A 144,179-nucleotide genomic window follows, 5' to 3' on the forward strand; every position below is an offset into this window, starting at 1 on the left:
TCGTTTTCACACACACACACATACACACACATCTAACGCATCGTTTTCACACACATACACACACACGCATGCATGCACGCACACATACACACACATCGGGTCACCCGCAGGTGTGGTTCGTATGTGGTCTCACCCATCTAACGCTAGAAGAATACATCTATGGGCCAGCACACGGTCCACATTTGATTGGAAGCAAAGGGGGGAGGGGGGTTGACCATGATGTACTCATGACCCACAAGTATATGGGCTCAATTGTAGCTCGATAAGTAAGAGTGTCGAACCCAACGAGGAGCAGAAGGAAATGACAAGTGGTTTTCAGCAAGGTAATGTCTGCAAGTGCTGAAATTGCAAGTAACAGAGTAGTTTGATAGCAAGATAATTTGTAACGAGCAGGTAACGATAATAGTAACAAAAGTGCAGCAAGATAGCCCAATCCTTTTGAGGCGAAGGACAGGCCAAAATGGTCTCTTATAGTAAGCAAAGTGTTCTTGAGGGTACACGGGAATTTCATCTAGTCACTTTCATCATGTTGATTCGATTCGTGTTCGCTACTTTGATAATTTGATATGTGGGTGGACCAGTGCTTAGGTGTTGTTCTTCCTTGAACAAACCTCCTACTTATGATTAACCCCCTCGCAAGCATCCGCAACTACGAGAAAGGTATTAAGAATAAATTCTAACCATAGCATTAAACTTTTGGATCCAATCGGTCCCTTACGGAATAGCGCATAAACTAGGGTTTAAGCTTCTGTCACTCTCGCAACCCATCATCTAATAACTACTCCACAATGCATTCCCTTAGGCCCAAATATGGTAAAGTGTCATGTAGTCGACGTTCACATGACACCACTAAGGGAATCACAACATACATACTATCAAAATATCGAACACATATCAAGTTCACATGATTACTTGCAACAAGATTTCTCCCATGAGCTCAAGAACAAAAGTAACTACTCACAAATGATAATCATGCTCAAGACCAGAGGGGTATTAAATAGCATATTGGATCTGAACATATATGCTTCCACCAAATAAACCATATAGTAATCAACTACAAGATGTAATGAACACTACTAGTCACCCACAAGCACCAATCTATAGTTCCGGTACAAACATTGAACACCAGAGATGAACTAGGGTTTGAGATGAGATGGTGCTGTTGAATATGTTGATGGATATTGCCCTCCCCAAGATGGGACAGTTGTTGGTGACGATGATGACGATGATTTCCCCCTGCAGGAGGGAAGTTCCCCCGGCGGAATCGCTCCGTCGGAGAGCAAAAGTGCTCCTGCCCAAGTTCCGCCTCGAGACGGCAGCGGTCTGTCCCAAAAGTCCTCCCCTTGTTTTTTCTAGGTCAAAATGACTTATATACCAGAAGATGGGCACCGGAGGTGGGCCGAGGGGAGCACAACCCACCAGGGCGCGCCTGGGATCCTTGGCGCGCCCAGGTGGGTTGTGCCCACCTGGTGGGCCCCCTCTGGTACTTATTGGCTCCATTATTCCTCATATATTCCATAAAAAATCTCCATAAAGTTTCAGCTTGTTTGGAGTTGTGCAGAATGCGTGGCCTGATGTACCTTTTCCAGGTCCAGATTTCCAGCTGCCGGAATTCTCCCTCTTTGTGTGTACCTTGCATATTATGAGAGAAAATGCATTAGAATTACTCCAAAAAGCATTATTGTGCATAAAAACATCATAAATAACATTAGGAAAACATGATGCAAAATGGACGTATCAACTCCCCCAAGCTTAGACCTTGCTTGTCCTCAAGCGAAAACCGAAATCAAAAAACATGTCCACATGCTTAGAGAGAGAGGCGTCGATAAAAACAAAATACGGACATAGAATCATAATGTAGATTATTATAACATCAACAAATTTAAACATAAAACTTTTATCATAGCACTTTTATCATAGACTTCTCATGAATAAGTAACAATTCATCACACTATCGAAGTATAAAGTATAAACTCTATTAGAAACCGACAAACTATGTTCTCAGTCAACTTTGCAACTACAATTCATCATCTTTTCAGGAAGGGTCACGTATAGGAGCCTTTAGGTAAGTCCACATACTCAACCATCATATAGTCTTCTATGATTGCTAACACTCACCGCATACACATGTGCAAAACGTTTCAACCGGACACATAGAAAGATAGGGGCTTATAGTTTCGCCTCCCAACGTATTCACCTCAGGGGTCATGTCAACAATAATAACTCATGCTACCCATATTCAACTGGACATATGTGCCTAGATCTTTCCTCACCACATGATGCTTGCCAAAGGAGAAAAATAAAAAGGAATAGAGAGAAAAACTTTCACTCTTGCATAAAAGTAAATACATAAAAGTAAAAGATATGCCCTTCGTAGAGGGAAGCAGAGGTTGCCATGCGCTTATTTGTTTGTATGCTCAACCCCTTAGTGCAAAAGAACGTCATGTTTTATTGCCCCTTGTGATGGCAACCTTTATTATGCAGTCTATCGCTTTTATTCTTCACCATCACAAGTTTGTACAATGCTCAATTTTCTCTTACACTAAATGATCTCACACTTTTAGAAGCAATTTTTATTGCCCTATTGCACCGATGACAACTTACTTGAGGGATCTTGCTCAATCCCTAGGTAGGTATGGTGGACCCTTGAAAATAAGATTTGGATTTAAGGGTTTATGGATGCACAAGTAGTATCTCTAAGCAAGCTCTCAAAAAGAAAGGATCGAACTAAACTTTTATTCATCTAAAGCAAAAGATCGAACTAAAATAAGTAAAGGCAAAAGATAGTGGGGGTGATACGATACTGGGGCACCTCCCCCAAGCTTGGCGGAAGCCAAGGGGAGTGCCCATACCCAATACTCAATTTTCTTTTGGTGATGAAGAAGGTGGTGGTGATGAAGTAGAGGGTTTGTTCTTCTTCCTTAGCTTACGCTTGAGGATGAAATTTTCCTCCTTCAGTTCATCGACCTCCTGCTCAAACTCCAATACATTTTTGCATAGATCTTGCTTATTTTCCTACAAAAGGTGGAAGGGTATGAACTGAACCAGGTTGAGGCAACGGGGTTTCATCCTCGTCTGAGCTTGTCTCCCCCTTCTCCCTAGGATAATAGTCTTCCTCTTCCTTCGAAGTCCAGCTATAATGCTCCACATCCCCATAAGACTTGGGGTTTGCAATGAAATCAGCAAAATAGCTCTCACCCTCAGAGCCTTGGGATGACATATTTTCAGATCTGTCACGGAAACAACAAGAAAAGAAAACAGAAGATTTCTCCATGATACGGTCGTCAATAGGTTCGGGGGGTATATAAAGATTTTTTTATCTTAGTAAACAAGAAAACGGAGTCCGGAAGGTACCCGAGGTGGGCACAACGCACAACCCACCTGGGCGCGCCTTGCCAGGCACGCCCTAGTGTCTTGTGCCCACCAGGGTGACTTTCCTGGTTGTTTCTTATTTTCCTAATTTTTGTTATATTGCAAAACTGACAAAAAAAATTTGCGGATTTTTCGGAATCCGTTTACTTACCGTATCACGTACCTCCTTTTCTCACGATTCTGGAGTGTGCCGGAAGGACTCTTTTATGTGTTCTTCCGGTGTCATAGTTTGGATAATAATATTACTTTCAACATTAATGGGCGTACCTGAGATATAATGTTTTATTCGTTGCCCATTAACAACCTTCGGGTTAGTGCCTTCGGCATTATTTATTTTGATAGCTCCAAACTGATAAACCTCCTCGATAACATAGGATCCTTCCCATTTGGAGAGGAGTTTTCCTGCGAAGAATCTAAAACGAGAAATGTACAAAAGAACATACTCTCCAACTTTAAACTCACGCTTTTGAATTCTTTTATCATGCCATCTTTTAACTTTTTCTTTAAATAACTTGGCATTTTCATAAGCTTGGGTTCTCCATTCATCTAATGAACTAATATCAAATAACCTCTTTTCACCGGCAAGTTTGAAATCATACTTGAGTTCTTTGATTGCCCAATATGCTTTATGTTCTAACTCAAGAGGCAAATGACAAGGTTTTCCATAAACCATTTTATAAGGAGACATACCCATAGGATTTTTGTATGTTGTTCTATATGCCCAAAGTGCATCATCTAATTTCTTAGACCCATTCTTCTGGGACCTATTGATAGTATTTTGCAAAATTAATTTTATTTCTCTATTGCTAAGCTCAACTTGACCACTAGACTGAGGATGATAAGGTGATGCAATTCTATGGTTAACATCATACTTGGCAAGCATTTTACGGAAAGCACCATGAATAAAGTGTGAACCACCATCAGTCATTAAATATCTAGGGACTCCAAACCTTGGGAAAATAACTTCCTTAGCATTTTAATAGAGGTGTTGCGATCAGCACTACTGGTTGGAATAGCTTCTACCCATTTAGTAACATAATCAACAGCAACTAAAATATGTGTCTGCCCATTAGAGGAAGGAAAAGGTCCCATGTAATCAAATCCCCAAACATCAAATGGTTCAACAGCAAGTGAATAATTCATAGGCATTTCTTGACGCTTACCGATATTACCTATTCTCTGACATTCATCACAAGATAAGACGAACTTACGGGCATCCTTGAAGAGAGTAGGCCAATAAAATTCAGATTGCAATACCTTGTGAGCAGTTCTGTCTCCAGCATGATGCCCTCCATAAGCTTCGGAGTGACATTTCCGTAGGATTTGTCCCTGTTCATGCTCACGTACACAACGTCTAATAATACCATCTACTCCTTCTTCATAAAGATGTGGGTCATCCCAAAAGTATTGTCTTAAATCATAGAAGAATTTTTTCTTTTGTTGGTGTGTAAAGCTAGGTGGTAAACATTTAGCAACAATGTAATTAGCATAGTCAGCATACCAAGGAGTGTTATGAGAAACATTTGTTGCAGCTAACTGCTCATCAGGAAAACTATCATCAATAGGTAGTGGGTCATCAAGCACATCTTCAAGCCTAGACAAGTTATCAGCTACGGGGTTCTCAGCTCCTTTTCTATCAGTGATATGTAAATCAAATTCTTGTAGAAAGAGAACCCATCGAATAAGTCTAGGTTTAGCATCTTTCTTTTCCATAAGATATTTTATAGCAGCATGATCGGTGTGAACAATTACTTTTGAATCAACTATGTAAGATCTAAATTTATCACAAGCAAACACCACTGCTAGGAATTCTTTTTCAGTAGTTGCATAATTTCATTGAGCACTATCTAGAGTTTTACTAGCATAATGAATAACATTCAGTTTTTATCAACTCTTTGTCCTAGAATAGCACCAACAGCATAATCACTAGCATCACACATAATTTCAAAAGGCAAGTTCCAATCAGGTGGTTGAACAATAGGTGCATAAATTAAGGCTTTCTTGAGTGTTTCGAAGGCTTCTAAACAATCATCATCAAAAACAAAAGGAACATCATTTTGCAAAAGATTTGTAAGAGGCCTAGAAATTTTAGAAAAGTCTTTGATAAATCTCCTATAGAAACCAACATGACCTAGGAAACTACGAATACCTTTGATATCTTTAGGACATGGCATTTTGTCAATTGCATCAACCTTAGCTTTGTCCACTTCAATACCTCTTTCAGAAATTTTATGGCCCAAAACAATACCTGCATTAACCATAAAAGTGAACCTTCTCCCAATTCAAGACAAGATTTGTTTGCTCGCATCTCTTCAAAACTCGATCAAGATTGCTTAAACAGTCATCAAAAGACTTCCCATAAACAGAGAAGTCATCCATGAAAACCCCAACAATCTTTTCACAAAAGTCAGAGAATATAGCAGTCATACATCTTTGAAAGGTAGCAGGTGCATTGCATAAACCAAAAGACATACGTCTATAAGCATAAGTTCCAAAGGGACAAGTGAAAGTGGTCTTTTCTTGATCAGGTTGAGAAACAGGTATTTGTGAAAAACCATAGTATCTATCAAGGAAGCAAAAATGTGTGTGCTTAGATAATCTTTCTAGCATTTGATCAATAAAAGGCAGAGGGTAATGATCTTCTCTAGTTGCTTTGTTTAACTTTCTAAAATCAATTACCATTCTATAGCCTGTAACAATTCTTTGTGGAATAAGTTCATTCTTATCATTAGGAACAATAGTAATACCTCCTTTCTTAGGGACACAATGAACAAGACTTACCCATCTACTATCAGCTATAGGATAGATTATACCTGCTTCCAGAAGTTTTAATATTTCCATTCTTACCAATTCCTTCATTTTCGGATTTAACTGACGTTGGTGATCAACAACGGTTTAGCATCAGGTTCCATATTAATCTTGTGCTGACATGGAGTGGGAGTAATGCCCTTTAAATCTTCAAAAGTATATCCAATAGCAGCTCGGTGCTTCCTTAGAACTTTCAATAATCTTTCTTCTTCATGTTCTGGAAGGTTAGCACTAATAATAACAGGATATATCTTCTTTTCATCAAGATAAGCATATTTCAAAGTGTCTGGCAATTGTTTTAATTCAAACACAGGATCACCTTTAGGTGGAGGAGGACCTCCTAGAGTTTGAATAGGCAAATTGTGTTTAAGCAGAGGACTTTGTACAAATAAAATCTTATCTATTTCATTTCTTTCATGCATATGTAAATCATTTTCATGGTCTAGCAGATATTGTTCTAGTGGATCAGTAGGATGCACAGCAATAGAAGCAAGACCAATTATTTCATCCTTACTAGGCAATTCTTTTTCAAGAAGCTTTCTACTAAACTTGGAAAAATTAAACTCATGAGACCCATCACCAAAACTAACACCGACAGTTTGTTTCTCACAATCTATTTTAGCATTAACGGTGTTCACGAAAGGTCTACCAAAGATAATGGGACAAAATTCATCTTGTGGCGAACCAAGAATAAGGAAATCAGTAGGGTATTTTATTTTCCCACACAAGACTTCAACATCTCTAACAATCCCAAGTGGTGTGATGGTGTCTCTATTAGCAAGTTTAATAGTGGCATCTATTTCTTCTATTTCAGCGGGTGCTATGTCATTCAGAATTTCTTGATATAAAGTAAATGGAATAGCACTCACACTAGCACCTATGTCACATAAATCATGATAACAGTGATCTCCTATTTTAACCGAGACAACGGGCATGCCAACAACGAGTTTATGATTATCCGTTTTATCGGGTTTGGCAATTCTAGTAGCTTCATTGCAGAAGTAAATAAGATGCCCATCTATATTTTATTCCAAGAGGTCCTTAACCATAGCAACACTAGGCTCTACTTTAATTTATTCATCAGGTTTAGGTGTTCTAATATAACTTTTGTTGACCATTGTTGAAACTTTAGCATGTTACTTTATCCTAACAGGGAAAGGTGGTTTCTCAATATAAGCAGTAGGAACAACTGGATCAACATTAGAAAGTATAGTTTCGTCTTTAGCTAGTTCCGGTTCTTTAATTTCTTCTTTAATAGGTGGGTGATATTTAAACCATTCTCTTTAGGGAGATCAACATGAGTAGCAAATTATTCACAAAAGGAGGCTACTATCTCAGAGTCAAGTCCATATTTAGTGCTAAACTTTTGAAAAGCATCGGTATTCATAAAAGATTTAACACAACCATACTTAAGCTTAATACCTGAATCTTTACCTTCGTCGAATTCCCAATCTTCAGAGTTGCGTTTAATTCCTTCCAAAAGATCCCACCAGAATTCAATAGTCTTCTTTACAAAAAGAACCAGCACAAGTATCAAGCATGGATCGATCATTATGAGAAAGCCGAGCATAAAAATTCTGGATAATAATTTCTCTTGAGAGCTCATGATTGGGGCATGAATATAACATTAACTTAAGCCTCCCCCAAGCTAGAGCGATACTTTCTCCTTCACGAGGCCAAAAGTTATATATGTAATTCCAATCACGATGAATTAGATGCATCAGATTTTTTTTGGTGAAACTCCAATTTCAATCGATTCCAATTCCAAGATCCAATATCATCGCATAGCCTATACCTTGCCAATGATTTTCCCTTCAAAGATAAAGGTAAAACCTTCTTCTTAACTTCATCTCCGGGTAAAATTGCAAGCTTAAACAATCTGCAAATTTGTTCCACATATATCAAGTGCATATCAGGATGTTCGGTTCCATCTCCTGCATAAGGATTAGCTAGCAGTTGTTCTATCATACCTGAAGGAATTTCATATTCAATATTTTAGTAGGTCCAGTAGGTTGAGGGGTAGCTAATTGTGGTTCCGGTCGAGGTGAAGATACCCCGAACAAACCCCTCAAAGGATTGTTTTCCATAGTAACAAGTGACAGTAAATTTCAGCACACTATATAAATGTTTCCTTACCAAAGGTGCTTCACTCCCCGGCAATGGCGCCAGAAAATAGCCTTGATGACCCACAAGTATATGGGATCAATTGTAGCTCTTTTCGGTAAGTAAGAGTGTCGAACCCAACGAGGAGCAGAAGGAAATGACAAGTGGTTTTCAGCAAGGTAATGTGTGCAAGTGCTGAAATTGCAAGTAACAGAGTAGTTTGATAGCAAGATAATTTGTAACGAGCAGGTAACGATAATAGTAACAAAAGTGCAGCAAGATAGCCCAATCCTTTTGAGGCAAAGGACAGGCCAAAACGGTCTCTTATAGTAAGCAAAGCGTTCTTAAGGGTACACAGGAATTTCATCTAGTCACTTTCATCATGTCTGATTCGTGTTCGCTACTTTGATAATTTGATATGTGGGTCGAGCGGTGCTTAGGTGTTGTTCTTACTTGAACAAACCTCCTACTTATGATTAACCCCCTTGCAAGCATCCTCAACTACGAGAAAAGTATTAATAATAAATTCGAACCATAGCATTAAACTTTTGGATCCAATCGGTCCCTTACGGAATAGCGCATAAACTAGGGTTTAAGCTTCTATCACTCTCGCAACCTATCATCTAATAACTACTCCACAATGCATTCCCTTAGGCACAAATATGGTGAAGTATCATGTAGTCGATGTTCACATGACACCACTAAGGGAATCACAACATACATACTATCAAATATCAAACACATATCAAGTTCACATGATTACTTGCAACAAGATTTCTCCCGTGAGCTCAAGAACAAAAGTAACTACTCACAAATGATAATCATGCGCAAGATCAGAGGGGTATTAAATAGCATATTGGATCTGAACATATAATCTTCCACCAAATAAACCATATAGTAATCAACTACAAGATGTAATGAACACTACTAGTCACCCACAAGCACCAATCTATAGTTCCGGTACAAAGATTGAACACAAGAGATGAACTAGGGTTTGAGATGAGATGGTGCTATTGAAGATGTTGATGGAGATTGCCCTCCCCAAGATGGGAGAGTTGTTGGTGATGATGATGACGATGATTTCCGCCTCTGGGAGGGAAGTTCCCCCGGCGGAACTGCTCCGCCGGAGGGCAAAAGTGCTCCTGCCCAAGTTCCGCCTTGAGACGGCGGCACTCCGTCCCGAAAGTCCTCCCCTTATTTTTTTCTAGGTCAAAATGATTTATATAGGGACAATTGCATTTTTACCCCTAGTTGGTTCCTACCCACGGGTTTTGCCCTTACTTTTCGAGCTTGCTCAGTTTGCCCTTACTTTTTCCGTCGAGGTCCCTCCAATGCCCTTTGACCGTTTGACCAAAACTTTGAAAATTCATAACTAATTCATATGAACTCGGAAAAATGCAAATAAGATATCAAAATGTGTAGATAAACATTACCTTTATGTGCATATCATTTGCATTCAGGACAAAAGCACGCTTTAAACTACCTGAGGTAATTAATATTATTAACATTATTAAAGATAAAAAGGTATAAACAATATTTTTTCATGAATAAAAATTACATGCAAATGTAGGTGATGTTTTCTGAACATCCTAATATCTTATTTGCATTTTTCTGAGTTCGTATCAACTTGTTATGAAGTTTCCAAATAATGGTCAAAGTCATTAGAACATTCTTAACAAGATGATACGAACTCAGAAAAATGCAAATAAGATATCTGGATGTTCAGAAAACATCACCTACATTTGCATGTATTTTTTATTCATGAAAAAAATATTATTTATACCTTTTTATTTTTGATAATGTTAATAACATTAATTACCTCAGGTAGTTTAAAGGGTGCTTTTGTCCTAAATGCAAATAATATGCACATAAAGGTATTGTTTATCTGAACATTTTGATATCTTATGTGCATTTTTTCGAGTTCATATGAATTAGTTATGAATTTTCAAATTTTCGGTCAAACGGTCAAAGGGCATTCGAGGGACCTCGACGGAAAAAGTAAGGGCAAAACTGAGCAAGCTCGAAAAGTAAGGGCAAAACCCGTGGGTAGGAACCAACTAGGGGTAAAAATGCAATTGTCCCATTTATATACCAAAAGATGGGGAGGTGGGCCAAGGGGAGCACAACCCACCAGGGCGCGCCTGGGCTCCCTGGCGCGCCCAGGTGGGTTGTGCCCACCTGGTGGGCCCCCTTTGGTAGTTATTGGCTCCATTATTCCTCATATATTAAATAAAAAAACTTCGTAAAGTTTCAGCTTGTTTGGAGTTGTGCAGAATAGGTGGCCTGACGTAGCTTTTCCAGGTCCAGATTTCCAGCTGCCGGAATTCTCCCTCTTGGTGTGTACCTTGCATATTATGAGAGAAAATGCATTAGAATTACTCCAAAAGCATTATTATGCATAAAAACATCATAAATAACAGTAGGAAAACATGATGCAAAATGGACATATCATGTACTCCTTTAGGTTTTGTGTTACGGTAGGGTGAGATGTCAGACCTAGCTATTTGGAGGCATGCGTTCATAGCTAGGATTCCCCAACCGGCAACACGAAGTGTGTGTGTGTGGGGGGGGGGGGCTAGCAATAATAATGTGCGCTTTGTGCGACAGGTGCCATGATACGTCTCCAATGTATCTATAATTTTTTATTGTTCCATGCTATTATATTATCTGTTTTGGATGTTTTATATGCATTAATATGCTATTTTATATTATTTTTGGGACTAACCTATTAACCTAGAGCCCAGTGCCAGTTTTTGTTTTTTCCTTGTTTTTGAGTTTCGTGGAAAAGGAATACCAAACGGAGTCCAAACGGAATAAAACCTTCGTGATGATTTTTCTTGGACCAGAAGACACCCCAGAGACTTGGAGATCAAGTCGGAAGAGCCACGAGGCGGCCACAAGGGGGAAGGGCGCACCCAGGGGGTAGGGCGCGCCCCCTGCCTTGTGGGCCCCTCGTGACTCCCCTGACCTAATTCTTCGGCCTATATATTACCAAATATTCCCAAAGCACCAGAAGTATCCACGAAAAAACTTTTCCACCGCCGCAACCTTCTGTTCCCGTGAGATTCCATCTTGGGGCCTTTTCTGGCATCCTGCCGGAGGGGGATTCGATCACGGAGGGCTTCTACATCAACTCTATTTCCCTTCCGATGAAGCGTGAGTAGTTTACCACAGACCTACGGGTCCATAGCTAGTAGATAGATGGCTTATTCTCTCTCTTTGATTCTCAATACCATGTTCTCCTCGATGTTCTTGGAGATCTATCCGATGTAATCTTCTTTTGCAGTGTGTTTGTCGAGATCCAATGAATTGTGTATTTATGATTAGCTTATCTATGAATATTATTTGAATCTTCTCTGAATTCTTTTATGCATGATTTGGTATCTTTGTAATTCTCTTCGAACTATCAGTTTGGTTTGGCCAACTAGATTAGTTTTTCTTGCAATGGGAGAAGTGCTTAGCTTTGGGTTCAATCTTGCGGTGTCCTTTCCCAGTGACAGTAGGGGCAGCAAGGCACGTATTGTATTGTTGCCATCGAGGATAAAAAGATGGGGTTTACATCATATTGCTTGATTTATTCCTCTACATCATGTCATCTTACTTAATGCGTTACTCTATTCTTCATGAACTTAATACTCTAGATGCATGCTAGATAGCGGTCGATGTGTGGAGTAATAGTAGTAGATGCAGGCAGGAGTCGGTCTACTTGACACGGACGTGATGCCTATATTTCATAATCATTGCCATAGATATCGTCATAACTTTGTGCTTTTCTATCAATTGCTCGACAGTAATTTGTTCACCCACCGTATTATTTGCTATCTTGAGAGCAGCCTCTAGTGAAACCTATGGCCCCTGGGTCTATTTTCCATCATATAAGTTTCCGGTCTACTATTTTGCAATCTTTTAATTTTTGATCTGTAAACCAAAAACCCAAAAATATTTACTTTATTGTTTGTTTAGTTTCATCTATCTCTATCACATCTCACTTTTGCAAGTAACCGTGAAGGGATTGGCAACCCCTTTATCGCGTTGGGTGCAAGTTGTTTGATTGTTTGTGCAGGTATTGGTGATTTGTGTGTTGTCTCCTATTGGATTGATACCTTGGTTCTCTAACTGAGGGAAATACTTATCTCTACTTTGCTGCATCACCTTTTCCTCTTCAAGGGAAAAACCAACGCAAGCTCAAGAAGTAGCATGCCACATCAAAGTTGAGCATTGGGTATTTGAACATCAAACCACCCTTTTCATACATATATTTGGTCCACATGAAAGTGTGTTCGTGTTCTGACCATTTCCCGCGTTTTTTGGCCAAATTTATAAACAACAGACGAATCGCACGCAGCAACCGTCTGCGATCGGGTACGAAACAGACAAGGTTCCCTAGGACTACCCGTGTGCCACGCCCCTGCCCCTATCACCCACATGATCACAGTAGATTTGGCTCCACGAGGCTTCCCACCCCCTCTAGAAAATATCTACTCCCTCGCAAGCTCGAAAATATCTACCCCCTCGCAATCTCGAAAATATCTACCCGCGTATATGGTTTTTCTGTTTGATAGCACACGATTAGTATGTATGGACCGTCTTTGATGTTTGTTAGTCCCGCTTTGCTTCAATCAGTAGATCCAAATTTTCAGTAGCCCCGGCATTTCACTCCCGCCTGCATCCCTCGCAATCTCAAAAATATCTGCTCGGCTGGAATGTTTTTCTGTTTGATAGCACACGATTATTATGTTTTAACTATGTGTGATGTTCGTTACTCCCGCCCCACTCTGCTTCAATCCCTTGATCCAAATTTTCGGTAACCCCGCCATTTTACTCCCGCCTAGTAAAATTTTCAGTACCCGCAGCATTTCCTCAAACACCACCTTGAACCCCCTCCACACACACACCCCAAATCCTTCGCTCACCCCAAATCCCCCGCTCACACACATACACACCATCCCTCCCTCGCTCCAAACCTAGCTAGGTCGCTGCCGCCGCCACCGCGCCGCCTCCATCATCAACCTCTGCCGGTCTGCCCGTGCAGTTTACCCACTGATATAAATACCCTCGCTACCCTGAGTTTCTTAGATGATGCCTGCGAAATGCCCCCTTTTCCAAAGATCCCCATCCCCACCCCCTCCCCCACTCCAGAGCGTCGCAACCTAAGCCCGACTACCCTTCTCGAGGAGCTCAAGGAGCAAATGGCCCAAAAGAGTTTTACCGCGGCCTCTTCGCCCGACATCAGCAAGGTGGCCGCCGAGGAAGGTGACGATGATGACTGGACCTGGATTGAGCCTTTCAATCAGCAGGCTAGAGTATTCTGGCATGTCGTGGATGCCAGCTACGACATCGAGGTTGTCAACACTGATGGCTTGACATGGGTTATGTCACAGGTTAAGTTGCCCACCCCCAACCCTTCGGGTTCGACAGCCGTCGATCTCATCGATGGCCCTGCCGCTGATCTCCTGCGGCTCGTTATGAACAATTTGCCATCCTTCATCGCTATGGAGCCCCTTTTGTCATTTCTGAAGGACACATTCTGCGACGCTGGCTTGGGATCCTCAGCTGGCAAGGCAGACCTCATCAACGGCGACCACGAGGAGGATCCAATCTGTGACAAGTGAGGAAGCCCATGATTTGTTTTCTCAAACCCCTTTTGTAGTGAGAACATGTCCAGTATTTATTGTTATATTTGGTTGTTTGCATTATGACTTGTTTGTTTCTACGGTTTATGGTTTTTCGGTTGTTTGTAGTTAGCATATGTCCAGTTTCAATTTCCATCTTTGGTTGCTCGTAGTATGCCTTGTTTATTTCACCTATTAACAGTGTGATATTCTATATGTGCTAGATATGAACTGTGCAGTTCAATTTCATCAATACCAATTTTAACAATAGCTCTATGAATGACTATATTTGGTTGCTGTTAAGCATGTCGAACTCCCTCCGAATCTTTTTAGTTCACATATAAGATTTGTCTACAGTCAAGCCTCATAAAGTTTGACTAACTTTATAGAAAAAAATACCAACATTCACAATATGAAATCAATATCAGTACATGTGTCGTGACTTAAATTTTCATATTGTATAACTTTAGCATGGTAGATGTTGATATTTTTCATATAAATAAGGTTAAACTTTATGAAGTTTGACTTCAGATAATTATTATATGCAGAGTAAAAAGGACTGGAAGGAGTATTTACCACGCCTTTCCATTTGATTTAACAATGGCACTGTTTGGATACTCTAACTTAGCTAGAGGTTAGAGTTAGTTTCTAGCTCATGACAGTTAAAAGGGAGAGAGAGATTGGTGGAATAGTTGATTGTATTGCTTGAGCCTCGTGGGCATATATATAGGAGTACATGGTCATCTTGGAGTACAAGTCAAGGTAGAATAAATCCTACGCTATCCTACGTTTCCTAAATAACAATGATACTCAACAATGACTAACCCTAAACTAACTCTAGCCAAAGAGGTGTTTGGATGGCAGTGTTAGATTGACAATGGCCCGGTTTGGTTCCATGAGTTAGAGTTAGTTTGGGTTAGTTTGGACTCAACTAACCCAAAAATATCCAAACGGGAGGGTTAGTTTGGGTTAGATGCATCTAACCCACCCAAGAGGTGCTTATTTGGGTTAGTTCTCCTTAGACCACTAAAAAAACACATTTTTCTCTCGCTCTCCCCGCAGCAGATCCCTCCCCACTTCCTCGAAGCTTCTCGTCCTCTCCTTCCCTCCCTCTCGCACCGCCCGTGAAGGCGCCTCGCCGTATCCGCGCTCCCGTCCGCCTCCGGTAAGCAGCCCTGTCCTATCCTCCCGTTCCAACCCCCTTGTCTCCCCGCGGCCCGTCCGCCCGCTGGTAAGCAGCCACGGCTCCTTGCGCGGCCCGTCCCCGTCGGCCTCGGCCAGCGTGACTCCTTGCGCAGGGACGGCAGATTCGGTCGGCGTGCTGCGCGAGAGGCCAGCGCAGCTCCTTGCCGGGCGCGTCCCCGTCTGCCTCGGCCAGGGCTCGCTCCGCCAAATCCGGCAGGAAATAGGGTCCAAAGTAGCCAAATGATTGAGAAAAAGCATTTATTGTCAATCTAACCCTGCCATCCAAACACCACTTTGGTTAGAGTTAGTTCAGGGTTGGTTTAAGTTTAGAATCTAACTCTAACCTCTAACTGTGTTAGAGAATCCAAACAGGGCCAATAAATGCACTAGGAGAACTAGCCCCAATCAGCACCTCTTGGGTGGGATAGTTGTTTTGGGTGGGTTAGATGCAACTAGCTCAAACTAGCCCTCGTGTTTGAATACTTTAGGGCTATTTGAGCCGAAACTAGCTCAAACTAATTCTAACCCATGGATCCAAACAGGGCCAATAACTAGTGTATTTAGACCTTCACAATACAAGTTTGAATGACTATGTTTGCTTGCTTTTAAATATTAGGCCTGTTGCAGTTAATAACACACCTTTCCACTTCTTGTTTTTAAATATTAGGTTTTTAACAATTTGGTCTTGCACACGTAGGTCCTGCTGTCAGAGGTTTTGACCCACTGTTTGACCCTTTTGCAGATGTGGAAATGAGTTGTCCATGAATATCGGTCAAGTCAAGAAACTCAGAAAGATTGTTACAATAAAGAAATTAGCGACAAAAAAAAACAAGATCTTTGTCTGCACAATAAAAAAGACATCAGTTCACTAAAGGATGGTACTAACTGTTATACCTTGTCTTTTTAATTCCTTTGCGCCATTTCAAATCTAGAGAAGATATTTATGCATATTCTTATTTTCAGGCCTTTCCAAAGCAGTTCACTGATGATTACCTGTCAAACCACATGTATGGTCAGGAGGCGAGGAAGGTATTCATACAACACCCACGGTTCAATATTGAAGTGTTCCTAAAGAGGACGAATGATGGACAGGCACTGACCTAAAGTTGCAAAGACCTTCAACATCAATGAAGGCTCAATATTCGCCTTCCGCTTCATCAGTTTTTCAGATGAGATCCATCTATGTACCATCTATGATGCTAATTCCGAAAGGTTACAGATGTTGCATGTGAAACTTGGTGCTGGTGCAGTTGTGTAATGGGGTAGCTGAGTGCTGAAGATATATGATGTTGTACTCTGATGTATTTCAATTATGAAATCATGCTTCCTTAATATGAAAATGAAATATATTGTGTGCTTAATATGAAATGTCAATTATATTAATAAATGGATTATTAATAATAGGGCAATTAGCCTGCTAATTGTGTTTTTCTATTGCAAACAGTTATTGAGAAAACATCGTGGGCGATGATCTTAGGCAACACACACAGTTTCTAAGAATAAACCATGTTGGATCAATGAACAATCACACACGCCATCCTCTTGAAAACTATTTGCATTACGCCACCTTGCGCAAACGTTTACAACATAAAAAGTGTGTGTGATGGACAGCCTTTGCCACACAGTTTCTTCTATGCATCGTGTGTGATGCATTCAATAACACAAACGATAAAATTGTGAATATCGTGTGCAATGGCAACGCCATCACAAACGATTTAATGGGGAAAGTTGTGTGTGCTGTACCTGCGAACGAAAACGTTTTCTTTGGAGTGACTGTGTGGGATGTATATACGAACGGAAAGGTATTCCTTAGATTGACTATGTGGAAGGTACATACGAACGGAAACATTTAACCGGGGCTTACTGTGTATGACCGGAAATGATTTGGCCTGTATAATTGTATTTTTTAGCACAATTGTACATATAACCGTATTTGATCGCTCGCCCATCGCACAAGACCTCATTTTGTCGAGCGTGTGTGTCGGGAGGGCCTATAGCCGACGGTTTCTGGGTCGTGTGGGAAGCACCCCCCTATCGCAGTCACTCACTTGGCGACGGTTCGAAACTATTGAGTATATGTGTTATGTGCATATTGTGTATTGGGCCCGCCTCCTAGTTTCTTGTATAGTTGAAGTCCATGGCCCACCTTTGTACATCATATATACGTGCCTATGCATGAAGAGCAATACATCATGCAATATACATGGTGTTAGAGCGGAACGGGTAGCGGCGGCTGGCGTTGGCGGATCGGACACTGCAGCGGGCGTTGGCGGGTAGTAGCGGGCTTTGGCGATCGGGCACTGTAGCGGGCGTTGGCGATCGGGCACTGCAGCGGGATGAGCACGCGCGGGGATGACGGGGAGAGGCTAGCAGCGGGCGTTGGCGCGCGCGGCTGCAGCGGATCGGGCTGCGCGGCAGCTGGATGAGCACGCGCGGGGCTGGCGGGGAGGTGGCGGCGGCGGCAGCAGTGGAAGACTAGGGGTAAAACCTAAAAACTGATATTGTTCGGGAACAGGTGGCCCTTGGTCATATTCGTGTTTTACACGTCCCTACTTCCCAACAATTTACCGATATCATGACCAAGGGCTTGCCTACGGCGTCATTTGAGGAGTTCCGGTCCAGCCTTTGCGTCAGCCGCGGTGCCGCTTCGACTGCGGGGGGGGGGGTGTTGAGTATATGTGTTATGTGCATATTGTGTATTGGTGTAACATCCCAAATTTTCAATTTGGAATGTTATACATAGGTCATACATGCATATCATATTTTATTGCATTTCGTTTTGCGATCCTCGAAATTCTAAGCAACTCAAGGACCCTCGGAGAGAGTTGGGGATTTCACTGTTTTCATATTTGAATTTTATCAAATATTGAAACGAGGATTATTTGTTTTAATTATTTTTCTCTCCGCAAATATTTCATATTAAAATATATGAGAGGAGATAATATGACTTCTCCAAAATAAATGAAATATTGGAGGAAAAATATTAAAATCAAATATTTGATTTTATTCGGATTTTATTGCTATTTTATTTGCATAGGAAAAATATACGTTTTTCAAAATTGCATTATTGGCCCAAATAAATGTTCAGCTTGTCAGGACGGGGAAAATTTATTTCGGAATTTTTGGAGTCCGTTTAGTATTCTTTTTCTACACACCGGAATTATTTAAAAATAAGAAAAAAAAAGGAAACCGCCTAACGGGCCGTGTCCGACCGGGACTCCGCCCGGCCGGCCTTATAAGCCGGGGCCCGGACCCCGAGCCCACCAGCCGCGCCGCCCGGCCGGCCTTATAAGCCGGGGCCCGGACCCCGAGCCCACCAGCCGCGCCGCCCGCCCGAGCCCCGCGCCGCCCGCTGCTGTTGCCCCGCCCCGCCGGAGCCGCTGCCGCCGCTTTTCGCGGGTTAACCGCCGTTTTTTTGGTTCGATCGGTTTTTTCAGAACCCTAGATTCGTTTTTTTATTATTAGATCGGTTCGGTTTTCTCGGTTCGGTTAAATAGCGGACGTTCGTCCGTACGTTCGTTTTAACGAACGGTTTTCGCTTGTTAGTCACAGACAGCAAACGTTCGTTCGTTTGCCTGTTCGTCAGTTTTTCTTTTTCTCGGATTTTTCGCGATTATTTCCAATCGCGATTTCTGATCCGATTTTCGTTTTAGCGTATCTTTTCGCTCGTTTATCGGAATCAGGCGATTCAAGCGCCTAGATATTCGTCTCGAAGCCCTTTTTCTGTTTAACCAACTTGAACAAGATTTTGGTACTATAAAATTTGACTTTAGTCTAGATTAGTAAACGGATCTTGTTTCTTTCGCAGTTTGTGTTTCGTTGCTCCGTTTGATTTGATTCTTTTTGCAAACCGGAGTTCTTAAGTTGAACTTTCTGGTTAGATCTTGTTATTTGAGTTTTACCCATGCATGTTTGATTGATTGCTTATGTATGCTATTGTTGTTTGCGATAGAATTCCCGGAGTGCGAAGCGTGCTACTATGAGTCACCAGGTTTTGCGGATCGTCAGCAAGGCAAGTAACACATTGATCATACTTCTTTTCATACCCAGTTTTTATGCATTAGTTCCAATCCTCAAACACTGCATGATTAGGATGTGATTAACTTGTGGGTATTGGGAAGTAGTTGATGAGGTAGAACCTATTACCTGTTTTATTATCAAACCCATGGGAGTTACTTCTACGTTATGCTTATACTGCTATGCTATGCTCGTAGACGTGGATTGGGTTGAGTGTATCCATGACAGATGTGAGATTGTTAATTAATGGTTCAACTTAAGGTGGCTACTTTAATACACATCTGGGTCGATTGCTTGTTTGGGCACCTAGGGAATCCAGTGTTGTCCTAGGAGATCCCAGGGTATCCATGTGATCATCCTACGGTCCGCCACCCAGGCTCAAAGGGATCGTGAGATATTTCATGCTAGAAACTTCCATGTGCAGCCACAAGCTATTATGGGCTCTAGCATAGTTGAGTATGTTGCATGACCTCTTCCAGTGGTAGGCTAGCAGATGTAGAGGGATGTAGGTTGGTACTGTCTACCCGGTGTTAGAGTTAATGCTTCTGAAAGACTGTGTGTCGGTCATCCGTTTCTCAAACACCATGTAGTGCGAGAAATCCAACGGAGGAGATCGAGTCTTGTGGGGAAAAGTGCGCAAACCTCTGCAGAGTGTACAATCTAATCATGGTTAGCCGTGTCCCCGGTTACGGACAATCTTGAGTATCTAGTACTTGGATTATCAAATGTATCTCATCACTCTATTTTAATATGTTGGGTTGATAATTACTTTAATTGGGATTGAGTTGGAGGAACCTTCTCAATGATGTTTCAACTACCATGATAGTTAAATAAAATATATTCCTTTGTTGTAGGGATAAATTGGCTTTTCGCAAAAACATATAACCATAGAGCCTCCACCAGCCATATATGCATGTAGTGATAGCTTTTATCTGTTCATTGCTCTACTGTGTTATATTGCCAGCATATTGAAGGAAATATGCCCTAGAGGCAATAATAAAGTTATTATTTATTTCCTTATTTCATGATAAATGATTATTATTCATGCTAGAATTGTATTAACCGGAAACATAATACATGTGTGAATACATAGACAAACATAGTGTCACTAGTATGCCTCTACTTGACTAGCTTGTTAATCGAAGATGGTTAAGTTTCCTAGCCATGGACATGAGTTGTCATTTGATGAACAGGATCACATCATTAGGAGAATGATGTGATTCACTTGACCCATTCCGTTAGCTTAGCACTTGATCGTTTAGTGTGTTGCTATTGCTTTCTTCATGACTTATACATGTTCCTATGACTATGAGATTATGCAACTCCCGTTTACCGGAGGAACACTTTGTGTGCTACCAAACGTCACAACGTAATTGGGTGATTATATAGGTGCTCTACAGGTGTCTCCGAAGGTACTTGTTGGGTTGCGTATTTCGAGATTAGGATTTGTCACTCCGATTGTCGGAGAGGTATCTCTGGGCCCACTCGGTAATACACATCACTATAAGCCTTGCAAGCATTGCAACTAATGAGTTAGTTGCGGGATGATGTATTATGTAACGAGTAAAGAGAATTGCCGGTAACGAGATTGAACTAGGTATTGAGATACCGACGATCGAATCTCGGGCAAGTAACATATCGATGACAAAGGGAACAACGTATGTTGTTATGCGGTTTGACCGATAAAGATCTTCATAGAATATGTAGGAGCCAATATGAGCATCTAGGTTCCGCTATTGGTTATTGACCGGAGATGTGTCTCGGTCATGTCTACATAGTTCTCGAACCCGTAGGGTCCACACGCTTAAAGTTACATGACGGTTATATTATGAGTTTATGTGTTTTGATGTACCGAAGGTAGTTCGGAGTCCCGGATGTGATCACGGACATGACGAGGAGTCTCGAAATGGTCGAGACATAAAGATTGATATATTGGAAGCCTACATTTGGATATCGGAAGTGTTCTGGGTGAAATCGAGATTTTACCGGAGTACCGGGGGTTACGGGAACCCCCCCGGGGGCTTAATGGGCCATGATGGGCCTTAGTGGAGAAGGGGAGGGGCGACCAGGGCAGGCCGCGCCCCCCTCCCCCTCTAGTCCGAATTGGACAAGGAGGGGGGCGGCGCCCCCCTTTCCTTCCTCTCTCCCTCCTCCTTCCCCCTTCTCCTACTCCAATTAGGAAAGGAGGGAGTCCTACTCCCGGTGGGAGTAGGACTCCTCCCTGGCGCGCCTCCTCCTGGCCGGCCGCCTCTTCCCCCTTGCTCCTTTATATACGGGGGCAGGGGGCACCTCTAGACACAACAATTGATCCTTTGGATCTCTTAGCCGTGTGCGGTGCCCCCGTCCACCATAGTCCACCTCGATAATATCGTAGCAGTGCTTAGGCGAAGCCCTGCGTCGGTAGAACATCATCATCATCACCATGCCGTCGTGCTGACGGAACTCTCCCTCAAAGCTTGGCTGGATCGGAGTTCGAGGGACGTCATCGAGCTGAACGTGTGCTGAACTTGGAGGTGTCGTGCGTTCGGTACTTGATCGGTCGGATCGTGAAGACGTACGACTACATCAACCGCGTTGTGCTAACACTTCCGATTTCGGTCTACGAGGGTACGTGGACAACACTCTCCCCTCTCGTTGCTATGCATCACCATGATCCTGTGTGTGCGTAGGAAATTTTTTGAAATTACTACGTTCCCCAACAGTGGCATCCGAGCCTGGTTTTATGCATAGATGTTATATGCACGAGTAGAACACAAGTGAGTTGTGGGCGATACAAGTCATACTGCTTACCAGCATGTCATACTTTGGTTCAGCGGTATTGTTGGATGAAGCGGCCCGGACCGACATTACGCGTACGCTTACGCGAGACTGGTTCTACCGGCGTGCTTTGCACACAGGTGGCTGGCGGGTGTCAGTTTCTCCAACTTTAGTTGAACCGAGTGTGGCTGCGCCAGGTCCTTGAGAAGGTTAAAAAAACACTAACTTGATGAACTATCGTTGTGGTTTTGATGCGTAGGTAAGAACGGTTCTTGCTCAGCCCGTAGCAGCCACCTAAAACTTGCAACAACAAAGTAGAGGACGTCTAACTTGTTTTTGCAGGGCATGTTGTGATGTGATATGGTCAAGGCATGATGCTATATTTTATTGTATGAGATGATCATGTTTTGTAACCGAGTTATCGGCAACTGGCAGGAGCCATATGGTTGTCGCTTTATTGTATGCAATGCAATCGCCATGTAATGCTTTACTTTATCACTAAGCGGTAGCGATAGTCGTAGAAGCATAAGTTGGCGAGACGACAACGATGCTACGATGGAGATCAAGGTGTCGCGCCGGTGACGATGGTGATCATGACGGTGCTTCAGAGATGGAGATCACAAGCACAAGATGATGATGGCCATATCATATCACTTATATTGATTGCATGTGATGTTTATCTTTTATGCATCTTATCTTGCTTTGATTGACAGTAGCATTATAAGATGATCTCTCACTAAATTATCAAGGTATAAGTGTTCTCCCTGAGTATGCACCGTTGCGAAAGTTCTTCGTGCTGAGACACCACGTGATGATCGGGTGTGATAGGCTCTACGTTCAAATACAACGGGTGCAAAACAGTTGCACACGCAGAATACTCAGGTTAAACTTGACGAGCCTAGCATATGCAGATATGGCCTCGGAACACTGAGACCGAAAGGTCGAGCGTGAATCATATAGTAGATACGATCAACATAGTAATGTTCACCATTGAAACTACTCCATCTCACGTGATGATCGGACATGGTTTAGTTGATTTGGATCACGTGATCACTTAGATGATTAGAGGGATGTCTATCTAAGTGGAAGTTCTTAAGTAATATGATTAATTGAACTTTAATTTATCATGAACTTAGTCCTGGTAGTATTAGCATATCTATGTTGTAGATCAATAGCTCGCGTTGTTGCTTCCCTATGTTTTATATATGTTCCTAGAGAAAACTAAGTTGAAAGAGGTTAGTAGCAATGATGCGGATTGGATCCGTGGTCTGAGGTTTATCCTCATTGCTGCATAGAAGAATTATGTCCTTGATGCACCGCTAGGTGACAGACCTATTGCAGGAGCAGATGCAGACGTTATGAACGTTTTGACAAAGGCTCGGTATGATGACTACTTGATAGTTAAGTGCACCATGCTTTACGGCTTAGAACCGGGACTTCAAAAATGTTTTGAACACCACGGAGCATATAAGATGTTCCAAGAGTTGAAATTGGTATTTCATGCCCGTGTCGAGAGGTATGAGACCTCTGACAGTACTTTTCCTACAAGATGGAGGAGAATAGCTCAACCAGTGAGCATGTGCTCATATTGTCTGGGTACTACAATTGCTTGAATCAAGTGGGAGTTAATCTTCCAGATAAGATAGTAATTGACAGAATTCTCTTGTCACTGTCACCAAGTTACTAGAACTTCATGATGAACTATAATATTCAAGGGATGATGAAAGTAATTCCCGAGCTCTTCGCGATGCTGAAATCGACGAAGGTAGAAATCAAGAAAGAGCATCAAGTGTTGATGGTTAACAAGATCACTAGTTTCAAGTAAAGGGACAAAGGGAAGAAAGGGGAACTTCAAGAAGAACGGCAAGCAAGTTGATACTCAAGTGAAGAAGCCCAAGTCTGTACCTAAGCCTGAGACTAAGTGCTTCTACTACAAAGGGACTGGTCACTGGAAGCGGAACTGCCCCAAGTATTTGGCGGATACGAAGGATGGCAAAGTGAACAAAGGTACATTTGATATACAGATTATTGATGTGTATTTTACTAGTGTTCGTAGCAAGCCCTCGGTATTTGATACTGGTTCAGTTACTAAGAGTAGGAACTCGAAACAGGAGTTGCAGAATGAACAGAGACTAGTTAAAGGTGAAGTGACGATGTGTATTGGAAGTGGTTCCAAGATTCATATGATCATCATCGCACACTCCCTATACTTTCGGGATTAGTGTTGAACCTAAAATAAATGTTATTTAGTGTTTTGCGTTGAGCATGAATATGATTGGATCATGTTTATTGCAATACGATTATTCATGTAAGCTAGAGAATAATTGTTGTTCTGTTTGTATGAATAAAACCTTCAATGGTCATACACCCAATGAAAATGGTTTGTTGGATCTCGATCGTGGTGATACACATTTTCATAATATTGAAGCTAAAAGATGCAAAGTTAATAATGATAGTGCAACTTATTTATGGCACTGCCGTTTAGGTCATATGGTGTAAAACGCATGAAGAAACTCCATGCTAATGGACTTTTGGAATCACTTGATTATGAATCACTTGATGCTTGCGAACCATGCCTCATGGGCAAGATGACTAAGACTCCGTTCTCCGGAACAATGGAAAGAGCAACAGATTTGTTGCAAATCATACATACTGATGTATGTGGTCCGATGAATATTAAGGCTCGCGGCGGGTATCATTATTTTCTGACCTTCACAGATGATTTGAGCAGATATGGGTATATCTACTTAATGAAACATAAGTCTGAAACATTTGAAAAGTTCAAAGAATTTCAGAGTGAAGTTGAAAATCATCGTAACAAGAAAATAAAGTTTCTACGATCTGATCGTGGAGGAGAATATTTGAGTTAAGAATTTGGTCTTCATTTGAAACAATGCGGAATAGTTTCGCAACTCATGCCACCCGGAACACCACAGCATAATGGTGTGTCCAAACGTCGTAACCGTACTTTATTAGATATGGTGCAATCTATGATGTCTCTTACCGATTTACCACTATCGTTTTGGGGTTATGCATTAGAGACAGCTGCATTCATGTTAAATAGGGCACCATCTAAATCCGTTAAGATGACACCATATGAACTGTGGTTTGGCAAGAAACCAAAGTTGTCGTTTCTTAAAGTTTGGGGTTGTGATGCTTATGTGAAAAAGTTTCATCCTGATAAACTCAAACCCAAATCGGAGAAATCATAGGATACCCAAAGGAGACAGTTGGGTACACTTTCTATCACAGATCCGAAGGCAAGACATTCATTTCTAAGAATGGATCCTTTCTACAGAAGGAGTTTCTCTCGAAAGAAGTGAGTGGGAGGAAAGTAGAACTTGATGAGGTAACTGTACCTGCTCCCTCATTGGAAAGTAGTTCATCACAGAAATTTGTTCCTGTGCTCCTACACCAATTAGTGAGGAAGCTAATGATGATGATCATGTAAATTCAGATCAAGTTACTACCGAACCTCGTAGGTCAACCAGAGTGAGATCCGCACCAGAGTGGTACGGTAATCTTGTTCTGGAGGTCATGTTACTTGACCATGACGAACCTACGAACTATGAGGAAGCGATGATGAGCCCAGATTCCGCAAAATGGCTTGAGGCCATGAAATCTGAGATGGGATCCATGTATGAGAACAAAGTATGGACTTTGATTGACTTGCCCAATGATCGGCGAGCCATTGAGATTAAATGGATCTTCAAGAGGAAGACGGACGCTGATAGTAGTGTTACTATCTACAAAGCTAGAATTGTCGCAAAAGGTTTTCGACAAGTTCAAGGTGTTGACTACGATGAGAGTTTCTCACTTGTATCTTGTGACGCCCGGATAATTAAGCTACAGTAACCCTCTACTAATGATGCCACGTCACTTCGATTACTGTTGCAAATCTCGCGTTAGTTTGAAACCGATTCAAATTCAAATTCAAAATCAAGCAAACAATAAAATTTTCAAATATTAAAACTAAAATGTTCGGAGTGAACCAAATATTGCATAGGTAATTAGGGTGGAGAAACCACATTTTTATAAAATAATTAAATGCACTCAGGTAATTAAAACAACAACTAAAACATTAATAAAATGCCTTTTATAAATTATATAATATTAAGACATCTTAATTAGGGGTCAAACTTTTTGGGGCAGTGGGTTTAAAGATAATACTAATTTAGAAGTTTGTTTTGTATTTCAGTTAAACTAAAATACATTAAAGACTAAAAGAAAACAAATAAATAAAAGAAAAGGAACAAAAGGAGAAAACAAAACGAAAAGAAAGGAGAAGAAAGCAACCCCACTGGGCTCCGGCCCAGCAGGCCACCGGCCCAACTGGGCCATCTCCTAGCCAGGCCGGCCCACCCCGGCCTGCACATACCCCCCCCCCCCACCGAACCAAACCCTAGCCCCGCACCCCCACGACCCCTCCTCCACTCTCTCTCTCGCCCCCCCACTCTCGCTGAATCTGGACCGGGAGGGCCCGATCCCGACGCCCCTCGCCGGAGCTGTCGTGCCGTCGCCGCACGCCGGACTGTCGCGTCCTCATCTCCTCCCCAACGAGCTACCACGAGCCTCGCCGCCCCGATCCCCTGCAACGGGGGTGAGCCACAACCCCTCTGCCTCCTCTCTCCTGTAGTCACCACGTCTCGCCCCGCCGTGCTGCTCGCGCTCCCTACCATGGCCACCGCCCGCGCCGGTGACCTGGCCACGCGCCCGCGTCGGCCAATCCCCGCCGTCCCGCGCCCAAGCTCGCACTCTGGCAGCTCCTGGCCTCCTAGCCGTACTCAGCGACGCTCGCAACCGCGCTGTGCCTCGCCCTACCGCTCGCCCCGCCGCCCGCACCTCTGCCCGTTGCCGCCCGTGCGGGCCGTGCCTACGACCCCCGCTCCTGTCGCCGCTGACACCGGTCCGGTGGACCGCCGGCCACCCCTCGGCTACCCTCCCATTCGCGGCGCCGTCTGCTCCCCAACGCGCCCGCTCGCACCTTCTCTCGTCGCCGGAATTGGCCGGCCGGAGCCCCCTCTGTCGCACCGGCTAGCGCCAACGATAGCCACTATCGCGGCCTAATTGGTGCTAAGCTAATTACCCCCCCCCCCCACTTAATTAGCCCCACTAACCCGGCCCCTGTTAAAAAAAAGAGAGAAGGAAAAAATGTAGTTAAAAATAATAATAATAACAATTAATTAATTAAATTGCCTTGATTAAATTAGTTAATCTTAATTAATTAACCTAATCTTGTTAAGCTAAATTAACTAGGTTAATCAGTAGATCAGAGAATGACATGGGGCCCCACCCCCTGTTGACCAGTCAAACTTTGACTGGTCAACTAGGCCCCCCTGGCCCACATGTCAGCCGTTGTGTACATTCTATGTACACAGGGCTGGGTACCCGTAGCAATTTATTCATTTAATTTCGAATTAAAATAAATCCAGGAAATTGGAAAAACAATTAAAACTTTGAAAGTTAATATAAAATAAACCGTAACTCGGATCGAAATACTTTCTACATGAAAGTTGCTCAGAACGACGAGACGAATCTGGATACGCAGCCCGTTCGTCCGCCACACACCCCTAGCATATCGAACACGCAACTTTCCCCCTCCGGTTCATCTGTGCGAAAACGCGAAACACCGGGGATACTTTCCCGGATGTTCCCCCTTCGCTGGTATCACCTCTTACCGCGTTAGGGCACACCTAACACCGATATTTGCTTTGTCATGCATCGTTATGCATCTGTTTGCATTGTATTCATTGTTTCTTCCCCCTCTTCTCTCCGGTAGACTACGAGACCGATGCCGCTGCTGGTGCCCCGACCGACTACGTTGTTGACGACCCCTACTTGCCAGAGCAACCAGGCAAGCCCCCCCCCTTGATCACCAGATATCGCCTATTCCTTCTCTCTACTGCTTGCATTAGAGTAGTGTAGCATGTTACTGCTTTCGGTTAATCCTATTCTGCTGCATAGCCTGTCATTGTTGCTACAGTTGTTACCCTTACCTGCTATCCTAATGCTTAGTATAGGATGCTAGTGTTCCATCAGTAGCCCTACACTCTTGTCCGTCTGCCATGCTATACTACTGGGCCGTGATCACTTCAGGAGGTGATCACGGGCATATGCTATATACTTTATACTGTTACATTACTTATGATACAGTTCGGAGATGGGGGATGAAGGGGCAGGTGGCTCCATCCCGGTAGAGGTGGGCCTGGGTTCCCGACGGCCCCCGACTGTTACTTTGTGGCGGAGCGACAGGGCAGGTTGAGACCATCTAGGAGAGAGGTGGGCCTGGCCCTGGTCGGCGTTCGCGGTTACTTCACATAACACGCTTAACGAGATCTTGGTATTTGATCTGAGTCTGGCCACTAGCCTATACGCACTAACCAACTACGCGGGAACAGTTATGGGCACTCGGCGTCGTGGTATCAGCCGAAGCCTTCGTGACGTCAGCGACTGAGCGGCGCGCGCCGGATTGGACCGGAACGCCTGCTAGGCTAGGTCTGCTTCCGGCCGCCCTCGCAACGTGCAGGTGTGCAATGGGCGATGGGCCCAGACCCCTGCGCCATAGGATTTAGACCGGCGTGCTGACCTCTCTGTTGTGCCTAGGTAGGGCTGCGACGTGTTGATCTTCCGAGGTCGGGCATGACCCAGGAAAGTGTGTCCGGCCAAATGGGATCGAGCGTGTTGGGTTATGTGGTGCACCCCTGCAGGGAAGTTTATCTATTCGAATAGCCGTGATCTTCGGTAACAGGACGACTCAGAGTTGTACCTTGACCTTATGACAACTAGAACCGGATACTTAATAAAACACACCCTTCCAAGTGCCAGATATAACCCGGTGATCGCTCTCACACAGGGCGACGAGGGGAGGATCGCCGGGTAGGATTATGCTATGCGATGATACTTGGTGAACTTACCATCTGCTCTCTTCTACATGTTGCAAGATGGAGGCTGCCAGAAGCGTAGTCTTCGACAGGACTAGCTATCCCCCTCTTATTCTAGCATTCTGCAGTTCAGTCTACCGATATTGCCCCTTTACACAGATACCCATGCATATGTAGTGTAGATCCTTGCTTGCGAGTACTTTGGATGAGTACTCAAGGTTGATTTTCTCCCTCTTTTCCCCTTTTCCATTCTACCTGGTTGTCGCAACCAGATGCTGGAGCCCAGGAGCTAGATGCCACCTTCGATGACTCCTACTACATCGGAGGTGCCTACTACTACGTGCAGGCCGCTGACGATGACCAGGAGTAGTTTAGGAGGATCCCAGGCAGGAGGCCTGCGCCTCTTTCAATCTGTATCCTAGTTTGTGCTAGCCTTCTTAAGGCAAACTTGTTTAACTTATGTCTGTACTCAGATATTGTTACTTCCGCTGACTCGTCTATGATCGAGCACTTGTATTCGAGCCCTCGAGGCCCCTGGCTTGTATTATGATGCCTGTATGACTTATTTTATTTTCAGAGTTGTGTTGTGATATCTTCCCGTGAGTCCCTGATCTTGATCGTACACGTTTGCGTGTATGATTAGTGTACGATTGAATCGGGGGCGTCACATATCTATGCTTAAGTCTGTCCGAATCATGTTAGCAATTGCCGCATTTTATGAAATCTGGCAAATGGATAAACAAAACTGCATTCCTTAATGGATTTATTAAAGAAGAGTTGTATATGATGCAACCAGAAGGTTTTGTCAATCCTAAAGGTACTAACAAAATATGCAAGCTCCAGCGATCCATCTATGGACTGGTGCAAGCATCTCGGAGTTGGAATATACGCTTTGATGAGTTGATCAAAGCATATAGTTTTATACAGACTTGTGGTGAAGCCTGTATTTACAAGAAAGTGAGTGGGAGCACTACAGCCTTTCTGATAAGTATATGTGAATGACATATCGACGATCGGAAATGATGTAGAATTTTCTGGAAAGCAAAAAGGAGTGTTTGAAAGGAGGTTTTCAAAGAAAGACCTCGGTGAAGCTGCTTACATATTGAGCATCAAGATCTATAGAGAAAGATCAAGACGCTTGATAAGTTTTTCAATGAGTACATACCTTGACAAGTTTTTGAAGTAGTTCAAAATGGAACAGTCAAAGAAAGAGTTCTTGCCTGTGTTACAAGGTGTGAAATTGAGTAAGACTCAAAGCCCGACCACGGCAGAAGATAGAAAGAGAATGAAAGTCATTCCCTATGCCTCAGCCATAGGTTCTATAAAGTATGCCATGCTTGGTACCAGATCTATTGTATACCCTACACTGATTTTGGCAAGGGAGTACAATAGTGATCTAGGAGTAGATCACTGGACAGCGGTCAAAATTATCCTTAGTGGAATCAGGATGTGTTTCTCGGCTATGGAGGTGACAAAAGGTTCATCGCAAAGAGTTACGCCGATGCAAGCTTTTACACCGATCTGGATGACTCTAAGTCTCAATCTAGATACATATTGAAAGTGGGAGCTATTAGCTAGAGTAGCTCCGTGCAGAGCATTGTAGACATAGAAATTTGCAAAATACTTACGGATCTGAATGTGACAGACCCGTTGACTAAAATTATCTCACAAGCAAAACATGATCACACCTTAGTACTCTTTGGGTGTTAATCACATAGCGATGTGAACTAGATTGCTGACTCTAGTAAACCCTTTGGGTGTTGGTCACATGTCGATGTGAACTATGGGTGTTAGCCACATAAAGATGTGAACTATTGATGTTAAATCACATAGCGATGTGAACTAGATTATTGACTCTAGTGCAAGTGGGAGACTGAAGGAAATATGCCCTAGAGGCAATAATAAAGTTATTATTTATTTCCTTATTTCATGATAAATGTTTAAGCTTGTTAATCGAAGATGGTTAAGTTTCCTAGCCATGGACATGAGTTGTCATTTGATTAACAGGATCACATCATTAGGAGAATGATGTGATTTACTTGACCCATTCCGTTAGCTTAGCACTTGATCGTTTAGTGTGTTGCTATTGCTTTCTTCATGACTTATACATGTTCCTATGACTATGAGATTATGCAACTCCCGTTTACCGGAGGAACACTTTGTGTGCTACCAAACATCACAACATAACTGGGTGATTATAAAGGTGCTCTACAGGTGTCTCCGAAGGTACTTGTTGGGTTGGCGTATTTCGAGATTAGGATTTGTCACTCCGATTGTCGGAGAGGTATCTCTGGGCCCACTCGGTAATACACATCACTATAATCCTTGCAAGCATTGCAACTAATGAGTTAGTTGCGGGATGATGTATTACGGAACGAGTAAAGAGACTTGCCGGTAACGAGATTGAACTAGGTATTGAGATACCGACGATCGAATCTTGGGCAAGTAACACACCGATGACAAAGGGAACAACGTATGTTGTTATGCGGTTTGACCGATAAAGATCTTCGTAGAATATGTAGGAGCCAATATGAGCATCCAGGTTCCGCTATTGGTTATTGACCGGAGACGTGTCTCGGTCATGTCTACATAGTTCTCGAACCCGTAGGGTCCGCACGCTTAAAGTTAGATGACGGTTATATTATGAGTTTATGTGTTTTGATGTATCAAAGGTAGTTTGGAGTCCCGGATGTGATCACGGACATGACTAGGAGTCTCGAAATGGTCGAGACATAAAGATTGATATATTGGAAGCCTACATTTGGATATCGGAAGTGTTCCGGGTGAAATCGGGATTTTACCGAAGTACCAGGGGTTACCGGAAACCCCCCCCCCCGGGGGGGGGGGCTTAATGGGCCATGATGGGCCTTAGTGGAGAAGAGGAGGGGCGGCCAGGGCAGGCCGCGCCCCCCTCCCCCTCTAGTCCGAATTGGACAGGGGGGACCCCCTTTCCTTCCTCTCTCCCTCCTCCTTCCCCCTTCTCCTACTCCAATTAGGAAAGGAGGGAGTCCTACTCCCGGTGGGAGTAGGACTCCTCCCTGGCGCGCCTCCTCCTGATCGGCCGCCTCTTCCCCCTTGCTCCTTTATATACGGGGGCAGGGGGCACCCCTAGACACAACAATTGATCCTTTGGATCTCTTAGCCGTGTGCGGTGTCCCCCCTCCACCGTAGTCCACCTCGATAATATCGTAGCGGTGCTTAGGCGAAGCCCTGCGTCGGTAGAACATCATCATCGTCACCACGCCGTCGTGCTGACGGAACTCTCCCTCAAAGCTCGGCTGGATCGGAGTTCGAGGGACGTCATCGAGCTGAACGTGTGCTGAACTCGGAGGTGTCGTACGTTCGGTACTTGATCGGTCGGATCGTGAAGACGTACGACTACATCAACCGCGTTGTGCTAACGCTTCCGCTTTCGGTCTACGAGGGTACGTGGACAACACTCTCCCCTCTCGTTGCTATGCATCACCATGATCCTGTATGTGCGTAGGAATTTTTTTGAAATTACTACATTCCCCAACACATATTCCATGTGTTGACCCGTTTTCGGGCTGCAACGTATTATGTTGCAGACTTTTCAGACGACGAGTAAAGGTGCGATAGGTCGTTGTCATGCACTCAGCTATGCCGTTGGAGTTGATGGACTCACTTTATCTTCCAAGCCTTCCGCTGTTATCGTATTAAATGGCCTTAAGCCATATTTATAGTATTAAGTTCTCTTTTGAGATATTCGATGTAATAAGTGTGTGATTGCTACTCTGCTATAAATCCTTCGAGTACTGTGTGTGTCAGCATTACCGATCCAGGAATGACACTGAAACACAGAGACTTGACCATTTGAGGTCGGGTCGCTACAATTGGGCCCGCCTCCTAGTTCCTTGTATAGTTGAGATCCGTGGCCCACCTTTGTACATCATATATACGTGCCTATGCACAAAGAGCAATACATCGTGCAATCATACAGAAACGCTGTCACGGAAAGGGGTTAAAAACTGTTTGTATAGCACCTCATTGTACCAGTGGGTGATGTAACCTAGCGATAAGTATTTTTTCCTCGATTGAGAACCAAGGTTTATCGAACCAGTAGGAATTATCTCGACGAGGATTAATGATCGGTAGCTGCACAGAACACACAAAACAAATTTGCCCCAACGAAGAATGTCAAGCTTTTTATCTTGTTAGTTACAGAGGTAAATTGTATAGTAAGGTAGAAAGTGATAAATAGATTTGATAAATAAAAACGAGACAACAAGAAAACAAAATAATAACAAGTGGTTGCAATGGTAGCGAAATAGAATCAGGGTCGTAGCGTCACTGAGGCGTCTATCCAAGCAACATAGAGGTGTTGTAGTGAAAAATTTACACTTGGTCAGCGATTAATTTACAATATTTATGGTTATGATTATTCATTGCATAATTCAATATAGGCATTGATACGTTCCGATGTATCTATAAGTTTTAACTGTTTCATGTTATTATATTATCATTTTTGTAAGCTTTATATGCTATTTTATATTATTTTTATGGACTAACCTATTAACTTAGTGTCGAGTGCCATTTTTGGTTTTTTGCCCATTTCTTTGTTTCGTCGAAAAACCATACCAAACAAAGTTCAAATGCGAAAAAAAAATATACCATGATACCACGATTTTTGTTGAACATAAGAGACCCCCGAAGTTTCGGGGGAGGACCAGAAGACCCACGAGGTGGTCACAAGCTCAATGGGCGTGCCTACCCCCCCCCCCCCAGGGCGCGTGAGTTGAGCTTGTGGGGGCCCTTGTGACACCTTTTGACGTGACTCCAACGCTGAAAATTCCTATGAATTAAGAAACCCTGTAAAGTAACCTAGAACTTTTACTCCGCCGCCGCAAGCCTCTGCTCCGAAGCAATCTCATCTGGAGGCCTTTTCCGGCACCCTGTCGGAGGGGGAAGCTCCGAAGGCCATCTTCATCATCCTTGTTGCCTCCATGGTGATGCGTGAGTAGTTCATCCTCGGGGCTGAGGGTTTATACCCGTAGCTATATGTTTGATCGTTCTCTCTCTCTATCGTGTTGTTGATTTGACATGATCTTGATCGCTCGTGGTGTCCCCGACGGTGGAGTAGGATTTTTTGGTTGTCTTCATTAGGTTCGAGTTGCTTCTCACGACTAGGAGAGTTATGTCGTGTTATTTTTCTTTGTTTGGGCCGAGCACATGTCCCTCTGCTCCGGGCACCATGTCATGTCATCTTGCGTTCGTGCATGTGTTGTCCCATACCTTGTATTATTGTGCCGGATGATACGCAAGCTTTCCGTATTTGCGAAAAAAACTTGATTTGAAAACGTTCGAGTAAGACATGGACCGCTCCTAGGGCTCCTAGGGCATTTCCACAAAACCGTTCTTAAAATATGTGAATAATTGAATAGTTGTATTATTGTGCCATATATGGTTAAGAAAAGGGATGAATAAAGTTTTCTTATTGATATGAAATCATGTTATGAGTGATGAAAGGTTTGGATCGGCAAAACAACTATAATCATCTAAAGCAATTAGTCGATTAAATGCGAGGCTAATAATTAGGTGTTGAGGCCATAGGTTGGTCCCAATGTGGGGATTTTCAAAGAACGATGATGTTTTAGGACCTCAGTTTCTAAAGCCAGTTTGAAATAAACACTTATACGAGAAGGTAGTTTGAAATAAACACTTCTACAAGAAAATAGTTTGAAATAAACTCTTCCTCTTTCCTCTGGGTCGGGCAAGTTTGTTGCGAGCACATACACCCTGCATGCACTTCGTGTTAGAGAAGATCATGAAACCCTAAGTTCCCATTGTTTTCTTTTTGGGGGGAGGGGGTAAAGAGTTTTATTTCAAAGCAATGGGGTTACACTATGCTGATAAAAGATCTAGAATAAAAAAAGTGGCCCTCGATGTAACCAACACGCGGTATTGCGAGCTATGCCAGCATAATTGGCAAGACAATGAGAAACTCTATTTTGTCACCAGGCTATCTTAACTAGAACAAACTCACGCTTCCACATGAGCAACTTAATCTCTTGTAACAAGTGACCAGTAACGAGTTGATAACAAAATCACTGTTCATGTACTAGTCTCTTCATCTAAAAATCTTCTCCTGCTCATATTCGTGTACATGATGAGTTGAAAACAAAATCAGAAGACTTCATTGACTAAAACAAGTACTCCCTCCGATCCAAAATGAGCGTCGCAATTTTGAACTAAGATTCAATTTTAGTTCAAAACCGTGACACTTATTTGGGTCGGATGGAGTAAGAACTATCAATTCATTAATCATGAAACTAACAATACATATAACTTGCATGGCAGATGTGGCACCCACATATATGGTTCAAAAATACTGCAGAAAACACAATTATTCAGGTAAGAACAAGAGGAGAGCATAAAAATCGTCTCCTCTTCCAGAACCTTTATTAGGAACCCTAAAGCCATACACAACACAACTAAAGATGCAGTAAACAACTAATGAGTACTAGCTATCTAATGTCTAAAACTCATCTTAGAATCATCACGGAAGGTTCTACAAGGATGGAGAATCAAATATAGTCCACCTTTGTCCCAGCCTATAAAATGCAGCCGGGGACTTCCTTGCTATTTTCAGGAGAAAATCGATCAGAGAGAAAAGAAAAGGTGATGAGATGTTCCTGCTATGTGATGATGCCACAAGCTGTCTGTTAAAAATCTGCAGCCTGTGTGCATCTCACAGCGTAGGTTGGTTCTGTGTGTGAGATGTTCAGATATGGGATTCTGTATCTAGTCCTTCCACATGAAGGGAGGACGAGGAGGAAGAGGAGAAGGGGGAGCGCCACAGGCCGTGCCTGTCCCTGCCGCCGGTGCCACGTGGGCTTCCGGCGCACTGGGGACGTAGTCCATGCCGGCCTGCTCACCGGCGAAGCGAGACTGGAGTAAGAGGCCATGAGCGCTGTCCATGTCGTAGTCCCAGACAGAGCTGCCCGGGCCCCACGCGCTGAACCATGCGTCGTCGGCGGGGCCCCAGACGCCGCCGGGGGTCACTGGAGCCTGCTGCATCATGGCCGTGCTGCCGTCGCTGCAATGTTGCTCTGCGTTCTGGAGCTGAGGATTTTGCTCTGGTTCCGGTTGGCCGTCCTGCTCTGCTGCGGAGAGCGGAGGTTTCGGTCCAGTGTTCGCTTGCCCGTCCGTGTGCTGTTGCTGCTGTTCACGCTGGAGCAGCAGCTGAGCTTGCTGCGCATGGGTTTCGTCCGGCGTCGGCGGAGCGGACGTGGAGGAGGAGGAGGCCGACGCCGCAGCGCTGGCGCTGGTGCGGCCGCTGCCGCCGGAGCGGCCTTTGCCGAGGAAGAGGTCGGGGAAGTTGAGCCGCGCGTTCTCGCCGCGCAGCTTGAAGGCCTCGCGATCGTACGCCATGGCCGCGTCCTCGGCGGTGTCGAAGGTGCCGAGCCACAGGCGCGTGCGGTTCCGTGGCAGGCGGATCTCCGCCACCCACTTCCCCCAGTGACGCTGGCGTACGCCGCGGTACAGCTTGGCCGGGCCAGGCGGCCGCAGCAGGTGCTGGTACAGCGCCGGCGGCACGACCCCGCCAAGCACGCCTCGCGGGCTCAGGTTCAGGGCCGCGCTCCAGTAGCGCAGCGCCTCCGGCGCCATGTACTGCGGCGGGATCAAGGCCGCCGCCGCCTCGAACTGCTGCTGCTGCTGCTGCTGGGCATCGCCGAAGGATATCATCTGCGGGTGCTGCGAAGGTGTGTGCTGCTGCTGCTGCAGCTGCTGCGGCAGCATCGGCTGTTGGTACAGGCTGGAGGAGTACCGCAACAGCTGCAGGAGCCTCGGGGCCGCCGCCGGGGACGGATCGTACGCGAACGGGAATATCTGCCGCGTCGACGACGCGTGGAGCGGCAAGGACGTCGCGGGCGGCGAGAGGGGGTTGGAAACAGAGGAGGAGTCAGGGGAAGCAGGAGCCGACGACAGCGAGGACACGGAGCGGCGGAGGCGGCAGTCGGGGCTCCGCATCTTCTTCAGCGGCGGGAGCAATGCGGCCGCCGGCGCGTCTTCTAAAACCGGCGCCAGCTGCTGCTGCTGCTTCTCCGCGGCCGAGCTCGCGGCCTTCCCCTTCCATCTCCGCTCGCGCCGGCCCCCACTATCCGCCGCATCCATTCCAACAACTCGCTCGATCGCGCGAATCCTCCGGTTGAATTTAACCCGGCCGCCGCCGCCGCCCAAGCAACTAACGTACGAGCTGTACAAAGCTGCGTGGCGAACGAGAGAAGCTGCGTGGCGAACGAGAGAAGCTGCGGGGCGCGCGTGCGCGGGGGAGGAGGAGGGGAGCCAATGGGGCGCGTTGTTCTGATCTGATTTGGAGAGATCGGCCGGCCGCGACGGGCTTATAAAGGTGGGCGGGCGAGATATTTTTGGAGAGCTCGGGGATGTTCCACGGGGGTGAAAACGAAAAAGGCGGTTGTCGCTGTGTGGCGCGAACGGGGTCGTGGACGGTGATCGGGCCCCACGCGCATTGACCCGTCAGCGAGCCCCTACCGGCGACACGGCGGACCTCGCGATGTGTGCGACGGCCGGCGGAGGCCCGCACGGATCGCGAGGCGTGCGCTGGAACGCGGACGTAGCTTTCGGTTTGGTGCCGCGGCTTTGCACGGACGGCACTGGCCTTGGAGTGATCCGTCCGTTGCTTTCCTTGCACTACAATCCCATCTCGGCCGGGGCCCCATTATTCATTCTTCTCGGCTCCAAAATCGACTTCTTGTTGCTAGGCTGACCGAGTAGGAGAATGCCTATCACTTCCAGTTGTTAAGCTGGTACCGCTTCTCCAATATTCCGACAGGTTTTTCTTCCAATCATTGAGTACTGTGTGCTCCATCTGCAATCAACGAGAGGAGCCCAGGTGTATGGTTTGCAGACGACGCAGGACTGGCGGAAGATCTTTGCATTTGCTACGGAGTACTACTAATAACAATTGCATGCATGGGGCTGCATATGCCGAAAGGCCAGTGGATTAGCTACTTTAACTAGTGAACCAATCGGCTTATCGTCTCAGAAAAGAACTGGCCGAGGAATTTCCCCCTAGTTTAGGACCTTGTCTTTTACTACTAAACTGTCTGTCTATGGTCCATTCTGGCAACACGTGCCGCTGCCAACCACGCCTTTTTCTCTTCCTGCGAATCTGATGCATGTTCGGTGATGTACTGCTGGGAATGGTGTGAAAGGCGTTCTGGAATGTTGATTCCGGCTATTGGTGTGTGAGTGTAACTTGTCACCACCTTTCGTAGTTACTTGGGAATTTCTCCTTTAAAATTACTCGTAGCTACGAAAAGATGCAAGGTGGCTGCAGGAATATTTTTCTGGGAACAACTGCGTGAACAATATACAGTATGTTCGTACAGAAACGATTCCTTCTCCTATACGCAACATAAGCAGAGCCAGAGATGAGATCACCATGCTTTAATCCCCGCAGCAAGCAACTCTTAAACTGCATAACAATGCGTTGACCACTTGATAGTGGCTAGTATTGTGAGAACGGCTGTATTAGTTTATTGTGCTCCGAGAATATGCTCGAGCGTATGAACCTCCTCCCAGTTTCGGTTCCAGCATTATGCTCATCAAATGCTCGAGCGTATGAACCTCCTCCCAGTTTCGGTTCCAGCATTATGCTCATCAGTGTCAGGCATGGCAGTATTATTGGAGGTTTAACTTTTACCTCATACTAGAGATTTTTGTTTTACGGACAAGACAGCGTGTCCTGCTGTATTATATTGTAAAAATAAAATATGGTACAAGGGGTATTTACAGTGAAGCTAAAAGAAAAGGCAAATGAAAAGAACATATAAGTTCAGATGTATCCGGTGATTGAACTGAGTGAAGTGCTTATGCTTGGCTCAATGAACCAAGACAAAATCAGGTTTGAGTTCCCCCTTTCAAAGAAGGTGCTTCATCTTTGAATATCTAGCCGTTCCGTTACACGATATATTCTTCTAATCCCTCTAATTCAAATTAATTGACGCAGCTTCTATCCGATGTTTCCCTTCATAGATGTTAAAGGTTTAGTCTAACTCCGCCAGTGAAAAGTGTGTTGGACCAACATATAAGATCGATCCCTCCACGACACACACTAGCAAAAGCTTGAGAAGGGAACATATACGCCCGCGCTCCTCCTCTACCATTCATCCTATCTGCGTCGTGTTTCATGAATTAGCGACTCGAGTTAGGATCTATGCATGTGTAAGCGCAGCTTCTTTTTATCACTCAACAAAGAAGTTTAGGGTGCGTTTGGATGCAAAGTATTTTTGTAGTTTTTCTAGAATACCGTGGTTTCCGAAAAAAAAACTTTGGTTTTGAATACTTCGATGTGTTTGGCTTCAACAAAAACCGAAGTTTTGTAAACCATAATATTCCAGAAACTGTGGTATTTTTGAAGTATTTGAAAAAGTGGTCTAGACTTCTTTTTTCTAAACAGAACAGAGAGAAAGTGCAATTGACGTTGCCATCTACGTTGGGATAAGAATATTAGATGCGATCGTCTTCTAATTTTCCTCCATCTGTCCAGTCTGATTGCAAGACTGCTACAAGGGGTGGCATATATATTAGATATGACGCCGCTGGATGGGATGACAAAACTGATTAGTTTCTAGTGATCTTGCATGCTTCTCCATGGAGTCCTTAGCCGTCGATTAATTTCGGACTAGTAGCGCACTGATTAGATCAGGAGAACACTCGTATGCAACCGGGTATATATGCTAGGTAGCCAATTCAGTATAAATGGCGCATCGTACACGCGCAAAGAATTTTGGTCCGCCTCCAAGAGTACATGCACGTATAGACATATGATAGCAACACGCTCCTAGAATTGTATTACTTCAATCTAGTTGATTAATGAACTTAAGTTGCCACAGGCTCTTGATCAATCATGCACCTCATGGTTAAATCAGTCCAGCCATTGAAGGCCGGCTGATCGATCCGTTTCTTGCGCCTGCCTAGTTAGCATAGCAGTACACAAATCTGCTACATAGGTGCGGACGAGCTGACCTTGTGCGTAGAAGCTGCATGCACCCGGCGGCCGTTAGGTCTTGTAGCTCAGTGAGTTTCAGATGTCACCCCGCGTTACAATCGGTCAAAACTGTAGTATAACAACACCAGCCAAGCACCTAGGTAGTTTCGCTAAAACTGAGAAAAAACACGGTTTAAAGAAACTGTAGTATTCGTTGTGTGCATATCTGAATACTGTGGTTTTCAATTACCATGGTTCTCTAAAAACTTCGTTGCCAAACTAAGCCTTAATGTTTCGCCCACTAGTGGGAGTCGAACTGACGGATCAGTTTTAACTAGTAGCTTTGCGCCGCCTACCATTTTCCCATCATGCTTCTCGGTGTGCACCCGAAGTGGGACAACATGTCTCCAAAACACTGACTCTTGTGATCATGTGCGGGAGAGGAGCGGTAAGGTTTTTGATGAGCAACTGTTGGCTTCTTCACCAACATGGTTGCGCGCGACTACTTCCACAACATCGACGATCTTTTCAGCGAGATGGCCAACGAAGTGACCGTCTCTTCTTTCACCGTATATGCTCTTTTTCCCGTTGTTAGGGATTGTGGTTGGTCTAACAGTATTAGCAATTGACATTGGTATGACCTTTGTCCTTTAGGTACCCGATTGCATTACTAGGTTTATCACCTTGTTACCTATTTCAGTTCTCATTGCTATTATTTATCGAAACAAGGCAAAAGACCTACATCTATCACTATTATGATCATTATGTTTTATCTGCTGTTTTTTCTGAATTATATGTAATAAAAAAATGCTCATTTAATCGAGATCGTTTGAGTTCCAGACCTTCCGTTTCACATCAAAGGTTTTTTTAATGGAATTTCACATCAAAGGTTGATATAAGTGCTTGAAAGAGGAGCGCTACTGGAATTATGATTGCAACACTTCCGCCAAACAGGACACAGAACAGGGCGACACTGTTAACCTTTTCGCATTTATGCGCGCGGCATGCACCATGACAAATCCATCTGGCCGATTCAGCGCTCACTTTCGGCACGCAGGACTCCAAACCCCCCTCCCTCCCAATCTCAAGAGAAAAAAAAGACGTCGCTCGCGCTGTGCTGGTAGTACAATCCAAAGTCCACGACAACAAGCCAGCCACGGGCCCACCGCCACCGCCGGCCGGCGGTCACCCCGTGACGACGGACCGCCGCCCAGTCCCACCCACCACCAACACCAACACCAAACCCCCGCAGCCTCGACGACGCCTCCGGCGACCGTACACGTGTGGCCGTCCCGGGGGTCCCCTGCCAGCGTCGGCCCCGCTCGTCACTGGACGGGGCTTCCAGCCGCGGGTGGGCCGGCCTTCCGCGCGGGCCTGGGCTGACTTTTCGCAGCCGCGAGATGGCACCTTGGCGCGGAGACTTGCGTCCTGGCCAGTGGCGGGGGCGGGGGCGGGGCACCGCGCTGCCCCGGCGGCTCGACACGTAGCCGCGGTAATCATGTCTGGCTGGGTCAAAACATGGCCCGCAGATGGATTTCAAAAGCGGAGCAAGGTGTTGGTCAGTAGTGCTCGCAACGCATGAAATGGAAAGGCCAACGAGCACGCTAGGTAGTGCGCGAGTTATCCAGGTTCCAGAACATTCCATGCCAGTAACCGACAGACTTGCTCAGCAATCCCCCCGGTTGACAAAACAAACCAACGAGTACTGATGCAGCTCCTCTTATCTTAATCTTAATTTTAAAACCGTAGGGGGCTATATACTCACGAGTAAATTTTTTCACCCACTAAGGGCCTTTCTAACCGATCCCTAAAAAATAACGGAGTATCCGGCCTAATAAACTTTAGTGGAGTAGTCATACTCCGCCAAATTTTGATTGGTTTTAGCCGATTCCTTAAACTTAATGAAGTAAAGCATAAATTTGCATTAATTGAATCTAATTTCAACCAATTCACATGCATTTAAAAATAAGTTCAACATAAATAATCTTGACAACCTAAATTAAACATAACTTCAACATAAATTTAAACTTAAACTATACTACACTAAAAACCTATACTGAACTACACTCAAATTCGGTCGAAGTGGAGGTCGAGCCAGTCCTTCCTCGTGAGGCCACCCTCGGTGAGAGTTGGGTCTGAGCCGGTGCCGTCGTCGTCGGGGAAGACGCCTCGCCACTCCTCGACGTCGATCTCCTCCTCCTCGCCGCCCTTCTCGTCGTCGGAGATGACGATGACTTTGCCGCCATTGACGGCGAATATCGCCTGCTCTGCCTCCACGAGCTCTGGGTACTGCCGGCGGAGGTCATCCACCTAGGCCTCGTCGTCGGCCTCTGCCGAGAGGCGCTCTCGGCGGAGGGGACCTCCGTTCATCACGTCCGGCTATTGGGAGGAGAGGAGGTGGCAGAACGGGGCGGGGGACGCGCAGACGGCGGTGCGTGGAGGAGAAAATGAGGCATATGAGAGGAAGATAATTTTACCAGCCGCTGCAAGCCGAAGTAAATATACTCGCGGGAACAGGGATGGAGTAAATTTTTTACTCCACAAACTGGTACTGTATAAGGGATCAGCTAGATGTTTTTTTTAGAAAAGGAGGATTACCTCCGAGCTCTGCATCTGATCGATGCATGCAACCATTTTATTAATTATTATCAGAGACCTTACAAAGCATTATATCAGTAAGCCTGAAGCCACCATCCTGACGACACCTGTCGCTACTCCTATCCCCTTGATGCAGATGTGCCGAATGTCCGAGTCTAATACCAAACAGACATCGCACCAAAACCTAACATCTAATTCCGGATGCCCCATCCCAGCCACATACCAGGAATGGGTCACATACCGGTCCGGCGCACTCACCGAGGGGATGTGCCTTAGAGAAGAAAAAAAAACTCACTTATACTTCTTACGGCTGGATAAGGAATCGGTTAGAAATGCCGTGAGACAGAGATTAATGGGTGTCCTTCACGGACAATCGCTCACCAACAGGCCGCGAGTAAACGAAGTGACTAACACGCAAATCCTTGAGAGCCTCCAGCTGCCCCGCAGTAGATAGATTAAGAAAGGCGGCAGTCATCCTCAAGTCCTGATTAAAACTCTGCAGGGCTACGCAATGCGGCAATCATGCAGGTTGCCGTACCCGCGATAAGGTCCGCGCATAGATACAACGCAATGATTGCGCATAATTCTGCCGCTTCGGCGTTGTTTAATCGCTACTCCTGGCTCGCTTAACCCTGGATCAAGGCACGTAACGACCTTATCAAGCCGCCTCCCCGCGCGTCGTTGAGATTAGGTCTGAGCTGAGGTCAGGTCACCGATGGGGATCAGCTCTCACGAACCCGTTCCGCGTCCGAGGGGCGCATCAGCGAGTGTCGCTGTAGCCGACCGAACGGATCAGCATGGGCGCGCTTTGTTTAATCGGGAAGTGCTCTGGGGATTAGGGAAGTAATCGCCTCGCATTAGCGTGCCTCGCAGTAGTATATTGTTGGTACGATGAAAGTCAATCCTAGTGCGGGGGGTGGCGGACATGGCGTCACTGCTCTTGTACATATCGTTTGACCTCTTCTCCTTTTCCTGGCACGCAACAGCTCAGCAGAAAGAATATCTGCAGAATAACCTCGTCCTCATCTTGTATGCATGTTACGTATTTGGCCATTTGGACTATGGCATGCATTCGCTAGCAACTGAACAAAAGAAAAGAAAAATATCGATAAGCATGGTAAATTGGTAATGGAGTTATCTCCATTAGGTTGACATCAAAACTTGACTGTAAGAATACATTACGAGGGTACAGAGCCAGTGGCATTGCATTTTGTTTTAGCACTGAAATACCTCCCGGGGATTTAACACTGCCGCAAGGAGTAATGTTTCGTTGTTCTAAAAAAAAAAACACATGCTGTATATGTATGTGTTGTCTAGCTAAAGGCATGGCGGGTTGACTCTGTTGAAAATATCTACCAACATATCTTCAGATTTGGAAAAAAAACGTCGGCACGCTTTACCATTGTTCGTACAGTACAATGTTCTATGATAGCTGACCTAACCACACTACTAGCTAACAGCAGCACCATATACTAGTCGAGAGATGCAACAAAAGTGATCTTCACAAGATGGATAATATTGAAATGCAGCTACTGTTCGTCAGCAGCAATCCCTCATCTAACATTTTCTTTGTCTGAAAAGCAGCTCATCTAACTTAATTACACGTTCCATCCAATAGATCAGCCGACTAGGCCTTATCCTCAAAAGTAGCCGACTAGTACTATTGTTTGTTACTACATCTACTGTTATCCACCGAAGCCCGAAAGAACCAGATTAGAGCACTCAACACAGAAATTGCCTGCTGATGCTGTCAGTCTGAAAGATCAGAAGCTAGCCGACTTCATAAGGAAACTGGCGCTCACGCGCCACGCTGATGGGCCGGCCAAACAATCCGAGAAAGCTGCTCTCAAACACAGCGAAAAAAAATAACTAATTTTTTTATTCCTGTCGATAATCTGCAGCGTCAAATAGGGTTTGCCTACGCATTGCAGAAGGATCGGGAAGAGTTTCGTTTGGGCTTTTATCTTTTTTCTTAGAGATCCTATTGGGCTTTTATCTGGCCCATGTCGGGTACACATGGGCTCAGCTTTTTCTTTACTATTAGAGCCAGGCCGAAAGATCAACCGTCTTTGCTTAGCCACAGACTGGTTACTCTCAAAAAAAAAAAGCCACAGACTGGTTCTCCTTTAGGCCGAAAGATCTCCCCTGCAATTCATGCTACTTTTTTATCCACTATATCTTTAAAATAAAATTGAATATCACAATCTATATTACAGCTTGTAGGAAAAACATATTATCTGTATACTAAAAATGACATACCCTGTTTGTTTTAAATGTGTGTGTGTGTTTGTTTTAAAAAATATATATACATTTATCTGTATACTAAAGATGACATACCCTGGTTCTATTAAGGCATGCCTTTGAGCACTAATTAATAGGTTAACATATGATTTGTGTGATATGAATACTCCATCCGTCTCAAAGGTAAGCTTATTCAAATATTCATCTAATGACATCATATTACTAGAGTGAGTCATATTTTAAAATAGGAACTGTTTCCGTGCAAAAACAAATGTTGGTCCAAATCTTGTAGTGTAACAGACTAAAATAGGAGTGAGGCATTTTGGAGCTCTTTTTCCGAAATGAAAGTCCAAAATTATATTTCAGAGCTTCAAAAAAATCTGAAAAAATTCTACATGTTCATATAGATGTATTTTTATAAGTGTGCAGAGTTTCACAATTAAAATACAATAACATGCGGCCTACATAAAAAGACAAATTCGTGCATATTTTAATAGCAAACAGATGTGTACTGCTCACCATCTTCGAAAACAGATATTTTTATTTTCTGTGTAGATCTCACCTTAATGTATATCATCATCAAACTTTACAAGACATGTAGTAAACATCCATTTACACGTGTATAATATTTTAAGTTTTTCTTGAAAACTTAAATGTGTTTTTTTTTTGAAAAAAAAGGAGATCCATGGAGCTCGAGCTCTACCTTGCATTGTCATTAAAATAGGTATTATAGTTAAAAACGAAGGAAGTATTGTTAATGACCATGTGGTAAAGTTGGGTTATCGCCACAAAAAAGGACAATATGGGTTAATGATTAATTATATGATTTCATAAGGGATTACTCCCTCCGTCCTTACTAATTTTGTACTAAATTAGCGACACTTATTTTGGGATAGCGGGAGTATTTTCTAAGGTATGTGAACTTACAATATTAAATGGATTGTGTTCTTGATTCATTTTGCCTCCTCTTCTTTTAGTTAGGCGAAGGATCATAGAGCTCAATGGCACAATGTCAGTAGAGGAATTCGAGGAGGCAGGGGGCCGACTCAAGAGAAGAATCGTCGTCCCTCGAACCTAGAGGGATGGTCGGGAGGGACGAACGAGGCAAGCCGAGGTAGTGATCTTACCAAAGACAGGGAATAAAGTGTTGGAGACGTCGTCTTAAAAAGAGGCGACTACTTGGATGGACATTGGTTATTGTAGAAATATTTACGTCTGATGCTAAATGTAGTGTTCTTCACAAAGAAGGCACATAGCGATTCCCAAAATTCAGAAGCAGCTAGTAGTACAGTAGATAACAAAGATATCAGCTCGCAGCGGGACCGATGACCACACACACGCACCAAGTCGATCGTTTGTCCCTCACCAACTGATCATGGATCATCCAATGTGGAGGTGATCATCACGCAGAACTGCCGCGACGGCTAGCGTTAAGGCCAACATGTTTCTCCCGGCTCCTATGCTCTTCACATCTTCAACTGAAATTACATCGTCGATCTCATACGTGTTGCAAATAGGAACATGGAATGGAGGGGTATTTGATTTTTTGCCACAACTTACTTCGCACATTGATAATTTGCCACTACCTAGATTGTAATTGATCTGTTGCCACTCTTTACTTGGAACTTTAGAGGATGTTTGTTTCCAAAGACTTATTAGTTTAAGGACTTAAGAAAAATCCCTATAAGTCCCATCTAAACCAAACAGAAGGGACTTACAGGGACTTAAAATGGGCATTTGAAACTTATAGTTATAATATGGTCTTTTAGTCCATGTTAAGTCCCAGGAACCAAATATGTAGGGACTTTTTAATGACTTGGGACTTATAAGTTGGGACTAAAAAAAGTCATAGGACTTATGAACCAAACAGGGCGTTAATCTTTTGCCCTATGTCAGCTGGGTCCCATGTAAAATGTCCAGAATACCCCCATGCTAGATTAACCAGGAACTGGCGCGCACACAAGAGACGGCGGCGCTCCGGTGGCAGTCGACAGCCTTCCCCGGCGACTCCCCTTCCGCGCGCGGTATCCAGCGGCGGCTGTTGGTGGCCACGACCGCTCACGGTGTGGCGCGCATCCCCCCACCGACGCTTGACCGGGCTTGCCCGATGCGGCGTTCCGGCGCGCGCAAGGCGCCTGCCAGCGATGCGCAGCCCGACCTCCGTGTTCGACCTGGAGTGGACGCCATCTGAGGAAACTCACGTCGGAGGAAGCCCAGTACGTCCTGCTCGGCCACCGACGGCGGCGACGGCAAGAACAGCAGCGACCGTGACTGCCTGGCCGGTGGCCCGAGGACCCGATTCCCCAGGCTGGAGCTCCCATCGCGCGGCGTGTGCAATAGCTGCTGGCAGTGGCGCGTGCAACGGCGGCGGCAGTAGCCTGGTCGCGCGAACGGGAGGAGCAGAGGAGCTCGGCCATGGTGGAGAGGACGCTGGGAGCAGGTCGTGATTCCTCCAACACACGCACTGTCAACAGCGAGCAGGGCGAGGCGGCGCTGGTTGTCCGCGGCTGAGTGGGCTGGCTTCCCCTGCTACCTGCACCACACCGCCGGGCCCAGCCCCAGCCCCAACTACCGCGGCTGCCTCCCCAAACCAGCCATGACAGAGCTATGTTCATCCCGATTTGGGGAATAGGCTGGACTATGGTTGTTTCGGTCAAAAAAGGTATGTAAGGGTATACTTGTCCACTCTTTTATGCACACAATATGTTTTTCATTCATAAGTATTCTTTTTGTGTGAAAAAGTGGCAAAAGATCAAAGTGCAAACTAAAGAATGGCAAAAGATCAATTACAATATAAGCGGTGGCAAATTATCAAAGTCCGAAGTAAGTAGTGGCTTAAATCAAATCGCCCTGGAATGGACCCTTCCAACATAGGAAGGTGTGAGCATGATGTAGTCGTCCCAAAATCTCCATTTACTTCACGCCGACAGTGGAGCATCACGAGCAAACTAAAACAACAGTGTCGAGAATGCTCTTCCTGCGCAGGTGTGCTCGCGGCCCAGGAGGCCCCATTCCCGGCCTGCCCCGGCGTGCGGTGTCCAAAGCTGCACGCAAAAGCCGCGACCGAAGGCCCGGGCCTTTTGGCACTTCTCCAAAAATTTCGCAATAATGCAACGAGCGAGCGGCCGGTGGATCGATCTAGCAGCAGCGGGCGGAGGAGGCGGCGGTGGTTGCGGAGTAGCTTTCGGGGCATAAGCGCGCACTGACAGGCAAGTATGGATGATGGATCATGGACGGGAGGGAAGGGTAACTGATCGATCGGGACGATGCTGCATCTGCATGCATCATTGAAGAAGGCAGGCGCGCCGATCATTATTCGATCCCCACCCCATGCGCATGACTTGTAACGTCAACGGAGCAGCATCATTGGATCCAAGAGATCCACATCGTCGGACGTGCTAAGCAGGTGTATTGGATCTGAGCATGCCTTTATTTGGCGGGAACGGGTTACATGCATGCTAGTGCATGTATCAATGGGAAGCTAGCACATTGCACATGCATGAAGGACCCAACCAAGCACCGTGCACGTACAAGCAACGTCTTGGAGAACAATTTGTTCCAGGCCAAGCAAGTAACGGAGTTAAGTTGTTGGGAACTACTCCCTCCGTCCGAAAAAACTTATCCCTCAAAGAGACAAGCTCGGGACAAGCTTTATCAGACGGATGGAGTGCTACTTAGTTTGGCCTGAACCTCCCTCCATCAACCCCGCCGGCCTCATTATTTGGCATCTCCCCGCAGTGCACGTGATTTACTCGAAACTATCACTACTCTACACAAGGCACCAGCGAGATGGAGCAAATAATGCGGCTAGCTAGAGAGAGATCACTGCTCACTACTCAGGGCATCATGGATGCATGAGTGGTGGAGATGATCATCATCAGCTTTAAAGGAAAAACCGGACCAACAACCCCTTCAACGCTTGATTATTATCAGTACCCCTCTCTTTCCTCAGGTTGCCACCGACGTGGACCATGTACGCACGTACGTGCCACTCTCGATCCCTCCACTCCACGGCTAGCTAGCCAGGCACGATGCGTTCCACTTGGTGCGTGCGTAGCTGGACGTCCCAATCTGCACTCTGCACAGAAAGACAGCCAAAAACCCTGTGGTGTGGGCGGAGCAAGGGCAGGGACGTGTCCGGTTCCGGCGCACGGGAACGGATCTGGGATGCGCGTGGTGTGGGCATGGCCAGCGTTCCCGGCGTCGGCGCCCGCCCTGGTCCCCCTTGTCATCACGTTTGCGCGCGGTACGGTTGGATGGGAGCCAAACATGCATGCCATTGCCATGCTACGCGGCGGTGCGTACGTACGTCTAGTAACGCGCGGGCGCCGGCAAGTGGCCGGCCGGCTCTGCGCGATCGACCGCCGGTTCGTACGCACCACGCGCTGGCTGTGTCCTGCCCTATCGTGATTGGACAAATTTATCACGCCTCACAGTGGATCTTGGGCACTAGCTAGCGAGATCTAGCGAACGGATCGTGAGGTGGTGGTGATGCCTCGTTGTCGCGCGCGCTATGATGGGTCGATCCATCTCCTGTTGCTTCTCGCCATCGAACCTCCATTGCCCTTGCCCATTGCATTCGTACGACTTGTCCGACGGTACAGAATATAACAGCTCCAGTAGTACGTGCTCGCCTTCGCCCAATGGTATTTGTTCCATGGTTAGCGTCTGCTCGAGCCAAGAATGAGAGGCGAGAAGACGACGCATGCATACCGGCCATACCCGTCGTTTTAGCCAGACATTCCCGACGTGACGCGCGCCCTGTTAAACTTTCTTTCTTTCCATCGGCTAAGAGCAAGTATAATAGAGCTGAGTCAGCGGGCTATAAGAAATAAACTAGTATATTTCTGCTTAGTTGGAGGAAAGAAAAGAGGAGAGAGAAGGTAAGCGGGCTCTTCGTGAAGAGCCAGCCCTAGCACGTGCTCCTAGGCACTTTGTGAGAATGAAAGGTGGACCACATAATAAAAAAGTAGTACACTCTTTTGATGTACTATTATACATGTTGGCTATAAGATGAGCTGTAGATGATATGGCACTGGCTATACTATTAACCATACTCTAAATAAGTCAAGGTTGCGGTCCTTTCCGGCCGGCTCCATGCATGCACAGTCTTCAACTGTTGCTCACGCCTCTAGCCTACCTAGGGTATGTTTTGTTTGTTCGAGTACCTTTGCATAGCCTCCTAGTTCCTAGCTGCGGTCGGGAAATCCATGCCTATCTTGCCTACCCTTGCTAATGGTGAAGGAAATACCTTGCTTTCCTGTTTGAGTTGGAGAAACAGAGTCCATCTTTTGATGGGGTGGTAATTACGAAATGTAACGCTCAAAGACCTTTTAGGGCGATTATTACGGATAGGGAGAAATAGTAGGAAGAAAAAGGAAAGGGGCCGGGGTCCGGGCAGAAGCAGAACAACCGACGATGGTGCATGTGATCGATGTCCTCCTCACACCTGCAACGGAAAGATCTCCATGCTTCTCTCCTCGATCGCCCCTTTGCTCTTTTTCTCCAACACATCCAGATGCATCCGATGTTTCACACTGTTTCCACTCACCGGCCGTGCATCTTTTCAGGTGTCGGCTTCACCTAGGCCCCATGTGGAGGCCTTAGATTTACGTACTCCCACGACAAGTTGCGTGCATCAGCATCAACCACCGGGGCTTGCAAGGATGCAAAATAATCTACTGCTGCGGTCTGCCGAGGTGCTGCTTGCCTGGATATTTTCCTATCATTCTTGCAGGCAGTTGCAGGCGGCACAAGAGATTGTATTGTGCGATGTACGTTGCACGGCTGTGATTTTGCTGGGGTCAACTGCTACCGTCCGCTAGTTTATTATTTGATGCAGAGCCCAGACGGTGTTTGGCAGAGGAGCATGTGAAACTGTCTTGCTGGTGCCATCTACTGTAAACGTACCATAGGAATACAGAAATATGTAGGCTGCAGCAGGTTCCCTTGTGTCTGTTGGTCGATGACTACGTTTTGTTAAAATGCTGCAACATGCAGTCTCATCAGTAATCGTCGGATGGATCTCACCTGACCTGACAGCAGAAGCTGTTTCCTATATTATTGGTGCACATCTCGATCGGCATGGACACATGGTCTATTGTTCTACTCTATCTAAGTATATAATTAGTGCTATCTGGAGTAGCTAGATAGCCATTAACTCTTGTGTGACATGGATGCTTCTGGCAAGCTGTTTTTTGTTGTAAAAAGGTGGTACGTTGATGACTCGTGGGTGGGGAAGGCCCGCCGTCGACATCCATGGAACAGTGCCTCGATCTAAATCCATGGGTACAATACGAGCTGGATGAGACGCAGAAAAGCTAGATCTCTCGACAAGGACCACAACCGACTTGAAATCACACACCAGATAAGAAAGCAGTGGAGCCTCGTCTCGGTTTTTCAAGATTGCAATGTGGGGCGTCTGGGTGAGTTATATACGGTTCGATATGTTTGACAACCAATTATATACATGTACTCTCCCTGCTATATCTCGTCACTACAGCAATCCACAGAGAACATTCTCATCCAGCCAGCCAGCCAACCAACCAATCGGCATAAGATTTAACAATTTGTCTAATTCACATCTAGATGTTTTTTAAGGATGTCACATCTAAGCTCCCACAAATAACACATCAACAAGGAACAAAAAAAACCCGGAACAAAAAAAAAAGACTACAAACATAGTGGACACAAGGTTAGATGTAACATAATTATGTCACATCTAGATGTGTTTTAAACAGACCCAAGATTTAAACTCAAGAGCACTGTCCGTGGTACTCTTCCGTAACCCGTGGTTACAGTTTTCAGACATATGCACAACTACTGCACGAGAGATTGTTCCCGAGCTTAAAGGTTACTGCTGCAAAGCTTTTACTACTGCTGAGTCGGCCATCAGCAGGTACATACAGGATATTCATCCGTCACATCACAGCCGGTCGGCGGCACCAATCAGCTGGTAAGGTTGCCATGTTTTCACCGGCCGAAAGCCTGAGGTAGGACGGCCTCCCGCTTGATCTCACTGTGGTGATCGTCTCCTCGGATGGGCAGAAGCGCAAGCCAATTAAGCTGGTGGAGTACACACCCACCAACAAACTGCATGAGACATGGTACTAAAAGCCGAGAGAGAGTGACGATGCCCACACCGACACCGTCCAATCAAACTGTACGTAGTACTCGTCAGGCGCGCACCCATTTTCCATCGACACCGAATCATGCCCATCAGGACCCTCCGATCGATCATAGATTCACATACTCCCTCCGTTTCAAAATACTCGTCGTGGACCACGACAAATACATGTAGCTTTATCTATAAAAGTCGGACATATGCATTTTCATGAATTTCAGTATTTACCCCTTAATTAAACATTTTTACCACATTTAACAAATGTTCATCCAGATTACCCCATTTAGCAAAGGTCTTGCCAGTTTTTACCCCAGTAACTTTTTTTGAGAGCGATCTGCCAGCTAACTCCTCTTGGCATTTTTTCGAATGCTCGAACCGGTCACTTGGCTTAGCAGCACCGGGTTTTTTTTCTCCTGGCTGTCAGGTGTAGGTGTGCACCACATCGCGGAAAAAAGGAAGAGTTATCTTGAGCGGTCAAGGATGTTCAATTTTGCATTGTGGGTTGTGGTTCGTAGGTTTAATGTGATGATATTTTAGTTTTCTTCCTTGATGCAAAACACCGGAGGACGCATTATTTTACGCTTTGGGAGATCATCAAACTAAAACATCGCATTCTATTTTACAGCTTTGCATTGCTATCGTCGAACATGTGTCTTTTAGTTGGGCTCCAATGATGTGTGTCAATTGAAAATTAGTACTACCAGTTATTAACATAATAGTATGTTTTTTTTTGTTATAACAGAAATGTATGTTTGGGCACTTAGTCTCTCTCAAGTAAAACACGATCTAGAAGGGTCTTAAAAATTAAAAGGGGTAAAAACAAAAAAGATTGTCACTAAATGGGGTAATCTGGATGAAAATTTGTTAAAGGGGTAACTAATGTCAAAAATGCTAAATAGGGGGTAAAAACGGAATTCACTCCTAAAAAGAACATGACAAGTATTTTGCAACAGAGAGAGTATATGTTTATGTGGTATAATTGTTTCACTGCATGGTTTGAATCTTACTGCACCACATGGCATGGGCTACTTAGGGCATCTCCAACGACAACCCACAAATTTCCTCCCACATCCGTGCGCGGACATGGATGCGCAAGGACGACATCCAACGCTAGCCGCATACATCCGACCTTCCTCATTTTTTCCAAGTCTGCACGGTCGAATATCTGCATGCAAAGGGTACAAACATTCCAATAGCTGTACCCAGCAGTAGTTCAAATTTGAAAAAGTTCAAATATTACATCCCAACATTGTTGTCCCCTTTAACCACCTACTGATGCTCAATCGGATCTTCCTTCAGCTGCTCATGAGTTGGTCGATGTCGAATTTGTTAATGCATTTGAATAAACTCATCAAATGAGGCCGGATTCTGGTTCGGAAGTTGGATAGGATCACTCATGTTCTCAAATACAGAGCAGTGGCAGCATCGTCACCCTCATCCTCGAGGATCATATTGTGCATGATCACACAACATGTCATCACCTCCGACAAGGTTTTTGGATCCCATTGTTTAGTAGGTCCACGAACAACTACAAAACAGGCTTGCAGAACTCCAAATGGCTGCTCGACATCCTTTCTAGCTGCTTCTTGTCATTGGGCAAAGTGAGCCTTTTTTCTGGCCAACTGGGTTTGAGATGGTGCAGATAAAGGTAGCCCATGAAGGATAGATACCGTCAAGCAGATAGTAGCCCATGTTGTACTCATGTCCCTTGACAGTATAGTGGTAAGGAGGAGCTTTTCCTTCAGTCAGCCTCGCAAACAACGGTGATCGCTGCAGCACATTGATGTCATTGTGAGACCCGGGCATGCCAAAGAAAGCATGCCAAATCCAAAGATCCTGTGATGCAACTGCTTAAAGAATGATGGTGGACTTATTAACAATGACCTTGATATTGCCTTTGTAAAGCCTTCGGGCAGTTCTTCCATTTCCAATGCATGAAGTCAAGAGATCCAAGAAAAGATGGCCATCCTCTTGCTTCTGAGATTGCCAAGAGCCTCTCGGTGTCTGCCATAATTGGTTCTCTCAGGTACCGAGGTCCGAACACCTCGACCACGACAGTTGCAAACCTGACCATGGCATCTCCGCATCTGCTCTCAGACATTCATAGGTACCCGTCCCACGAATCAGCGACCGTGCCATATGCAAGCATCCGGAGTGCGGCCGTGCACTTCTGGTAACCATAGAAGTAGTCATCGTTCCCACGACGTCCTTCATCATGATGAAGTAGTCATCATAGGACCGGACACCAAGGTACAAACGACCGAAGACAGTTTTGTGCATCCGAAAACGCCAGCGAAAATAACCAGTGAATAGTGCATCGGGGGCAAAGTAGTCGGCCATCAGTGTCAAATGGCCACGCTCCCTGTTGCGATTGAGCACTCGATGACCCTTGATCGAGCCCTTGAAATTGATAACATGCTCCTCCGCACGCTCCGCATCCTCAAGGACCGCCTGCATCATCGCCATCTCACCGGAGTACTCCTCGTCTAAAGAGCCGTCAGACAACTCAACATACTACTTGTATATGTACTCCAAATCGGAATCCATTTCTAGAAAGAAGAGCCAATTGTTTTTAGCTCCAGCAATTCATCAAACAGTTATCGGGCATGGTGAGAATAGCAGTAGCGGATGGTACCTGGCGGGATGGTCGGAGGACAGGGGTTGAACAAAGACGGAGGAGAAGCAGGGTGAAGCCCTAGTGGAGCGCTGGAAGTGACGGAGCGTTGAATGGCTTCTGCGGTCCGGACAGCGCGGTCTGGACGGATGCGGGCGGTTTATAGGTCCGCTTTGGAGATGCTTTTGGATCCTGTTTATTACCACTCTCTTGTGATTTGATGACCAACAAGTATAGGGGATCTATCATAGTTCTTTCGATAAATAAGAGTGTCGAACCCAACGAGGAGCAGAAGGAAATGACAAGCGGTTTTCAGCAAGGTATTCTCTCCAAGCATTGAAATTATCGGTAACAGATAGTTTGGTGATAAGATAATTCGTAACGGGTAACAAGTAACAAATGTAACAAAGGTGCAGCAAGGTTGCCCAATCCTTTTTGTAGCAAAAGATAAGCCTGGACGAATTCTTATATAAAGCAAAGCACTCCCGAGGACAGATGGGAATTATTGTCAAGTTAGTTTTCATCATGCTCATATGATTCGCGTTCGTTACTTTGATAATTTGATATGTGGGTGTTGTCCTTACTTGGACAATCCTCCCACTTATGGTTAACCCCTCTCGCAAGCATCCGCAACTACGAAAGAAGAATTAAGATAAATCTAACCATAGCATGAAACATGTGGATCCAAATAAGCCCCTTACGAAGCAACACATAAAATAGGGTTTAAGCTTCTGTAACCCATCATCTACTTATTACTTCCCAATGCCTTCCCCTAGGCCCAAATCATGCTGAAGTGTCATGCAGTCGACGTTCACATAACACCACTAGAGGAAAGACAACATACATCTCATCAAAATATCGAACGGATACCAAATTCACATGATTACTTACACCAAGACTTCTCCCATGTCCTCAGGAACAACGTAACTACTCACAAAGCATATTTATGTTCAAAATCAGAGGGGTATTATATATCATTAAGGATCTGAACATTTGATCTTCCACCAAATAAACCAACTAGCATCTACTACGAAGAGTAATCAACACTACTAGCAACCTACAGGTACCAATCTGAGGTTTTGAGACAAAGATCGGATATAAGAGATGAACTAGGGTTTGAGAGGAGACGGTGCTGGTGAAGATGTTGATGGAGATTGACCCCCTCTCGATGAGAGGATCGTTGGTGATGATGAGGGCTTCGATTTCCCCCTCCCGGAGTGAAGTTTCCCCGGCAGAATCGCTCTGCCGGAGCTCTAAATTGCTCCTGCCCAGGTTCCGTCTTGAGACGACGGTGCTTCATCCCGAAAGCTATCTTCTGATTTTTTTTCTAGGTAAAAACCCTCCATATAGCCAAAGATGGGCACCGGTGACCTGCCAGGGGGCCCACAAGCCCTGGGGGCGCGCCCCCAAGCTTGTGGCCACCTGGTGGGTCCCCTCTGGTATTTTCTTCGCCCAATAATTCTTATATATTCCAGAATAATTCTCTATAAATTTTCAGGACTTTTGGAGTTGTGCAGAATAGGTCTCTCATATTTGCTCCTTCCCGGTCCAGAATTCCAGCTGTCGGCATTCTCCCTCTTCATGTAAACCTTGTAAAATAAGAGAGAAACGACATAATTATTATACCATAAAGTGAAATAACAGTCCATAATGCAATAAAAATTGATATAAAAACATGATGCAAAATGGACGTATCAACTCCCCCAAGTTTAGACCTCGCTTGTCCTCAAGGGAAAACCGAAATCGATAATTGAGTCCACATGTTTAGAGATAGAGGTGTCGATAAAATAAAATACGGACATGAGGGCATCATGATCATCTTTAGAACAACAATATACTATCATGTAACTCCTTATGCTAGAGTGATAATTCATTCACAAAGTAAAGCATGAATCAAAAACTTTATTGAAAACTAACAAACTATGATCTCGGTCATGGAAGCAATTGCCATTTATCATAATATCGGAAAGAGTCAATATAAGAGTGTGACGCCTGGATAATTAGACTACAGTAATTCCCTGCTAATGATGCCACGTCACCTCTGTCACTGTAGTTAGTCTCGGGTTATATCAAAACCGATTCAAATTCAAAGTTGAATTAAAGTCAAACAATTAAAGTTTTCAAAAGCCAAACTAAAATGTTCTTAGTGTGACAAATAAATCTTGGATAATATTGGTGGAGAAACAATATCTTTATAAAATAACTAAATACCCTAAAATGATTAAAACAGCAGCAAAAACAAATAATTATACCCCTATTATATTTTATAAAATAATAAACTATTTTAGCTAGGTGCCAAAGTTATTGTGGCAGTGGTATAATTAATGTTACTATTTTAGGGGCTAATTGAATATTTTGCAAAACTAAAACAATTTGGGAAATAAAATTAAAATAGAAAAGGGAAAATAAATAAAAGAAAAAGAATAAAGCCAGAGAACAAAACAAAAGAGAAAAGAGAAAAAGAAACCCCCCACTGGGCTCCGGCCCAGCTGCCGGCCGGCCCAACCGGCCCGTCCACGCCCCCTTATCCCCTCACCACCCCGCAAACCCTAACCCCACGATCCCCACTCACTCCTCCCACTCTTCCCCCGACTGGATCGGGATCGGGCGACCCCGATCCCGTCGCCCCGAGCCCGACGCCGGCGTCCATCCCCGACGCCGCCCCGCCGTCGCCGGGCTGCCTCGCCCCACCACTCCGTCGCCGGAGCACCACCACCGCTCGGATCGAATCACCGTCGCTTGGAGCCCCACACCTCCCCGGACTTCCCCGACCGCGCCCCGCCACCTCGTTTCCGTCACCGGACCTCGCCGTCATCGCGCCACCACGCCATGGAGCCTCCCTGACGCTGTTGGTCGTCGCCTCCCCGACCCCATCGTCGCCGCCCGGATCGCCATCGCTGGACTGCCTCCCCGTCGTCCTCTCCGTCGCCTACTCGTCCCCATCGTCGCTCCCGTCGTCCCCGTCGACCTCCTCCCCGAGCACCGCTGCCCGAACCCCTATAGCCCCCGGTGAGGACCCCGGTCCTCCTCTCTCCCTCGCCCCGCTCACCTGCCGCGTCGCCGCGCCCGCGTGCTCAGTGCCACGCCGGCCGCGTCGTTGTTTCCCGAACCCACCTCGGCTACTCGCCATCGTCGTCATGCACGCCGGCTGCGCCGGCCCCGGTCCTCCCCTACTGCTGCACCCCATGGCCGCCGCTGCACCGTCCAGTAGCTCCCCTGCCGCCCTGCCCTGCAGCCGCCTCCACCACCCCCTCGCGCGACCCTGCCGTCCTCTGCTGCAGTCTGGCACTCGGCCGGCCTCGCCGGTGCCATTCCCGGCCAGCCTCGCCGCGGCCCCGGTCGTCGCCCGACGCCGGCGCCCGTCGGCGGCCGCTCGGCCCTCGCCCCATCGGGCGCCTGCAACCGCACCCGAGACCCGCGCCCGTTCGCCCGCTAGGGCTCCCCCTGAGCCACTGACGTTGGGGCCCCTTGCCCTCCAGAACGTTAAAAAAGGAATAAAAATATATAATAAAAATATATAATAAAAATATTAATACTAATTAATTAATTAGTCAATTAAATTAATTAATCTGTTTAGTTAATTAATTTTGTTTAACTAAGCTAAGTGAAATCAGATAACCTAATCATTTAGTTAAAGCTAATTAACCCTGTTTAATTACTCTAAGACTATGAAGAACGGGACCCACACGTCTGTTGATCGAGTCAACAGACGGTTGACTGATGACATCATGCTGACATCTTAATTACATTTTTAATTAATTTAATTCTGTTAATTATAAAAATTGAATTAAAACTTTGATATATAATATAAATTAAACCATTTATCAGATGAAAAAGCTTTGTACATGAAAGTTGCTCAGAACAATGAGACAAATCCGGTTCCGCAGCCCGTTTGTCCGCCCCACATCCCTAGCATAGCGAACACGCAACTTTCCCCCTCCGGTTCATTTGTCCAAAAACGCGAAACACCGGGAATACTTTCCCGGATGTTTCCCCCCTTCGCCGATATCACCTACTACCGTGATTGGGCACGCCTAGCATCACGCTTTGTCATGTCATGCATCGTCATGCATTTGTTTGCATTGTATTTATTGTTTCTTCCCCCTCTTCTCTCGCTAGACACCGAGACCGACGCCGCTGCTACCCAGTACGACTGCGGTGTTGACGACCCCTCCTTCTCGGCTGAGCTTCCAGGCAATCTCGCCCCTTGATCACCAGATATCGCCAATTCTTCTCTATACTGCTTGCATTAGAGTAGTGTAGCATGTTACTGCTTTCGGTTAATCCTATTCTGCTGCATAGCTTGTCATTGTTACTACAGTTGTTACCCTTACCTGCTATCCTACTGCTTAGTATAGGATGCTAGTGTTCAATCAGTGGCCCTACACTCTTGTCCGTCTGCCATGCTATACTACTGGGCCGTGATCACTTCGGGAGGTGATCACGGGTATATACTATATACTTTATACATGATACATATGGTGACTAAAGTCGGGTCGGCTCGAGGAGTACCCGCGAGTGATTCACGGATTGGGGGCTGAAAGGACCTTTGTCCCGACGACCCTCTGGGTGGATCTTTGTGGCGGAGCTATAGGGCAGGTTGAGACCGCCTAGGTGAGAGGTGGGCCTGGCCCTGGTCGGTGTCCGCGGTTACATCAATTAACACGCTTAACGAGATCTTGGTATTTGATCTGAGTCTGGCCATTTGGTCTATACGCACTAACCAACTACGCGGGAATAATTATGGGCACTCGACGTCGTGGTATCAGCCGAAGCCTTCGTGACGTCAACGACTGAGCGGCGCGCGCCGGATTGGACTGGAACGCCTGCTAGGCTAGGTCTGCTTTCGGTCGCGTTCGCAACGTGCAGGTGTGCAATGGGCGATGGGCCCCGACCCCTCCGCCATAGGATTTAGACCGGCGTGCTGACCTCTCTGTTGTGCCTAGGTGGGGCTGCGACGTGTTGATCTTCCGAGGCCGGGCATGACCCAGGAAAGTGTGTCCGGCCAAATGGGATCAAGCGTGTTGGGTTATGTGGTGCACCCCAGCAGGGAAGTTTATCTATTCGAATAGCCGTGTCCCTCGGTAAAAGGACGACCCGGAGTTGTGCCTTGACCTTATGACAACTAGAACCGGATACTTAATAAAACACACCCTTCCAAGTGCCAGATACAACCCGGTGATCGCTCTCTAACAGGGCGACGAGGAGGGAATCGCCGGGTAGGATTATGCTATGCGATGCTACTTGGTGAACTTACCATCTACTCTCTTCTACATGCTGCAAGATGGAGGTGGACAGAAGCGTAGTCTTCGACAAGATTAGCTACCCCCCTCTTATTCTGGCATTCTGCAGTTCAGTCCACCGATATGGCCCTTTACACATATACCCATGCATATGTAGTGTAGCTCCTTGCTTGCGAGTACTTTGGATGAGTACTCACGGTTGCTTTTCTCCCTCTTTTCCCCTTTCTATACCTGGTTGCCGCAACCAGATGCTGGAGTCCAGGAGCTAGAGATCCCGAGGATGATTCTACATGGAGTTCGGCTTCGAGGAGTAGCTAGGAGGTCCCAGGTAGGAGGCCTTGCCTTTTCGATCGTTGCTACTTTTGCGCTAGCCTTCTTAAGGCAAACTTGTTTAACTTATGCCTGTACTCAGATATTGTTGCTTCCGCTGACTCGTCTATGATCGAGCACTTGTATTCGAGCCCTCGAGGCCCCTGGCTTGTATTATGATGCTTGTATGACTTATTTATGTTTTAGAGTTGTGTTGTGATATCTTCCCGTGAGTCCCTGATCTTGATCGTACACGTTTGCGTGCATGATTAGTGTACGATTGAATCGGGGGCGTCACAAAGAGCTTGTCTAGCAAGTCCGCATACTCAATCATCGTTTAGTCTTTCACAATTGCTGACACTCACGCGGTACTTATGAGATCAAAGCTTCAACCAGACGCAGAGAAAGATAGGGGCTTATAATTTCACCTCCCAACTATTTACCTCAACGGTAATGTCAACAATAATAACTCATGATCACCTACATCCGAGTGGATATATGTGTCTAGATCTTTCCCTGACACATGACGCTTGCCAAAACAAAAAGGCGAAATATAGGAAGTGGTGAAGATCACCATGACTCGTGCATAAAGGTAAGTACTAAAAAGTAAAAGATAGGCCCTTCACAGAGGGAAGCATAGGTTGTCATGCGCTTTTTGGTTGGATGCACAAAATCTTAATGCAACAGAACGCCACTTTATATTGCTGCTTGTGATAAAGAACTTTATTATGCAGTCCGTCGCTTTTATTTCTTCCCCATCACAAATTCGTATAAATCTTATTTTCCTCACACTAATAGATCATACATATTTAGAGAGCAATTTTTATTGCTTGCACCAATGACAACTTACTTGAAGGATGTTTATGGTGTTTGGATGCACAAGTAGTATCTCTACTTGGTGCGGAAGTTTTGGCTAGTATAAGGTGAAAGCAAGGGGTCACATGTTAGAGGATCCATGACAATATATCTTCTATCCGGAAATAAGCAAACATAACTCATCATGTTGTCTTCCTTGTCCAACATCAACTTCTTAGCATATAATATTTTAATGAGTGCTCACAATCATAAAAGATGTCCAACATAATATATTTGTATGTGAACCTCTCTTTCTTTATTACTTCCTTTTAATTGCAACAGTGACCATAACTATGTTTGTCAACTCACACCAAGTTTCAATCTTCATACTTCTTATATGTAAAGTCATCACTCTCCATAAGATTTTATATAATATTTTATTTCTTTTATTCTTTTTATTTTTCTTCTTTACCAAGATCAAAGCAGGAAAGCAAAGCCCTCAATCAAAACTACTCTTTGTTATATAACTCTCGGAATCGATTACATAAAGGGAACTCAAAGCTAGATCAAACTAAAAACTTTATTCTACTAAATCAAGATATAACCAAAAGGATCAAACTAATAAAAATGATAAAGGTAAAGGTGTGATGGTGATACGATACCGGGGCACCTCCCCCAAGCTTGGCACAAGCCAAGGGGAGTGCCCATACGAGTTTACTCAATTTTCCTTCTTCCGAGGTGGTATTTTGATAATCTTGGCGATAATGCCCCTTAGAATGCGATTCTCCTCCTCAAGTTTATTATTTTGCTGCTTAAGATCCATTATTTCCTCGCGGAGTTTGCCTGTGATAGCTAGAGGTCCAATCACCCATGGATGCTTCCTGGCTGCGGGGGAAAAAGCAATACTCTTTTTCATGTTATCATAAGAGAGAAATCTAGCATTAGGAGTTATGACCGAATCTGGTATTGCTGAGGTCTGGAGTTCCTCCAACATGGCTCCAGGTTGAGGGCGAGAGGTAACTTCTTGATCCTCCTCCATGGCATCCACCCTTTTCAGGTCAGCCTCCATCTCTTCCTTCGTTGACCACCCAAAGTGGTCAGCTTCGCTGTATGCTCTTGGATGTGGTATAGGGTGAGAGACACGACTCTCCCCGACCGACTCTTGCGAAGACATCTTGCTCCAAATCTGCTTCAGAAATAGCTAAACACAAGAACAGAGAATTTTGCCGTGATACGGTAGTCAAAACCTTTGGGAGATTATATAATTAATTTTTACCGACCAAAAGAAGTGTTGTGCAGGAAAACAGAGTCCGGGGGGAGCACGAGGTGGCCACAAGCCAGGGAGGCGCGCCCAGGGGGTAGAGCGCGCCCCCAAGGCTTGTCGCCTCCTCATGCACTCTTCGGACTACTTTTTATTTTTCTAATTTTTTAAATATTCCAAAACGGAGTAAAATTGCTTTTGGAAAAGTTTTGGAGTCAGTTTACCGTATCACATACCTATTCCTTTTCGGAGTCTGGAACATTCTGGTAGATATCCTTTATGTACTCCTCCGGTGTTATGGTATTAGTAATATTGGTTTCAACATTTATGGGAGTACATGAGATGTAATGTTTGATTCTTTGCCCGTTTACCACCTTCGGGTTATTGCCTTCGGCGTTGTTTATTTTGATGGCACCGGAACGATAAACTTCCTCGATAATGTAAGGCCCTTCCCATTTAGAGAGAAGTTTTGCTGCAAAAAATCTTAAACGGGAATTGTATAGCAAGACATAGTCACCTACATTGAATTCACGCTTTTGTATCCTTTTGTCATGCCATATTTTAACCTTTTATTTAAATAACTTGGCATTTTCATAAGCGGGTTCTCCATTCATCAAGTGAGTTAATGTCAAATAATCTCTTTTCACCGGCAAGTTTGAAATCATAGTTGAGCTCTTTAATTGCCCAATAAGCTTTATGTTCTAGTTCAAGAGGTAAGTCACATGCTTTTTCCATAAACCATTTTGTATGGAGACATACCAATAGGGTTCTTATAAACAGTTCTATAAGCCCATAATGCGTCATCAAATTTCTTAGACCAATTCTTTCTGGATCTATTATCAGTCTTTTGCAAGATCAACTTTATTTCTCTATTACTCAATTCTACTTGACCACTAGACTGAGGATGATATGGAGATGCAATTCTATGGTTAACATCATACTTAGCAAGCAATTTACGGAAAGCACCATGAATAAAATGTGAACCACCATTAGTCATTAAATATCTAGGGACTCCAAACCTCGAGAAAATAACTTCTTTAAGCATTTTAATGGAGGTGTTATGATCAGCACTACTAGTTGGAATAGCTTCTACCCACTTAGTAACATAATCAACAGCAACCAAAATATGTGTATACCCACTAGAGAAAGGAATAGGTCCCATATAATCAAATCCCCAAACATCAAATGGTTCAATAACAAGTGAATAATTCATAGGCATTTCCTGACGTCTACTAATATTACCAATTCTTTGACATTCATCACAAGACAATACAAACTTATGAGCATCCTTGAAAAGAGTAGGCCAATAAAAACCGGATTGTAATACCTTGTGTGCAGTTCTATCTCCAGCATGGTGTCCTCCGTAAGCCTCGGAGTGACACTTGCGTAGGGTCTCTTCCTGTTCATGCTCAGGTACACAACGTCTAATAACACCATCTACTCCTTCTTTATAAAGATGTGGGTCATCCCAGAAGTAATGTCTTAAATCATAGAAAAACTTCTTTTGTTGGTATGTGAAACTAGGTGGTATGAATTTAGCAACGATATAATTAGCATAATCAGCATACCAAGGAGTACTATGAGAAGCATTTATGACAGCTAATTGTTCATCAGGAAAACTATCATCAATAGGTAGTGGGTCATCAAGAACGTTTTCTAACCTAGACAAGTTGTCTGCTACGGGATTCTCAGCTCCCTTTCTATCAATAATATGCAAATCAAATTCCTGTAGCAAGAGAACCCACCTAATGAGTCTATGTTTAGCATCTTTCTTTTCCATAAGGTATTGTCGGTGTACTAAGGTTTGGGCCCTTTTGTACCCCTTACTTGTGCACGGGCAGTTGCAGCCGCACCAGTGGTGCGGCTTGACGAGGGAAGCTGGGGACAAGGTACACGACGATAGAGAAGCGGCCAAGCCAGAAACCAGAGAGCAGAAGACGAGCTGGACCCCCGGCAAGATCCTTGCCGGGACGGCTTGCGAGCCCCCGGCAAGACCGTTGCCGGGACGACTCGCAGGGCACTAACAAGAACACCACCCATGAGGTTGAGAGCTCTGACACCATCGGCAACATTAAGGCCAGATGATGAAGTGCCTAGCAAGATCCTTGTCGAGGACGTCTACGAAGCCCCCGACAAGATTCTTGCCGGGGACATCAGCAAGACCGCGGCAAGACTCTGCCACCCCGTCACCACTCCAGCGCGGTGGCCATCCTGCCAGCCTGGCAAGCGCGTGCGTGGTGGCATGCAGATCTTCGTGAAGACCGTGCCACCTCTCCAGCGCAGCAGCTGGCCAGCCAACTTGGCACTGCATGCCCCGTTGGCGTGGACGCGTGTCGAGACAGGGAGGGGCGACGACGGACGGGACGGGTTCTATTCCCGTCCCCGATAAAGCTAAAGGACACGTAAGCAGCGCATTTATGGCATTTGTCCTAAGACGCCGATGATAAACATAGAACCTGTAGCTACTTTACACCTCCTGTATGCCACTGTGGCAGCCCCTTGAACATATAAAAGGAGGCCCACGGCGTACTGGAGGAGGATTCAGACTTTTGAACCTCTCGGCCCAGCTCGCATGCAGAGCAGCTAGCCGAAGCTCAAGAACACAGAATATACACTCAAGCAGGACTAGGGTTTTACGCTTCCGAGCGGCCCGAACCTGGGTAAAAATCCGTCGCGTTGATCATTAGATCTGCTCTTTGCTCTACCCCTTTTCCCTGCCAAACCATAGAAGGGATCCGCGTGGTCACGTAGGTGTCGTTTTCCCCGACATCCTTGTCGCGCCAGGTAGGGGAAGAGGACTGACAAGACCTCAGTCGCCAGCAAGGATTCTGGCCCCAGCCAAGCCTCTTGCACCCACTCCGGCAAACGCGCCTCCTCGGAGTGCTGCGTTCCCGTTGAGGGCGTGCCAAAGAGCTCCATCGGCAAGAACAAGAAATCCAAGACTGCACCACTAGAGATCAAGAAGGTGCCCGTCAAGGAGGACGGCACGGGCGGAGCTTTCACTATAAGCTCCACCCTCGACAGCAAATAGGAAAGCACACTCGTCGCCTTCCTGCGGGAGAATGTCGATGTGTTTGCATGGCAAGCATCTGACATCCCCGGCGTTCCAAGGGAGGTGATTGAGCACCCCACCTTGTTGTCTGTCCTCATGCGCGGCCCGTCAAGTAGAAGGTCAGGAAGCAAGCTTTGGAGTAGCAAGAGTTCATCATCAAGGAGATTAGGAAGCTGGAAGCGGCAGGATTGGTCAGAGGAGTGCTCCACCCAACATGGTTGGCCAATCCGGTGGTGGTGCGTAAGGAAAATGGGAAATGGAGGCTATGCACTGATTATACAGATATCAATAAAGCCTGCTCGAAGGATCCCTTCCCTTTGCCGCGCATTGACCAGATCATGGACTGCACCGCTGGGTGCGACCTGCTGTCATTCGTTTACGCCTATTCAGGATACCACCAAATCTTTATGACGAAGGAAGATGAAGAGAAGACCGCCTTCATCACCCCATGTGGTACGTATTGTTTTATACGAATGCCTTTCGGGTTGAAAAGTGTTGGTTCGACATTTGCAAGAGCGGTTCAGATTCGTTTTGGGCCCCGGCTCCATAGAAATATGGAAGCTTACATGGATGACATAGTGGTCAAAACCAAGGATAGGGCAACACTGGTGCGAGATTTGGAAGAAACATTTGCAAATTTACGCAAGATCATCCTCAAGCTCAACCCTGAGAAATGTGTGTTCGGTGTTCCATCCGGCAAACTCCTCGGGTTCTTTCTGTCTCAACGGGGGATCGAGGCAAACCCCGACAAGATCAAGGCAATTGAGCAGATTGAAGCACCAAGACGAGTCAAAGATGTGTGTCGGCTTGCTGGCTGCGTTGCCGCTTTGAGTAGGTTCATCTTCAAATCTGCTGAGCGCGCCCTCCCCTTTTTCAAGATTTTGAAAAAGGCAGGGCCAATGAAATGGACCCCGGAGGCCGAGGTAGCGCTGCAAGATTTGAAGAAGTACCTCTCCTCTATGCCAATACTAGTTGCACCTAAACCGCAAGAGCCATTGCTACTATATCTAGCGGCAACGAATCAAGTGGTCAGTGCTGCGCTAGTCGCGCAGAGGGAAGTTGATGAAGAGGCGGTAGCGGTAGCAGGACTGTCGGCCCCGGCAGGGTTTTGCGGCGGCAAGGCGGTACCCCCGGCAGAGTCTGGCGCCGGCAAGGCAGGATCCACACAAGCAAATGAAGTAATACAGAGGAAGAGGATGATGCGGCACCCAGTTTACTTTTTCAGCTCCCTCTTGCAGGGAGCTAGATCAAGATATTCTAGTGTGCAGAAGTTGCTCTTCGGCCTCCTTATGGCCTCGAGGAAGCTGCGTCATTATTTTCAAGCACATGAGATCACCGTCATCACTCGCTTCCCGTTGCAACGGATCTTGCACAACCCAGATGCAACCGGAAGGATTGTGGAATGGGCGTTGGAACTGTCAAGCTTTGGTCTCAGGTTTGAAAGCACTTCGACAATCCAGAGCAGAGTCTTGGCGGAGTTCATTGTAGAATGGACCTCAACGCATGACGAGGAAATTCAAGAGACCACTCTCCCCGGCAGGGAAACAAACCGCAACTGGATTATGTACTTTGATGGGGCTTTCTCGCTGCAGGGCGCCGGTGCCGGCTTGCTGCTTGTTGCACCCACCGGAGAGCACCTCATGTACGTAGTCCAAATGCACTTTCCCCGGGAGAGATCAACGAACAACACCGCGGAGTATGAGGGGTTGCTTGCCGGTCTCGGGATCGCGGCAGACCTTGGGATCAGAAAGTTGATCGTTCGTGGGGATTCGCAACTCGTAGTGAAGCAAGTGAACAAGGATTATCAGAGCCCGCTGATGGAAGCTTATGTAGATGAAGTGAGGAAGTTGGAAGTGCTGACGACCTGTCAAAATGTGCTGCCCTCAAGTTACCTGTGGAACCAGGGACCTTTGTGCTCCAATTGACTCAGTCATCCGTTGAACCATCGGCAGGACAGAACACGCGAAGAAAATCAGGCCCCGGCAAGTACTTTCCCACCGAGCTCCCCGGATCCACCGGCAAGGATGCTGCCGGGGAAGCCAAGCTTGCCGGTGAGCAGCAGGCTCCGGCAGGGCCTCAAGCCCTTGCCGTATAGACAACTGCTCCCATGGCAGAAGACACGCCTCTAGTCCTTGCCGTCGAGCCTCGGGCTCCGGCATGGGCGCAACATACCGTTCAGTTCCTCCAAACAGGGGAACTCCCTGAGGAACAGGAAGAAGCAAAGAGAGTAGCCCGTCGGTCTGGCATGTACCAATTTGTGGACGATGTCCTATACAGGAAAAGACCGAATGGTGTGAAATTGAAGTGCATTCCCTAGGAGGACGGACTGGAGCTGTTGGCAGAGATACATGGAGGCATATGTGGCCCTCACATAGGGTCAAGAGCCCTTGCCGGCAAGGCATTCCGGCAAGGTTTCCTTTGGCCCACTGCTCTCCAGGATGCAACTGCACTAGTAACCAAGTGTGAATCATATTAGTTCCATTCGAAGAAACTCCATCAATCGGCTCAAGCTCTTCAGACGATCCCTCTTTCCTGGCCATTTTCGGTCTGTGGGATCGACATACTAGGCCCCTTTCCCCGCGTTGTCGGGGGCTTTGAGTACTTGTACGTTGTGATCGACAAGTTCACAAAGTGGCCAGAAGTGGAAGCTGTGAGAAAGGTGACAACACAATCAGCCGTCAAGTTCTTCAAAGGGCTAGTTTGTCGTTTTGGTGTGCCGAACAGGGTCATCACCGACAACGACAAGTAGTTCACAAGCCGCGCCTTCATGAAATACGTCCAAGACCTCGGCAACAAGATCTGTTTTGCTTCTGTTGCATAGCCACGAAGCAACGGCCAAGCGGAAAGGGAAATGCTGAAGTGTTGCGGGGCCTCAGGACGAAGACTTTTGACAGGCTGCACAAGTGCGCAAGACGCTGGATTGACGAGTTGTCGACGGTTCTTTGGTCAATCAGGACAACGCCAAATCGAGCCACTGGCCAGACACCATTCTCCCTCGTGTATGGGGCAGAAGCAGTTCTCCCCACAGAACTCACATACGGATCACCTCGAGTGCTTGCTTATGATGAGCTTGAGCAAGAGCAGTTGCGGCAAGATGACGCTACGTTCCTTGAGGAAGATCGTCTTCAGGCTGCTGTGCGAGCTGCATGCTACCAGCAAGACTTGCACCGCTACCATAGCCGCAAGGTTCATGGCCGAAGCTTTGAGGAAGGCAACCTTGTTCTTCGGCGCGTTCAGTCGGCCAAGAATTCCAACAAGTTGACGCCAAAGTGGGAAGGCCCTTATCGGGTAATACGAGTCACCAGGCCCAACGCAGTCTGCCTGGAGACCGATGATGGTATTCCAGTGAGCAACTCCTGGAACATCGAACATCTTCGCAAGTTTCGCCAGTAAGGCGTGGTTGCCGGGCCTCCCGGCAAACCACCTTTTGTACAAGCCTTGCCGACAAGGCATGTAACCCTTTGTACAAAGCCAGGCGCAGACCCTGAGCAACAGATGAATAAACGAAGCGCTGGCGCCCTAAGAATTAGCATGCATGCTAGGTTGAGTTTCTCTCTCTAGGGTTGATAGTGCTTAGCAGCAACTAACCCCTAGCATAGAGCTCAGGTGTGTGTGTCCTTTTCTTCCTTCCAGTCCTTTTTGGTTCGCAGGCTGCACGGGCGATTCAGCGGAACTTTTTGGAGGAAAGGAGATGAACTGACACCCCGACCCCGGCAAGCCAAGGCTGCCGGGAGCAGCAGATTCAGATAAGTCCTTTTTTCCCCGCTACGTACTTTCGTATGAAACTTGAACGTATGAAACTTCGCTCGATCCCATGCCACCGTGCTCCCTCTTTCCTATACCCAAAATCCCTTTTGGGCTGGAATTTGGTTGTAGTTGCAGTGGAAGGAGACAAACGGAGGGCCTAATCCTACTTTGCCCCTACCTCCGCCAAGGGCGTGAGTGTAGTCGTGCTATGGAGTGGGAGAACGACAAGGCCTGTTGCCGAGTGACGATGTTTACTTAAATAACAAGGACTCGTTCCTTGGTGTGAGCCTTGCTCACACACAAAAGAACCCGGCAAACACCCTTTTCTTCATTAATACGTTGGTGAACGGGTACAATTCATACGGAATGTAAACATGAGCAAGGGGTCACAAAGATTAAATTTGATAAGTGCCCGCAGGCTTAAGATCTAAAAAAATATAAGATGCCCGTAATCGCTTTCTTGTCCCTCTCCTCAGGGAGCGAATCAAGATAGCGGAAGGGCGAAAGGAGTGCCTAGGCGAGGTACACGCGGCAGAAGACACCAAGAGAACATCCCGGCGGCCGGCCGGAAGAGGGCTGGTGATGACGGTGCCGGGGGAGGAGCCGAAAAATGAGGCAGCACCGACAATACGAGACGAAGGCGTCGCTGCCATCGTACTCCGACTTGACGGCCCATCACCCGCCTTCTTCGTCTTCTCCGGCCTTCCAGCGCCAGCCGCCAGAAGCGACGGCCCCGAGAAGTTCAAGGACCTGGCTTGAGAAGCCATCGCCAAGAACTACCCCTCGGCAAATCGCTCTGCCGGGGAGAACGCCAGGTGCAGATGATGGTGCTGCCGGCGTTGCCTGGGGACGGTGTGCCCGATGCCTAGTCGGACCTGTCCCCATCGTCCTCCCCACCGGTCTCCTCCTCGTCGCTATCGCTCGAGGAGGAGCTTTCATCGTCGGTCGAGCTCTCCGCGCAGCGCCCTAACCTGATTCTCGAGCGCCCAAAGACCTTGACGGAGAGTAGGTCAGCCTCCACTAATTTGAAGTGGAGGACGTGCCCCTTCATCAGGCAGTGGGCGCGTGCGAAGGTTTTCCAACCACGACAAAGAAGCATTACATGAGGGACGGGGAACTTTACGTTCGCCCACATATCGCCATTGCAACATCACTTCATGTGAAGCCTCAACCTCGACGGCTGGTCAACCTCCAACACCCTCACGAATGCCTCGGGAAGGCGAAGACGACTACGCGGCGGTTCACACAGTTGCAAGATAAACTCCAGCGCCGTGTCTCCAACATGGCCACTTGATGAAGCGGGAGGAGACGGCGGCGCCGCAGGTGCCCCACTTCCGCGTCCACTTCTGCCTCGACCACCTCGCCGACCACGACCATGTACAGCACCTCTGCCTTGGGCGCCTGGCTCTTCCTTAACCGCCGCGGCTCTCTGGCGAGAGGAAGATCTAGTCGCCTCCGCAGGGGGGCGGCCGCGACCACGCCCTCTTGGCATGATGGTGGATGAAGAACGGAGAAGAAGAGAAGACACAAAGCAATGCCCCTCCTTCTCCTCCCGACCTCCCTTTTATAGCCAGGCAGGAAGGACTGGGGGCTGGCTCTATACCTTCTCTAAAGGGCCCTTTCGAGACCGGCTCATTAAGGCCATTGGCAACGAGCGAGGTCGTCGACCGCCCTCCCTGCGCCCATCAAAGGCGCATGGGTATCTGCCATGGCATGCCTTTCCATATCCCACGTGCCCGCCACCTACCCCGCACCATGCATGCGGCGTACGTGGCGAAAAAGGCCTGCGTAGTGGGAAGTGTGGAATAGTGATTACCATCCCATGAATAAAGGCTATACACGGGCCGCTGCGAGCACGACAGATGAGAAGATTACCGCAGTTATCCCCTGCCATGCGTGCCCGCGCACTGTTTTGGGCCTGGCCCAACGACGCTTCACACTCGTGTGTGGCCCAGGCCCGGGGCTCTGTCGGTGTACTAAGGTTTGGGCCCTTTTGTATCCCTTACTTGTGCACGGGCAGTTGCAGCTGCACCCGTGGCGCGGCTTGACGAGGGAAGCTGGGGACAAGGTACAAGACGATAGAGAAGCTTTATTTAATTTCCTAAAATCGATTACCATTATATAACCTGTGACAATTCTTTGCGGAATCAATTCATTTTTATCATTAGGCACAACAGTAATACCTCCCTTCTTAGGGACACAATGAACAGGACTTATCCATCTACTATCAGCAATATGATAAATTATACCTGCTTCCAGAAGCTTTAATATTTCATTTCTTACCACTTCCTTCATTTTGGACAACCGTTGCTGGTGATCAACGACTGGTTTATCATCAGGCTCCATATTAATTTTATGCTGACATAGAGTGGGACTAATGCCCTTAAGATCATCCAGAGTATATCCAATAGCTGCACGTTGCTTCTTCAGAGTTTTCAATAATTTCTTTTCTTCATGCTTTGAAAGGTTAACACTAATAATAACAAGATATATCTTCTTTTCATCAAGATAAGCATATTTCAAAGTATCAGGTAATTTTTTAAGATCGAATACAGGATCTCTCTTGGGCGGTAGAGGATCTCCGAGAGTCTCAACAGGCATTTGTTTAAAGAATATTTCATCTATTTCCTTTCTTTCATTCATGAACATATCATTTTCATGGTCTAGCAAATATTGTTCTAAAGGATTAGTAGGAGGCACAAGAGTAGAAGCAAGACCAATAATGTCATCTCTATTAGGCAGTTCTTTATCATGAGGTTGTCTACGAAATTTGGAGAAATTAAACTCATGAGACACATCCCCAAAACTTACACTAACAGTTTCTTTCTCACGATCTATTTTAGAATTAACAGTGTTAAAGAAAGGTCTACCAAATATAATGGGACAAAAATCATCTTGTGGGGAACCAAGAACTAGGAAATCAGTAGGGTATTTTATTTTCCCACACAATACTTCAACATCTCTAACGATCCCAATTGGTGATATAGTATCTCTGTTAGCAATCTTAATAGTAACATCAATATCTTCTATTTCAGCAGGTGCAGTATCATTCATAATTTCTTGGTATAAGGTAAAGGGAATTGCACTCACACTAGCACCCAAATCACATAAGCCATGATAACAATGATCTCCTATCTTAACAGAAACAACAGGTCTATGTTTATCTTTATCACCGGGTCTAGCAATTCTAGCAGCTTCATCACAGAAATAAATAACATACCCATCAATATTATCGACCAAGAGATCTTTAACCATAGCAATACTAGGTTAAACTTTAATTAGTTCAGGGGGTGCAGGTTTTCTAGTGTAGCTCTTATGGACTACGACTGAAGCTTTAGCATGTTCCTTTATCCTAACAGGAAATGGTGGTTCTCAATATAAGCAGTAGGAATAACAGGATCAACATTATAATTAACTGTTTCTTCTTCAGCCTTAATGGGTCCTACTATATTCACTTCAATGGGAGGATGATATTTAAACCACTTCTCCTTAGGGAGATCAATATGAGTAGCAAATGATTTACGGAAAGAAGCTACTATCTCAGAGTCAAGTCCATACTTAGTGCTAAATTCACGAAAAGCATCGGTATCCATAAAAGATTTAACACAATCAAATTCAAGCTTTATACCTGACTCCTTACCTTCGTTGAGCTCCCAATCTTCAGAGTTGCTTTTAATTCTTTCCAAGAGATCCATTTGAATTCAATAGTTTTCTTCATGAAAGAATCAATACAGGAAGTATCGAGCATGGATTGATCATTACGAGAAAGCCGGGCATAAAAGTTCTGAATAATAATTTCTCTTGAGAGATCATGATTGGGGCATGAATATACCATTGACTTAAGCCTCCCCCAAGATTGAGCGATACTTGCTCCTTCACGAGGCCAAAAATTATATATATAATTCTGATCATGATGAACCAGATGCATAGGATAAAACTTCTGATGAAATTCCAATTTCAGTCGGTTGTTATTCCAAGATCCAATATCATCGCGTAGCCTATACCATGTCAATGCGTTCTCCTTCAAAGATAAAGGGAAGACCTTATTCTTGACTTCATCCTCGGGCAAACCTGCAAGCTTAAACAATCCACAAACTTCATCCACATAGATTAGATGCATATCAGGATGTAGTGTTCCATCTCATGCATAAGGATTAGCTAACAGTTTCTCTATCATACCCGAAGGAATTTCATAATAAATATTTTTAGTAGGTTCAGTAGGTTGATGAGCAACTCTTTGCTCTTCCGGTCAAGGTGAAGATAACCCGAACAAGCCCCTCAAAGGATGATTTTGCAGAGTAACAAGTGATAGTAAATTTCAGCACACAATATAAATTTTTCCTTACCAAATTCCACTCACCAAAGATGCTTCACTACCCGACAACGGTGCTAGAAAAGAGTCTTGATGACCCACAAGTATAGGGGATCTATCGTAGTCCTTTCGATAAATAAGAGTGTCGAACCCAACGAGGAGCAGAAGGAAATGACAAGCAGTTTTCAGCAAGGTATTCTCTGCAAGCACTGAAATTATCGGTAACAGATAGTTTGGTGATAAGATAATTCGTAACAGGTAACAAGTAAAAAATGGAACGAAGGTGCAGCAAGGTGGCCCAATCCTTTTTGTAGCAAAAGATAAACTCTCATATAAAGCAAATCGCTCCCGAGACAGATGGGAATTATTGTCAAGTTAGTTTTCATCATGCTCATATGATTCACGTTCGTTACTTTGATAATTTGATATGTGGGTGCTGTCCTTACTTGGACAAGCCTCCCGCTTATGATTAACCCCTCTCGCAAGCATCCGTAACTATGAAAGAAGAATTAAGATAAATCTAACCATAGCATGAAACATGTGGATCCAAATCAGCCCCTCACGAAGCAACACATAAACTAGGGTTTAAGCTTCTGTCACTCCAATGATGTCTACTACACAACTTTATTCTTGTACACACGTGTTGGGCCTCCAAGCGCAGAGTTTTGTAGGACAGTAGCAATTTTTCCTCAAGTGGATGACCTAAGGTTTATCAATCCGTGGGAGGCGTACGATGAAGATAGTCTCTCAAACGACCCTGCAACCAAATACAAGAAATCTCTTGTGTCCCCAACACACCCAATATAATGGAAAATTGTATAGGTGCACTAGTTCGGCGAAGAGATGGTGATAAAAGTGTAATATGGATGGTAGAAATATATTTTTATAATCTGAATAAATAAAAACAGCAAGGTAGCAAATAGTAAACGGGCACAAAAACGGTATTGCAATGCTTGAAAATGAGGCCTAGGGTCCATACTTTTGCTAGTGCAATCTCTCAACAGTGCTAATATAATTGGATCATATAACCACCCCTCAAAGTGCGATGAAGAATCACTCCAAAGTTCCTATCTAGCGGAGAACATAAGAATAAATTGTTTGTAGGGCACGAAACCACCTCACAGCTATTCTTTCCGTTCGATCTATTCAAGAGTTCGTACTAAAATAACACAAAGCTATTCTTTCCGTTCGATCTATCCTAGAGTTCGCACTAAAATAACACCAAAGCAAATTCATATTCATAATACTCAATCCAACACAAAGAAGTTCAAAGAATGCCCAAGATTTCTACCGGAGAAACAAAGACAAGAACGTGCATCAACCCCTATGCATAGATTACACCAATGTCACCTCGGGAATCCGCGAGTAGAGTGCCAATACATATATCAAGTGAATCAATAAGATACCCCATTGTCACCACAAGTATTCAATTGCAAGACATATATAAAGTGTTCTCAAATCCATAAAAGTATTCAATCCGATAACAACGAAATCTCAAAGGGAAAACTCAATTCATCACAACAAGATAGAGAGGGGAAAACACCATATGATCCGACTATATTAACAAAGCCCGCGATACATCAAGATCGTGGCATCTCAAGAACACGAGAGAGAGAGACATTAAACACATAGCTACTTGTACTAACCCTCAGCCCCAAGGGTGGACTAGTCCCTCCTCATCGTGGTGGCCGCCGGGATGATGAAGATGGCCACCGGTGATGATTCCCCCCTCCGGCAGGGTGCCGGAAAGGGTCTAGATTGGTTTTCGGTGGCTACAGAATCTTGCGGCGGTGGAACTTCTGATCTAGGTTAACCCGGAAGGGTTTTGGAATATTTGTGAATTTATAGGGTAAAGAGGGGGTTCGGGAGGCCACCGAGGTGGGCACAACCCACCTAGGCGCGCTTAGGCCCCCAGGCGTGCCCTGGTGGGTTGTACCCCCCTCGGGGCACCCCCCAGGTGCTTCTTTGGCCCATTGTTGGTCTTCTGTCCATAAAAAATCTCCGTGAAGTTTCGTTGCACTTGGACTCCGTTTGGTATTGATTTCCTGCAATGTAGAAAACAAGCAAAAAAATAGGAACTGGCACTGGTCAATAGGTTAGTCCCAAAATAATGATATAAAGTTGCTATAAAATGATTGTAAAACATCCAAGAATGATAAAATAACAGCATGAATACTTCATAAATTATAGGTACGTTGGAGACGTATCATCCAGCAACCCACCATCTACTTATTACTTCCCAATGCCTTCCCCTAGGCCCAAATCATGGTGAAGTCTCATGCAGTCGACGTTCACATAACACCACTAGAGGAAAGACAACATACATCTCATCAAAATATCGAACGAATACCAAATTCACATGATTACTTATAACAAGACTTCTCCCATGTCCTCAGGAACAAATGTAACTACTCACAAAGCATATTAATGTTCAAAATCAAAGGGGTATGGAATATCATTAAGGATGTGAACATTTGATCTTCCACCAAATAAACCAACTAGCACCAACTACGGAGAGTAATCAACACTACTAGCAACCTACAGGTACCAATTTGAGGTTTTGAGACAAAGATCGGATACAAGAGATGAACTAGGGTTTGAGAGGAGATGGTGCTGGTGAAGATGCTGATGGAGATTGACCCCCTCTCGATGAGAGGATCGTTGGTGATGATGAGGGCTTTGATTTCCCCCTCCCGGAGGGAAGTTTCCCCGGCAGAATCGCTCTGCCGGAGCTCTAGATTGCTCCTGCCCAGGTTCCGCCTCGAGACGGTGGCGCTTCGTCCCGAAAGCTATCTTCTGATTTTTTCTAGGTCAAAACCTTCTATATAGCCAAAGATGGGCACCGGAGACCTGCCAGGGGGCCCACAAGCCCTGGGGGAGCGCCCAGGGGGGTAGGGCGCGCCCCCAGGCTTGTGGCCACCTGGTGGGTCCCCTCTGGTATTTTCTTCGCCCAATAACTCTTATATATTCCAAAATAATTCTCCGTAAATTTCCAGGACTTTTGGAGTTGTGCAGAAAGGTCTCTCAGATTTGCTCCTTTCCGGTCCAGAATTCCAGCTGCCGGCATTCTCCCTCTTCATGTAGACCTTGTAAAATAAGAGAGAAACGGCATAATTATTGTACCATAAAGTGAAATAAAAGTCCATAATGCAATAAAAATTGATATAAAAACATGATGCAAAATGGACGTATCATGCTTGCGCATACTGTGAGCAAGAACGTCACACCCCCGCAAACTTCATCGTTGTGTTGAAAAAATAACACAAACTTAGTAGGGAGAGCAAATTCTGCTCTAACTTTTTAGTCGTTGTTAGTCATGTTGACGCAATGAAATGAGCGCATGGTTAGAGCATCTACAGCCGGACGCCCAAAATCCGCTTAAACGCCTTGACAGATGACCCGGCAACTGATCGGTCACAAAAAATGACCCAGACATGCTCTTTAAACGGGCCTCAAATGCCCGGGCTGACCAGCACCTCTCATATCCAGGACAAATATGAGATGAATATGGGGGCGCTCGGGCGCGTCCGTCATGTCAGACTAATGATGGGGTCCCACACGAAATCGCCCAGAAACCCGGTCGTCTGACAAACTTATCCTCCGATGGGGGGTGCAAACATCGCGTGGCACTTCTCTGGCTCACCGCCCTAGGTCAAATCATGTTATTTAAGCCTGTCGGTGTTAGGGATATAACCCCGCGGTGTGACCCACCCAGGAGGGGCCGGGTTACACCGTTGGCGACTTAGAGATAATGTCCAAGTAGGCCCAAGAGGCTAGATGGAGGACCCGGAGGGCGACTTACGTGGTGAGCTGCCGGAGGTCCAAGCCCAGAAGATGGTGCGATACCCGGCGCTTGTAAGCCGCCCGATGATGACTTGTCCAGAAAGGCAATGTGATTTAGAACCTAGATCGGTCACGTTGTGTGATCCGACTTGGACTCTTGTAAGCCCAGGGCTCGACCTGTGTATATAAAGGCGAGACCCTACGGCGGGTTGACTCAAGAAACAATTGATGGATAGCTAGGTCAAGCGATTCCGCTCCCTTGTAATCGATATCCAATCAATACAACACAAAGCAGGACGTAGGCTTTCACCTCGTTGTGAGGGGCCGAACCTGGGTAAACTTGTGTCTGTCGTCCCGATCACAAGGACATCTGCCGTGACAAAACCAAGACAGTTGGCGCCCACCATGGGGCCAGAGCACGATGGTTTCGAGTTCTTGAATGGCAATTTCCCAGGGATCGAGGGATACGCCGTTGGCAGGATGACTAAGAGTCGTCGCGGCAAGCTCTACATCATCGACGCTGGCTGGGGCCCCGAGGCCGACTCAATTGAGTACGGGTACCGGGTCCCCTTCGGCGGGAAGATCGGCGAATCTGAGCCTGAGCCGGACATCTCCACCAACCTCGTCGAGTCGGCTCGGAGCACACAACCCGCCCAAGTTCAACCCGGCCGGAAGCGTGTTTTCGTCGGTTTCGTGCATGGCACGGGCCTGGAAGAAGATTCTGTATCCAAAGGAGAGACTGCCATCTATTCAGGAGATGGGTCCTCGACCGGAGAGACGGAGTCGATTTACTAGCTTGAAGACGGCGGGCTTGGGGGCTATTCCGATAGCAAAAGTATTCCGGACCCCTATGAGCCGCCATCCAGGGCTGCGATCTTCATGGCTGGCACTATGCCGGTTCTGAATTCATCAACGACTGCTGCTATGACATCTGGATCAACCGCTTCTGCGGCGGCAGGAGCTGGCGGGTCAGGCACTCCGCCGGCTCAAGCTTTGTCACATCTCTTGGGCACTTTGACAACCTTGCTAGCAACAGAGGTTACTGCAATGAATCAAGCAGAGCACAATGCAGAAATTGCAAAGGTGCGAGATCAGATAACCAAAGCCCAGGAGGATCTTAACGCAGAGAACGTCAGGATGGCAATGAAGCGGGCCCGGTTAGATGTGGAGTCACAGCGGGTAAGGGCGGAAAATTTTCGCTTAAGCTTGGATCAGGATGCCTCCAATGCTGTTCTTCGAAGGAGACACCATACCCGCCTGCCTTTGCAATATGAGGCCCATTATATTTTTAACACGCCTGGGGCAGGGCCAAGTAATCCGCCAGGTATGACCGGGCTGCGGAAGCGCCAGGGAGCGGGGTGGCGGCTTAGCCTTGATCGCCAGACCCGCCCCGTAGGGATCAAACCCCACCTCGACAGTTTTCGACACCGCCTGGTCACTATTCTAACCCAGTGGATAACATGTTAGCGGCGGCAACCCGGCTGGCGGCAATTCCGATCGAGGGAGAGTCACCGGAGGCGATAGAGACCCGGAACACAGTTGAACTCCTTCGAACGGCTGTGGCACAGCAGGCGGCTTACTCCTACAGTCGTGATCGGGTTCATTCGACCCCTCGCCAAAGTCGAAGTTACAGCCGACGCATTAAGTCGCCAGCAGTTTCTAGCAGTGAACGACATCGTCGACCACCCCAGGATGACCCGCCCCGTGGGAATAACCCGCCCCTCACTAATGCTCAGGCGATTGTGGATGAAGCCAGAGCCCGCCGAGAGGTGGAGGCAGCGGCGGCTCAGATGGCGGTGGCGGCTCAACTGGGGGCTTCTCAGCAGCCTCTGGTGACCCCTTCAACCTCGATGGGAGCTGGAGCAATCTCTAGGATGGTTGGAGTGCCGTTCTTGGTGCCAGCGTTGCGTAATGAACATCTGCCTAAGGATTTTAAGGGTCCTCGTAAGGTGCCCAATTATACAGCTGATCTCCCCCTGAAGGCTAGATCGAGAGTTATGAGCTCGCCATGGAGATGTTGGATGTCAATGACGCGGTCTGTGCTAAGTATTTTACTATGATGTTAGATGGGCCAGCTTGTACATGGTTAAAAGGATTGCCTCCTAGTTCCATCAACTCATGGGCAGAGTTGAAAGAGCGGTTCATTAAGAATTTTCAAGGGACATGCAACAGCCTCTAACGATTATTGATCTGGATAACTACATACAACGTGAGGATGAGTCGGCCCATCATTGGGTCCGGAGGGTTTCTGCAATTATTCACCCGCCAGATAGTATTGCGGCGAACCAAGCGGTCCTGGTCTTGGAGAAGAACTGTCATTTCACCCCCCATAAGCATAAGCCTGTGCGGCTCAAGCATTATTGTAATGACATGGGTGAGCTCATGGCAGCTCTCATTAAATACACCGAATCTGACAGCACGAAGGACCCTGGATCTGATGAGGAGAAATCAAACAAAGGCAAGAAGTGTGGCAATGGTAAGGGTCAACAGCACAATGTGGCAGGAGGCAATATAATTAACCAAGGCAACGGTGGTAAGCGAAGACACCCGGATGGCGGGTCAGATCTAGTAGCTAATACCAACGCCGGGTCTAAAAGCCGACGCCGTAATGGTAATGGTAAGCCATCCTTTGGAGGGAAAAACTTCAATATTGAAGCAATGATGAATGAACCTTTCCCGAAACACATTTTACCTAATAAGCCGGCCACCCATGCTTGGAAAGATTGTTTCATCATGCGAGAGTATAGAAATTACAGCTTTCATCAGAATCATGGTAATAACAATGAGCCGCCTGGCGGGTCAGGATCTGGTCCCTAAGGGTCTGGCTTTGGGGGCGACGGCTCATATTCTGGTTATCAAGGTCAAGGTAACCATGGTGGGTACAATCAACAGTCTGGTCAGAACAACCAGCAGCAGGGTAACCAATCAGGGTATCAGAGCAACCCGAAATAGCTTAATGGAGGTCAATATCATGTTTTCATTACAAGTCTCTACAAGCGTGACCAAAAGGTTCATAAGCACACCGTCAATGCTGTTGAGCCGGCAGTACCCCAGTACCTGCGATGGTCAGAATATCCGATCACATGGAGTCGGGAGGATCACCCACCCCGGGTCGAAAATCCGGGTCATCTGGCGTTGGTGGTAGCCCTCAAGTAGGTGGTAATAAGTTCACTAAATTACTTATGGACGGTGCAGCATCATCAATATCCTGTATTATGACACGTTCCGGCGGATGAATTTAACTAACAAGGATCTTAAGCCGTCTTCCACAATTTTCCATGGTGTGGTACCTGGTAAGTCGGCGTATCCTGTGGGAAAATTTTCCTTAGAAGTGGCTTTGGTGATGACTATGACTATAGGGCAGAGACACTATGGTTTGAGGTGGTTAAAATCAAGAGTCTGTATCATGCTTTGTTCGGACGGCCGGCTTAGGCCAAGTTCATGGCCCGCCCTTGCTATGTTTATTTATAACTTAAGATGCCAGGGCGAAAAGGTACAATTACGGTCCATGGTGATCGAAAAATTGCTTTGGAGTGTGAGGAAGGAGGCTTATGTTGAGTCAGCCTGCGCTACAGAAGAGCTTAAATTTTATAAAGACAATGTTGACCCGGCAGATATGACTCCTCTAAAGAAGCCCACCACTGAGCAAGACCCTCTATTGAAGTTTAAAGCTGATGATACTAAGCATGTTGATTTTATCCCGGGCGACTCATCTCAGCAGTTCACCATAGGGGCTAATATGGATCCTAAATAGGAAAGCGTGCTCAGCGAGTTCATCCATGAGAATCGGGACATCTTTGCTTGGAAACCTTCTGACATGCCAGGTGTACCGAGAGAATTCGCTGAGCACACTCTTAATTTGGATCCAAAATTTAAGCCGGTCAAGCAACTCCTCCGTCGTTTCAATGAAGAGTGACATAAAGCTATTGAAGAAGAAGTGGCCCGACTCTTGGCAGCTGGGTTTATCGTTGAAGTTTTTCACCCTGAGTGGTTGGCTAACCCTGTGCTTGTACTTAAGAAAAATGGCACATGGCGTATGTGTGTTGATTACGCAAATCTTAATAAGGCTTGTCCAGCTGATCCGTTTGCTCTCCCCCGTATCGACCAGATCATTGATGCAACGGCGGGTTGTGAGAGTTTCTGTTTCCTGGATGCTTATTCTGGTTATCATCAGATCAAGATGTGAGTTAAAGACCAAGGGAAGACGATTTTCATCACCCCTCTTGGAGCTTTCTGCTATGTTTCAATGCATGTTGGGCTCAAGAGTGCCCAGGCGACTTATCAGCGCTGTGTTCAGAATTGTTTTCACAGTCAGATTGGGCGCAATGTTCATGCTTATGTGGATGATATTGTGGTCAAGTCCAGGAAGAAGGAGAATCTCCTCGATGACCTGAAGGAAACTTTTGACAATCTCCGGGTCTACAAAATGATGCTTAACCCGGCCAAGTGTGTCTTTGGTGTGCCTGCAGGTTAACTGTTGGGGTTCCTGGGCTCAGAACGGGGTATTGAAGCTAACCCAGAGAAGATTAAAGTCATCACGTCACTCTCTAAGCCGGCGTGCGTTAACGACGTTCAGCGTCTGGCGGGTCGCATTGCGGCATTGAGCCGGTTTATAAGCTGCCTCAGAGAGAAGGTGCTTCCTTTATATCAGATGATGAAAAAGATGGATCATTTTGTCTGGAGTGATGCGGCTAATGAAGCGTTTGAGGCACTCAATAAACAGTTGGCTGAGCCGCCCGTCCTAGCTACTCCTATCGACAAAGAGCCTTAGCTCCTGTACGTGGCTGCTAATAATAAGGCAGTTAGTGTAGCAGTTGTTGTGGAGCGCAAGGAGGCGGGTAAGGAGTACCCAGTTTAGCGGCCGGTTTATTATGTCAGTGAGGTGTTGACTGAGTCCAAGCAACGATATCCACATTGGCAGAAACTGGTGTTTGGAGTGTTCATGGAAAGTCGCAAATTAAAGCATTATTTCCTTGGTCATACCATTAGTGTGGTTAGCACTGCTCCCCTAGGAGATATTATTCAAAACAGAGAAGCCACATGCCGGGTTGCTAAGTGGGCAATTGAGCTTGGGCCTCACAATTTGAAGTATGTGCCAAGAACTGCCATCAAGTCTCAAGCATTGGTGGATTTCATCAATGACTGGACAGAGTTGCAGACACCTGAGGGGAAACCTGACAACACATATTGGACAATCCATTTTGATGAGTCCAGGCAGTTGGAAGGCTCGGGGGCTGGAGTTATTTTGACTTCCCCACGAGGTGACAAATTTTGTTATGTTTTAAGGCTAATGTTTCCTTGTATTAACAATGCAGCTAAATATGAGGCTCTGCTCCTTGGCCTTCGTATGGCTAAAGAGATGAATCTAAGCCGGGTCAGGTGCCTGGGTGACTCGGACCTTGTAGCTCAGCAGGTCTCAGGCAAGTGGGACTCCAAAGACCCGCTCATGGCGGCTTATCGCCGGGCAGTTGACAATATTGGTGGTCACTATAAGGGTTATCAGGTGGTTCACCTTGATCGACGAAAGAACGAGGCGGCTGACGCCTTAAGTTGGCTTGGGTCTCAACGTAAGCCGGTGCCTCCTAATGTGTTCCTTGATGTTTTACACAATCCTTCGGTCAAGCTGCCGTCTGAAGAGGATCTTGCTGTCCCTGACCTGGAGGCGCAGCTGGTGGCGGCTCTCCATGCTATTCCTGATCGGACGCTTCCCTACCTGGGTTATATGACCCGGGGCGAGTTGCCAGAGGATGAGACTTTGGCAAGGCAGATCACTAGAAGGTCTAAGTCCATGACTATCATCAACAGAGAGTTACACCGATGCAGTGTGACAGGCGTGTTCTAGCGTTGTGTTTCTCCTTAAGAGGGTCGTGAGATCCTACGAGAGGTTCATGAAGGCGATTGTGGTCATCATGCTGGCTCTAAGTCTTTGGTGGCTAAACCTTTTCGTCATGGGTTTTACTGGTTGACGGCTCATGCTGATGCAGAGGATATTGTTAGCAAATGTGATGGATGTCAGAAATTTGCAAGATGAGCTCATGTGCCGGCTCAAGAATTGCGGATGACTCCCATAACTTGGCCATTTGCGGTTTGGGGGCTTGATATGTTTGGGCCGTTCAGGAGATCCAAGGATAAGAAGACCCACCTTTTGGTGGCGGTTGACAAGTTTACTAAGTGGATTGAGGCAGAGCCAGTTAGTAAGTGTGACGGCAGCTGCAGTTCCGTTTGTTAAAAAGTTGATCTTCCGCTTTGGGTATCCCCATAGTATCATCACTGATAATGGAATCAATATCTCTAAGGGTGCTATGAAGGAGTTCTACCAAAGAGAACATATTCGTTTGGATGTTTCTTCAGTGGCTCATCCACAGTCTAATGGGCAAGAAGAACGAGCTAACCAGGAAATTTTGAGAGGTATTAAGCCTCGGCTGTTCCTTTGGAGCGGATGCCGGGTTGTTGGGTGGAGGAGTTACTTTTAGTGGTTTGGGGTATCAATACCACCCCCAACAGGTTAACAGGCTATACGCCTTTCTTCATGGTCTATGGTGCAGAGGCCATTCTCCCAAGTGATATCCATCATGACTCACCCAGGGTGGCGGCTTATGTTCAAGCTGACAATGAGATGGTGTGTCAGAACGCACTTGATGTTTTGGATGAAGAACATGACCTAGCAGTGGCCCGTTCGGCGATTTATCAACAAGACCTGCATCGCTATCATAGCCATAGAGTTAAGACTCGGGCGTTTCAAGAGGGTGACTTAGTGTTGTGATTGATTCAAGATCAGACCGACATGCATAAGCTCTCGCCTCCATGGGAAGGGCCTTTTCTGATCAGCAAAAACCTTAATAATGGGTCATATTACCTCATTGATACACGAGAGTACAACAAGTCGCGCACCTCTGAGCAGGAGACCAATAGGTCGTGGAACATTGCTCATATTTAGCCTTACTACACCTGAGCCATTGGCTCTTATCATTGTACAAACTTCTGTCGATGTATATATCTTTTTATGATCAATATAATAAAGCCGACATCCCTGAAAAAATTCAGGGCCTCTGTCATTTCATTTCTGTGTATCTGAGTCTTTACTAATTGATCATATAAGGTCACTTGGGGGCTTCCAACCCACCGGGTTTAGCTTTCATACCCTCTTGACCGGCCTAAGTTGCCATATTATGAGTTACACCTGCCTGTTTGCAACTTGCTACTCCGCCAGGTGACCCGCCGAACTCTTAACAGTCAATCTTTTGTAAGACCCTGAACTTGTTAAGGTTAAAACGATGGCTTGTGTCACGTGAGAGCCGGTTTACAGTGAGCTAGGATAAACCAAACGGCTATGCGGCCTTGAAAGTAAATATGAGGCCTGTGGGCCAACTTTCCTAGTCGTGTTTTAAAAACCAGCTTAATAAATATTTGAGATTTGCATTTTTCTGTTTTTGATTTCTTTTGATGTTTTTGTGCTCTCAAAGTTTTTGCTTTTGTGCAAATTCTGACTACTTGGGTCATGAGGCTCCGGATTATGTTGGTCATGTTTGAGTACTTCGGGTTGTCACCTGCCCTGACTTTTGACTTTAAGTCGCCAGTATGTTTTGGTTTGAACAACCGTGCTTATGATTTATTCAGTAGTCATCTAAGGCTACAAGTCTTTGGGTTGTCACCCGCCTTGGTTTTTTACTTTAAGTCGCCAGAATATATGTTGATTGGTCTTCTGCAAAATATACAAGACCTCAAGTGAAAACAGGAGTCGTGGCACGTCTCATATGTTTGATTCAATCAAGCATGCAACCAAGTTTTTCTGCCAAACAAAAAGGTCAGATAAACATGCACGAAGGCATGATAGGGCGGATCATTGTTTTAAACTACCCTATTACAAGGCTTTGAGTTGAGCCCAAAAAGTGTTGCATCAACTGTTTTTGGAGTTGCACTCCCGTAACCCAGCCTCAGAGCCATCCGGCTTATAGTCAACACGCTCAGTTATCTTCCTGACGCCTTGAAGATTCTAGGTCATCCCGCACCGGCTCTTCCTTGTTGACCATCTGGAGGTCAGCCGATGTCCATTCGATGCCGGTTAAGGCCTCGAAGATAACTTCATCATTAATAATGACAGAAGGATCAAGATCAGGAGCGAAAATATGCTTACGCCTTGGCGGAATGAGATCCGCAACATTATGGGATGGCGGCTTAATCTTGTTGTTGTTGTCATCATAAGCCGTCGTGTACTTATTCAGATCCAGCTCTTCTATGAGTTTGCATGCCACGGGCCGCATCTCTCTGACGCAGTTGTTGAAGTCTCTCTCTTCAAAGATTGATCCATCATCTTTGAACTCTGGGCAGCCAGTTGCTATCTCTTCCGGGTCAAGTTCTGATTGCCACGCTTTGACCCGACCCAGAGCAACAATGGCCCCTGCACGGGCGGCTGACAATTTAAATTTTTCAATTTGAGCCAGCACTATTGACAGATGGTCTAGCACAGTCTTTATATGCTTCGCGGGTTTTTTGCCACCTGCCAAAGAGACAAGGCTGCGCAGTGTTCTAGCATACAACTATTCGGTCAATGAATAAACGACCTTTAATTTCAGCAGCATGTTCTAATCAAGACTAGCGCTTCTAGGGCATGTTCAATTTTTGCACAAGAGTCGCCAGGCGGGTTAAAGATTGTACATTATGAATTGCCAGGCGGGTTAGAACAAAATGACAAAACAGATGATGAGTTGCATATAAATCTTATCAAAGATGGCGGCTGACATTTGGGTAATATGTTGCTTTAAGCCGGCCAACTCTTCAGTCATCGGTTTTAGCTCAGCCTCGGCATCTTCTGCTCTCTTCAACAGTGCAGCCTTGTTAGTTTCCCAGGCGGTTTTTTCAACATCAAAACCCGCCTTGATATTTTCAATGTTTTCCAGTGAAGTCTTCAACTTTGACTCGACTTTAGCAGTTTCAGCTTGCTGCGGTTCTATATTTTTCCTTGATAACCCACAAGTATAGGGGGTCAATTGTAGCCTTTCTCGATAAGTAAGTGTGTCGAACCCAACGAGGAGCTAAAGGTAGAAAAAAATATTCCCTCAAGTTCTATCGACCACTGATACAACACTACGCACGCTTAACGTTCGCTTTACCTAGAACAAGTATGAAACAAGAAGTACTTTGTAGGTGTTGTGGGATAGGTTTGCAAGATAATAAAGAGCACATAAATAAAAACTGGGGGCTGTTTAGATAAAGAAACAACTAAATTTGTTTTAGTAGAGAGCTTTTTGTCACAAGTAAGTTATTTGTCCCTAGGCAATTGATAACTAGACCGGTAATCATTATTGCAATTTTATATAAGGGAGAGGCATAAGCTAACATACTTTATCTACTTGGATCATATGCACTTATGATTAGAACTCTAGCAAGCATCCGCAACTACTAAAGATCATTAAGGTAAAACCCAACCATAGCATTAAAGTATCAAGTCCTCTTTACTCCCATACGCAAACAATCTACTTACTCGGGTCTGTGCTTCTGTCACTCACGCCACCCACCATAAGCAAATCATGAACATATTGCAAACCCAACAGTGGGGATCCCTCACGCTTGCGCGACACGGAGAGCACCATAGGACAACACCAATAATAAAACATACAACTCAAACCAATCATGATCATCAATCAACCCATAGGACAAAACGGATCTACTCAAACATCATAGGATAGCCATACATCATTGGGAAATAATATATAGCGTTGAGCACCATGTTTAAGTAGAGATTACAACGGGCAGCAGAGGTGTTACACCGCTGCATAGAGGGGGAGAGAGTGATGAAGATGTTCGGGAAGATGACAGAGGTGCTGGTGTAGATCACCATCACACGATGATCGCCCCGGCGGTGTTCCGGCGACATGGGGAGAGAGGGGGAGAGAGCCCCCCTCCTTCTTCTTCTTCCTTGACCTCCCCATAGATGGGAGGAGGGTTTCCCCTCTGGTCCATGGCCTCCATGGCGGCAGACGGGCGGGAGCCTCTCCGAGATTGGACCTCTCTCTATTTCCTTCTGTTTCTTTCTATTTCTGCGTTCCCAGATTCTGGCCTTTCACCGTTTCTTAAATTCCCGGAGATCCGTAACTCTGATTGGGCTGAAATTATAACACGATTTTTATCTGGATATTATCTTTCTTGCGGCGAAAGAAGGGCACCAACTACCTTACGGGGTGGCCACAAGCCTCCAAGGTGTGCCCAGGGTAGGGGGCGCTCCCCTAGGGCTTGTGGGCCCCTCGGGCATCGTTTCACGTTGATTCCAATTCCCGAAAATCACATATATTCCAAAAAATCTCCGTAAGTTTTTATCGCGTTTGGACTTCGTTTAGTATAGATATTTTGCGAAACAAAAAATATGCAACAAACAAGAACTGGCACTGGGCACTAGATCACCAAAAGTATATGAAAGTTGTAGAATAATGGCATGAAGCAATGAAAAATTATATATACGACGGACACGTATCAGCATCACCAATCTTAATTCCTGCTCATTCTCGAGTAGGTAAATAATAAAAAAGGTACTTTTTGATGTGGAATGCTACCTAGCATAATCTTGATTATATAATCTAATCATGGCATGAATATTAAAACATGAGTGATTCAAAGCAATAGTCTATAATTTGACATAAAGACAATAATACTTCAAGCATACTAATAAAGCAATCATGTGTCCTGTTTCTTGCCCGCCTTAGCTACGCCTCTGTCACAAGAGTACAAGAATTCAAGAGCATATCACTACAAGTCGTTTATCAACAAGTGAAAGTACTCACCCACGGGCAACCTTGAAAACAGGCATTTGAGTTCCACTAGAGTCGCCGGATGATGGAGGCGTTCCCTGATATTTTGAGTCAGAAGAATTAAGAGGTTGACGTAAAAGACCGGCTTGTGGAAGAGATAGAGTCGGGCTATGTGGCACCTCGTTGCGACGCTTTCGAGGTGCTGGGTGTTGGGTAAGCGGGACATGAGATCTTCAGTACCATCACTCCGGGTCTTAGCCTTGATTCATATTGATGTTTCTTCAAAAGAAAGTTGGGATCCAAATCAGCAAGAGGATGTGAAAATCTTACTTTCCGGATGACCCGCTGAGTTTTCTGTCTTGGCAAGGGTTATGAGTCGGAGGAAATTATAGTTACCTCTGCTGCATCGACATGACTGGTCTCTGCCTCTTCCTGAGAGGGATCAATGTCAATAAGTTGCATAAAGAAAAGACCGAGGGAATCAAGTTCTACCTCTGACTAATCATCAAGTGTGAGCAGTTCTTCAGCTGATGGCTTCTTGCGGCGAGCCGGAGCGTGATACTTTCCTTTAGCCTTCTTAACAGGCACGGTGGCTTGTAATTTCTTCTTCCAGAAAGAAGAGTTGGCCTGTATACGGATACATATGTGCAATAAGTTAAGGATATAAAACACAATAGATATATAAGGTCAAGGTTCATCCAAGATGCTTACAGGCGGAGCCGGATTAAGCATGCAAAAGGTTTCACTCCCACTTTACGGCAATTCTCCAGAGGCTCTCCAAGCAATGATTTAGCCACATCAATAATATCCTTATCAGTTAAGGATGTCTGGTTATAGCGCTGAGGATGTTTTGTATCACCCGTGTATTCACACATTAAGCCGCTGCACCGGCTGAATGGTAGAATTCTCCAAGAGACCCAACAGCGGACCAGATCAACTCCAGATAAGCCGTTGGCTACCAGGGCCCTTATCTTTGAAAAAATGGATGAATATTTAGCCCGCTCCGCAGCAGTGATACGATCTGGAAGTTCGTGGTTAGGACTGAGCCGGAATGGGCGGAAACCTGGCAAGGGATTTTCACCTGCTGGAGAGGTGTCTTGGCAGTATAACCAAGTATAGTTCCAGTCTTTGGGGTGACTGGGCAATGCAGCGGCAGGGAAAATGACATCTCATTGCCTTTGAATAGAAAGCCCACCAAGCTCGAGACTTGGCCCATTTGTCATTTTAGTTTGGCGGTTGAGATGAAAATACTCTCTAAATAGATCAAATTCATGTTCCATTTGAAGATATACTTCGCAGAAAACTTGGAAGTTGCAGATGTTGGATACAGAATTGGGGCCAATGTCTAGAGGATGAAGGTTGTAAAACTGCAGAACATCCCGGAAGAACTTTGACCCGGGTGGTGAAAAGCCATGGAGAAGGTGATCCGAAAAGACAATAACTTCACCTTCTTTAGGTAAAGGAGTAGTGTCAACACCTGGAACTCGCCAATGAATGACATCTTTTGCTGGCGTGGTTCCCATGTCGACATACTCATTCAGAGAGAGCTCAGAGACTCTAGAAGCGACCCAGTCACAAGAAGTGGGAGCCCTAGTCATTGTTGGCGGGTTGCAAGCTAAGGCCTGGGAATAAAAGCATGGCGAGTTAATATTACGATGATAAGCCGCCTAAAGGTTGCAATGATATTTCAGTAGTAGTACGCCGGTCATGACCATAAGACGGATTACTATGGAAACATTATAAGCCGCCCTGTCTAAAAGGTTGAGCTGGTTAGATGCTGGCGGGTTACAAGTTTATTGATAAGCCGGCCAGGTGCTGGCGGGTTATAAGTTCATGGTTAAGGTCAGACAGGTGCTGTCAGATTACAAAGTTACCATTATAAGCCGCCCAAACAAAGAATGGCGGGTCAATTTCTATGGATTCAAGGTTGTTGAAATTTTGCTAAGTGTTGGGCAAACAAGTTCTGCAGATCACAGCTATAATTACGAATCTGCGGCAGTTTGAAAAAGGGGGCATAATTTTTGACCTACAATGCGGCAGTGGAAGAACTACACAAGCTATATATCAATTCTGAATAGGAGGAGATCTATCCAGACGCAAGATAAGGACTAAAACTGCTACCGCCCTACGTCTACCTGGTTTTTGGATTGAACTACGTTCTCTAAGAGGAAGGTGGATGAACTTGGAAGAACAACGATGAACAGACCGATGAACTACATGAACTGCTATGACTTAATGTGAACCTGAAGCAGAGAAAGAGGAATACCTGATGGAGTTAAAGAAGAGCGGGGGTGTGCCGTAGTTATCTGGTCCGGTCAGGTTGATGCAGCGGCCTTTGTCGGAGTCGCTGGTGAGGAACGGTCGGAGCGGCGGAGCTCTTGTGCGGCGGAGGTCGCAAGGAGGAAGAAGAAGTGGAGGCGAAGGGGATAAAAGTAAAAAAGGAACCCCCATGCCTATTTATAAGGAAAAATCGGTGAACAATAAAATGGCATGTGCGGAAATCGAGGGGACGTCATGATTATTTTAACAAAGGAGACGCCTCGATTCTCGGGTGGATAGTCATTGTGAAAAGTTCCATTGTGATGTCATCAGTTTGTTCTGGATTTACTTCACATGACATCATGGCAGGTTATAAGGATTCGTTTAGAGTTAAGCACTAGAAGGAGTCTAAGGAATTCGCCAACCGAAGAATGAAGATTGACATGAACAAGTTCAAATCAATCTGGGGCCTAATGTTGGGGATATAACCCCATGGTGTGACCCACCCAGGAGGGGCCAGGTTACACCATTGGTGACTTAGAGGTAAAGTCCAAGTAGGCCCAAGAGGCCAGATGGAGAACCTGGAGGGCGACTTACGTGGTGAGCCGCCGAAGGCCCCAGCCCAGAAGATGGTGCGAGACCCGGCGCTTGTAAGCCGCCTGACGATGACTTGTCCAGAAAGGCAAGGTGATTTAGAACCCAGATCAGTCATGTTGTGTGATCTGACTTGGACTCTTGTAAGCCCAGGGCCTCGACCTGTGTATATAAAGGCGAAACCCTGCAGCCGGTTCACTCAATAAACAATTGATCGATAGCTAGGTCAAGCGATTCCGCTCCCTTGTAATCGATATCCAATCAATACAACACAAAGGAGGCCGTAGGCTTTTACCTTGTTGTGAGGGGCCGAACCTGGGTAAACTCGTGTCTCTCGTCTCGATCAACCCTTGTAAGTTAACCTACATTGCGACGACTCCATGCTTAAGTCCTTTCACAAGGACATCTGCCGCGACAAAACCACGATAGTCGGTGTCCCCTAACCCTAGCCACATTCACCCCTTCCTCTCCATGCCGCCAGTTCAAGCCCATCCATCTCTCACCTGCTCCGCCGCTCTTCCCACGCCCTCTGGCTTCGCCATGGTTCGGCAAGAGATAACCACGTGTGCTATGCTCACGCTGGAGCACCAGTGGCAGATCGATCAGGAGATCCGGGCGAGGCGTGCCTTACATGCCGCCTACATCGCTGTTGGGCTGCCTCCGGACTCGCAGAAGCCAGAGGAGTTGGCGAAGGAGGTGGAGGGAGAGCAACAACTGTCGGCTATGATGGAGGTGGCGGATCCGGGGTAGGACGAGGCGGAGCAGTCGGTGGAGGATGCGGCGCCGGCTCTGGGCTTTAACATGGCGGCTGAGGAGGTGGAGTTAGTGGTCACCCAAGCGGCCGAGATGGAGGAGCAGCTGGCCATCCTGGAGTCCATCCAGGATGAGGCCTATGTGGAGGCCAGCCGACAGTTTATCTGGTAGGAACGGATGGCGGCCGACGTGCTCTTTAGTGAGGACGAAGCAGAGATGGGTGCGAAGGCCGACGCGGAGGAGCTGGAGCTACGGCTGCCGCCCATGTACCCAATGTTGGGCGCAAAGATAGTGGACATCTAAGTTGAGGATTATGGTAGTATAGGTTATTTGATCTGGGTAGTACGTGGATTTTATTATTTGCATGCTTTTGTATGTATTTAAGATTTTTCTAGTATGAGGTGTTGGAAATATTCCCTAGAGGCAATAATAAAATAGTTATTATCAAATTTACCGTTCATGATAAATGTTTATTATTCATGCTAGAATTATAATGACCGGAAACTTAAATACATGTGTGAATACATACACAAATACTATGTCCCTAGTGAGCCTCTACTAAACTAGCTCATTGATCAAAGATGGTTAAGGTTTCCTAACCATAGACATGAGTTGTCATTTGATAACGGGATCACATCATTAGGAGAATGATGTGATGGACAAGACCCAACCGTAAGCTTAGCATCAGAACGTTTAAGTTATTTGCTATAGCTTTATTCATGTCAAGTATGTGCTCCTTTGACCATGAGATCATGCAACTCCCAGACACCAGAGGAATACCTTGTGTGCTATCAAACGTCACTTCATAACTGGGTGATCATAAAGATGCTCTACATGTATCTCCGAAGGTGTTTGTTGGGTTGGCATGGATTGAGACTGGGATTTGTCACTCCGTGTGACGGAGAGATATCTCTAGGACCTCTCGGTAATACAACATCGTAAAGAGCTTCCAAGCAATGTGCCTAATGAGTTAGTCACGGGATCTTGTATTACAGAATGAGTAAAGAGACTTGCCGGTAACGAGATTGAACTAGGTATGGAGATACCGACGATCGAATCTCAGGCAAGTAACATATCGCCGGACAAAGGGAATTGTATACGGGATTAGCTGAATCCTTGATATCGTGGTTCCACCGATAAAGATCATCACCGAATATGTAGGAATCAATATGGGCATCCAGTTACCGCTATTGGTTATTGACTGGAGAGGAGTCCCGGTCATGTCTACATGATTCTCGAACCCGTAGGGTCATACACTTAACATTCAATAGCGCTAGGGTAGTGTTGAGATATTAATAGTGGAAAGTACGAAAGTTGTTCGGAGTCCTGGATGGGATCCAGGACATCACGAGGAGCTCCAAAATAGTTCGGAGGTAAAGATTCATATATGGCATGTTGTTATCGGGGTTCCCAAAAAAGTTTGAGTTTTTTCGGTATTGTACCGGGAAGGTTCTAGAAGGTTCTGGAGTGGAGCCCACCTGCATGGCGGACCCACATGAACATGGGTAGTGAGGAAATTCCCCACAACCCTGATCTAGACGCACCAAGATCCTTCCATAAAAGGAATAGTATCATATCCCAAAGGGATAAGATAAGGATCACTAAAAAGGGGATAACGATCGGTGGGGAAGGAAAGTAGGGATTTCCTTCCTCCCCCATTGGACAATGACCCTAGGGCCTTGAAGGGCAAGCCACCAGCCCCCTCCATGCCTATATAAAGGTGGGGAGGTGTTGGGGGCAGCCACCCTTTGACCCTTGCCCGTTACCTAACTCCTCCCACATTCCACCGATACACGCTTGGCGAAGCCTGATACGTCTCCAACGTATCTATAATTTTTGATTGTTCCATGCTATCATATATTCTGTTTTGGATGTTTAATGGGCTTTATTATACACTTTTATATTATTTTTGGGACTAACCTATTAATCGGAGGCCCAGCCCGAATTGCTGTTTTTTTGCCTATTTCAGTGTTTCGAAGGAAAGGAATATCAAACGGAATAAAACCTTCGGGAACGTGATTTTCGGAACAAACGTGATCCAGAGGACTTGGAGTGGACGTCAAGAAACAAACGAGGAAGCCACGAGGCAGGGGGCGCGTCTACCCCCCTGGGCGCGCCCTCCACCCTCGTGGGCCCCTCGTAGCTCTCCTGACCGACCTCCTTCGCCTATATATACTAATATACCCTAGAAACATCAGAGACGGAGCCAAAACCCTATTTCCACCGCCGCAACCTTCTGTACCTGTGAGATCCCATCTTGGGGCCTTTTTCGGCGCTCCGTCGGAGGGGGCAGTGATCACGGAGGGCTTCTACATCAACACCATAGCCTCTCTGATGATGTGTGAGTAGTTTACTTCAGACCTTCGGGTCCATAGTTATTAGCTAGATGGCTTCTTCTCTCTCTTTGGATCTCAATACAAAGTTCTCCTCGATTCTCTTGGAGATATATTTGATGTAACTCTTCTTTTTGCGGTGTGTTTGTCGAGATCCGATTAATTGTGGGTTTATGATCAAGATTATCTATGAACAATATTTGAATCTCCTCTGAATTCTTTTATGTATGATTGGTTATCTTTGCAAGTCTCTTCGAATTATCAGTTTGGTTTGGCCTACTAGATTGATCTTTCTTGCAATGGGAGAAGTGCTTAGCTTTGGGTTCAATCTTGCGGTGCTCGATCCCAATGACAGTAGGGGAAACGACACGTATTGTATTGTTGCCATCGAGGATAAAAAGATGGGGTTTATTTCATATTGCGTGAGTTTATCCCTCTACATCATGTCATCTTGCTTAAGTCGTTACTCTGTTCTTATGAACTTAATACTCTAGATGCATGCTGGATAGCGGTCGATGTGTGGAGTAATAGTAGTAGATGCAGGCAGGAGTCGGTCTACTTGTCACAGACGTGATGCCTATATACATGATCATACCTAGATATTCTCATAACTATGCTCAATTCTATCAATTGCTCGATAGTAATTTGTTCACCCACCGTAATACTTATGCTATCTTGAGAGGAGCCACTAGTGAAACCTATGGCCCCAGGGTCTATTTTCCATCATAATCTCCCATCAACAAGCTATTTCTACCGCCGTTTATTTTGCTTTCTTTACTTTTAGTCTTTACCATAAAAATACCAAAAATATTATCTTATCATCTCTATTAGATCTCACTCTCGTAAGTGACCGTGAAGGGATTGCAACCCATTTATCGCGTTGGTTGCGAGGTTCTTATTTGTTTGTGTAGGTGCGTGGGACTCGAGCGTGGTCTCCTACTGGATTGATACCTTGGTTCTCGAAAACCGAGGGAAATACTTACACTACTTTACTGCATCACCCTTTCCTCTTCAAGGGAAAACCAACGCAGTGCTCAAGAGGTAGGAAGAAGGATTTCTGGCGCCGTTGCCGGGGAGGCCTACACCAAGTCAAGTCAAGATTTGACTCCCGACAACGAGCCATTTCTGGCGCCGTTGCCTGGGAGTCTACGCACAAGTCAAGACATACCAAGTACCCATCACAAACTCTTATCCCTCGCATTACATTACTTGCCATTTGCCTCTCGTTTTCCTCTCCCCCACTTCACCCTTGCCGTTTTATTCGCCATTTTTTCTGTTCGCCCTCTTTTTCGCTCGCCTTTCTTTCGCCATGTCTGAATCTGGGGAGGTTATTGCTAATGAAGGCAATAATTATAACATGGGAAACTTTGATGCCTTCGATGATCCTCTTGAGGAACCTACTATCTTGCATACTAAAAAGTTTCGAGTCAGTAGTGGTAATATTATTGGGAAAGGAGTTCTTCAAGATTTCTTTACTTGTGCCGGTGGTTTGCCCATCATGGGTGGCTCTATTCTTCATAGAACTAGTAGCCTTGCAGATGCGATATCTTTGCTCGTAGTTGAACTTGAAAGGCAATTTCTTCATATGCATCCTTGCATACAAAGAATTTTCCTAGAATTTTCTAATATTGAGTACTCTTCTGTTAAGCGTGCCGCTACTATCTTTTTGGCCCATGAGTTCAGATTTATAATGAAAGAGGCTAATGAAATTTTTGCGCATTATAGGGTGGATGCTGGTCATCCTCCCATAGAAGCTATCCTTTTTAATCAAGAAGACATAATGCGTTTACAATATTTGGATCATGTTGCCTATAATGAAAACCTTAGAAAAAAGTTCCTACCGATGTTTTAGTTGATAGAATTTCTGAACTTAATGACGACTTTGCTATTCAGAATAATGGGTTAGGTTTTTCTCTTGAGCAAAGGCTCGTGACCTTTTGTCAAAAGAACGCTTGTAATGATGAATTGGTTGTGCAATATAAGGGGCCAAGGGAGGAACCCATACCTCCCGAGCTTGATCTTGGGGACTTCTGTCCTATTAAATTTAACCCCTTTGATTACTTTTGCTTGCCACAAAGGAAACTTGCTGCTGAACGTAGAGAATACGAAAGGAGTTTTCATGATTTACCTTACCATTATTATGGTAATACCTAGATCTATCCTTATTTTTATGTCTAGCTAAGGGCGTTAAACGATATAGCTTGTTGGGAGGCAACCCAATTTTTTTTTATTTTTTTTGCTTTTTGCTCCTGTTTAGGAATAAATCTTTGATCTAGCCTATGGTTAGATTTGTTTTTGTGTTTTAATTAGTGTTTGTGCCAAGTGAAACCTATAGGATCTTCTTGGATGATAGTTATTTGATCTTGCTGAAACTTCCAGAAACTTTCTGTTCACGAAAACAATTGTTAAAAATCACCAGAACGTGATAAAATACTGATTCCAATTGCATCAGATCAATAAACAAATTATTTAGGCCGTCCTATTTTAGTAGAATTTTTGGAGTTCCAGAAGTTTGCGTTAGTTACAGATTACTACAGACTGTTCTGTTTTTGACAGATTCCGTTTTTCGTGTGTTGTTTGCTTATTTTGATGAATCTATGGCTAGTAAAAGAGTTTATAAACCATAGAGAAGTTGGAATACAGTAGGTTTAACACCAATATAAATAAAGAATGAGTTCAATACAGTACCTTGAAGTGGTGTTTTGTTTTCCTTCGCTAACGGAGCTCATGAGATTTTCTGTTAAGTTTTGTGTTGTGAAGTTTTCAAGTTTTGGGTAAGGATTTGATGGATTATGGAACAAGGAGTGGCAAGAGCCTAAGCTTGGGTATGCCAAAGGCACCCCAAGGTAAATCCAAGGATACCAAAAAGCCAAATCTTGGGGATGCCCCGGAAGGCATCCCCTCTTTCATCTTCGTCCATCGGTAACTTTACTTGGAGCTATATTTTTATTCACCACATGATACATGTTTTGCTTGGAGCGTCTTGTATGATTTGAGTCATTGCTTTTAGTTTACCACAATCATCCTCGCTGAATACACTTTTGAGAGAGACACACATGATTCGGAATTTATTAGAATACTCTATGTGCTTCACTTATATCTTTTGAGCTATATAGTTTTTGCTCTAGTACTTCACTTATATCTTTTAGAGCACGGCGGTGGCTTGTTTTATAGAAACTATTGTTCTCTCATGCTTCACTTATATTATTTTGAGAGTCCTACAAAACAGCATGGTAATTTGCTTTAATTGTGAAATTAGTCCTAATATGATAGGCATCCAAGATTAGTAAAAACTTTCTTATAAGTGCGTTGAATACTAAGAGAAGTTTGATGCTTGATAATTGTTTTGAGATATGAAGACGGTGATATTAGAGTCATGCTAGTTGAGTGGTTATGAATTTGAGAAATACTTGTGTTAAAGTTTGTGATTCCCGTAGCATGCACGTATGGTGAACCGTTATGTGATGAAGTCAGAGCATGATTTATTTATTGATTGTCTTCCTTATGGGTGGCGGTCGGGGACGAGCGATGGTCTTTTCCTACCAATCTATCCCCCTAGGAGCATGCACGTAATACTTTGTTTTGATAACTAATAGATTTTTGCAACAAGTATATGTGTTCTTTTAACTAATGTTGAGTCCATGGATTATATGCACTTTTATCCTTCCACCATTGCTAGCCTCTCTACTACCGCGCACATTTCGCCGTATCATACACCCACCATATACCTTCCTCAAAACAGCCACCATACCTACCTATCAGGGCATTTCCATAGCCATTTCGAGATATATTGCATGCAACTTACCACCGTTCCGTTTACTATGACACGCTCCATCATTGTCATATTGCTTTGCATGATCATGTAGTTGACATCGTATTTGTGGCAAAGCCACCGTTCATTATCTTCATACATGTCACCTCTTGATTCATTGCATATCCCGGTAATCCGCCGGAGGCATTCACATAGAGTCATATTTTTGTTCTAAGTATTGAGTTGTAATTCTTGAGTTGTAAGTAAATAAAAGTGTGATGATCATCATTATTAGAGCATTGTCCCAAGTGAGGATAGGATGATGGAGACTATGATTCCCCCACAAGTCGGGATGAGACTCCGGAGTAAATAAAAATAAAAAAAGAGGCCAAAAAAAGAGGAGAAAAGGCCCAACTAAAAAAATGAGAGAAAAGAGAGAAGTGACAATGCTACTATCCTTTTTCCACACTTGTGCTTCAAAGTAGCACCATGATCTTTATGATAGAGCGTCTCTTGTTTTGTCACTTTCATATACTATTGGGAATTTTTCATTATAGAACTTGGCTTTCATATTCCAATGATGGGCTTCCTCAAATTGCCCTAGGTTTTCGTGAGCAAGCAAGTTGGATGCACACCCACTTAGTTTTCATTATTGAGCTTTCATACACTTATAGCTCTAGTGCATCCATTGCATGGCAATCCCTACTCACTCACATTAATATCTATTAATGGGCATCTCCATAGCCCGTTGATACGCCTAGTTGATGTGAGGCTATCTTATCCTTTTTGTCTTCTCCACAACCACCATTCTATTCCACCTATAGTGCTATATCCATGGCTCACGCTCATGTATTGCGTGAAGATTGAAAAGTTTGAGAACACCAAAAGTACGAAACAATTGCTTGGCTTGTCATCGGGGTTGTGCATGATTTAAATATTTTGTGTGGTGAAGATAGAGCATAGCCAGACTATATGATTTTGTAGGGATAACTTTCTTTGGCCATGTTATTTTGAGAAGACATTGATTGCTTTATTAGTATGCTTGAAGTATTATTACTTTTATGTCAATATTAAACTTTTATCTTGAATATTTTGGATCTGAATATTCATACCACAAATAAGAGAATTACATTGAAAATTATGCTAACTAGCATTCCACATCAAAAATTCTGTTTTTATCATTTACCTACTCGAGGACGAGCAGGAATTAAGCTTGGGGATGCTTGATACGTCTCCAACGTATCTATAATTTTTGATTGTTCCATGCTATTATATATTCTGTTTTGGATGTTTAATGGGCTTTATTATACACTTTTATATTATTTTTGGGACTAACCTATTAACCGGAGGCCCAGCCCGAATTGCTGTTTTTTTTGCCTATTTCAGTGTTTCGAAGGAAAGGAATATCAAACGGAATAAAACCTTCGGGAACGTGATTTTCGGAACAAACGTGATCCAGAGGTCTCGGAGTTGACGTCAAGAAACGAACGAGGAAGCCACGAGGCAGGGGGCGCGCCTACCCCCCTGGGCGTGCCCTCCACCCTCGTGGGCCCCTCGTAGCTCTCCTGACCGACCTCCTTCGCCTATATATACTCATATACCCTGGAAACATTAGAGACGGAGCCAAAACCCTATTTCCACCGCCGCAACCTTCTGTACCTGTGAGATCCTATCTTGGGGCCTTTTCCGGCGCTCCGCCGGAGGGGGCCTTGATCACGGAGGGCTTCTACATCAACACCATAGCCTCTCCGATGATGTCTGAGTAGTTTACTTCAGACCTTCGGGTCCATAGTTATTAGCTAGATGGCTTCTTCTCTCTTTTTGGATCTCATTACAAAGTTCTCCTCGATTCTCTTGGAGATCTATTTGATGTAACTCTTCTTTTTGCGGTGTGTTTGTCGAGATCCGATGAATTGTGGGTTTATGATCAAGATTATCTATGAACAATATTTGAATCTCCTCTGAATTCTTTTATGTATGATTGGTTATCTTTGATAGTCTCTTCGAATTATCAGTTTGGTTTGGCCTACTAGATTGATCTTTCTTGCAATGGGAGAAGTGCTTAGCTTTGGGTTCAATCTTGCGGTGCTCGATCCCAGTGACAGTAGGGGAAACGACACGTATTGTATTGTTGCCATCGAGGATAAAAAGATGGGGTTTATATCATATTGCATGAGTTTATCCCTCTACATCATGTCATCTTGCTTAAGGCGTTACTCTGTTCTTATGAACTTAATACTCTAGATGCATGCTGGATAGCGGTCGATGTGTGGAGTAATAGTAGTAGATGCAGGCAGGAGTCGGTCTACTTGTCACGGACGTGATGCCTATATACATGATCATACCTAGATATTCTCATAACTATGCTCGATTCTATCAATTGCTCGACAGTAATTTGTTCACCCACCGTAATACTTATGCTATCATGAGAGAAGCCACTAGTGAAACCTATGGCCCCTAGGTCTATTTTCCATCATAATCTCCCGTCAACAAGCTATTTTTGCCGCCGTTTATTTTGCTTTCTTTACTTTTAGTCTTTACCATAAAAATGCCAAAAATATTATCTTATCATCTCTATTAGATCTCACTCTCGTAAGTGACCGTGAAGGGATTGACAACCGCTTTATCGTGTTGGTTGCGAGGTTCTTATTTGTTTGTGTAGGTGCGTGGGACTCGAGCGTGGTCTCCTACTGGATTGATACCTTGGTTCTAAAAAACTAAGGGAAATACTTACGCTACTTTACTGCATCACCCTTTCCTCTTCAAGGGAAAACCAACGCAGTGCTCAAGAGGTAGCAAAGCCCTGCTAGAATTCCGCTGCCACCACCAACATACCGTCGTGTTGGTCCATATCTCATCTACCTACTCTCCCTCACTTGCTGGATCAATAAGGAGAGGACACCGCCGAGCTGTACGTGTGCTAAACTCGGAGGTGTCGCACGTGAGATACTTGGATCAGACTGGATCGCGATGTGAGTACGGCTATGCCAATCACGTTGTCTATATCGTTATCGCTTTCGGTCTACAAGGGCATGTAGACACACTCCCCTCTCGTAGCTTCGCATCTCCATAGATAGATCTTGGGTGTTTCGTAGATTTTTTTTTGATTTTCATGCAACGTTCCCCGACAGTGGCATCATGAGCTAGGTCTATGCGTAGATGTATATGCACTAGTAGAACACAAAGAGTTGTGGGCGTTGATGCTTAAATTACTTACCTTACTTGTCTTATTTGGATTCGGCGGTATTGTGGGATGAAGCGTCTCAGACCAATTTTACATGTCCTCGCACATGAGACCGGTTCCACCGACTAACATGCAACTCGTATTGCATAAGGTTGCTGGCGGGTGTCTGTCTCTCCTACTTTAGTTGAATCTGATTTGACAAAGGCAGTCATTGTAGAAGGTTAAAAGGAAACTTGATTATCACTGTTGTGGCTTTGCGTATATAAGAACGGTTCTTATAGTTTGCCCTAGCAGCCACGCAAAAATTGCAACAACAAAGTAGATGACGTCTAACTTGTTTTTGCAGGGCATGTTGTGATGTGGTATGGGCAAAACGTGATGTGATATATGTTGATTTATGAGATGATCATATTTTGTAATAAGTTCATTACTTGCATATTGATGAGTACGACAACCGGCAGGAGTCATAGGGTTCTCTTTAATTTATTGTATGACCTACGTGTCAATCATTAAACACCATGTAATTGCTTTACTTTATCGCTATGCGTTAGCAATAGTTGTAAAAGCAACAGTTGGTGGAGACAACCACGATGACGACACAATGATGGAGATAATTATGATGGAGATCATGGTGCCATGCCGATGATGATGGAGATCATGCCGGTGCTTTGGATATGGAGATCAAAAGCACAAGATGATAATGGCCATATCATGTCACATATATTGATTGCATCTGATATGTATCTTTTATGCATCTTATTTTGCTTAAGACGATGGTAGCATTATAAGACGATCCGTTCACTTAATTTCAAGATAAAAGTGTTCTCCCTAAGTATGCACCATTGCAAAAGTTCATCATTTTGAGACACCTCGTGATGATCGGGTGTGATAGACTCTACGTTCACATACAACGGGTGTATGCCAGTTTTACACATGCAGAATACTTGGGTTAAACTTGACGAGCCTAGCATGTACATACATGGCCTCGAAAAACAAGAGACCGAAAGGTCGAACATGAGTCATATAGTAGATATGATCAACATGGAGATGTTCACCATTGATGACTACCCCATCTCACGTGATGATCGGACATGGGTTAGTTGATTTGGATCATGTATCACTTAGATAACTTGAGGGATGTTAATTTAAGTGGGAGTTCATTAGTCATTTGATTAACTGAACTAATTATCATGAACATAGTCTAAATTGTCTTTGCAAATTATGTTGTAGATCAATAGCTCGCGCTGTAGATCCCTGTTTTAATACGTTCCTAGAGAAAGACTAAGTTGGAAGGTATTGTAAGCAATTATGCGAACTAGGTCCGTAGTCTGAGGATTGTCCTCACTCCTGCACAGAAGGCTTATGTCCTTGATGCACCGCTCGGTGTGCCAACCCCTCTAGAGTCATCTATGGATATTCTGAACGTCTGGCAGGCACGTTCTGACGACTACTTGATAGTTCAGTGCACCATGCTTTACGGCTTAGAAATCAGGGCCCCAAAGATGTTTTGAACACCACAGAGCATATGAGATGTTCCAAGAGCTGAAATTGGTATTTTAGGCTCATGCCCGTGTTGAGAGGTATAAGACCTCTGACAAGTTCTTTTGCCTGCAAGATGGTGGAGAATCGCTCAGTTAGTGAGAAAGTGCTCAGAGTGTCTGGGTGTTACAATCGCTTGAATCAAGTGCGAGTTAATCTTCCAGATAAGACAACAGTTGACAAAGTTTTCTAGTCACTGCCACCAAGCCATAAGGGCTTCATGATGAACTATAATATGCAAGGGGCGGAGAAGACGATCCCTAAGCTATTCGCGATGCTTAAGGCCGCGGAGGTAGAAATCATGAAAATGCATCAAGTGTTGATTGTTAACAATACCACTAGTTTCAAGAAAGGCAAGGGAAATAAAGGGAATTTCAATAAGAATGGCAAGGCAGTTGCCGCTCCCGTGAAGAAACCCAATGCTAGACCCAAACCTAAAACTGAGTGCTTCTATTGCAAGGGGAAAGGCCACTAGAACCGGAACTGCCCCAAATACTTGACAGATAAGAAGGTTGGCAATGTCAACAAAGGTATATTTGATATACATGTTATTGATGTGTACCTCACTAGTACTCGTAGTAGCATCTGGGTATTTGATACCGATTCAGTTGCTAATATTAGTAACTCAAAGCAGGAGCTGCGGAGTAACGGAGACTAGCTGAGGGCGAGGTGACGATGAGTGTTGGAAGTGTCTCCAAGGTTGATATGATCACCATAGGCACGCTCGTAATACCTTCGGGATTAGTATTAAACCTAAATAATGGTTATTTGGTGCTTGCGCTGAGCATAAAACATTATAACCGGATATTGTTTATTGCAAGACAATTATTTATTTAAGTCAGAGAATAATGGTTTTTCTATCTATATGAGTAACACCTTTTATGGTCATGCACCCCTTGTGAATGGTTTATTTTTGTTGAATCTCGATCGTAGTAATACACATATTCATAATATTGATGCCAAAAGATGCAAAGTAAATAATGATAGTACCACATATTTGTGGCACTACCGCTTAGGTCATATTGGTGTAAAGCACATGAAGAAACTCCATGCTAATGGATTTTTGGAATCTCTTGATTATGAATCATTTGAGACATGTGAACCATGCCTCATGGGCAAGATGACTACAACTTCGTTCTCCGAGACAATGGAGTGAGTTACTGACTTATTGGAAATAATACATACCGATGTATGCGTCCCGATGAGTATTGAAGCACGCAGTGGATATCATTATTGTCTTACCTGCACAGATGATTTGAGTAGATACGGGTATATTTACTTGATTAAACACAAGTCTGAAATTTTTGAAAAGTTCAAGCAATTTCAGAGTGAAGTTGAAGATCATCGTGACAAGAAGATAAAATGTCTACGATATGATCGTGGAGGTGAATATCTGATTTACGAGTTTGGTATGTATATAAGATAATGTGAAAAATTGTTTCACAACTCGTGCCACCCGGAACACCATCGTGTAATGGCATGCCTGAACGTCGTAGCCGTACTCTATTGGATATGGTGCGTTCTATGATGTCTCTTATCGATTTGCCACTATAGTTTAGGGGTTTATGCATTAGATATAATTACATTCACTTTAAATAGGGCACCGTCTAAATCCATTGAGACTACACCGTATAAGTTGTGGTTTGGCAAGAAACCTAAGCTGTTGTTTCTTAAAGTTTGGGGATACAACACTTATGTCAAGAGGCTTCAGCGTGATAAGCTCGAACCCAAAGCGAAGAAGTGCGCCTTCATAGGATACCCTAAAGAATCCATTGGGTATACCTTCTACCATAGATTTTAAGGCAAGATCTTTGTTGCCAAGAATGGGTACTTTCTAGAGAAGGAGTTTCTCTCGAAAGAAGTGAGTGGGAGGAAAGTAGAACTTGATGAGGTAATTGTACCTTCTCTTGATTTGGAAGGTAGCACATCACATAAAGTAGTTCTAGTGATGCCTACACCAACCGAGGAGGAAGCTAATGATGATGATCATGAAACTTCGGATCAAGTTACTACTGAACTTCGTAGGTCGACCAGGGTACGTTCCGCACCAGAGTGGTATGGTAATCCTGTCCTGGAGGTAATGTTGTTAGACAAAGGCGAACCTACGAACTATGAAGAAGCAATGATGAGCCCGAATTCCAACAAATGGCTAGAGGCCATGATATCTGAGATATGATCCATGTATGAGAACAAAGTATGGACTTTGGTGGACTTGCCTAATGATCGGCAAGCCACTGAGGATAAGTAGATCTTCAAGAAGAAGATAGACACTAATGTTAATGTCACCATCTCTAAAGCTCGACTTGTCGCAAAGGATTTCCGACAAATTCAAGGGGTTGAATACGATGAGATTTTCTCACCCATAGTGATGGTTAAGTCTGTTAGAATTATGTTAGCTATTGCCGTATTTTATGACTATGAGATATGGCAAATGGATATCAAAACAACATTCCTTAACGGGTTTCTTAAGGAAGAGTTATATGTGATGCAACTAGAAGGTTTTGTCATTCCTAAGGATGCTAACAAGGTATTCAAGCTCCAATGATCCATCTATGGACTGGTGCAAGCATCTCAGAGTTGGAATATACACTTTGATGAGGTGATCAAAGCTTATGGTTTTATATAAACTTACGGAGAAGCTTGTATTTACAAGAAAGAGAGTGGGAGCTCTATAGCATTTCTGATAGTATATGTGGATGACATATTGTTGATTGGAAATGATGTAGAATTTCTGGAAAGCATAAAGGGTTGTTTGAAAGGAGTTTTTCAAAGGAAGACCTGGGTGAAGTTGCTTACATATTGGGTATGAAGATCTATAGAGATAGATCAAACACCTGATAAGACTTTCACAGAGCACATACCTTGACAAGATTATGAAGGAGTTCAAAATGGACCAGTCAAAGGAGTTATTTCCTGTACTGTAAGGTGTGAAGTTGAGTAAGACTCAAAGCTCGACCACGGCAGAAGAAAGGGAAAGGATGAAGGTCGTCCCCTATGCCTCGGCCATAGGCTCTATAATGTATGCCATGTTGTGTACCATACTTGATGTGTACCTTGTCATGAGTATGGCAAGGGGGTACAAAAGTGATCCAGGAGTGGATCACTTGATAGCGGTCAAAATTATCCTTAGGTACCTAAAGAGGACTAAGGAAATGTTTCTCGGTTATGGAGGTGATAAAGAGTTCATCTTAAAGGGTTATGTCGATGCAAGCTTTGACACCGATCCGGATGACTCTGAGTCGCAAACCGGACACGTATAGTGGACCAGTCAATTGGAATAGCTCCGAGTGGAGCGTGGTAGCAGCATCTATAGTATGGCATAGAGACTTGCAAAGTACACACGGATCTGAATGTTGCAGGAACATTCACTAAAACCTCTCTCACAAGCAAAACATAGTCAAACCCCAGAACTGATTGGGTGTTAATCACATGGAGATGTGAACTAGATTATTGACTCTAGTACAAGTGGGAGACTGATCGAAATATGACCTAGAGGCAATAATAAAATATTTATTATCATATTTCCCGTTCATGATAAATGCTTATTATTCATGCTAGAATTGTATTGATCGGAAATTTAAATACATGTGTGAATACATACACAAATACTATGTCCCTAGTGAGCCTCTACTAGACTAGCTTGTTGATCAAAGATGGTTAAGGTTTCCTAACCATAGACATGAGTTTTCATTTGATAACGGGATCACATCATTAGGAGAATGATGTGATGGACAAAACCCAACCGTAAGCTTAGCATCAGAACGTTTAAGTTACTTTTATGGCTTCTTCATGTCAAGTATATGTTCCTTCGACCATGAGATAATGCAACTCCCGGATACTGGAGGAATACCTTGTGTGCTATCAAACGTCACTTCATAATTTGGTGATCATAAAGATGCTCTACAAGTATCTCCGAAGGTGTTTGTTGGGTTGGCATGGATCGAGACTGGGATTTGTCACTCCGTGTGATGGAGAGATATCTCTAGGCCCTCTCGATAATACAACATCGTAAAGAGCTTACAAGCAATGTGCCTAATGAGTTAGTCATGGGATCATGTATTACGGAACGATTAAAGAAACTTGCCGGTAACGAGATTGAACTAGGTATGGAGATACCGAATATCGAATCTTGGGCAAGTAACATATCTCCGGACAAAGGGAATTGTGTATGGGATTAACTGAAGTTGACATCATGGTTCAATCGATAAAGATCTTCGTGGAATATGTAGGAATCAATATAGGCATCCAGGTACCGCTATTGGTTATTGACCGGAGAGGAGTCTCGGTCATGTCTACATGATTCTCGAACCAGTAGGGTTGCACGCTTAACGTTCGGTAGCGCTAGCGTTGTATTGAGATATTAATAGTGGATAGTTCGAAGGTTGTTCGGAGTCCCGGATGGGATCCGGGATATCATGAGGAGCTCCGGAATAGTCCGGAGGTAAAGATTCATATTGGAAAGTTGTTATCGGGGTTCCAGAAAAAGTCTGAGTTTTTTGGTATTGTTCCGGGTGTTGGGTAATCGTAGCATAATTTAAAATTTTCCTACGCTCACCAACATGCATCTATGGAGTCTACTAGCAATGAGGGGAAAGGAGTGCATCTACATACCCTTGTAGATCGCGAGCGGAAGCGTTCCAATGAACGTGGATGACGGAGTCGTACTCGCCATGATCCAAATCACCGATGACCGAGTGCCGAACGGACGTCACCTCCGCATTCAACACACGTATGGTGCAGCAACGTCTCCTCCTTCTCGATCCAGGAAGGGGGAAGGAGAGGTTGATGGAGATCCAACAGCAGGACGGCGTGCTGGTGGATGTAGCGGTTCTCCGGCAGGGCTTCGCCGAGCTTCTGCGCGCGAGAGAGAGGTGTTGCAGGGGAGGAGGGAGGCGCCCAAGGCTGTGTATTGCTGCCCTCCCTCCCCCCCTTTATATAGGCCCCTGGGGGGGCGCCGGCCCTAGAGATGAGATCTCATGGGGGGCGGCGGCCACAAAGGGGGGAAGGGGTTGCCTTGCCCCCCAAGGCAAGGGGGAACTCCCCCCTAGGGTTCCCAACCCTAGGCGCATGGGGGGAGGCCCAAGGGGGGCGCCCCAGCCCACTAAGGGCTGGTTCCCTTCCACTTTCAGCCCACGGGGCCCTCCGGGATAGGTGGCCCCACCCGGTGGACCCCCGGGACCCTTCCGGTGGTCCCGGTACAATACCGGTAACCCCCGAAACTTTCCCGGTGGCCGAAACTGGACTTCCTATATATAATTCTTCACCTCCGGACCATTCCGGAACCTCTCGTGACGTCCGGGATCTCATCCGGGACTCCGAATAACTTTCGGGTTTCCGCATACATATATCTCTACAACCCTAGCGTCACCGAACCTTAAGTGTGTAGACCCTACGGGTTCGGGAGACATGCAGACATGACCGAGACGCCTCTCCGGTCAATAATCAACAGCGGGATCTGGATACCCATGTTGGCTCCCACATGTTCCACGATGATCTCATCGGATGAACCACGGTGTCGAGGATTCATTCAATCCGTATGCAATTCCCTTTGTCAATCGGTATGTTACTTGCCCGAGATTCGATCGTCGGTATCCCAATACCTTGTTCAATCTCGTTACCGGCAAGTCTCTTTACTCGTACCGCAATGCATGATCCCGTGACTAACGCCTTAGTCACATTGAGCTCATTATGATGATGCATTACCGAGTGGGCCCAGAGATACCTCTCCGTCACACGGAGTGACAAATCCCAGTCTCGATCCGTGCCAACCCAACAGACACTTTCGGAGATACCCGTAGTGCACCTTTATAGTCACCCAGTTACGTTGTGACGTTTGGCACACCCAAAGCACTCCTACGGTATCCGGGAGTTGCACGATCTCATGGTCTAAGGAAAAGATACTTGACATTGGAAAAGCTCTAGCAAACGAAACTACACGATCTTTTATGCTATGCTTAGGATTGGGTCTTGTCCATCACATCATTCTCCTAATGATGTGATCCCGTTATCAATGACATCCAATGTTCATAGTCAGGAAACCATGACTATCTGTTGATCAACGAGCTAGTCAACTAGAGGCTTACTAGGGACACGTTGTGGTCTATGCATTCACACATGTATTACGATTTCCGGACAATACAATTATAGCATGAATAATAGACTATTATCATGAACAAAGAAATATAATAATAACCATTTATTATTGCCTCTAGGGCATATTTCCAACAGTCTCCCACTTGCACTAGAGTCAATAATCTAGTTACATTGTGATGAATCGAACACCCATTGCATCCTGGTGTTGATCATGTTTTGCCCTAGGGAGAGGTTTAGTCAACGGATCTGCTACATTCAGGTCCGTATGTACTTTACAAATATCTATGTCTCCATTTTGAACACTTTCACGAATGGAGTTGAAGCGACGCTTGATATGCCTGGTCTTCCTGTGAAACCTGGGCTCCTTCGCAAGGGCAATAGCTCCAGTGTTGTCACAGAAGAGAGTCATCGGTCCTGACGCATTGGGAATCACCCCTAGGTCGGTAATGAACTCCTTCATCCAGACTGCTTCCTGCGCTGCCTTCGAGGCTGCCATGTACTCCGCTTCACATGTAGATCCCGCCACGACGCTTTGCTTGCAACTGCCCCAGCTTATTGCTCCTCCATTCAAAATATACACGTATCCGGTTTGTGACTTCGAGTCATCCAGATCTGTGTCGAAGCTAGCGTCGACGTAACCCTTTACGACGAGCTCTTCGTCACCTCCATAAACGAGAAACATATCCTTAGTCCTCTTCAGGTACTTCAGGATATTCTTGACCGCTGTCCAGTGTTCCATGCCGGGATTACTTTGGTACCTTCCTACCAAACTTACGGCAAGGTTTACATTAGGTCTGGTACACAGCATGGCATACATAATAGACCCTATGGCCGAGGCATAGGGGATGACACTCATCTTTTCTATATCTTCTGCCGTGGTCGGGCATTGAGCCGTGCTCAATTGCACACCTTGCAATACAGGCAAGAACCCCTTCTTGGACTGATCCATATTGAACTTCTTCAATATCTTGTCAAGGTATGTACTTTGTGAAAGACCAATGAGGCGTCTTGATCTATCCCTATAGATCTTGATGCCTAATATATAAGCAGCTTCTCCAAGGTCCTTCATTGAAAAACACTTATTCAAATAGGCCTTTATACTTTCCAAGAATTCTATATCATTTCCCATCAATAATATGTCATCCACATATAATATGAGAAATGCTACAGAGCTCCCACTCACTTTCTTGTAAACACAGGCTTCTCCATAAGTCTGTGTAAACCCAAACGCTTTGATCATCTCATCAAAGCGAATGTTCCAACTCCGAGATGCTTGCACCAGCCCATAAATTGAGCGCTGGAGCTTGCATACTTTGTTAGCATTCTTAGGATTGACAAAACCTTCCGGCTGCATCATATACAACTCTTCCTTAAGGAAGCCGTTAAGGAATGCCGTTTTGACATCCATCTGCCATATCTCATAATCATAGTATGCGGCAATTGCTAACATGATTCGGACGGACTTCAGCTTCGCTACGGGTGAGAAAGTCTCATCGTAGTCAACCCCTTGAACTTGTCGATAACCCTTAGCGACAAGTCGAGCTTTGTAGATGGTCACATTACCATCCGCGTCCGTCTTTGTCACATCCCTAGCTTCTGGTAATGCACTAGGCTAGCCTCATGTGTGCATCATGTTTAATCTTGAAAGAAAGTTGAAATGGGGATGACAGAACCCCCAGCACCCCCCTGAAACCAACTAGGGTTTACTAAAATTGGTTTCAATGAACCCAAAATGCCCTTCACAAAATGTTCATCATTTCTGGATTGGGCTAAAAACCCTGGCAAAATGGTGCACACTTTTTCTAGGACATTCTGGATTTTTTGAATTAACTCATATTGTATTTGAATTGGGGCATTTAAATCCTATAAATATTTTAAATGCTTTAATAATTCTGAAACTAGTTGAGGGATGCTGGGAATAATTTCAACAGTGCCCACAAATATTTTCAGAATTTTTGGAAATGCTCTGGCATTTTTAATAAAGCCAAACACAATTACAGAAAATAGAAAACAGAAACTAAAATGGAAAGAAAGAGGGACAGAGAATCTTCCTGCACAGCCCACCACTGTAGCAGCCTACTGGCCGAAGCCAGCCCAGCCCACCAGGGGCAGCACTGTCTTCATCCTCCTGCCAGGAGGAGAAGCAGCTGCGTGCCCGGTGCGCAGACGAACCACGCCGGCTCCTCCCTGCCTGCGTGCCCCTCGACCGCCTGGTCGCCTCCACGCGTACCACGCCGCCTCCTCGACCCTCTCTCACTCTCCCTCAAGCTCATCCCCTCCTCTGGCTCGCTCTCTCACGCCCACCGAGCACGCCCGTCACCACCGTCGCCATCCACCGTGGCTACCGAGACCCCCTCGTCCAACCACCGTATCCCCGAGCTCTGTCGTCCTGCTCTTCCTCTCCTCGTCGACGCACGCAACTCCAGGAGCAGCAGAACGCCACCCCCGTCGTCTTCATCACCGTTTATGTCCGGTGATCCCCGTGGTCGAATTCGCCGCCGCAGAGGCCTCCCCGAGCCCAATGAGACCGCCAACGACCCCGCTGTGAGCTCCACTCCGTTTCCCCTCCTTCGTTTTGCTCGCCCGTGCTCCGTAGCCTCCTCCCCGATGAGCCCGTGTGTGCGCCGCCGCGCGAGGTCGTCGCCGGCATCGTTTCCGGCCACCCCGCGGCCTCCCGTCCGGTCCTTTGGATGCGGACGAGCGAGAGCCCCTCCTTGGTGCCAGCAGCGCGACGAACTGCCGTCCCTAACGCGAGTCCGGCGAGCTCTCGCCGTCGGGTTGGTCATCGCCGGCGTAGATCCGGTGATGATGACATGGCACTCTTAATTAGGGGCTAATCACCCCGCTAACTAAACCGTGTGCCACTGACAGTGGGCCTCGTGCCCTAATTAACCCCGGGATTTATTCCCTGTTTAGTTTAAATTAAACCAGCCGACCCCACATGTCAGTTGACGCTGCCACGTCAAACGTTGACCTGGCCCCACTGGTCAGCCTCTGTTCTTGCCCTGTTACACTGACGTGCGGGCCCCATAGGTCAGGTTTGACCTGGACCGCGCTGTTGACCTGATGATGTCATCCTGACGTAGTGCTGACGCAGTAATTTAATTACTGGAATTATTCTTATACAGGAAATTCCAGAAAATAGTGCAAACTTCTAAAATTCATAGAAATTCAACCGTAGCTCCAAATCAAATAATTTATATATGAAAAATTATCAGAAAAATCCAATCTATCCATTTATGCTACTTTCATGCATGAAAACCAACTTATACCTGCTGTATAAGTGAAAACATTCAAATGGCATTTTAAATGCTCAAACTAGAGTTTGCATTTGAACCTTTGGTTCAAATGGATTCCCTTGCACTTGTTGCTAGCTGCATTAGCTCAATTCACAGCATATTGCCATGTCACATTCATGCATCATATTGTTGCATTGCATTGATTGGTTTCCCTTTCTGTTGCCGGTATTTGTTCCCCTCGGTAGACGTTGTTCCGACGCTGTGATCGTTGACACTGATGAAGACTCAATGCTATCTTCAGAAGTGCCAGGCAAGCAAAACCCCCTTGCTCATTCCGATACAATCCCACTCTCTCGCTCCTGCTCTCTTTTACTGCATTAGGACAACAACGATTCATCTGTTACTTGCTGCGGTAGCTGAACCCCTTTATCCTCTGCATGACCTGTCATTGCCACAGTAAATAGATGAAACCCACTAGCATGAGTAGGAGTTGTTTGAGCCCTGATGTGCCTACTCATTCATGCTTGTTTGTCATGCCTGCTATTGCTTAGAGTTGAGTCAGGTCTGATTCATCGGGAATGAATTGGAATATGGTGAACATGTCCTACTGTTGAGAGCTAAGTGTGTGAACACGATTTGGTAAAGGTAGCGGTGAGAGGCCATGTAGGAGTACATGGTGGGTTGTCTCATTGAAACCGTCCTCAGGAACTGAGTTCTGTGTTTGTGATCCATGAACAGTTACTACCACACATTGGGTTCCGGTAACTCGACCCCTCTCGGCTTATTAACCGCCTCGATCTCTGTCCAGGAGTTGCAACTAGTCTCTGGTGTTTGTAGGTAGTGTTAGTAGTCTACCAAGTGGCACCCGGTACAGGTGGGCTTGGGACAGACTAGGCACACGTGGCCTGGTGTACCGAGTGGCACCCGGATGGTGGGCTCGGGAACCCTGCACACATCGTTTGGGGCCGTGAGCGACACCCCGGCCGGATCTCCTTGCGGATGGAACCCGAATAGGCGATAAACCTGGACTAGAGACTTGTCTGGTTAGTCAGGTCGTGGCCGACTCCCTCGCCAGGCTTCCGCTTGAAGGTTGCCGAGGTACACGACGTGTACATGGTGGTAAGTGGCGAGAGCGTGTGTGACGAAGTACACCCCTGCAGGGTTAATATGATCTATTCGAATAGCTGTCTCCGCGGTAAAGGACTTCTGGGTTGCCTATAACAGTTCATAGACAAGTGAAAGTGGATTCTCTAAAATGCGCAAGATAAGCATGAGTGCTATGGATGGCGTCCTCGTAGGGAGACGGGAGCGGATCCATAGTGGTGTATTGATATGGTGAATATGTGGACTCGTGTGCGCCACCTCAAAGGAGTTACTTGCAGTCGCGGTTCAGGATAGCCACCGAGTCAAAGCTGGCTTGCTGCAGTTAAACTCCACCACCCCCTTCGTTGATACCGATGCATATGTAGATAGTTTTGATGTAAGTCTTGCTGGGTACATTTGTACTCACGTTTGCTTATTTTATGTTTTGCAGAGAGACGTCAGTCTCGCTAGTAGTTCCGTGTGGACTTCGACGTTTAGCTTGATACCTCAGCTACGATCTTGTGCCCTCGGCAGGATCTGGTAGATAGTCAGGCTTCGCAGCCTTTTTCATTTGTAGATGTCTGTACTCAGACATGTTAAGCTTCCGCATGTGCTTTGACTTGTATGCTCTGAATGTTGGGTCATGAGATCCATGTTTGTAATATCTGGCTCTTCGGGGCCTAATGAATAAATACTCTGAGTCGTAGAGTCTTGTTGTGATGCCATGTTGTATTTGCACATATCGAGCATATTGTGTGTATGATTGAAATGCTTGGTATGTGTGGGATCCGACAATCTAGTTGTCTATCCTTAGCAGCCTCTCTTATGGGGAAATGTAGTCTAGTGCCTCCTTGAGCCATAGTAGTCCGCTACAGCCCGGTCCACCGGAGTCCTGCTAGCCCAGCACTACTGCTCTGGACACTTGACTGGCCGGCATGTGTTTCATATCGTTCCTGTGTCTGTCCCTTCGGGGAAATGTCACGCGGTGACATCCGGAGTCCTGCCTAGCCTGCTACAGCCCGGGTTCCCTTCTTGAAGTTCATTAGGCCCCGATGCATGATACAACCATTATTCTCAGATTTAAATGAGTAGCCATCTCGAATTAAACGAGATCCAGATACAATGTTCATGCTCAAAGCTGGCACTAAATAACAATTATTGAGGTTTAAAACTAATCCCGTGGGTAGATGCAGAGGTAGCGTGCCAACGGCGATCACATCGACCTTGGAACCATTCCCGACGCGCATCGTCACCTCGTCCTTTGCCAGTCTCCGTTTATTCCGTAGTTCCTGTTTTGAGTTACAAATATGAGCAACCGCACCGGTATCAAATACCCAGGAGCTACTACGAGTACTGGTAAGGTACACATCAATTACACGTATATCACATATACCTTTGGTGTTGTCGGCCTTCTTCTTGTCCGCTAAGTATTTGGGGCAGTTCCGCTTCCAGTGACCACTTCCCTTGTAATAAAATCACTCAGTTTCAGGCTTGGGTCCATTCTTTGACTTCTTCCCAGTAACTGGTTTACCGGGCGCGGCAACTCCCTTGCCGTCCTTCTTGAAGTTCTTCTTACCCTTGCCCTTCTAGAACTTAGTGGTTTTATTCACCATCAACACTTGATGTTCTTTTCTGATCTCCCCTTCCGCTGATTTCAGCATTGAATATACCTCGGGAATGGTCTTTTCCATCCCCTGCATATTGTAGTTCATCACAAAGCTCTTGTAGCTTGGTGGAAGCGACTGGAGGATTCTGTCAATGACCGCGTCATCCGGGAGATTAACTCCCAGCTGAGACAAGCGGTTGTGCAACCCAGACATTCTGAGTATGTGCTCACTAACAGAACTATTCTCCTCCATTTTACAGCTGAAGAACTTGTCGGAGACTTCATATCTCTCGACCCGGGCATGAGCTTGAAAAACCAGTTTCAGCTCCTCGAACATCTCATATGCTCCATGTTTCTCAAAACGCTTTTGGAGACCCGGTTCTAAGCTGTAAAGCATGCCGCACTGAACGAGGGAGTAATCATCAGCACACTGCTGCCAAGCGTTCATAACGTCGTGGTTCTCTGGGATTGGTGCTTCACCTAGCGGTGCTTCTAAGACATAATCTTCCTTGGCTACTATGAGGATGAGCCTCAGGTTTCGGACCCAGTCCGTATAGTTGCTGCCATCATCTTTCAGCTTGGTTTTCTCTAGGAACGCGTTGAAATTGAGGACAACGTTGGCCATTTGATCTACAATACATAGTGTAAAGATTTTAGACTAAGTTCATGATAATTGAGTTCATATAATCAAATTTTAATGAACTCCCACTCAGATAGACATCCCTCTCGTCATCTAAGTGAAACATGATCCGAGTTTAACTAGGCCGTGTCCGATCATCACGTGAGACGGACTAGTCAAGATCGGTGAACATCTCCATGTGGATCGTATCTTCTATACGACTCATGCTCGACCTTTCGGTCCTCCGTGTTCCGAGGCCATGTCTGTACATGCTAGGCTCGTCAAGTCAACCTAAGTGTATTGCGTGTGTTCCGAGGCCATGTCTGTACATGCTAGGCTCGTCAACACCCGTTGTATTCGAACGTTAGAATCTATCACACCCGATCATCACGTGGTGCTTCGAAACAACGAACCTTCGCAACGGTGCACAGTTAGGGTGAACACTTTCTTGAAATTATAATAAGGGATCATCTTACTTACTACCGTCGTTCTAAGCAAATAAGATGCAAAAACATGATAAACATCACATGCAATCAAATAGTGACATGATATGGCCAATATCATCATGCTCCTTTGATCTCCATCTTCGGGGCACCATGATCATCTTCGTCACCGGCATGACACCATGATCTCCATCATCATGATCTCCATCATTGTGTCTTCATGAAGTCGTCACGCCAACGATTACTTCTACTTCTATGGCTAACGCGTTTAGCAACAAAGTAAAGTAATTTACATGGCATTATTCAATGACACGCAGGTCATGCAAAATAATAAAGACAACTCCTATGGCTCCTGCCGGTTGTCATACTCATCGACATGCAAGTCGTGATTCCTATTACAAGAATATGATCAATCTCATACATCACATATATCATTCATCACATCTTCTGGCCATATCATATCACATATATCACTTGCTGCAGAAACAAGTTAGACGTCCTCTAATTGTTGTTGCAAGTTTTTACGTGGTTAGTAGGTTTCTAGCAAGAACGTTTTCTTACCAACGTATGACCACAACGTGATTTGCCAATTTCTATTTACCCTTCATAAGGACCCTTTTCATCGAATCCGTTCCGACTAAAGTAGGAGAGACAGACACCCGCTAGCCACCTTATGCAACTAGTGCATGTCAGTCGGTGGAACCTGTCTCACGTAAGCGTACGTGTAAGGTCGGTCCGGGCCGCTTCATCCTACAATGCCGCCGAAACAAGAAACGACTAGTAGCGGCAAGAAGAATTGGCAAACTCAACGCCCACAACTGCTTTGTGTTCTACTCGTGCATAGTAGCTACGCATAGGCCTGGCTCATGATGCCACTGTTGGGTAATCGTAGCATAATTTAAAATTTTCCTACGCCACCAAGATGCATCTATGGAGTCTACTAGCAACGAGGGGAAAAGAGTGCATCTACATACCCTTGTAGATCGCGAGCGGAAGCGTTCCAATGAACGTGGATGACGGAGTCGTACTCGCCGTGATCCAAATCACCGATGACCGAGTGCCGAACGGACGGCACCTCCGCATTCAACACACGTACGGTGCAGCGACGTCTCCTCCTTGTTGATCCAGCAAGGGGGAAGGAGAGGTTGATGGAGATCCAACAGCACGACGGCGTGGTGGTGGATGTAGCGGTTCTCCGGCAGGGCTTTGCCGAGCTTCTGCGCGAGAGAGAGAGGTGTTGCAGGGGAGGAGGGAGGCGCCCAAGGCTGTGTATTGCTGCCCTCCCTCCCCCCCTTTATATAGGCCCCTAGGGGGGGGGCGCCGGCCCTAGAGATGAGATCTCATGGGGGGGGGGGGCGGCCACAAAGGGGGGAAGGGGTTGCCTTGCCCCCCAAGGCAAGGGGGAACTCCCCCCTAGGGTTCCCAACCCTAGGCGCATGGGAGGAGGCCCAAGGGGGGCGCCCCAGCCCACTAAGGGCTGGTTCCCTTCCACTTTCAGCCCACGGGGCCCTCCGGGATAGGTGGCCCCACCCGGTGGACCCCCGGGACCCTTCCGGTGGTCCCGGTACAATACCGGTAACCCCCGAAACTTTCCCGGTGGCCGAAACTGGAATTCCTATATATAATTCTTCACCTCCGGACCATTTCGGAACCTCTCGTGACGTCCGGGATCTCATCCGGGACTCCGAACAACTTTCGGGTTTCCGCATACATATATCTCTACAACCCTAGCGTCACCGAACCTTAAGTGTGTAGACCCTACGGGTTCGGGAGACATGCAGACATGACCGAGACGCCTCTCCGGTCAATAATCAACAGCGGGATCTGGATACCCATGTTGGCTCCCACATGTTCCACGATGATCTCATTGGATGAACCACGGTGTCGAGGATTCAATCAATCCGTATGCAATTCCCTTTGTCAATCGGTATGTTACTTGCCCGAGATTCGATCGTCGGTATCCCAATACCTTGTTCAATCTCGTTACCGGCAAGTCTCTTTACTCGTACCGCAATGCATGATCCCGTGACTAACGCCTTAGTCACATTGAGCTCATTATGATGATGCATTACCGAGTGGGCCCAGAGATACCTCTCCGTCACACGGAGTGACAAATCCCAGTCTCGATCCGTGCCAACCCAACAGACACTTTCGGAGATACCCGTAGTGCACCTTTATAGTCACCCAGTTACGTTGTGACGTTTGGCACACCCAAAGCACTCCTACGGTATCCGGGAGTTGCACGATCTCATGGTCTAAGGAAAAGATACTTGACATTGGAAAAGCTCTAGCAAACGAAACTACACGATCTTTTATGCTATGCTTAGGATTGGGTCTTGTCCATCACATCATTCTCCTAATGATGTGATCCCGTTATCAATGACATCCAATGTCCATAGTCAGGAAACCATGACTATCTGTTGATCAACGAGCTAGTCAACTAGAGGCTTACTAGGGACACGTTGTGGTCTATGCATTCACACATGTATTACGATTTTCGGACAATACAATTATAGCATGAATAATAGACTATTATCATGAACAAAGAAATATAATAATAACCATTTATTATTGCCTCTAGGGCATATTTCCAACACCGGGAAGGTTCTGGAGTGGGGCCCACCTACATGGGGGACCCACATGAACATGCGTAGCGGGGAAAGTCCCCACAACCCTAGTCTATGCGCACCAAGATCCTCCCATAAAAGTAATAGTATCATATCCCAAAGGGATAAGATCAGGATCACCAAAAAAGGGACGGATAGCGATCGGTGGGGAAGGAAAGGAGGGATTTCCTTCATCCCCCTTTGGCCAATGACCATAGGGACTTGGAGGGTAAGCCACCAGCCCCCTCCACGCCTATATAAAGGTGGGGAGGCATTGGGGGCAGCCACCCTTCGACCCTTGCCTGTTACCTCTCCCAACTCCTCCCACGTTTCACCGGTACATGCTTGGCGAAGCCCTGCCGGAATTCCGCTGCCACCACCATCATACCGTCGTGTTGGTTCAGATCTCATCTACCTCCTTTACCTCACTTGCCGGATCAAGAAGGAGAGGACACCACCGAGCCATACATGTACTAAACTCGGAGGTGTCGCACGGGCGATACTTGGATCGGATTGGATCGCGACGCGAGTACGACTACACCAACCATGATCTCTAGATCGTTAAAGCTTTTGGTCTACAAGGGTATGTAGGCACACTCCCCTCTCGTAGCTTTGCATCTCCATAGATAGATCTTGGGTGTTTCGTAGAATTTTTTTATTTTCATGCAATGCTACCTCTTGAGCATGCGTTGGTTTTCCCTTGAAGAGGAAAGGGTGATGCAGCAAAGTAGCGTAAGTATTTCCCTCAGTTTTATAGAACCAAGGTATCAATCCAGTAGGAGACTACACGCAAATCCCTCATACCTGCACAAACAATCAAGAACCTTGCAACCAACGAGATAAAGGGGTTGTCAATCCCTTCACGGCCACTTGCAAAAGTGAGATCTGATAAAGATAATAAGATAAATATTTTTGGTATTTTGTTGTATAGATTGAAAAGTAAAGATTGTAAAATAAACGGTGACAGAAATAACTAATTGACGGGAGATTAATATGATGGAAGATAGACCCGGGGCCATAGGTTTCACTAGTGGCTTCTCTGAAGATAGCAAATTCTATGGTGGGTGAACGAATTACTGTCGAGCAATTGATAGAAAATCGCATAGTTATGAGAATATCTAGGCATGATCATGAATATAGGCATCACGTCCGTGACAAGTAGACCAAAACGATTCTGCATCTACTACTATTACTCCACACATCGACCGCTATCTAGCATGCATCTAGAGTATTAAGTTCATATGAACAGAGTAATGCATTATGCAAGATGACATGATGTAGAGGGATAAACTCAAGCAATATGGTATAAACCCCATCTTTTTATCCTTGATGGCAACAATACAATACGTGCCTTGCTGGCCCTGCTGTCACTGGGAAAGGACACCGCAAGATTGAACCCAAAGCTAAGCACTTCTCCCATTGCAAGAAAGATCATCTAGTAGGCCAAACCAAACTGATAATTCTAAGAGACTTGCAAAGATATTAAATCATGCATATAAGAATTCAGAGAAGAATCAAATATTGTTCATAGATAATCTTGATCATAAACCCACAATTTATCGGATCTCGACAAACACACCGCAAAAAGAATTACATCGAATAGATCTCCAAGATAATCGAGGAGAACTTTGTATTGAGATCCAACGAGAGAGAAGAAGCCATCTAGCTAATAACTATGGACCCAAAGGTCTGTGGTAAACTACTCACACATCATCGGAGAGGCTATGGTGTTGATGTAGAAGCCCTCCGTGATCGATTCCCCCTCCGGCGGAGTGCCGGAAAAGGCCCCAAGATGGGATCTCATGGGTACAAAAGGTTGCGGCGGTAGAAATAGGGTTTCGTGGTGCTACTGGATGTTTTCAGGGTATAAGAGTATATATAGGCGAAGGAAGTAGGTCGGTGGAGCCACGAGGGGCCCATGAGTGTGGGGGGCGCGCCTACCCCCTGGGCGCGCCCTCCAACCTCTTGGCTGCCTCATTGCTTCCTTGACGTCCACTCCAAGTCTCCTGGATTGTGTTTGTTCCAAAAACGATCCTCGTGAAGGTTTCATTCCATTTGGATTCCGTTTGATATTCCTTTTCTGTGAAACATTGAAATAGGCAAAAAACAACAATTTGCACTGGGCCTTCGGTTAATAGGATAGTCCCAAAAATAATATAGAAGTGCATAATAAAGCCCATTAAACATCCAAAACAGATAATTTAATAGCATGGAACAATAAAAAATTATAGATACGTTGGAGACGTATCAAGTATCCCCAAGCTTAATTCCTGCTCGTCCTCGAGTAGGTAAATGATAAAAACAGAATTTTTGATGTGGAATGCTACCTAGCATAATTTTCAATGTAATTTTCTTTATTGTGGCATGAATGTTCAGATCCGAAAGATTCAAGATAAAAGTTTAATATTGACATAAAAATAATAATACTTCAAGCATACTAACAAAGCGATCATGTCTTCTCAAAATAACATGGCAAAAGAAAGCTATCCCTACAAAGTCATATAGTCTGGCTATGCTCTATCTTCATCACACGAAATATTTAAATCATGCACAACCCCGATCACAAGCCAATCAATTGTTTAATACTTTTGATGTTCTCAAACTTTTTCAATCTTCACGCAATACATGAGCGTGAGCCATGGACATAGCACTATATGTGGAATAGAATGGTGATTGTGGAGAAGACAAAAAGAAGAAGATAGTCTCACATCAACTAGGCGTATCAACGGGCTAGGGAGATGCCCATCAATAGATATCAATGTGAGTTAGTAGGTATTGCCATGCAACGGATGCACTAGAGCTATAAGTGTATGAAAGCTCAACAAAAGGAACTAAGTGGGTGTGCATCCAACTCGCTTGCTCACGAAGACCTAGGGCATTTTGAGAAAGCCTATCATTGGAATATACAAGCCAAGTTCTATAATGAAAAATTCCCACTAGTATATGAGAGTGACAACATAGGAGACTCTCTATCATGAATATCACGGTGCTACTTTGAAGCACAAGTGTGGTAAAAGGATAGTAACATTGTCCCTTCTCTCTTTTTCTCTCATTTTTTTGTTTGGGCCTTTCTATTTTCTTTTTTATGGCCTTTTTTTTCCTTTCTCTTATTTTTGGTCCGGAGTCTCATCCCGACTTGTGGGGGAATCATAGTATCCATCATCCTTTCCTCACTTGGGACAATGCTCTAATAATGATGATCATCACACTTTTATTTACTTACAACTCAATACTTAGAACAAAATATGACTCTATGTGAATGCCTCCGGCGGTATACCGGGATATGCAATGAATCAAGAGTGACATGTATGAAAGAATTATAAAAATGGCTTTGCCACAAATACGATGTCAACTACATGATCATGCAAAGCAATATGACAATGATGAAGCGTGTCATAATAAATGGAATGGTGGTAAGTTGCATGGCAATATATCTCTGAATGGCTATGGAAATGCCATAATAGGTAGGTATGGTGGCTGTTTTGAGGAAGGTATATGATGGGTGTATGATACCGGCGAAAGGTGCGCGGTATTAGAGAGGTTAGCAATGGTGGAAGGATGAGAGTGCGCATAATCCATGGACTCAACATTAGTCGTAAAGAACTCACATACTTATTACAAAAATCTATTAGTTATCGGAACGAATTACTACGCGCATGCTCCTAGGGGGATAGATTGGTAGGAAAAGACCATCGCTCGTGCCCGACCGCCACTCATAAGGAAGACAATCAATAAATAAATCATGCTCCGACTTCATCACATAACGGTTCACCATACGTGCATGCTACGGGAATCACGAACTTTAGCACAAGTATTTCTCAAATTCACAACTACTCAACTAGCATGACTCTAATATCACCATCTTCATATCTCAAAACAATCATAAAGAATCAAACTTCCCATAGTATTCACTGCACTTTATATGATAGTTTTTATTATACCTATCTTGGATGCTCATCATTAGGACTAATTTTTTTTAACCAAAGCAAATTACCATGCTATTATAAAAGACTCTCAAAATAATATAAGTCAAGCATGAGATATCAATAATTTCTATAAAATAAACCACCACCGTGCTCTAGAGCAAAATTATCTAGCTCAAAAGATATAAGTGAAGCACATAGAGTATTCTAACAAATTACGATTAATGTGTGTCTCTCCAAAAGGTGTGTACTGCAAGGATGATTGTGGTAAACTAAAAATCAAAGACTCAAAACATACAAGACACTCCAAGCAAAACACATATCATGTGGTGAATAAAAATATAGCCTCAAGTAAAGTTACCGATAGACGAAGACGAAAGAGGGGATGCCTTCCGGGGCATCCCCAAGCTTAGGCTTTTGGTTGTCCTTGAATTTTACCTTGGGGTAACTTGGGCATCCCCAAGCTTAGGCTCTTGCCACTCCTTGTTCCAAAATCCATCAAATGTTTACCCAAAAACTTGAAACCTTCACAACACAAAACTCAACAAAAAATCTCATGAGCTCCGTTAGCGAAATAAAACAAACCACCACTTTAAGGTACTGTAATGAAATCATTCTTTATTTATATTGGTGTTAAACCTACTGTATTACAACTTCTCTATGGTTCATACCCCCCAATACTAGCCATAGATTCATCAAAATAAGCAAACAACACCCGAAAAACAGAATATGTCAAAAACAGAACAATCTGTTGTAATCTGTATCAAACGCAAACTTCTGGAACTCCAAAAATTCTACCAAAATAGGAAGACCTAGATAATTTTATCATTGATATACTTCAATTGGAATCAGTATTTTATCACTTTTGGGTGATTTTTAACAATTGTTTTCGTGAGCAGAAAGTTTCTGTCTTTTTCAGCAGGATCAAATAATTATCACCCAAGAAGATCCTATAGGCTTTACTTGGCACAAACACAAATTAAAACATACAACCAGATCTAACCAGAGGCTAGATAAATTATTTATTACTAAACAGGAACAAAAATAAAATTGCGTTGCCTCTCAACAAGCGCTATCGTTTAACGCCCCAAGCTAGGCATTGATAATTTTAATGATGCTCACATCAAAGACAAGAATTGAGCATCATAGAACACGTGATAAACACATCTAAGTCTAACATATTTCCTATGCATAGGCATTTTATAAGCAAACAAATTATCATAGCAAGCAAAAATTAGCATATGCAAGGAAGAAGGAAGAGACGATAGCAATCTCAACATGACGAGAGGTAATTTAGAAAGATAAAAATTTCTACAACCATATTTTCCTCTCTCATAATAATTACATGTGGAAAATTCAACAAAATAGCTATCACATAACATATTCTCAACACGATCCACATGCATGCGAAGTTGACACTCTTCCAAAATAGTGGGATTATCATTAACTAAAGTCATGACCTCTCCAAACCCACTTTTATCAAATATACCATAAGATTGAACATTCTCCAAATATGTGGGATCTAAAGTTGACACTCTTCCAAACTCACTTTCAATATTATTGCAAACACTATTATCAATCTCATATTCATCATGGGGCTTAAATAAATTTTCAAGATCATAAGAAGAATCACCCCAATCATGATCATTGCAACAAGTAGTAGACATAGCAAAACTAGCATCCCCAAGCTTAGGGTTTTTCATATTATTAGCACAATTGACATCAAGAGAATTTATAGTAAAACCATTGCAATCATGCTTTTTATTCAAGGAGCTATCGTGAATCTCTTCATAAATTTCTTCATCACAATTTTCAGATTCACGAATTTCAAGCAAAACCTCATAAAGATAATCTAGTGCACTCAAATCACTAGAAGTTGGTTCATCATAATTGGACCTCTTAAAAAGATTAGCAAGGGGATGAGGATCCATATCAATAGATTTTTAGCAAGCGAAGATGCAAGCATATAAAAGGCACATGGTAACACAAGCAAACAATAGATCTGGTGAGAAAAAGGCAAACAAAAAAGAAGGCGAATAAAACGGCAAGGGATAAGAGTTTGTGATGGGTACTTGGTATGTCTTGACTTGTGCATAGATCTCCCAGGCAATGGTGCCAGAAATCCGCACGTTGAGGGGAGATCAAATCTTGACTTGACTTGGTGCAAATCTCCCCGGCAACGGCGCCAGAAATCCTTCTTGCTACCTCTTGAGCATGCGTTGGTTTCCCCTTGAAGAGGAAAGGGTGATGCAGCAAAGTAGCGTAAGTATTTCCCTCAGTTTTTGAGAACCAAGGTATCAATCCAGTAGGAGACTACACGCAAATCCCTCGTACCTGCACAAACAATCAAGAACCTTGCAACCAACGCGATAAAGGGGTTGTCAATCCCTTCACAGCCACTTGCAAAAGTGAGATCTGATAAAGATAAAAAGATAAATAATTTTGGTATTTTTGTTGTATAGATAGAAAAGTAAAGATTGCAAAATAAATGGCGACAAAAATAACTAATTGTCGGGAGATTAATATGATGGAAGATAGACCCCGGGGCCATAGGTTTCACTAGTGGCTTCTCTCAAGATAGCAAATTCTACGGTGGGTGAATGAATTACTGTCGAGGAATTGATAGAAAAGCGCAGAGTTATGAGAATATCTAGGCATGATCATGAATATAGGCATCACATCCGTGACAAGTAGACCAAAATGATTTTGCATCTACTACTATTACTCCACACATCGACCGCTATCCAGCATGCATCTAGAGTATTAAGTTCATAGGAACAGAGTAATGCATTAAGCAAGATGACATGATGTAGAGGGATAAACTCAAGCAATATGATATAAACCCCATCTTTTTATCCTCGATGGCAACAATACAATACGTGCCTTGCTGCCCCTGTTGTCATTGGGAAAGGACACCGCCAGATTGAACCCAAAGCTATGCACTTCTCCCATTGCAAGAAAGATCAATCTAGTAGGCCAAACCAAACTGATAATTCGAAGAGACTTGCAAAGATATTAAATCATGCATATAAGAATTCAGAGAAGAATCAAATATTGTTCATAGATAATCTTAATCACAAACCCACAATTCATCGGATCTCGACAAACACACCGCAAAAAGAATTACATCGAATAGATCTCCAAGAGAATCGAGGAGAACTTTGTATTGAGATCCAAAGAGAGAGAAGAAGCCATCTAGCTAATAACTATGGACCCGAAGATCTGTGGTAAACTACTCACACATCATCAGAGAGGCTATGGTGTTGATGTAGAAGCCCTCCGTGATCGATTCCCCCTCCGGCGGAGTGCCGGAACAGGCTCCAAGATGGGATCTCATGGGTACAGAAGGTTGCGGCTGTGGAAATAGGGTTTCGTGGTGCTCCTGGATGTTTTCAGTGTATAAGAGTATATATAGGCGAAGGAAGTAGGTCGGTGGAGCCACGAGGGTGGGGGGCGCGCCTACCCCCCTGGGCGCGCCATCCTACCTCGTGGCCGCCTCATTGCTTCCTTGACGTCCACTCCAAATCTCCTGGATTGCATTTGTTCCAAAAACGATCCTCGCAAAGGTTTCATTCCGTTTGGATTCCGTTTGATATTCCTTTTCTGTGGAACACTGAAATAGGCAGAAAACAACAATTTGCACTGGGCCTTCGGTTAATAGGTTAGTCCCAAAAATAATATATAAGTGCATAATAAAGCCCATTAAACATCCAAAACAGATAATATAATAGCATGGAACAATCAAAAATTATAGATACGTTGGAGACGTATCATGCAACGTTCCCGGACATGAGGTATCCTGATGCAGATGATCAAATTTGAGGCCAAATCGGTCCCTATCAGCTGGCGCGTATGTGGGCGTTTGAAGGGTTGGATTTGCTGTCTGCGGTTGTAGATGCTCTTAGTAGTAGCGAGCTGCTAGATAGCATAGCATATTGACATGTTATTTATAACCAATGAAATAGTCAATATGTATAGTAGTTAGCTACAAGGAAGCTCTATTTTATTAACATATGGCTCACATTCCACTCCCATGAAGCTTCTTGAAGCCCACGCTATAGCCGGCTGCAATCTACAATCCACTTCTCTTCTCTCCCCTCATTCATCTTCCAACTCAACAAAATTGCAATATTTAAATCCTTATAGTCCACTTACATCACCTTATTATACTTGTTCTAATTAGAGCCTACACGGGGACTGTTGGTAGCAAAGGCAGAGCTATGTGTGATTCAGGGAGGGCCACCGCCCCAGCTTCCAACCAACTTGTGACAAAGAAAATGCTTAGGGCATCTTCTGTGCCCGCAAACACCCGAGTCGATGCGCCTGGACCTTTGTTGCCATCCAATGTGGTGCCACAAACATTCATAGACACATACGCGTGTATGAATTATCACAAACCGGATGTAACATTAGGTGACATTTGCGAGAGTCCTCGCCTTCGCCACGTAGGACTCCGAAAACTCCGGCCCACCCAAAACCCCACCTGGAACCACGCATTTGTCAACATCCGCACAGTTTCCGTGGCAAAGCCCGCATATTCCCACCCCCTCCAGCCGATCGCCAACACCGTCCACACATGTTCCCGCCTTTTTTGTTGCCTGCCGCTACATGGATTCCTTTGTACATTACAGGCACCGGAGAAGGAGGATCCAACGGGGTGGCCGCCCGAAAGATCAACTTGGCGTCCACAACGCGCGCTGCTGCGTGCAAAGGAGCATGGAGAAAGTGGCTTTTACTCCCGGCCACCCGCTACCTCCTACAAGGGGTGTCTAGCTGGGACGGGAGACGGGCGGAGATGGGGGACATTGCAATCAATGCAGTCACCACCCTGGCCCACGGAGATGCCACCACTTCACTACTACGCCGCCACACATCTTAGTCAATAGCTCCAGTCCCTGGCCATTTTCGGTATGTAAGTGCCATGGGCTGTCGACATGAATGCGCCCGTTCACTTCGACAAGTCACCATCGCTGCAACATATCTGGTGGTGGACGCGGGGCGTGGATCAATCGGGTGCCCGATCTTCATTCGTCCGTATGTCTCAACCAGACGCAACTCTAGCGGATGACGGAGAGATTTTGGACATCATCCATGACAGATGTTGATTCGTGGACAGACAAGTCGATGACTCCCAGACGGAGATGCACAATGAGTAGTCGGGAACATACAGTGAGCAGTCAGGCACGTACATCCGACAGCCGAACTCGTATGCCGAGAAGGCTCGCCTTGATCTGGATGATTGATCGCTCGGTGGTGACCCAATGAAGAGAGGGAGGGGAGAAAGCTTCAATGTGAGGGAGGAAGATTTGTTCTTTGATGCTTGGTTGGCCACTAGTGTCAATCCGTTACAAGGCACGGAGCAAAGAGGCTCAACCTGTTGATCCAATGTGCATACTTGGTTCCATGAGCACAAGAACTTCGATTAGTACTACATAGAAGTGATCCCAGAAGTGATCCGATATCATTTGTTAAAGTCGCTCACCCATAGATGATACATCATCCAAGAATCCATGAGCAAGTATTGCGGTCATCTTCATTCACTCATAAAACGGTGGTCAAGTGGTGCACTAATCTGTGAGCAAGTAAGTTGTTCTATGCGTTGGTCATTTGGCTAGATATACTCTATGTGCTGGTCATTTGGCTGGATATGCTATTTGTGTTGGTTATTCGTCCAGGTATGTAACCTGTTGACCATGTCCTCTTTTTCTAGCCTTCCCGTGCGTGCACGTTGTACGTGAATGTGGAGAAGAAGAACTTCATCCTCATGCATTGTTGGTTGAAGTTGAATGGTCAACCCAATTGGCTCCTATAAATTTTCCATATTATCAAGACCACTGGTGTCGGCAATACAGATGAAGATGGTGATCCATGTTGGCAAACTAGTGGAAAACAAAAAAATCGCCCTACGAACACCCAGGAATAATATGAAGATGCATAAACGGTTTGGATCACGATCATTACGACTCTGAAGTGCAATGGAAGTAGACGAGTCGGTGTAGATCGTACTTGGAGTCCGTCGGACCGTTGATGACGATCTCACAAACCGCCCTCGAATGATCCGTCCAACTGAACACCGAAAGCAAGATCTCTCTACTTGGTTGCAAGCGTACGGTCTTCATGATCTGGCAGCGCTTAGCCGTCTAGAGTTAATCTTCGCCGCAGAATTAGAGGGATGAGATGATACATCCATTTTGTATCATGTTTTCCTACTGTTATTTATAGTGTTTTTATGCATTATAACACTTTATGGGGTAATTCTAATGTATTATCTCTCATAATATGCAAGGTTAACAAAAGAGGGAGAATGCCGATAGCTGGAATTCTGGACCTGAAAAAGCTATGTTAGAGATACCTATTCTACGCATCTCCAAATGAGTTTAAATTTTACGGGGAATTATTTTGGAATATATAATAAATATTGGAGAAAATAAATACCACAGGGGGCCACCCAGGTGCCCACTAGGCACCAGGCACGCCACCCCCACCTGGCGTGCCCTGGTCGGTAGTGGGGGACTTGGCCCACCTCTGGTGCCCATCTTCTGGTACATAATGTCTTTTGACCTAGAAAAAAAATAAGGGGAGGACTTTCGGGATGGAGCGCCACTGTATTGAGGCGGAACTTGGGCGGGAGCACTTTTGCCCTCCGGTGGAGCGATCTGCCGGGGGAACTTTCCTCCCGGAGGAGGAAATCGAAGCCATCGTCATCACCAACAACCCTCTCATCTTTGGGAGGCCAATCTTCATCAACATCTTCAACAACACCATCTCATCTCAAACCCTAGTTCATCTCTTGTGTTCAATCTTTGTATCAAAACCTCAGATTGGTACCTGTGGGTGACTAGTAGTGTTGATTACATCTCGTAGTTGATGCTAGCCGGTTTATTTGGTGGAAGATCATACGTTCAGATCCATTATGATATTTATTACTCATGTGATCTTGAGCATGAATATTATTTGTGAGTAGTTGCCCTTTTTCTTGAGGCCACGGGAGAAGTCATGTTGCAAGTAATCATGTGAATTTGATATTCGTTCCATATTTTGATGGTATGTATGTTGTGATTCCCTTAGTGGTGTAATGTGAACATTGACTACATGACACTTCAATATATTTGGGTTAAGGGAATGCATTGTGGAGTACTTATTAGATGATGGGTTGCTAGAGTGACAGAAGCTTAAACCCTAGTTTTTGCGCTATTTCGTAAGGGGCTGATTTGGATCCATATGTTTAATGCTATGGTTAGATTTTATCTTAATTATTCTTTCTTAGTTGTGGATGCTTCCGAATGTGTTAATAATAAGTGGGAGGCTTGTTCAAGTCATAACAGCACCCAAGCACCGGTCCACCCACATACCATATTATCAAAGTAGCGAACGCGAATCAAACCAACATGAGGAAAGTGACTAGATGAAATTCCCGTGTGCCCTCAAGAACGTTTTACCTATTATAAGAAACCTATCTGGCCTGTCCTTTGCCACAAAAGGATTGGGCTACCTTGCTGCACGTATTGCTACTATAGCTACTTGTTACTTATTACAAATTATCTTGCTATCAAACTACCTGTTACCGACAATTTCAGTAATTGCAGAAATTACCTTGCTGAAAACCACTTGTCATTTCCTTTTGCTCCTCGTTAGGTTCGACACTCTTACTTATCGAAAGGACTATGATTGATCCCCTATACTTGTGGGTCATCACACTGGTACAGTGACGTGCTATACAAACAGTTTTTAACCCCTTTCCGCGACGACATTTGGAACCGTCGCCAAGTGAGTGTGGGCGATAGGGGGGGTCCTTCCCACACGACCCAGAAATCGTCGGGGATAGGCCCTCCTGGGACATAGGCTGGGCAGTGTGCGATCAGGCGAGGCATCAAAACCCAATCATTTCCGTAGGTATGTACATCCCACACGGTGAATCCCAGAAAATCATTTCCGTAGGTATGTACATCCCACACGGTGAATCCCAGAAAATAATTTCCGTAGGTATGTACATCCCACACGGTGAATCCTAGAAAATCATTTCCGTAGGTATGTATATCACACATAGTTCTTTGTGTGGAAACGTTTGTGCAAGGTGGCCTAACGCAAACAGTTCGCTGCCGGAAGCCGTGTGTGATTGTTAGTTGATCGAACACGCCTACTTTCTAGAAACCGTGCGGGTTGTTTGAGTTCATCGCGCACGGTGCACTATGAGTAACCGTCTGCAATAGAAAACCCCAATAAGCAGGGTAATTAGACTATTATTGATAATCCATGTACTAATCAAACTAATATTTCTTATAAAACACGCTAGATATTTCATATCCGTATAAAAGCAACCAGGATTTCATGATCGAATTACATCAGATAGCTTTGGCACTCAGTTACGCCATTACACAACAGCACCAAGTTTCACATGCAGCGTCAAAAACCTTTGGAAAGTAGCATCATACATGGTAAATACACAGATGAATCTCATCTGGGAAACTGCAGAAGTGGAAGGCAAATATTGAGCCTTCAGTGATGTTGAATGTCCTTGCAACTTTAGGCCAGTGGCTATGGATAATTGCCCGCCCAACGTTCGTCCTCTTCAGCAAGACTTCATGTATTGTACCATGGGTGTTGAATGAATACCTTCCTCGCCTCTTGACCATGCAGGTGGTTTGAGAGGTAATCATCGGTGAACTGCTTTGAAAAGTACTGAAAACAAAGCTATGCATAAATCGCCGTTGTAAATTTTGAAATGGTGCAAGGGGTAAAAACAAGGTAAAAGAGTTGGTACCATCCTATAGTTGACTGATGTCTTCTTCATTGTGCAAACAAAGATCTTGCTGTTATTCATCGCAAGTTTCTTCATCCTAACAATCTTTCTGAGTTTCTTGACTTGACTGATATTCATGGACATCTCATTTCCCCATATGCAAAATGGGTCGAACAGTGGGTCTAAGCCTCTGACAGCGGGACCTACATGTGCAAGACCAAATTGTAAGAAACCTAAATATTAGAATGATTCCTGCAACTGCACAATAATGTGCTATTAGCCAAAGGACCCTGCTTGAACAAACCTCGATGGTAAACCGCAGTGTCTTCCATTGTTTCCCTGCAACACACATAAGGAAGATCTTGATCAGGTTAACTGAGAGTTGCCATACTATCAGTAGAATATGTATTGAGTACAACCAAATTCGATTGGTGTCACATGCATAACAATACAAAATTGTATCCACAACAAATGAAAATCAAATTGCAGAACTGAACCAAACAGTTAAATGGACAGCAGACCAAGTGAACCAAATAGTTAACTGAGCACGACATTGCAGAATAGAAACATATACTAGAAGATAAGACAGTTAACAAAATAAAGAATGCTTGAGAACGGTACTACGAAATGTAGCAATTGTTGGACCAAAGTGTTAACTGAACATTACATTTCAGAGGACAAAACTGTTAACTAAACATCAGATTGCATATTAACATTACAGAGGACAAATCACTAGAAGGCACTAGCGGTGGCCTCGAGAAAACAGCACGAACTGTATTTTAAAGTAGACAACCGCGTGGCGGTGTCGACGGTGGCCTCGAAGGCGAGGTGCTCCTCCAAGATCTGGCGGTCGACACGCATGGCAGCCATAGCAACCTCGTGCGCACGTGCGGCCGCATGCTACTGAGCTCCATGTTATACTGCGTGCAAAATGGCTATGGGTGGCGCTTAATTGGAGGAGGGGGGCAGTGATTTCGGTGGAAGGTGTCGCGCCGTCGGTCGGGGCATGTGGGACGGCAAAGGAGGAGGATGGTGTGGGTGGGGTGTGGATTACTTGATCGTATCGACGAGGCCGTGCAGCAAGAAGAAGGGTCGACGGCGAGGAGGCCGCGCAACAAGAAGAAGGGTCGCGGGCGAGGAGGCAGCACTGCAAGAAGAAGGGTCGCCGACGAGGAGGCGGCGCTGCAAGAAGAAGGGTAGCCGACGAGGAGGCGGCAGTGCAAGAAGAAGGGTCGCCGGCAAGGAGGCTGAGCTGCCAGTAAGCAGCAGTGAAGGTTTGAACTTGGAAAGCAAGAAGGAACAGTGGAAATGTGGATTTTGGTAGGAGGGAGGGGGCGGGGAGATAGATATTTCTGTGGTGGCAAATTTTTTTCGCTCGGTGCAGCGAGAAACCGGCGCGCAAGTGTGGTTCAAGCGGGGGCGGTGGACTGTAGACGACGAAGCTTCCTGCGTAAGCTAGACAAGACGGTGCGCCAAGATATTTTATATCGCATCCCACACGATTCTTTCTAGTAAACTGTTTGTGGTATACCTGATTTTTTCATTATGTTTTGAAAGACAAAATGGTGTTACAGAGGGAAAGGATGGTGTTTGAATTGCTAGAACATGTACGTACGGTGAACATGCAACTAGTACATGAGTGTCGTGTTTAAATTTGGAATTATTCCGGGTTCGTGGGTGAATTCAAACATCTGGGCATCGTGGCTCGGCCAGAAAGATTGAGAACTTGGTTTTTTTAATTCCTGTAAATCCAAAACACGCCTGAAAATCATGAAACTTGGCATGGTGTCATGACATGGCGCCAACATGCTGCGGTAATTTTTTTGGCCGAATTGGGACAAGCCTTGGTGTAAGCTTCTTTCAAACCGGAGCTTCCCTCAAGAAGGCTCGTGGTTCCTAGTTCTGAGAGGGAACGTGTCACCTCCGTGTGCGAAACGACATATGTAAACTGCCTTCTCCCGCCTTAGTTTTTGTACACTGGTAGATTAGACCAAATAGAAGTATCGTGCTAAATTTTGGAATTATTCTGGGTTCGTTTGGCCTTTTTTTATACATTAATTGAGTTTTTGGGCATTTAATGTGCATAATTCAAATTTGAACTACAAGCATATGCTCCAGTGCACCAAAGTTGGTTGAAAAATCACATGTGTGTCTTTGGGTGAATTTATAGGTCCCATGCAAGAAATGGGAATGAAATTCAAACATCTGGGTGTCGTGGCTCGGCAGGAAAGATTGAGAAACTTGGTTTTTTAATTCCTATAAATCCAAAACACGCCTGAAAATCATGAAACTTGGCATGGTGTCATGACATGGCACCAACATGCTGTGGTAATTTTTTTGGTGAATTGGAACAAGCTTTGGTGTGAGCTTCTTGCAAACCGGAGCTTCCCTCAAGAAGGCTCGTGGTTCCGAGAGGGAACATGTCACATTCGTGTGCGAAACGAGATACGTACACTGCCTTCTCCCGCCTCAATTTTTTTACACAGGCATATTAGACCAAATAGAAGTATCATGATAAATTTTGGAATTATTCCGGGTTCGTTTGGCCTTTTTATACATTAATTGAGTTTTTGCGCATTTAATGTGCATAGTTTAAATTTGAACTACAAGCACATGCTCCAGTGCACCAAAGTTGGTTGAAAAATCACAGGTGTGTCCTTGGGTGAATTTATAGGTCCCATGCAAGAAATGGGAATGAAATTCAAACATCTGGGCGTCGTGGCTCGGCCGGAAAGATTGAGAAACTTGGATTTTTAATTCCTGTAAATCCAAAACACGCCTGAAAATCATGAAACTTGGCATGGTATCATGACATGGCACCAACATGTTGCGGTAATTTTTTTGGCCGAATTGGGACAAGCTTTGGTGTAAGCTTCTTGCAAACCGGAGCTTCCCTCAAGAAGGCTCGTGGTTCCAAGAGGGAACGTATCACCTCCGTGTGCGAAACAAGATAAGTACACTGCCTTCTCCCGCCTTATTTTTTTACACAGGCGGATTAGACCAAATAGAAGTATCATGCTAAAATTTGGAATTATTCCGGGTTCGTTTGGCCTTTCTTATACATTAATTGAGTTTCTGCGCATTTAATGTGCATAATTCATATTTGAACTACAAGCATATGCTCCAGTGCACCAAAGTTGGTTCAAAAATCACATGCGTGTCCTTGGGTGAATTTATAGGTCCCATGCAAGAAATGGGAATGAAATTCAAACATTTGGGCGTTGTGGCTCGGCCGGAAAGATTGAGAAACTTGGTTTTTTAATTCCCGTAAATCCAAAACACGCCTGAAAATCATGAAACTTGGCATGGTGTCATGACATGGCACCAACATGCTGCGGTAATTTTTTGGTCGAATTGGGACAAGCTTTGGTGTAAGCTTCTTGCAAACTGGAGCTTCCCTCAAGAAGGCTCGTGGTTCCGAGAGGGAACATGTCACCTTCGTGTGCGAAACGAGATACGTACACTGCCTTCTCCCGCCTTAATTTTTGTACACAGGCAGATTAGACCAAATAGAAATATCGTGCTAAATTTTGGATTTATTCCGGGTTCGTTTGGCCTTTTTCTACATTAATTGAGTTTCTACGCATTTAATGTGCATATTTCAAATTTGAACTACAAGCACATGCTCCAGTGCACCAAAGTTGGTTGAAAAATCATAGGTGTGTCCTTGGGTGAATTTATAGGTCCCATGCAAGAAATGGGAATGAAATTCAAACATCTGGGCGTCGTGGCTCGGCCGGAAAGATCGAGAAACTTGGTTTTTTAATTCTGTAAATCCAAAACACGCCTGAAAATCGTTAAACTTGGCATGGTGTAATGACATGGCACCAACATGCTGCGGTAATTTTTTTTGGCCAAAATGGGACAAGCTTTGGTGTAAGCTTCTTGCAAACCGGAGCTTCCCCCAAGAAGGCTCGTGGTTCCTAGTTCTGAGAGGGAACGTGTCACCTCCGTGTGCGAAACGACATATGTAAACTGCCTTCTCCCGCCTTAGTTTTTGTACACTGGCAGATTATACCAAATAGAAGTATCGTGCTAAATTTTGGAATTATTCCGGGTTCATTTGGCCGTTTTTATACATTAATTGAGTTTCTGGGCATTTAATGTGCGTAATTCAAATTTGAACTACAAGCATATGCTCCAGTGCACCAAAGTTGGTTGAAAAATCACATGTGTGTCTTTGGGTGAATTTATAGGTCCCATGCAAGAAAAGGGAATGTAATTCAAACATCTGGGCGTCATGGCTCGGTCGGATAGATTGAGAAACTTGGTTTTTTAATTCCTGTAAATCCAAAACACGCCTGAAAATCATGAAACTTGCCATGGTGTCATGGCATGGCACCAACATGCTGCAGTAATATTTTGGCCGAATTGGTACAAGCTTTGATGTGAGCTTCTTGCAAACCAGAGCTTCCCTCAAGAAGGCTCGTGGTTCCGAGACGGAATGTGTCACCTTCGTGTGCGAAACGAGATACGGACACTGCCTTCTCCCGCCTTAATTTTTTTTACACAAGCAGATTAGACCAAATAGAAGTATCGTGTTAAATTTTGGAATTATTCCGGGTTTGTTTGGCCTTTTTATACATTAATTGAGTTTTTGCGCATTTAATGTGCATAGTTTAAATTTGAACTACAAGCACATGCTCCAGTGCACCAAAGTTGGTTGAAAAATCACAGGTGTGTCCTTGGGTGAATTTATAGGTCCCATGCAAGAAATGGGAATGAAATTCAAACATCTGGGCGTCGTGGCTCGGCCGGAAAGATTGAGAAACTTGGATTTTTAATTCCTGTAAATCCAAAACATGCCTGAAAATCATGAAACTTGGCATGGTGTCATGACATGGCACCAACATGCTGCGGTAATTTTTTTGGCCGAATTGGGACAAGCTTTGGTGTAAGCTTCTTGCAAACCGGAGCTTCCCTCAAGAAGGCTCGTGCTTCCGAGAGGGAACGTGTCACCTCCGTGTGCGAAACGAGATAAGTACACTGCCTTCTCCCGCCTTGAATTTTTTACACAGGCAGATTAGACCAAATAGAAGTACCGTGCTAAATTTTAGAATTATTCCGGGTTCGTTTGGCCTTTCTTATACATTAATTGAGTTTCTGCGCATTTAATTTGCATAATTCATATTTGAACTACAACACATGCTCCAGTGCACCGAAGTTGGTTGAAAAATCACATGTGTGTCCTTGGGTGAATTTATAGGTCCCATGCATGAAATGGGAATGAAATTCAAACAATTGGGCGTCGTGGCTCGACCAGAAAGATTGAGAAACTTGGTTTTTCAATTCCTGTAAATCCAAAACATGCCTGAAAATCATGAAACTTGGCATGGTTTCATGACATGGCACCAACATGCTGCGGTAATTTTTTTGGTCGAATTGGGACAAGCTTTGGTGTAAGCTTCTTGCAAACAGGAGCTTCCCTCAAGAAGGCTCGTGGTTCCGAGAGGGAACGTATCACCTCCGTGTGCGAAACGAGATAAGTACACTGCCGTCTCCCGCCTTAATTTTTATACACAGGCAGATTAGACCAAGTAGAAGTATCGTGCTAAATTTTGGAATTATTCCGGGTTCGTTTGGCCTTTCTTATACATTAATTGAGTTTATGCGCGTTTAATGTGCATAATTCATATTTGAACTACAAGCACATGCTCCAGTGCACCAAAGTTGGTTGAAAAATCACATGTGTGTCCTTGGGTGAATTTATAGGTCCCATGCATGAAATGGGAATGAAGTTCAAACAATTGGGCGTCGTGGCTCGACCAGAAAGATTGAGAAACTTGGTTTTTCAATTCCTGTAAATCCAAAACACGCCTGAAAATCATGAAACTTGGCATGGTGTCATGACATGGCACCAACATGCTGCGGTAATTTTTTTGGTCGAATTGGGACAAGCTTTGGTGTAAGCTTCTTGCAAACAGGAGCTTCCCTCAAGAAGGCTCGTGGTTCCGAGAGGGAACGTATCACCTCCGTGTGCGAAACGAGATAAGTACACTGCCGTCTCCCGCCTTAATTTTTATACACAGGCAGATTAGACCAAGTAGAAGTATCGTGCTAAATTTTGGAATTATTCCGGGTTCGTTTGGCCTTTCTTATACATTAATTGAGTTTATGCGCGTTTAATGTGCATAATTCATATTTGAACTACAAGCACATGCTCCAGTGCACCAAAGTTGGTTGAAAAATCACATGTGTGTCCTTGGGTGAATTTATATGTCCCATGCAAGAAATGGGAATGAAATTCAAACATTTGGGCGTTGTGGCTCGGCCGGAAAGATTGAGAAACTTGGTTTTTTAATTCCCGTAAATCCAAAACACGCCTGAAAATCATGAAACTTGGCATGGTGTCATGACATGGCACCAACATGCTGCGGTAATTTTTTGGCCGAATTGGGACAAGCTTTGGTGTAAGATTCTTGCAAACCGGAGCTTCCCTCAAGAAGGCTCGTGGTTACGAGAGGGAACGTGTCACCTTCGTGTGCGAAACGAGATACGTACACTGCCTTCTCCCGCCTTAATTTTTTTACACAGGCAGATTAGACCAAATAGAAGTATCGTGCTAAATTTTGGAATTATTCCGGGTTCGTTTGGCCTTTTTATACATTAATTGAGTTTCTGCGCATTTAATGTGCATAATTCAAATTTGAACTACAAGCACATGCTCCAGCGCACCAAAGTTGGTTGAAAAATCACATGTGTGTCCTTGGGTGAATTTATAGGTCCCATGCAAGAAATGGGAATGAAATTCAAACATCTGGGCGTCGTGGCTCGGCCGGAAAGATTAAGAAACTTGGTTTTTTTATTCCTGTAAATCCAAAACACGCCTGAAAATCATGAAACTTGGCATGGTGTAATGACATGGCACCAACATGCTGCGGTAATTTTTTGGCTGAATTGGGACAAGCTTTGGTGTAAGCTTCTTGCAAACCGGAGCTTCCCCCAAGAAGGCTCGTGGTTCCTAGTTCTGAGAGGGAACGTGTCACCTCCGTGTGCGAAACGACATATGTAAACTGCCTTCTCCCGCCTTAGTTTTTGTACACTGGCAGATTAGACCAAATAGAAGTATCGTGCTAAATTTTCCAATTATTCCGGTTCGTTTGGCCTTTTTTATACATTAATTGAGTTTCTGGGCATTTAATGTGCATAATTAAAATTTAAACTACAAGCATATGCTGCAGTGCACCAAAGTTGGTTGAAAAATCACATGTGTGTCTTTGGGTGAATTTATAGGTCCCATGCAAGAAATGGGAATGTAATTCAAACATCTGGGCGTCGTGGCTCGGTCGGAAAGATTGAGAAACTTGGTTTTTTAATCCCTGTAAATCCAAAACACGCCGGAAAATCATGAAACTTGGCATGGTGTCATGACATGGCACCAACATGCTGCACTAATTTTTTTGGCTGAATTGGGACAAGCTTTGGTGTGAGCTTCTTGCAAACCAGAGCATCCCTCAAGAAGGCTCGTGGTTCCGAGAGGGAACGTGTCACCTTGGTCTGCGAAACGAGATACGTACACTGCCTTCTCCCGCCTTAATTTTTTTACACAGGCAGATTAGACAAATTGAAGTATCGTGCTAAATTTTGGAATTATTCCGGGTTCGTTTGGCCTTTTTTATACATTAATTTAGTTTCTGCGCATTTAATGTGCATAATTCAAACTTGAACTACAAGCACATACTCCAGTGCACCAAAGTTTGTTCAAAAATCACATGTGTGTCCTTGGGTGAATTTATAGGTCCAGTGCAAGAAATGGGAATGAAATTCAAACATCTGGGTGTCGTGGCTTGGCCGGAAATATTGAGAAACTTGGTTTTTTAATTCCTGCAAATCCAAAACATGCCTGAAAATCATGAAACTTGGCATGGTGTCATGACATGGCACCAACATGCTGCGGTAATTTTTTTGGCCGAATTGGGACAAGCTTTGGTGTAAGCTTCTTGCAAACCGGAGCTTCCCTCAAGAAGGCTCGTGGTTCCGAGAGGGAACGTGTCACCTCCGTGTGCGAAACGAGATAAGTACACTGCCTTCTCCCGCCTTAATTTTTTTACACAGGCAGATTAGACCAAATAGAAGTATCGTGCTAAATTTTGGAATTATTCCGGGTTCGTTTGGCCTTTCTTATACATTAATTGTGTTTCTGCGCATTTAATGTGCATAATTCATATTTGAACTACAAGCACATGCTCCAGTGCACCGAAGTTGGTTGAAAAATCACATGCGTGTCCTTGGGTGAATTTATAGGTCCCATGCAAGAAATGGGAATGAAATTCAAACATTCGGGCGTCGTGGCTCGGCCGGAAAGATTGAGAAACTTGGTTTTTTAATTCCTGTAAATCAAAAACACGCCTGAAAATCATGAAACTTGGCATGGTGTCATGACATGGCACCAACATGCTACGGTAATTTTTTTGGCCGAATTGGGACAAGCTTTGGTGTAAGCTTCTTGCAAACCGGAGCTTCCCTCAAGTAGGCTCGTGGTTCCGAGAGGGAACGTGTCACCTTCGTGTGCGTAACGAGATACGTACACTGCCTTCTCTCGCCTTAATTTTTTTACACAGGCGGATTAGACCAAATAGAAGTATTGTGCTAAATTTTGGAATTATTCCGGGTTCGTTTGGCCTTTTTTATACATTAATTTAGTTTCTGCTCATTTAGTGTGCATAATTCAAATTTGAACTACAAGCACATGCTCCAGTGCACCAAAGTTTGTTGAAAAATCACATGTGTGTTCTTGGGTGAATTTATAGGTCCCATGCAAGAAATTGGAATGAAATTCAAACATCTTGGCGTCGTGGCTCGGCCGGAAAGATTGAGAAACTTGGTATTTTAATTCCTGTAAATCCAAAACATGCCTGAAAATCAGGAAACTTGGCATGGTGTCATGACATGGCACCAACATGCTGCGGTAATTTTTTTGGCCGAATTGGGACAAGCTTTGGTGTAAGCTTCTTGCAAACCGGAGCTTCCCTCAAGAAGGCTCGTGGTTCCTAGTTCTGAGAGGGAACGTGTCACCTCCGTGTGCGAAACGACATATGTAAACTGCCTTCTCCCGCCTTAATATTTGTACACTGGCAGATTAGACCAAATAGAAGTATCGTGCTAAATTTTGGAATTATTCTGTGTTCGTTTGGCCTTTTTTATACATTAATTTTTTTGGCCGAATTGGGACAAGATTTGGTGTAAGCTTCTTGCAAACCGGAGCTTCCCTCAAGAAGGCTCGTGGTTCCGAGAGGGAACGTGTCGCCTTCGTGTGCGAAACGAGATACGTACACTGCCTTCTCCCGCCTTTATTTTTTTACACAGGCAGATTAGACCAAATAGAAGTATCATGCTAAATTTTGGAATTACTCCGGGTTCGTTTGGCCTTTTTTATACATTAATTGAGTTTCTGCGCATTTAATGTGCATAATTCAAATTTGAACTACAAGCACATGCTCCAGTGCACCAAAGTTGGTTGAAAAATCACATGTGTGTCCCCGGGTGAATTTATAGGTCCCATGCAAGAAATGGGAATGAAATTCAAACATCTGGGCGTCGTAGCTCGACCGGAAAGATTGAGAAACTTGGTTTTTAATTTCTGTAAATCCAAAACACGCCTTAAAATCATGAAACTTGGCATGGTGTCATGACATGGACCAACATGCTGCGGTTATTTTATTGGCCGAATTGTGACAAGCTTTGGTGTAAGCTTCTTGCAAACCGGAGCTTCCCTCAAGAAGGCTCGTGGTTCCGAGAGGGAACTTGTCACCTCCATGTGAGAAACGACATACGTACACTGCCTTCTCCCGCCTTAATTTTTTTACACACGCATATTTGACCAAATAGAAGTATCGTGATAAATTTTGGAATTATTCCGGGTTCGTTTGGCCTTTTTTATACATTAATTGAGTTTCTGTGCATTTAATGTGCATAATTCAAATTTGAACTACAAGCACATGCTCCAGTGCACCAAATTTTGTTGAAAAATCACATGTGTGTCCTTGGGTGAATCTATAGGTCCCATGCAAGAAATGGGAATGAAATTCAAACATCTGGGCATCGGTTCTCGGCCGGAAAGATTGAGAAACTTTGTTTTTTAATTCCTGTAAATCCAAAACACGCCTTAAAATAACGAAACTTGGCATGGTGTCATGACATGGCACCAACATGCTGCGGTAATTTTTTTCGGCCGAATTGGGACAACCTTTGAATAAGCTTCTTGCAAACCTGAGCTTCCATCAAGAAGGCTCGTGGTTCCGAGAGGGAACGTGTCACCTCCGTGTGCGAAACGAGTACGTACACTGCCTTCTCCCGCCTTAATTTTTTTACACAGGCAGATTAGACCAAATAGAAGTACCGTGCTAAATTTTGGAATTATTTCGGGTTCGTTTGCCCTTTTTTATACATTAATTGAGTTTCTGCGCATTTAATGTGCATAATTTAAATTTGAACTAGAAGCACATGCTCCAGTGCACCAAAGTTGGTTGAAAAATCACATGTGTGTGCTTGGGTGAATTTATAGGTCCCATGCAAGAAATGTGAATGAAATTCAAACATTTCGGCGTCGTGGCTCGACCGGAAAGATTGAGAAACTTGGTTTTTTAATTCCTGTAAATCCAAAATACGCCTGAAAATCATGAAACTTGCCATGGTGTAATGACATGGGACCAACATGCTGCGGTAATTTTTTTGGCCGAATTGGGACAAGCTTTGGTGTAAGCTTCTTGCAAACCGGAGCATCCCTCAAGAAGGATCGTGGTTCCGAGAGGGAACGTGTCACCTCCGTGTGCGAAACGAGATACGTACACTGCCTTCTCCCGCCTTAATTTTTTTACACAGGCAGATTAGACCAAATAGAAGTATCGTGCTAAATTCTGGAATTATTGCGGGTTCGTTTGGCCTTTCTTATACATTAATTGTGTTTCTGCGCATTTAATGTGCATAACTCAAATTTGAACTACAAGCACATGCTCCAGTGCACCAAAGTTGGTTGAAAAATCACAGGTGTGTCCTTGGGAGAATTTATAGGTCCCATGCAAGAAATGGGAATGAAATTCAAATATCTGGGCGTCGTGGCTCGGCCGGAAATATTGAGAACTTGGTTTTTTAATTCCTGTAAATCCAAAACACGCCTGAAAATCATGAAACTTGGCATGGTGTCATGACATGGCACCAACATGCTGCGGTAATTTTTTTGGCCGAATTGGGACAAGCTTTGGTGTAAGCTTCTTGCAAACCGGAGCTTCCCTCAAGAAGGCTCGTGGTTCCGAGAGGGAACGTGTCACCTTAGTGTGTGAAACGAGATACGTACACTGCCTTCTCCCGCCTTAATTTTTTTATACAGGCAGATTAGACCAAATAGAAGTATCGTGCTAAATTTTGGAATTATTCCGGGTTCGTTTGGCCTTTTTGATACATTAATTGAGTTTCTGCACATTTAATGTGCATGATTCGAATTTAAACTAAAAGCACATGCTCCAGTGCACCAAAGTTGGTGGGAAAATCACAGGTGTGTCCTTGGGTGAATTTATAGGTCCCATGCAAGAAATGGGAATGAACTCCAAACATCTGGGCGTCGTGGCTCGGCCGGAAAGATTGAGAAACTTGGTTTTTTAATTCCTGTAAATCCAGAACACGCCTGAAAATCATGAAACTTGGCATGGTGTAATGACATGGCACCAACATGCTGCGGTAATTTTTTTTGGCCGAATTGGGACAAACTTTCGTGTAAGCTTCTTGTAAACCGGAGCTTCCCTCAAGAAGGCTCGTGATTCCGAGAGGGAACGTGTCACCTCCATGTGCGAAATGACATACGTAAACCGGGTTTGTTTGTCCTTTTTTATACATTAATTGAGTTTCTGCACATTTAATGTGCATAATTCAAATTTGAACTACAAGCACATGCTCCAATGCACCAAAGTTGGTTGAAAAATCACATGTGTGTCCCCGGGTGAATTTATAGGTCCCATGCAAGAAATGGGAATGAAATTCAAACATCTGGGCGTCGTGGCTCGGCCGGAAAGATTGAGAAACTTGGTTTTTAATTTCTGTAAATCCAAAACACGCCTAAAAATCATGAAACTTGGCATGGTGTCATGACATTGACCAACATGCTGCGGTTATTTTTTTGGCCGAATTGGGACAAGCTTTGGTGTAAGCTTCTTGCAAACCGGAGATTCCCTCAAGAAGGCTCGTGGTTCTGAGAGGGAACGTTTCACCTCCATGTGCGAAATGACATACGTACACTGCCTTCTCCCGCCTTAATTTTTTTACACAGGCAGATTAGACCAAATAGAACTATCGTGCTAAATTTTGGAATTATTCCGGGTTCGTTTGGCCTTTTTTATACATTAATTGAGTTTCTGCACATTTAATGTGCATAATTCAAATTTGAACTACGAGCACAGTCTCCAGTGCACCAAAGTTGTTTGAAAAATCACATGTGTGTCCTTGGGTGAATTTATAGGTCCCATGCAAGAAATGGGAATGAAAATCAAATATCTGGGTGTCGTGGCTCGGCCGGAAAGATTGAGAAACTTGGTTTTTTAATTCCTGTAAATCCAAAACACGCAAAAAATCATGAAACTTGGCATGGTGTCATGACATGGCATCAACATGCTATGGTAATTTTTCTGTCCGATTTGCGAAGGCGCACACATTAAAAATCAACAAAGTCATTTTGGAACAAGTGCTATCACCTTAGAAATCGGAAACACAAGTATTATTAAAACCATGGGCGTTCTACTTACCAATTACGTGCCGGCATGCGTCCCCTTTTTTTATTGGCTACGAGGTGCCGTGCGGGAGAGCTATTTGAGTACGGGAGGCATGCGATCAGACCCCTGCGCGTGCTCATCGGGAGGAGAGCCCTTTGACCGCTACCCGCCATGCACCTCCCTCCCAACGTCTCCATTAATGGCCCGACCCCTGTTCTACGGCGTGGCTATATGTCTCACTAGACTGAGATTTAAGAGAGAAAAATGAACATCTAAAAAGAAAGTTTTGCACGGATCTTGATGTAAGTTCTGACAGACGTAGATAGCATTGACTGCGACTTATAGCAAGCATGATGAATATATGGACGATGATAGTGGATAATAATTGTCTTACATATTTAGGAACATAATTAAAAAAGCGACATGCGGCAACGCCTGAAATACACAAGGAAAAAGAAGAAGGAAGACAACGATCTGGCTCGCTGATCTCTATGTTGCTGCAGGCCGCGGGAACTAGTATCCGCGGCGAGCGGCGACGAGCTCTTTCTTGTCCTCAAGATGCTGCTTGAGAGCATCCACAGATTCCTCCACCTGCCTTCTGCGCTCGATGCGCAGCATGGCATTCTCGTCCATAAGTTTCTCGACGATGACGCCGGTACTATTCAACAAGGTAGTGGTCTCCTCTTGCTGCTCCGCACTTCCGACGATCACCTCCCTTAGCAGGTCACGCTCGGCCCGGACCTTCGCATTGCTCTTAATTATTTGCCGGATGACACCGGTAGCCTCTTTAAAAGAGGCTTTCATGTCGTCCTGCAACCTCGCCCAGCCGGAGATCTGATCCATCTGGCTATGGACGATCGCATGCATGCGCCTGTAAGAGTCCTTGCCTGCCCGCGAGACATTTTTCCAGGCTGCCGTGGTGCGGGAGGACATCTCTGCTGCATTCGCGGCACGGCGGGACATCTCTTCTGCTTCCGTTGCGCGGCCGGACTAGTCTGCCGCATCAACGGCGCAGTGGGACCTGCGTGCTGCTTCGGCGGCGCGACGGGACCTCTGTGCTGCTACGGCCGCGCAGCGGGACATGCCGGCTACGTTCGCAGTGAGGCGGGACATCTCTCGTGCTTTCGCTTCCATGCTCGCATCTCCCTGGTGGCAATCTCTCGACCCAGAACTCACGCTGGTCATG

General features: G+C 45.1%; 1 protein-coding gene across 1 annotated transcript; it reads right to left on the reverse strand.

The window, feature by feature from the left end:
* Window positions 1–35,228: 35,228 nt before the first annotated feature.
* Window positions 35,229–37,069, reverse strand: LOC123141561 (ethylene-responsive transcription factor ERF054). Its single transcript, XM_044560670.1, has one exon. It carries the CDS (start codon window positions 36,869–36,871, stop codon window positions 35,498–35,500), a length of 1,374 nt encoding a protein of 457 aa, XP_044416605.1. The 5' UTR covers window positions 36,872–37,069; the 3' UTR covers window positions 35,229–35,497.
* Window positions 37,070–144,179: the final 107,110 nt, after the last annotated feature.

Source organism: Triticum aestivum, chromosome 6D, assembly GCF_018294505.1.
Source record: "Triticum aestivum cultivar Chinese Spring chromosome 6D, IWGSC CS RefSeq v2.1, whole genome shotgun sequence".
Classification (NCBI taxonomy): Eukaryota; Viridiplantae; Streptophyta; class Magnoliopsida; order Poales; family Poaceae; genus Triticum; species Triticum aestivum.

Excerpts from the sequence above, each read along its gene's own strand:
- LOC123141561 (XM_044560670.1), bottom strand. The coding sequence starts at position 36,871 with ATGGATGCGGCGGATAGTGGGGGCCGGCGCGAGCGGAGATGGAAGGGG.